This window comes from Phocoena sinus, chromosome 4, assembly GCF_008692025.1.
Source record: "Phocoena sinus isolate mPhoSin1 chromosome 4, mPhoSin1.pri, whole genome shotgun sequence".
Taxonomy (NCBI): domain Eukaryota; kingdom Metazoa; phylum Chordata; class Mammalia; order Artiodactyla; family Phocoenidae; genus Phocoena; species Phocoena sinus.
Genome location: NC_045766.1, coordinates 19073399 through 19217577, shown reverse-complemented (window position 1 = coordinate 19217577; position 144179 = coordinate 19073399). Strand labels below are relative to the sequence as shown.

The following is a 144179-nucleotide window of genomic DNA, read 5'->3' as shown; positions in this document are numbered from 1 at the left end:
AATAAATTTATTTGTTTAATTAATTTATTTTTGGCTGTGTTGGGTCTTAGTTGCTGGGCGCGGGCTTTCTCTAGCTGCGGTGAGTGGGGGCTACTCTTCCTTGCAGTGCGCGGGTTTCTCATCGCGGTGGCTTATCTTGTTGCGGAGTGCAGGCTCTAGGCATGCAGGCTTCAGTAGTTGTGGTGCAGGGGCTTAGTTGCTCCGTGGCATGTGGGATCTTCCTGGACCAGGGCTCCAAGCTGTGTCCCCTGCATTGTCTGGCGGATTCTTAACCACTGCACCACCAGGGAAGCCTGGGTTGTTTTCGTATTGTTGAGTTTTGTATATTTTGGATACAAGTCCCTTATCAGATATGTGTTTTGCAAATATTTTCTTCCTTGTCTTTCCATTCTCTTAACAGTCTGTTGAAGAGCACAAGTTTTTAATTTTAATAAAATCTAACTTATAATTTTTTTCTTTCATGGATCATTCTTTTGATGTTGTATCTTAAAAAGTCATTGCCAAACCCAAGTTCACCTAGATTTTCTCCTTTGTTTTCTTCTCAAGTTTTAAGGTTTTCCATTTTATATTTATGTCTATGATCCATTTTGAGTCAATTTTTGTGAAAAGTGTAAGGTCTATGTCCAGATTTTTTTTTGCAAATGGATGTCCAATTACTCCAGCACCATTTTTTGAAAAGACCATTCTTTCTACAATCACTTTCCTTTACCCCTTTGTCAAAGATCAGTTGACTACATTTGTACAGGTCTTTTTCTGCACTTTTTATTCTATTCCATTGATCTATGTATCTATTCTTTCACTAAAATGCTGTCTTGCTTATTGTAGCTTAATGGTAAGTCTCGAAGTCCAACAGTGTCAGTTCTTCAACTTTGTTATTCTTCACTGTTGTGTTGACTATTCTTTGTCTCTTATCTTTTCATATAAAATCTAGAATTAGTTTGTTGTTATCTACAAAATAGCTTGCTGGGATTTTGACTGAAACTGTGTTTAATCTATAGATCACATCTAAAAATATTGATTCTTCCTCTCCACAAACATGGAATATCTCTCCATTTATATAAATCTTTTAGATGTCTTTCACCAGCTATTATTGATTTCTGGTTTAATTCCATTGTGGTCTGAGGACATACTCTGTGTGATTTCTATTCTTTTAAATTTGTTAGGGTATTTTTATGACATGGCATGTGGCCTATCTTGGTGAATGTTCCATGTGAACTTGAGAAGAATCTGTATTCTGCTGTTCAGAGGAAGTATTGTATAGATGTCAATTAGATCAGGTTGGCTGACGTTGTTTGCTCAGTTCAACTATATCCTTGCTCATTATCTGCCTGCTGGATCTACTCATTCCTAAAGATGTGGTGTTGAAGTCTTCAATTATAATAGTGGGTTTATCTATTTTTTCTTGGCAGTTCAAACAGTTTTTGCCTCGTATTTGGATGCTCTGTTGTTAGGTGCATACACAGTAAGTATTGTTATGTCTTCCTGGAGAACTGATCCCTTTAACATTATGTAGTGCCCTCTCTTTATCCCTGATACATTTCCTTGTTCTGAAATCTGCTTTGTCTGAAATTAATATAGCTACTCCAGCTTTCTTTTGATTAGTGTTAGCATGGCATAGCTTTCTCCACCCCTTTACTTTACTTTTAAGTGTCTTTTTTTTTAAACTTTTAAACCTGTGTCTTTATATTTAAAATGGATTTCTTGTAGACAACATACAGTTGGGCCTTGTTTTATCCATTGACAATTTCCGTCTTTTAATTGGTGTAGATCATTTACACCAGGTTTGTACTTGTTTTCTATTTGCTCCACTTGACTTTCATACTTAATTTTGAATTTGTAATTTTGTATTCTTTGTCTTAAAGGGAACCTCTTCCGACCCTCAAAACCTGGAGCCACCCCTGCCCGGCATGTATTAAGTAGCAATAGAAAAGCTGCATGCCAGTCCTGGTGGGACAGAAGGGATGCAGGGATTCGAGGATGTAACTCTACAGTACATGGATGCACCGGGTCTTTGCTTGGTGGGTTCATATGTCCCAGACAGGGACAAACTCTTTAGCCAATGAAAGTGTTCCTACAGTCCAATTCTGACAGCAAGGGGCGGGACACCCTCCTGCCTTTCCGCTGGGCTCAGAGTAGGCGTGGCTTATGTGTACTCCTGTTTATTTCTTGGCCACCTTAGGCCAGCGCTGTGTTGCCATGACGACCGTGGCTCGGTCGCGGCAAATTTTGTTGGAAACTCTCGCTGCAGGTCGAAGACGGTGTATCTGTTTGCAGTGACTCAGTTTCCCAGGAATAAATTGGAACAGCAGGGTTCTGTAGACTTTTTCCATCCGAATTCCTCGGCAGGCGCTCGGATACCTGACGGGCTGCGTGGCCCGGGAGCCCGTACTCTGGCCTCTGCGCGTACCCCTTGGCCAGCTCCGGGGCGGGAAAGGGGCTCCGCAAATCCGCAGAAAATCTTCCGGCGAGCCATGAGCCCGCGGGCCGCAAGCTCTGCTTCTCCCGTGGGGTGTTCATTTTGCATCATTGCGTTTATTTGCTGCCACTCTAACTTAAAGGGGCGGGGGGGGGGGCTTTGTCTGAGGGAGGGTCTCGGCTTGCTGATCAGCACAGCGTTTTGTCAGTAACAGAGCTTCTGTCTTCTTTGCAGTGCCATGGGGAGCAAGAAGGAAATGGCCCTGCAGGTAAGCCTCAAAGAGGAGCTTCCTTCCAGCACTTGACTGGGGTTGGGGGGCGAGGAGGATGGTGTGGAGCGGGAAGTGGAGTATAAAAACGATATTGTGGGCTTCCCTGGTGGCGCAGTGGTTGAGAGTCCGCCTGCCGATGCAGGGGACACGGGTTCGTGCCCCGGTCCAGGAAGATCCCACATGCCGCGGAGCGGCTGGGCCCGTGAGCCATGGCCGCTGAGCCTGCGCGTCCGGAGCCTGTTGCTCCGCAACGGGAGAGGCCACAACAGTGAGAGGCCCGCGTACCACAAAAAAAAAAAAAAAAAAAAAGATATTGTTTGCCAGTAGTATGTGACAGACAGCGTTCTCAAACTTGAATATTGTACCTTCCATCTTAAAGGGGAAAAAAAAACCCTTATCTTGGATCTCTAGTGATGACAAATTTTTTGTGCGCTTAAGTAGAAACACACATAAACTGGGGTGGAAGCTATTTATGCTTATGCAACCATAAACTCAAACGTGAATTAACGTAAAACTAAAAAAACCAGAAAAGATGAATCAGTATAATTCGACGTTGACATCTCTTTTTGTTGAAGTATAATTGTGGCTTGCTGAGAGAATATGGTATCGGTCCTTTTAAGTTTGGCCATGTGGCTGTAACTATGCCCTCTCTGCAGACCCAGTTCTCACACCACTACTCTCTGAAATCATTCGCTTATTCAAGAAATGTGTTTTGATATTCTGTGCGCTACACTTTCATTATAGAGTGCCTTACTTCGTTTGTGCCTGTGATAAGTGACTCCATAAGCCAGGGTCTGTTCTTTTATTCCCTGGTCCTGGACAGTAAGTGGTGGTTGATTCTAAAGTGATGCAGGCATGGGTCCTGGCAGTGGAAGGGAGGGCTTTATAAGATAAGATCATGTGGATGATGTATAATATGGATACCTTTGAAAGCACACTTTAAAATGTCTCATAGTCAGTTCAGTCCATCAGGGTACGTGCTCAGGCTCTAGGCAGTTCTTGGAGAGAAGAGCAGCAGTGGTCTTGAGTCATCTGATTTCTCCTTTATTGTTCTCTGTGGCACCACCACTTTACATGTGAATTTCAAAAGCCTAGTGATTTTTAAAAGGGAGAAAGCAATGTCAGGCTGAGGACAGTGTGCAGGGCGCGGGGTGGGGGGGGGAAGGGAAGATCTTCGGACTGGAAGTCGAAGACTTGATGTAGTTCTTACCTCTTCTCTTAGCCAGCTCTGGGACTTTGGATAAATCACGTAACCTCTCTGGGCTATAGCTTGCTCATCTGTGGAATGAGGATGTTGGGTGAATTATACCTAAGGGCCTTCCAGCATTGATATTCTAGTACTCTAGAGTTATAAAACTTTTCCTCTGTCTGTATTCTGTCTGTGAATCAATTCTAAGCACCTGGTCCTACCACTTATTGCTGTGAATGATTTCCTCAACCTCTCTGAGCCTCCATGCTCTTTATGTAAACAGGACGGATAATACATAACCAGCAGAGTTGTTATGATGAGACTCCTTTAGACATTTCCAGGCTGGTCTGAATGCTGTCTGTCGTGGCTCTAAGATTTTTGCCCCATAAGACTGTCTTTTCTTGTGTTTACACCTTATATCCCCTTTGAGAGTAATAGCATTTTTCACCAATTCTTTTTCCACGCGTATTCCCCAGAGCTCTGAGTTCACTGCGGTCCTCAAAGGAAGTGCTCCCATTTGCTGAGGTTGGGGTGGCTATGCACTGAGGCATCTGTGTAAGCGTTGCCTGTCTACCAGGTCAACTCCTTGAAAGCAGTGCTCTAGGGTCTGCCAACCCAGGAACCCTGTTCTCTCTCTGGGTAAGACTATTTAGGGTTCCTTCTGTGACTAAGACAGGAATTGCAGGATATCAAGAGACAGTGTGGTCAAAAGGCGGGTGCCACACTTTCGCCATTCATTCTCTACCTCATGTAGGACTTCTTGAGGTCCAGGTATTTCCCATACCTCTCTGTTCCTGTGCTGCTCCTAGGAGTGAGGTTCTTCAGCTGTCCAGAGTCCTGGCCCTGGTGTGGCTCAGTCCATGATGGGGGTGCACCACAGAGAGTTGCCACTGACTGACAGCTGAGTCTCTGAAAGTGACTGTTATGAGAGAGAGGGCGAGGACTCCTGAGTTCTATCATTTTCCTTAGGACTATAGTTGTGGAATCAGGATGACACCAGTCCAACTCTCTTACGGCATGTAAGGCATCACGAAGACTTTCCTGTTTTTTCTTTCTTTTTTCTTCATAGAAACAAAAAATGTATGGAAGCATGAATTATTTAGAAAGATGGATCTTTAATAGAGGATTTGCAGATGTTACATGTTTCCAACCCTTTTAAAGAGGCAAACACCTTAGCATACCGTGTTAACAATGAGCGGTAATTGTCATGGTCTTTTAATTTATATTTTTTCAAAGCAGCTCTCCACAAAACCTTATTAATTACAAAGGGAAAGAGAATAATTTCACAGTGCAGAAGTCTGACAGACCACCTTAATCAAGTGATCAAAGTGAACATCATCAGTATGGGGGCAGATCAACAGTGTGGGTCACCTGAGAGGATGCAATGAGAGAACATCCTTCTGATTCTGACACTCCAACCAATCCAACTAGTTCCAGCTAATCCAACCAGTTCTGACCAATCCCAACCAGCTCTAACCAATCCAACTGATTCCAGCCAATCCAACCAGTTCCAACTAATCCAAACAGTTCCAACCAATCCAACCAGTTCCAACCAATCCAACTAATTCCAAGCAATCCAACTGATCCAACCAGTTCCAACTGATCCAACTAATTCCGATCCAACCAATTCCGATTAATCCAGCCAGTTCCAACGAATCCAACTAATTCCAACCAATCCAACCAGTTCCAACCAAGCCAACCAGTTCCGACCAATCCCAACCAGTTCCAACTAATCCAACCAGCTCTAACCAATCCAACTAATTCCAGCCAATCCAACTAGTGTCAACTAATCCCAATCAGTTCCAACTAATCCAATCAGTTCCAACCAATCCAACTAATTCCAAGCAATCCAACTGATCCAACCAGTTCCGACCAATTCAACCATTCCAACCAATACAAAGATGCACAGCCTGCTTCTAATCAGGAGGAAACACCGAACACACCCAAACTGAGGGGCATTCTACAAAATAACCCTCCTGTAGTCTTCACAAGTATCAAGGTCATGAAAATCAAAGAACAGCTGAAGAACTGTTACAGACTAAGACAGACTACAGAGACTTGACAAATAAATCCAGCACATGATTCTGTTTAGATCCTTTGCTATTCAGGACATTATTGGGATGATTGGTAAAACTTAAATGGGGTCTGGGGATTAGACAGTAATAATATATCAGTGTTTATTTCTTGACTTTGATGATTGTACTGTGGTTATGTTGAATAATGTGTTCGGGGATAAAAGGAAATCAAGTCAGTAATTTACTTTCAAATAGTTCAAGAAAAGGTTATTTACACTGTACTTGCAAATTTTCTGTAAGTTTGAAATTATTTCCAAATAAAAACATTATACAAAAAGGTACACTATTAATAATGTACTATTTATAATATGTATTTATTTGATTCTCATTTCTGATATAAACCAAACTACTTTGTAGGTAGATAAGAGAAAAATGTGAAGAAATGGCAATAAACGCAACTGTTAATTACTTAGGATGTAGATGTTGGGATATATTTAACAAAAGATGTGCAAAACATACACACCAAAAACTATGAAATGTTGCTGTGAAAAATTAAGGACTATTTAATAAGTGTTAAGAAACATTATGTTCATGTACTGGAAGACTCAGTCTTGTTAAGATTTCAGTTTTATCCCAAATCGATCCATAGATTCAATGCAATCCCAATTAAAATAATTGCAGAAATTGACAAGCTGGTTTTGAAATGTATCTGAAAATGTAAAGGAGCTAGAATAGCCAAAACAATCTTGAAAAAGAAAAACACATATGGAAGCCTTACACGGCCTGATTCCAAGACTTATCATAAAGCTACAGTAATCAAAATAGTATAGTACTGGCATAAGAATAAATAGGTCAATAAAACAGAATAGAGTCCAAAATAAACCCATACTTATGCAATCAATTGGTTTTCAACAAAGGAAGTTAATAGGGAAATAAATTTTTTTCAGCAACTTTTGCAGAAACAACTATACCTACACATGAAAAAAATATTAACCCCAATCCTTCCCTCACAACGTAGACAAAAATTAATTTCACATGGCTCACAGGCTTAAATGTGAAAGCCTAAATTATAAAGCTTCCAGAAGAAAATAGGAGAGCATCTTTATGACTTTGAGGAAAGGTTTCCTAAGAAGGATGTAGTAGCCTTAACCATAAAACTAAACTTTGATCCATTTGACTTCATCAATATTAAAAACTTCTGCTCAACAAAAACTGTTCAGGAAATTAATAGGCCAACCTCAAACTTGGAGAGAAATTTTTTATAATGCATATGTCTGACAAGAACTTGTCCCCCACCAAAAGTATATATAATCTAATAATATACTTTAAATTGGTCAACAATCCAATTTAAGAAAATGGACAGATCAATGGACACTTCTCAAAGAAGATATACAAATGACTGATAAGCCCATGAAATAGTGCTCAATACCATTAGTCATCAGGGAAAAGAAATGAAAGCCACATTGAGATACCACTACATCACCATTAGCGTGGCTGAATTTTGGTGAGAATGTGGAGCAGCCAGAGCTCTTATACTTTGCTGATAGAAATTTAAAATGGTTCAAGCACTTTAGGAAAAACACTGGCAGTTTCCTATTAAACTGAATATCTACTTACCCTATGTCCCAGCAATTTAATTCCTAGGTATTTACCTACCAAAGACAAATGAGAACACGAACACAAAAAGGTTTAACAAGAATGTTCCTAAGTCTTTATTCATGAGAGCCCCTAACTCTCTATCAAGAAGTTTGTGATGTTGTCATACAATGGAACATGCTCAGGAATAAAAATGAACAAACCACTGACACACAACTACACAGATGAACCCCCCAATTTGCTGAGCCAAAGAGGCCAGTGCAAAGTGAGACATGCTGTACTATCTCACTTATATGAAGTGCTACAATAGGCAAAATGACCTTTTTGCGGTATGCGGGCCTCTCACGGCTGTGGCCTCTCCCATTGCGGAGCACAGGCTCCGGATGCGCAGGCTCAGCGGCCATGGCTCACGGGCCCAGCCGCTCCGCGGCATGTGGGATCTTCCCGGACCGGGGCACGAACCCGTGTCCCCTGCGTCGGCAGGCGGACTCTCAACCACTGCGCCACCAGGGAAGCCCAAAATGAACTTATTATGACGGAAAGCAGATGAGTGTTTCCCTGGGATGAGGACTGCGGAGTGACCGGGAGGAGAAAGGAGGGAACTTTCTGGGAGATGGAATGTCCTGTATTGTGATAGGAGTGTGGTTACCTGGATGTGTGCATTTGTCAAAACTCATTGATTCGTAGCAATTTAGTTCTGTGTATCTCATTATACATAATTTGTAGCTCGATAAAACGTATAAAAAGACCAAAAAAAAGAGTATCTCTCTGTACATAGATATAGATAAATGTCAGAATTTAATGTCGGGCTTCCCCGGTGGCGCAGTGGTTGGGAACCTGCCTGCCGACGCGGGGGACACGGGTTCGGGCCCTGGTCCAGGGAGATCCCACGTGCCGTGGAGCGGCTGTGCCCGTGTACCACAACTGCTGAGCCTGCGCTCTAGAGCCCGCGAGCCACGGCTACTGAGGCCCGCGCGCTTGGAGCCCGTGCTCCGCGGCGGGAGAGGCCACTGCAGTGAGAAGCCCACGCGCCGCGGCTGGAGGGGGCCCGCGCGCAGCGGTGAGGACCCAATGCAGCCAAAAATAAAAATAAGTTAATTAAAAAAATTTAATGTTGAGTAAAAACACAAATTGAAAAAGGATATCTTCAGTATGGTACCATTTATGCATATTTAGGGACACGAAACAATTTTATATAGTGTTTTTGGACAAGTAACAAGTTAAAAAAATTTTTAAATGAGACTTTCTTAGGATAGTGGTTATTCTTGGGGGTGGAGGCAGGAGGAGAGAGAAAAGAGAAGAGAGGATTGGGGAAAGATGACAACTTGAGCTGTATTTGTAAAGTATTTCATTGAGAGAGAGAACAATAGGTAGATACCTGGAGCAATTGAATACATAAAATTGTCTCCCCATCGGCACCCTCAGTAATACAGCGTTTGTTTCTCTTTGATGCTAGGTCAACATCAGTACCCAGGAACTTTGGGAGGAAATGCTCAGTTCCAAAGGACTAACTGGTAATTTAAGATAATTTTTTAGACCCATCCTTTTCAAAATTGCCAAATGACATATTGAACAATGAAGAGAAAACTGCAAAGAGCATCCTTTTCCTATAACCTCGAGTTTCATAAATAAAGAACCAGGTAATTTCTTTGTGTTTAAATACATATCTGACTTGAACATCTGTGAGTTCAGTTCAGGAAACTAGTCAGTACTGCCAGATAGCAGGGTTCCCTTCTTTTAGATTATGGTGAGCCATACTCAGGGCTTGTTTAGTTAAGCAACGGAAACCTCTTCTAATTACCCGAGGCACAAAAGGGGAAGGTACTGAAAGGAATATGGGATCTCTCAGAACTCAAGCGCTGGAAGGAGAGACAGGCAACCCAAGCAAGTGGAACCAGGGGCTGCACAGTCATTAGGAAACAGCAAAGCCACTGTCACTGGGCCTCCTTGTCGCTGTCATCCTTGCATCAATTATCTATTGCCGAGCAACAATTTACCCCCAAACGTAGTGCCTTATAACACGAAACATGTATTATCCCACGGTTTCTGTGGATCCAGAATCCAGGGGCTGCTTAGCTGGGTGCCTTTGTCTTGGAGTCTCTCACAAGGCTGCAGCTAAGGAGTCACACAGAGAATGTCAAGGCTCAACTGAGTCAGATTTACTTCCATGCTCAGTCATTTGGCTTTGGCAGATCTTAGAAGGTCACTTCCAAGCCCATTCCTGTGGCCATTGGCAGGACCTAGGTCCTTGCTAGCTGTTTACCAGAGACATCAGTTTCTTGTCATCAGTTTCTCCACAAGGCTGCTCACGACACGGTAGCTTCTTTCTCCCCCCAAAGCAGGGCTCAGGGAGGGAGGAAAAGAGAGAGAGAGAGAGAGAGAGAGAGAGAGAGAGAGAGAGAGAGAGAGAGAGAGCGAGAGAGACGAAAGTCCCAGCCTTTTTGTGAGCTAATCTCAAAAGTAACATCCCATTGTTTTTGCCCTGTTCTGTTCGCCCTGGGTGGAGCCTGCACTCAAAGGCAGAGGATCACACAAAGGCTTGAATCCCAGGAGGCAGGGCTCACTGGCGGCATCTTAGAGGCTGCCCAGCACAGCCGCTCCCCAGCTCTTCCTTTCTCTGCTTCTTTTCCTCTAGAGATCTCTGGGCTCCATGTCTGTGTCTGCTCAGTTCTCTCTATAAATAAATACGCTCGGTCAGCTGGTATCTGCTCTCATCTCTCTCCATCGCCGCCCCTGCACCCATGACTTCAGCACTCAAGCCCCCCTCCCCCATCCCTCCAGCCCCTTCACCCACTGTCCCCTGAGGTTTGTCCTCGGCTCCAACCTGTTTCCCGAACATGCCACAAGTTTCCCCACTTCTTCACTTGTATCCACGTTGTTCCTATTACCTGAAATATCATGACCCCTCTACAACCTGTAGAAACCTTTCTCATCCCCAGGCAGTTCTAAAGCAGCCTCCTTGCATGAAATCTTTCCTGAACCTCTGTGCGGTCACTTCCGCCTGGTGTCTCTGTCTCAACCCCCAGCACACACCCAACCTGGTGTGGCCCCTGTGAAGGTAGGCATTCCATGCCTTCCCCCAGACTCTAGCACAGGGCCATTGTCTTTTTCATTTCCATCAGGAGCGGACGTGTCCAGGCCCGGGCCGAGTGGGTTCTTAATAAATGCGCTTCCATTGATCCAGGATGTGGGTGTGAGTCTGGCCACACTCTACTACTTGAGGGATTACAAGGCTTTGTTGATGGTGCCAGGTCTTAACTATGTTGTCCATGTGCCTTGTGTGCAACCGGAACATGGCTCCAGGGCAAAACCACCATGACTTCTATTTCTTTAACAACAGTAAGAAAGCCACCAGCTCCTCATTTTTGGAGGACGTGCCACGTTCCAGGCACCCTAATCTATTGAGCGTGGACTTTGTCGAGTCCTGCTCAGAGCACGACACGAGGGAACTGTGTGGACCTAAGGCAGCGGGGGCTCGTCTGCCCCTCTTCATCAAGCAGTCGCCAGGAACTCAGGCTCCTCCCTCTTTCTAGAACCAGCAGAGATTTGCTTCCAAGGTCAGCCACCATCTTGGAAGTCTGGTCTTCTGCTGGCTCACTTCCATCTGCCTTCAAACATGCGAAAATCTATCAGATTTACACACATCCCCTGCTTTTCATTTTCTCTGCCATTCCTTTCCTTGCTTCTCTTTCTGCTTCCTGCCTTTCAGAGTCAATCTCTTCATAACTTCCTCTCCCGTCTGCAGCCACCTCTCTCCCACAACCGTGGGAAGTGTGCCTTTGTCACCACCACTCCTCGTAGAGCCAGGGAGTGCAAGAGGAGATGGGAGGCTGGTACAAATGACTAGGCTGACCTAGCAATGCAAACCCTGCATAGAGATTGGCAGCTAATTGGGTCCCAATTTTTTCCTGCTGGGGCTTGAACCTGTTCTCCTTGGTGGGCCTGGATACAGGGTCTTCTAATTCTTCAAGGATTTTTTCCTGGAGTCACCCAAATGCCTTTCTCTCCTGTTCCTGTGGTCTATTGAAATCTCCAAATCCCTCAACTGTGAAGCTGTTGTCCTCAAAGGAGCCTCAAAGAAGCTTTATCCTCCGCCTGGATGTTGAGGAGGACCAGATCCTTCTCTCTGGCCTCTGCTGGTGTCTGGCTGACTTTGGGGCTATTTGCCCTAGACTCTCTGGTCGGTACTGGAAATGCAATGTGTCTGGAATCTAGTTCACTCTCCTCCCTCCCCAGATGCCGTCTCCCTGCCTCCACCCAGTGCTTTCTCTCTGCCGGGCTCAAAGGTGGTCCTTCTCACACCCACAGGACTGCCACCCCCAGTCTTTCCACTACATTTTCAAAGTCTCAGGGATTCCTTCGTTTCTCCCCTCCCTCAACACAGCCACCCCTGTGTCTGGCTTCCTCGTCCCTCTTAAAGCCAGGCTGGCTCTCACTTTCTCTGCAAAACTATGTTGCTTGGCTGAACTAACCCATACTGTTGAATCCATGCATCTTCTTTCCTGGAGTCATTGAAAGAGCACGGGCTGTAGCATCAGACAAACCTCGGTCCAAAACTCGGGTCTACTGCTTGAGAATTTTTATTTATTTATTTTTTACCTTGGGTTGGTTACTTCATTCCTCATTGCTATGGTAGGATAATGATACCTATCTTGCTGGATTTTTTGAGAGAAAAGCAAAGTGCAGATGCTCTCTCATAGCTCAGTAAATATTAACTCTCTCTCCTTTCTAAAACTTACTGTGAACCCTCGTTGCCTAGTAAATCAGGATGGAACCCCTCAAACCCACATTCCCCACTCCTCCAGTGATCTCTGCCACCACTGATCAACCCAACCGCAGCGGCCCCTGGACTCCCCCACCATGCTTCCCACATGGCCTCCCTCTCTGCCCGTCCAAGCCTGGCATTTCCACAATGCCCAATGCAAGTCGCCTCTCCACTGCGAAGCCTCCTCCCCTGAGTCCTACAGCACAGCGTTAAGCCAGTGCTGTCAGAGTCTACGCTAATTTTAATAATGATAATTTAGGGAATTCCCTGGTGGTACAGTGGTTAGGACTCTGATCTTTCACTGCTGAGGACCTGGGTTCAATTTCTGATCGGGGAACTAAGATCCCGCAAGCCGTGTGACATGGCCAAAAAAAAAAAAAAAAAGAAAAAAGGTAATTTATATCATGGTTTATTAACAGTTCTCATGTGATGTGAAAATTTTGAAATGTGAATCTTCAAAAAGTCAAATCGCAAATTGCATGCTATTAAAACTGGCAGGGCTGGTAGTTTATAAGCAGTGTCCACACTCTGACCCCATGAGGATGCACTCTAGCTGCAGAACAGAAACACCCCCTGTGTGGATCAGACATGAGCTCTGAGTGCTGAGGTCTTTAGGAAGACATCCTTCCTTAAAATGTGACCACCGGTCCATCACCATCTAGCACTCACTTGCTGTGTCTGACTGGGCTGGGCAGGTCTGGTGCGTATCCGGTGCACATGAGTTGGCTTCGCTGCCTAGCTTCTCACAGGCCTCGGGGTCTAGTGCAATCAGACAGGAGGGTCCCTCACACCCAGTCCCACCACACTCCAGAGACTGGGACCAAAGCAGAAAAACGCACCCCAGTTTCCACCTAGGTCTCTCTCATATTCACTTTCCAGGAGAATAATGTTGATTTGATAAAGTGAAGTTTTAAAGATAAAACTCTCCTTTACCCAAAGCAAGTGGCTTCCAATGCATCAGGAGGAAAGGTTAATGCTATGTTTATTACCAGAGTAGCTAAGAGTTGGTTGCATCCTGATAGGTCACCTACAGCGACCTCTTCCTTTTAGAAGAGATAGTTTCAGTCTATTTCAAATAGGTACTGAGGGCTTCTCTGTGCTAGGCCTGACCCTGAATGTAGCTGAGAGTCCCTTAAGGCAAAGGATCCATGTTGAGTAAGTGATTTTCCACCACGCTCACGTCATTGTGTTTAGAATTCGGAACACTGAGTTCATGAAGGAAAGCTGTGTTGCCACACTCGCTCATACTCTGCTGGGATAATAAATCCCTTTAACCATGAAATAAATATCCCTGCAAACAGATGTCCATCGGAGGGGGTTGGAATGTGCAGGTATCAATTTTGCCTGACGTGCGGGGTGCTGGTGCCTGCTGAGCGCTCCTGCTTCTTGGTTCCACGCAGTTGTCGACGTCTACCAAGGCTGGTGCGGCCCCTGCAAGCCTGTGGTGAGCCTCTTCCAGAAGATGAGGATCGAGGTCGGCCTGGACCTTCTGCATTTTGCATTAGTAAGGTCCTCTCTCAGCACAATGTCACGCAACTTGTAAAAAACTTAAACATTTTAGAACAGGAACAGGAAGTTTGAGGGGCCTTTTTCAGATAATTGACAAGGCATCCGTTGTGGATTTTTTTGCTGATACCAGTTTCTCTAGAGAGGAAGCCTCCCCCCCACCCTGCCTCTCGACAGTCCCTGTGGGCTCAGCTGCCCCTGATGCCGGAGCCGGGAAGGCGTGCGGCCACTTTAAGGCCAACACTCCCTCTTGGCTCGTGTCCACTGTGAACCCTGAAGTTTCACTTCCAGAGCACAGGGTTTAAGATTTCTATCGTTGCTCCTTAAAGGGGAACTTTCAGCAAACGTTTACTCAGGTCAGTGTATGGAAATGGGAATCACTTCCAGAGAAGCATGCAAGAGACACTGGATGAGCTGCATGGGTTGAGGCTCAGAGACGGTGAATACAGGCGAGACTCTCCCTTACGTTAACTCTTGAGAAGCTGGGCTCCCAGGGCTTGCACTCCTCCCGTGGGAGTGGGTTGTGAGGCTTCTGTGGAGTGAGCGGAGGAGGGGTCTGGATGGGGAGCTTTATCAGACCCGGAGGTGAGCTGAGGACCTTCCTCTGTTGTTGCCACTCGGGGCAGATGTGGGATGTTAGTGGTGGAGCTCCCTTGATCCGGAGCAGGACAAACTGTCACATCCTCCTTATTTTATTCCTCAGAAAACTACACTGGCAACACTTTTTACCAGTATGTTGACCGTTGTTAAGATTCTGATGAAAGGCATTAGAAGAAGGAGCGTGAGAGAGAGCAAGCCAGGGCTCCAGCTGGGGAGGGCAGTCACTGTGTGATGTACGTGCGTGCACGCGTGTGGTGTGTGGGAGGATGTGATATGTGTGTGTGATGTGTGTATATTATGCGTAACATATGCGCGTGCATGTGTAGCAGGATGTATGTGCTGATAGTATGTGTGTGTAGTATGTATATGTGTGTGTGGTACGTATATGTTATGTATATGTGTATGGTATGTATATGTGTGTGTGGTACGTATATGCTATGTATATGTGTACGGTGTGTATATGTGTGGTATGTATATGTTATGTATATGTGTATGGTATGTATATGTGTGTGGTATGTATATGTGTGTGGTACGTATATGTTATGTATATGTGTGTGGTATGTATATGTGTGTGTGGTACGTATATGTTATGTATATGTGTACGGTGTGTATATGTGTGGTATGTATATGTTATGTATATGTGTATGGTATGTATATGTGTGTGGTGTGTATATGTGTGTGTGGCATGTATATGTTATGTATATGTGTATGGTATGTATATGTGTGTGGTACGTATATGTGTATGGTATGTATATGTGTGTGGTATGTATATGTGTGTGGTATGTATATGTGTGTGTGGTATGTATATGTGGTATGTATATGTGGTATGTATGTGGTGTGTGGTATGTGGGGGATGAGGAGTATGTGCGTTTGGTGTGTGTGTGTGTGTGTGTGTGTGTGTGTGGTGTGCGTGCAATATGGATGTGTATGTGCTCTGTATGGGGGGTGTGGTGTGTGTGTCCCGCACGGTTCTCCCGCCATCCTGTCCCTGCACCTGCCCCGCTGACAGCCTGTTTCCTTTAGGCAGAGGCGGACTGTCTTGAAGTCCTCGAAAAATACAGAGGGAGGTGCGAGCCGACCTTTCTGTTTTATGCAGTAAGTACATTTTCAGTCCAGAACTGTCCCACGGCTGCACATCACGAGGGTTCAGATGGACGCCTCTCACCAAGAGGCCACACTGCTCCCAGCGAGTGAATGCTGTTTCCTCCCTGACTCTATTATTTTGGCCGAGGACAGATGCCCTTAATCATGGCGCTGCTCATGGGCGGAGCTCTGGGCAGTCATTCTGGGCTTGGGGCCTTCACGAGGGCAGTACCCGGGACAGAGCAGGCCTCACTCAGAGGCCTGTGCTCTTTCTGGTTCGTGAACCTCTTATTTTATTGGTTTGTTTGTTTTTGGCTGCGTTGGGTCTTTGTTGCTGCGCACAGGCTTTCTCTAGTTGCGGCGAGCGGGGACTATTCTTCATTGCTCTGAGCGGGCTTCTCACTGCAGTGGCTTCTCTTGTTGTGGAGCACGGGCTCTAGGCACTCGGGCTTCAGTAGTTGTGGCACGTGGGCTCAGTAGTTGTGGCGCACAGGCTTAGCTGCTCCGTGGCATGTGGGATCTTCCTGGGACTAGGGATCGAACCTGTGTCCCCTGCTTTGGCAAGTGGATTCTTAACCATTGTGTCACCAGGGAAGTCCCTAGTGAACCTCTTGACTGAGGTCTCACTCTCAGTGCAGAGTTTGGAGACCTCCACAGAGGGGACTTTTCAGCAAACATGAACGCTCCCTCGTGGGGTAGACAAGCTTTGTATTCACCTTCGTTTCATTGTAAAATGTGAAGATATGTTGATACAAAGTCAGAAATGAGAGGGGTGATTGATGACGGCCAGTGGTTCAGCATTTGAAAGGGCATCTGGCTGCCTTCGGCTGTGACATCCACGCGGGGCTCCAGGCCCATGAGGGCCCCCGGCTGTCTCACACCTGGCTTCCTGGTTTTAGGTCACCTGCCAGGCCCTGAAGACAGTGGATTGATATTCTCCTCCTGACCCGGTCCAGCCCCTCATAGCACAGTCAGGGAAACTGGGATCTGCCAACCGGGGCCAGAGTTGTTTAGTTTGGAAAACTTTGGGCTCCTGCCCTTGGCACTGCAAGTATTACAAGTTGGAAGCTTATGGTGAAACATTATTTGAGCTTCGGCTTTCTCGAGGGAGACTGAGGTTTTACGAAGAAACCTGGTGGGGGAGGGAGCAGGGGTGGGAAGCACGGGGATGAAAGTGCCCTCCGCCAAACTGGCATGAGAGCTCAGTTGCAGAAATGGGATCCTTACTGCAGTGGTCTCCTTGCTTGAGCCCGGAGCGTGCGGGATTGAAGCGTAATCATAACTGGCCGTGTGGGAGCGTGCAGCAGCTCAGCACAGTCACACAGCGGCCGTCCTCTGAGGGTGGGATGGAAACAGAAGGAGGACCCCGTGCAGTGAACTTCCATGAGTGACGGGCAGGGAGACTTCTGAAAAAGCGAAGGCTGTGAACTCGGGTTCACCGGGAACACCACCTCCACTGTGAGGCCTTCCCTGATCACCCCAGATGGAGCTGGGGATCAGCTCTTGCCCCAGACCCCTCGTACCCCATGAAAGCAATGTTCTTATTCTATTGCAACTGTTTCTCTGACACGACCACTCTCTGCCCGCTTGACACCCCACTCACTGAGGGCGGCAGCTATGTCTTTTCGTGTTTAGTGTTTCTGTTCTCTGCGTCTGTCTTGGTGTTGGCATAGTAAGTGCTCAGCTGGTACTTGTTGGGTGAAGGAGTCAAGGAGAGGCCACCCTTAGTCACTCACAACCCAGTGCGCCCTGGTCCTCCCCCACCTAACTCCCCGCTGTCCTGAAGGATGTTCTGAAGGGAGGGGCCTGGGCTCCACAGACCTTGACCTTGGGCACACTCGTAAACAAAGCTCTTGGAACCTCGTGTCTCTTGAAGGAGGTTGCGCATCGTGTGGTCTGAGCAGGACATCTGTGCTGTATTCTAGGGAGGGGAGCTGGTGGCATTGGTGAGAGGAGCAAATGCCCCGCTGCTGCAGAAAACCATCCGAGAGCAGCTGCAGGCTGAAAAGATTGTGCTGGCCGAAGGCAGAGAGCGGAGAGTGGTAAGCCGCCAGCCCACGAGTGTCTCCCAGGCCAGGCCAGCAGGTGCCTCCCCTGCCCCGCCGATGTCTTCACTGTCCTTGGAACGCTGCATTACGTGCCCATGCTGGCTGGGAGCCTCTGAGGGCTCAGGGGAGGATGCAAGTCCCACTAGGAAATCTTCTCTGAAGTCGTCCCCTTCACCCAGAACACTTTAACGTCTTTTATCCATTTCCCTTTCATCCCCACTGCATCTCTTAACAGGGTTTCTGGAACGCTGACAACGAATTCAGAAATGGACATGAAGTTCCGAATCCAGTAGTGGGTACAAGGAGCCAGCCTCAGGGGGAAATCTCTCCTGGTGACCTGCCCTCCCTTCTCATTCCTGAGTTTGACTTGTGATCCCAGAGGGTTCATTTCTTTAACTAGAAAGGGGTCATTACCTTAAGAAACAAGATCAGCACTGCTTGTGATTTTGGTAAATGACTTCCAGGACAACGTGGACTGCAAGTTTTTCACAAAAAATTGGCAGCCTTTGAAAACCGACACACCTTAGGTAGAAAGAAGTATCTCCTGGTGCCCCGAGCAGCTGCCAAAGGAGCCTTGACGTTTTTCCGCGTTCACTGTTCACGTTTTCACATTCAGTTCCAAAGAGCAAAGCCCTGTTTTCATAGAATGGATTGGAATCAAATCCCATTTGTTCCCCAGGAAAGTGGCAATTTTTCCCCAAGAAAGAAGATCACAGACGCTTGTACCTACTCCACAGATAAATGATCTCTCTCTCTGTACTACCTGCACTGTGTAGCCAGTTGCTTACTATTTACTTGCATTTCAATTCTTACTCTGTCTTCTTGACAGCTCTCTATTTCATCTTTCTTTTTCCTTAGTTTCTACCTGATGCTCGTGGAAACAGGCAGACTCTAAACCTTAAGGTCAGCATGGATTTCCTGGTCCTCAATCGCTCTCCCTCCCCCACTCCCTACCACCCAACTACTCAAAAGGTTCCTGAAAAGGCTGATAATATATATATATTTTTGTGGTACGTGGGCCTCTCACTGTTTTGGCCTCTCCCGTTGCGGACCACAGGCTCCGGATGCGCAGGCTCAGTGGCCATGGCTCACGGGCCCAGCCGCTCCGCGGCATGTGGGATCCTCCCGGACTGGGGCACGAACCCGTGTCCTCTGCATCGGCAGGCGGACTCCCAACCACTGCGCCACCAGGGAAGCCCCAAGACTGATAATCTTGACCCTCTTCTTCTGCTCTGCGTTTAGGACCTTCACCTATTTGGCTTCTGCTGGGTTTTGAAGGTCTTTGTGGAGTTTTAATTAGCTGACTACTTACTGTCCATGACCAATTTGTGCTAGATTGAAGATGAGGCTCTTTCTGATGAAGATGAATGCTTTTCCCACGAAAAGGAAGATGGTGACGATGAGGATGCGGGTGAGTACAGAACCAACATGGCAAGAAGGCAGAGCAGACTCGGATTTGGTGTGGGTGTGTTTTGTTTTGTTTTAATTAATTTATTTTTGGCTGTGTTGGGTCTTTGTTGCTGGGCGCGAGCTTTCTCTAGTTGCGGCGAGCAGGGGCTACTCTCCGTCGTGGTGCGCGGGCTTCTCATTGCGGTGGCTTCTCTTGTTGTGGAGCACGGGCTCTAGGCACGTGGGCTTCAGTAGTTGTGGCACGTGGGCTCAGTAGTTGTGGCTCGCAGGCTCTAGAGCTCAGGCTCAGTAGTTGTGGTGCACAGGCTGAGTTGCTCCACGGCATGTGGGATCTTCCCGGACCAGGGCTCGAACCCGTGTCCCCTTCATTGGCAGGCGGATTCTTAACCACTGCGCCACCAAGGAAGCCCTGATGTGTGTTTTTTATTTTTTAATTTTTTTTGGCCTCATTGCACGTCACGTGGGACCTCAGTTCCCCTGCCATGGATCGAACCTGCGCCCCCTCTGCTGGAAGCACGGAGTCTCAACCACTGGACCACCAGGGAAGTCCCTGATGTGTCTTTATAAAATATATGAGTAATCAGTTTATTGAGCGATCTGAACTCTGGGAAGATAACTCATAAAATATTTTGTCTCCAATCACCTGACTTCAAACATACTGTGTTGTGTCCCTCCTGCCCTTTAATGGCATCTTGGGCACAGTTCACAGCTTTCTGATCATGATCAGTTTATAACAGCTGTGAGTTTCATGGCAATTTCTGGGCATCAGGAAAGGCTCCCTTAGTAAGATGGAGGGCGTGACGCTAATAAGGTAAAGTAATGATGCTGGTGTTCCCTTAGTCCTTATTTGAGCTAAAGAGTTTGAGCTTCTTTCGTCTTTTTTCTGAAGTGTCAGAAAGTCAGCTGTACTGAACCCCTTCCCTCCCCACAGCCCTGCACCCTCTTCCACTTATGCCCCAAGTATTAACTCATGGATTTTATACTCTGAGCACTGCTGTTCTTCCTTCCTGAACCTTTAATATGAGAAGAACGCCTTGACCTGACAGTGGGAAGAGAAGCCAGAGGTTAGAGAGGCTGTTGTTGGCAAGGTGCCTCCTGACGGTCCCTGAGACACCAGGGGAGACCAGGATGCAGCTCAAGAACCGAGCTGGAGAGAGAAGGACGTTCTGATTACTCCCTGAAATAGAAAAGCTGCTTATTCACGTGTGGATGACGAGGACTTTCTGAGTTGGATCCTAACAAGGGAAGAGGCACAGTTTAGGAGAGCAAGAAACCAAGTGTGAAAAGGAAATCAGCGACTTGGCTTCTGCAGGAAACGTTTGTTGTCTCTTTCTGGGATGACCTCTTTTTTCCTTTCCCCATTATTTTCTCCCAAATCAGGTCTTTCCACCTAGAAAACTACCCAAAGCCTACCCTTGCCCTTCGCCTTCCTCTCCCCCGAGCCTAGCTTCCTGAACGTGGTCCACACTCCTTGGGCCACCCTCTCCTCTGCCCTTGCCCCCTTGCCGCTCCTCAAGGCTCCAGTGACCTTCTTGGTGCCAAATCCAGCGGGCGGTTTCCCGTCATAGCCTATGGCATCCTTCTGTGGGCTTGGCCGACGTCCCCAACATCTTCCTACTCAAAGCCCTCTTCTCCTCTGGTGTCTGAGATGTCGAGACCTTTCTCGTTTTCCTTCTTGTTTTCTCTGGCCTCTCCGCCACCTCCCCTTCCTTGGCTTCTTTTCTTTTGCTCCCTTTTTAGGCTGGAGTTCTCAGGGCCCCAGCCCCGGTCTCTTCTCTTCTCACCCTATACCTCTAGGCGGTCTCATGAATCGGTCAATTTATAAGGGGATTTATTGTAAGAGTCCCTTAAAGTCCAAGTGTTCCTAGGATGTTAGAAATAGTGCTCACGGAATAATGAATCAATTGGCTTGCTTAAAATGATTCACACCTTTGCAGTCCACATTTTTTAGATTTTTCAAAGTAGGAGGCCCTCCTCAGGTGCAGATATTGTCATGTTACAACACAACTGATATAGAAGTTGAAAAGAGAAAATAGGCCGTGGGGGGATATAGAGTCTGTGGAGAGTGTAGGTAGCTCACCAAGGCCAAGTCCATACAAACGGGAGTCTGACAGGGATGGGTCTGTGCCCAGACACAGGGCTCCCCACGGCGTCTGCAGGCCTGAGCGGTGGACGGCGGCCACGCGGCACCTTCCTCATCCCCACAGCTGCTTGGACCAATGGACACGGCCCACCAGTAGACTGGCCGGTGATCCATGACTGGTGCCTGGGCTCCAAGCAATGAGCTGGCCAATTCTCAGGAGAGTGTGACCAGAGACAGAGGAGACTGAAGGCGCAGTTTGGTAGAATGCGCTGGCCCTGACCAGTCATGCCAACTCGGGGCCTGGGGCAGCCACTACTGACCACACGCCGGGAAAGGCAAAAAGGCACACGGAGAGGAGAACACGGTCGGCAGCAGTTAGAGGTCAAGAATCACGACAGGGTGACAGACAGGAAGGGACAAGAGCCGACTCTTTTGGTTGTTTCTGGTTTTTGTTCCTGAGTTGTCTTTGACCTCCTCCCCCATCTCCCATCCTCTCCTCCCTCCCCACACCCTCCCTCCCAGGTTCATGTCCCTTGCATGTCTCTGTCCCTTGCAGCCAGGCTAAGGTTGGGGTCTGGAGCCAGACCCCTGCATCCACTAGAGTCTAGGTCTGCACAAGCACAGCCAAGAGGCCAGGGGAGGGAAGCCGGGGGCTGTGTGCGGGGCTGCACATCCCTGCGGAGGGGCTCCCGAGAGCCCAGCGTCTGACAGCACCATCGCCAGCTTGTTGCAGTGTCATCAGAGAAGGCCTGCACCTTGGCAGTCATTAAACCAGATGCGGTGGTCCATGGGAAGACGGATGAGATTATCACGAAGGTGAGAGAGACAACGCTTACCTTACAGACTATCCTCATGTCTCCTCTGGTGGAAAAACAGGGGTGGAGCATTGTGTAGCAGGGTCCTCGGGGGGAAAGAAGGCTTCTAAGGAGTCTTAATTAAAATTCCATTTAAGTAACTTACAACTTGTAAATCGAATTGGAGGATGAGGGTCTCCACTGCTTTTAATGTTGCCTTTTCCGTCATCTTTTACTCTCAACACATTGAAATGTGAATTTGGGCTTGCTTTACCCTTTTAGAATATATATATATATATGTATCTCCTACAGATCCAGGAAGCTGGGTTTGACATTTTAACAGATGAAGAGAGAGCCACGAGAGAAGCAGAAATGCGACTTTTCTACCAACACAGAGCTGGAGAGGTCAGCTTCTCTGCTTCCACTTATCCAAAACACTCTCATTTCTTTCTCTTTCTCCAACATTGTGTTTATAGATTGCTATTAGTTTGGGAGAAAATAGAATATTATGAACAGCAAGAATATGAACAGCAAGTGAGCCATGAACTTGGTCTCCAAATCATAATTGCGGGCTGCATCAGGGAGACATTCTTTGGTAGCAAGGATGAGAGTCTGACTCCAACTTAAGGGATGAAATAAGGAATTTATCAGAGGGACACTCCACGACTCCCAGAACTGAAGAGAGTTGAAGGAGTTGCATAAGAAGGTGTGGGGAGAAGAAGAACCAAGGCAGGGGTAGGGCCCTTGGGAGCGAAACCTCATGGACAGTCACTTCGGGTTCTGCTGTTGGGGGACTCAGACCCAACCACTTTCCATCTGCTTCTGCTTGTGACTCACCCACTTGGGAGGGAGGGTATCGGTGAGCGAGCCTGGGCTCCACCTCTCAGGTGAGGGGGTGTGTATGTGGAGGGGTGGATAGGCATTGTGGTTGTCAGCTGGCCTAGGACCAAGTGAAATGGGGAAGAGTTTCTCCCCAAAGGAAGCCTGAGTACTGCTACTTGAAGAAGGGGGAAGGGTTGCACAGTCTCAACCGCATCCCCTGGTTATCCAGCACCCACATGATTTCCATATTTGTGGTCTTCTAAATGCTCCCACCTAACTTATTATCTCATGTTCAACCCCAAGGGAGTCAACTCGAAGCCTCGTCTTCCCACCTTTAACTTATATCTTGGTGTGGTTAGGCCCCCCGCCTCCCCGGGGCCCTCCGCGGCATGCAGGCCGGTGGCGAGGCCGTTCACTGACGGTCTCCCATCCTGTGTGTGGGATGGGCCCGCCGGCCCTCTGCAGGCCCTGGGGCCCCTGCCCCGGCTCACTGTCTTCCCTCCCTGTGCCAGGAGGCATTTGAGAAGCTGGTACATCACATGTGCAGTGGACCAAGCCACCTCCTTAACCTCACCAGGACTGAGGGCACCGAGGATGTGGTCACCGCCTGGCAAACCCTCATGGGACCCTGTGACCCCGATGTGGCAAGGAGGGAGCAGCCTGACAGGTGATGTCACCAGCTGTGGTCCTCGCATCCATCTCAGAACCTGCATCCAAGGAAGCTGAGAGCCCTGCTAGACGTTCAGCCCAGAACCATGGGTAACACAGAAGGCTCTCCGATGGCCATGAAGCTCCCTCTTTGTCATACATTAGGGGAGTCCCTGACCTCCCTGTTATGTATTTGAGGAGACCCTGACATCCTCTCCCTCTGATCCAGTCCCCAGCTCTTCACTGGGTGCCTCCTTGCTGCCTCTTTCCCTCTTCTGAAGGCTGCAGCTGGATCCTCACTGTTCTTCTCTCTGCAGCCAAAGGGTCCCGTCGTGTGGTCCCAGAGCCACCTGCAACTCTCACTCAGGAAATACAGATTCCAGGGCCCCACCCAGGTCTACCAAGTCAGAGACTCTGGGTGAGGCCTAGGAATGTGCAGTGTAGACTCACCTCCTCAACCCCCATCCCCTACTCCCTACCCAAGGTGTCCTGAGGCCCGCTAGAGTCTGAGCACTCTGTTCTGCACACAGCACTAGGCTGCCTTGGTCTGCTCCCTGGCCCTGTGTGAATATTTAGCCTGGCACCACCAATGCCAAATCCACTGTGTCTTGCCTTTGAAGCTGAGAGGCGCCTCACCAACAGGAAAGAAATTAGCAAGAGACTAACTAACTGCAGTTTTCACTGTGATGTAACAGTTGCAGGGGGCCGGGAACATTCATATATGAGGCAGCCCGGGCTGATGACAGACAGCCCAGGGTTCAGATCTTAAGTTTTCTGAGCCTCAGTTCTCTCATCTATAAAAGGGGGATATGAGCACCTGTCGGGGGAGGCTGTACAGTGTTGTGGTTCAGAGTACCGACCTTAGAATCTCTCTTCTTCCTCTTACTAACTGTGTGACCCTGGGTCATCCATGCTTTAATCCCTCTGCCTTAATTTCTTCATCTGGAAAATGGGAACTATAATAGGATAGGACCTGCCTCAGATGAAGAGAGGCAGAAAGAGAAAGAGAGAGAGAGAAGTTAGAACATTGTTTGACATACGGGAAGTCCTAGCAATATTATCTTAGGGGACCTTGGGGGATTAACTATGCCAACCTGTACCAAGCCCTCGGCAGGGTGCTAGCCTAGCCCCCGTAGTAACAGCAATAAACTAGCAGCTCCTGGGCTCACACCATAACTCATGCATATTTAAACTGGGGATCATGACAGAGTCTCCCTCACAGGGTTGCCGCACAAATGAAATGAGATCAGGTATGTTAAGCACTGGCAACGTGCCCAGAACACCGTGGCTACTATCATCCTTGCTGCTGTTCCTGGCGTTTCCAGCAGAGAAAGCCATGTCACAGAAATGCCAGCTGCTGATTGGTAGCTGGTGGCCATGTTGCCAGAGAGCAAAACATTTCTTTTCAAATGAGACAATCGTTTCTTGTACGTTTTGCATGCTCCCAGTCTCCGGGCTCAGTATGGCACAGAAATGCCCTTTAATGCAGTCCATGGAAGCCGGGACTCGGAAGATGCCCGCCGGGAACTGGCACTGCTCTTCCCCAGTTTTAAGTTTTCAGACCAGGTTCCGGAAGCCCCTCTGGGTAAGTCATCCAGGCAGATCTGGTCTGTATTAAATCTGCAGCGGGGATGGGGGGCGGGTACTGACAGTAACTATGTGGTAACCAAGTCCTCCGTCTAATAAGGGCCTGCTGGGGAAACAGGGCCCATTACATAACTTTAGCGGCAGTTCTGCTCTATTGTGTTTTCAGAGTAACAGTTTTGCATTTTCATTACATTTTTGGCTGCATTTTTACTTTGAAGTCAAACTCTCGTTACAAAGTTACTTTGCATTCTCCTGTGGAAACCACCCGGAAAATGTAACTTTCTGGAAGCCCACTTCCATGGCAGAGGCCAGACGTCATTCCCTCACTTTCTCTATGCTCCACGTGCCCCATCAAGCCCTTGGTGGGGTCGCCGAGAAGCAGGGAGTTTCACAGAAGGGCCCTCTGCCCATCGCTGCGATGGCTCTCATACCCCTCAGAGCCCACATTTTGGGAAAAGCATGCTGGGTCATCCCCACCTCCAGATCTGGGTGAGAAACCCACGGGGCTCGGAGTGCACGTGACTCACCCCACTCCACGAGTGGAAGAACCAGACACGGCCTGTGCTGCTCCTGTCACCGTGTTGCACGTCTCTGGGTTGAGCCTGAAGTGAGGTGGAAGGGGCCAGGGGGTGAACATCCTGGGAAAAGCAAAGGATGTGAGAGGGGGCATTCTTGGGAGAAGTCTGCCTGCAGATCTGAAACGGTAATAACCTCCGTGTGCCTAAATGTTTGGGTTTTAACCAGTCGGTTTACCTAAATGTTTGAATGTTCGTCATGTTCTCTTCAAGATTTGAATCCAATCAAGCAAGAATAGGTGGTTTGAGGGCGAGGAAAGGAAGGGCGGGAGCTGACCCCTGCTGGCCCTCGTTTAATCCTGGTGCTGCCTGCTGCCAACTGAGGGACAAGCTGGGAGTGTGAGGGAGTTTAGGGAGCTGAGAAATCCTGGGAAGTGTGGCTCTATGTGGACCAGAGACCCAAGTCTGAACATCTAAGTGCGGGCGGTGGTTCTCCAAAGCCATCCTCTGTGGGAAGAACTCTCACTCTGGTGTGTTACTGAGAGGACCAGCTTTCCTTTGGGGGCCTGCCCGCAGGGAGAGCCCACGACGTGTTTCCTTATGTGTCCAGGGTCATGTGACACCTTCATCCTTTTGGGGGTGACTGGAAACAAGTAGGCATGACTCTGGGAAAGGAGGAGAGCGAACTGGCTGGGCACCACTCATCGGGGGGCCATCGGGGAGAGTGTTGGGAGATCGTGAGCCTGACTTTTTGGCCTCAGGTGATAATGAACAAAGGGAACAATTCCAGAAGGGTCCGAGCCTAGACCGCACCTGGGAGTAAGTGCACAGCCTCGTTGGGGTGTGCTGTTCTGCCCCTTTGTCTGACATGTATGTTGTGCCTTCTCAGTTGTCAGGGGCAGAGTGTGCTTTCCACGTACCCAGCACTTCTTCTGGGCCCTGGAGACAGGATCCTGGGTTTGAATCCTGGCTCCACTATCTATTAGCGGAATAGCCTCGGGAAAGTTACTTCCCTTTTTGGACCTCAGTTTCCTCATTTGTGAAATGGAGATAATGAGAGGCCCATTATAGCCCCATAATCCTCCTCCTCCTCAGAGGGCTCTTGTGAAGATGAAAGGAGACAAAGCACGGTGACGCTCTTAGCCTGGGGCCTGACACACATCAAGTGCTCAACCAATGTCACCTGCTCTCCTAATTTTTTCCGAGTCCCTAACACACATATTAGGACCTCTCTCTGCTGCTCCGTCCACCCTGACCCCTAACTTCGTCTGTGATGTACTTAGATTTCCCCTTTCTGCTGTTCCTTTGTGGACAGTTTGGGGACAGGGCTGCTGTAAGAAGTCCTACAGCATGCCTGTTGTCCCACAGGCCTCGAGGCCGAAGGAGAGGGTGCCGGTGAGGCGCTGTGCTCCCTCGAGGACGTGGACAAGGCGGCCTGCGACCAGGCTGAGGCTGTGAGATGACGCGCCAGTGCACCCATATCTGCTGCACGTAAGGAAACCTCCAGAACCGAAACTTCCTCTTTTGAGCACCAATACTTTTTTGGTTTAGTTATTGTTCATGAATAAAAATAACAGTATCCACTTTCCTGCCTTATTAAACAGTACGAATACGGAACATGTACTTTTTTTTGGCCATCTCTGGGATCTTAGAAAACAAATGGACATCAGTCCTTGAACTCTGCCGTGATACAGTGTCATCTCAGGGGATACTGAGTTACAGAGGACAGTGTTTCCCAGTAATAAATCTACGTTATGGATGAAACAATTTTAGAGCTTAACTTGGTAACAACGGACTTGAAAATAGTCCAACAAGATTGAATGTGACACTTCAGGGCTTACTGACATGGGGGCAGATATAAATCAGCTTTAAATGTTCATGCTGCCCACCCAGGCCACAAGGGTAGTCCTGGAATATGCCAGATTCTTCTCCACGAATCAGGGCATGTTCAGAAAGCAATGCTTGGGGGTTACATTTGGAACCAGGGTTCATCTAATTTTCTTGATGCCCGCTTCCCCCATTTCTTTGGTTTCTGATTTTGGCTAAAGCCTAATTTTAAAACCTGAGCACTCCTAGTGATGGCGCCCCCTTTCACTACTGCCTGGTTTAGCTGTCCCTCCATGGGACACAGGAGGTTTTCAGTAACTAGCTTTACCCCTGTGAATAGTAACATGCCAGCTACTCTCTCACCAGTTTGCTCTTTGGTTTATCTGTAAATTCACTGAGCCCAGGCATACTCTTTCCTCTCTGACTGAGGAAAAGGCTGTGTTCTTCTACACCACGAGGCAAATGGCCGAGATTTCCTTCTCATCTGCTGGTTTTCTCCAGGGCGCTTCGTGCTTATGACTTGAAGAAGCTCTTTAAATGAGTAGTTAGCTCCCAGAAGACTGTCCTTTACAGATGCACTACTCTTTCCCCCAGCCTGTAGCATGAGGCCCTCCGTGCTGGCACCGGCGACAGGATGAGTCAGGCTGCAGAAGGCGGGGACACCGGGTGGCCTGTGACAGCGGGTGGGTGGCTGCACTTCCCATGACCATGTGTCACCTCTAGATGGAAACATGCCTGCCCACTGTGCTCAGCGCATCCGCACAGGCCTCTGTGACAAACACCCAGTGGAGCCCTCCCTGACAGAATCCGTCAGGAGAGTTGAATCTACTGTTCCAGGTCCCCAGGCACATAGTCCACCATGGGGCTGTGCTCTTCCCTTTGTGAGTGGCCTTGAGGCGGGAACTCGGTTGGCCTGTGTTCACCTCAGAGCTGGCAATGGGGCCCGACGCCTGCTCTTCCACACCACAGGTGCTGTGTGGCTCTGAATGAGCTGCCTGGGGTACACCCAGCTGACAGCTATCTAGTCTCCCCGGAAGCTGGGAGGCCAAACTCCCATCACTGGAGAGATGAGAGGTGATAAATGGAGTGACCAAGGGCTCTGAAAGCAGGGGACAGAGAAGAGCAGGTGGGGAAACTGGCCGGTGTGTGCTGGTGTCTGTGATGACCTTTCAGCCTTCCCAGGAAGCGTCTGGGAGTGGCAGGGCTGGGACAGGGAAAGCAGGAGGGACGCTAGGTGATAGGGCTGGGGTGGCAGGTGTGATGACATGCTCCTTCCTTCTATTGCACGGCAGGGCGCTTCTTTTCTCAGAGTCCAGAAGGTTCCTGGCGGAAGGAATGGGGCTAGGGCAGAGGGGGAGGAAGAGAAGTGCTGTGTGGCTCTGAATGAACTGCTGGGGGTACACCCAGCTGGCAGCCATCTGGAGGAAGGCTGAAATATCTGCTCACTGTCTGAGGACGGAACTCCTTGGCAGAGACCCTGGGCCTGCAGGATGGGTGCCATTTTAGGCGTTAAGGCTTCTCCTGGGTGTGAGCGCCTGACCGGGTGAAGGGCAGGCCTAGCCCCACGAAGTGAAGGACACGGCTTGACTAGCTCAGGCCCTCCACTCAGCCAGGGCTGCAGGGAGAGAGGGAGGAAGGTGGCTTGGTGGGTCCCAACGTGGCCTTGGCGGGGGCTCCCTCCACTTTCCCTGAGGCCAGCTCATGGAACAAAACTTCCCTCATGCTGGGAACTGACACATACCTCCCTGCCCAGCAACCAGGGAAGGTCAGTGCAAAGGAGTAGGACTGGGAAAGCACCAGCCCCTATGCCAGGTGGCAAGGTGTCCGGAACCTCCCCGTCGGCTCTCCAGCAGGATCTGGGGTCAGTCCCCCCTTCCCAGGCCTCGCTTCCAAGTTTCCCCTGTGGCGGGGGAATCGCCTCACCATCTTCCCCCCACACTCTAGGGCAGGCGCCCTTGGTTCTCCCTCCGGTTCTAGTGAGGCCAAGAGACAGGAGGTGCGTCCCTACACCTCAGAGATGGGGAAGAGGAGGCGGCGCCCAGTAAATGCAGGGCGTCTGTGCAGACAGTCCTTTGACAAGCTCTGGGCCCGAGTCCCGTGGGTGGTGGCAGGGGAGGAGGGGCATAGGACGGAGTGGGGAGTCCTGGTGGCTGGAAGTGGCCGCCTGTAAAGACCGGGAAGAGGGGGCCGCAGACTGCTGCAGAGGCCCCTGGAAGCTGCAGGTGCCCTAGGGCGCTGGCCCCCCCTCTGAAATGCAAAGTCACTTCCCAGCCTCTCATTCACCAAGAGTATCAGGTTCCGAAAGCCAGTACACATCATCTTCTAATGTTTCCTAATGTTCTAGGTATTTGGAAAACAGACTCCTTTTTAGAAGTTGCCATGCTTTTTTCTTGGCTTTTATTAGCATGTGTTAAAATCATATTATCCAAACACTACCAGAAGAACATGTATTGTTCTGCATAAAGTGCTTAAGGAAAAAAATGCAACTTATTAAATTGGACATTCTTTTCTAGTTCATAAATTTTGGGTTACAATCAGGGCACAAAAGGAGAAACAGAATGCAGTATTAGAGAGAGCGAGAAGCTTAGTTAAGAACTTGGGTGGAAACACAAGACCACGTCCCATTCCTCCCACTTCCTTGCTGACTGAACACTGCACCTGCATAAAGCAGCAAACAGCTTTGTTTTAATAAATACATTTTCCTTCATTCAACTCAGAAAAGTTAATCATAGTAAAGCACTTTTTCTTTGACCATCTGTTTAAAGCCACAGGCAAGATTTATCCACAGAGTTTAAGTGTGAAAGTGTCATTTCATTGGGCTTTCCACTTTCCAATGCTATCTGGGTTCAAGATTGTCTCAGCAATTCATATTGGTTTATTTATATTTACCTGGGACTTAAAATACCAACTCTATAGTGTTTAGTGTTACAAATGCCAACCAAGGATATTTCCCCAGTACTAGAAATGCCAATGAGTGGGCCTGAGTAAGGCTCCCCTCAATACGCTCCATTTTCTTTAAACTGGCTTCTGCACATTAGTGCTCTGATGGTTGCACAAAACCCAAGTTCCTGTTGTGACAGATTTTTAAATCGGTAATGTTCTGAAAAAATAACAACTTGGAAATCTCTGTGTTTGAATCTTGGGTGGTCGTGTTGAGAACAGAAAAAAACGGCATTAAATACACTTTAAAAACATTCATTTGCAATCAAACATATTTAACTCTTCCAGGGAAGGAGCAGGTTGGTGATAGGGTGCCCCGTCAGGAGCGGCTGGTGGGCTGGGGAACCCATCGGGTGCACGCACTCAGGGCAAGCTTCTGGGCCGCAGACCTCGCTTCCTGGCCGCGATGCCTTTGAACTTCGCAGGGCAAAGGGAAAAGCGAGGCTGGTTGCACCTTCAAACAGTCAAGAGCAACCTCCTTGAGTTCACCTTGAAGCGGACCCAGAAGTTGGAGCGTGTGCCAAGCTGAGGGCTGCCGAAGGGCTAAGCAGTAGTGGCTGGAAAAGGCGGTCATCTGCGGTCCTCCTGGGGAGACCCCCTTCCCTTCTCTCAAACGTCAGTGCTTTGGGCTTCATGCAGGAAAAAATCTTAGCCGCGTCGCTTACTAAAATTCCCATCTCATTTTACCAAAGCACACTGAATAGCAGTCCTGAGTGACAAGTATATAGAACTTGCTGAGTATAGCCAAGAGAAAAACAGCTTTCTAAACTATCCTGTTCTTTGCTTCTTCCTACAGATGCGTCTGTAGGACGTTCTTTAGTTTCACAGTGATATATGCTGTTTCAGGAAGCACAAGGTGATCGGACTTTGTTTCCACGAAGTGATGACCTACTTTAGTTGGAGCTTAAGGTTCCATGACTGGTTCTAAATCCTGCCATATATTGCTATACCAGTGACAGGATTTAGGGCAGTTGGGAGGCTCTCGGTGCCCAGTTCCTGCCAAGCATAGCCCACCAGTCATGGCTGGGCTTTCACTATCAGTAGTTATACTTCCCTCTGATGTTTCAAAAAACCTATGGTGTATTTGTCGCCTCACTCCACTCCACCCTGTCCATCTGACTTGGAAGCCTGAGAGCTTACTGAATTAGGCTGAAAAGAGGCTCTGTACCTGCTGATATTGACGGCAGTATAAGATGCTAGCTTACTATTTTGCACAGCACCATATATCGTGCCTGTTATTCAGGCCAACTATAGCCAACCTTTTCGTTTTGTTTTTTTCTTTTTTTGTTTTTTATAAAGAAAATCTATGTAAGTTGAGGTTCAGAAATGCATATATTTTTTACTTACAAATATTCATCTGACCAAAATCCAACATAACCTTTATGGAACACTTAACAATCGTTTTGTTTTTAAAATAACATTTCATTCAAACTGTATATAATTCAGTAAAGATTTTTATACAGCAAGCAATGCTTAAACCCTGGAAAATCTGTAGAAAAGAGATTTTCACACAAAATAAGAAAAGAAAACTTTGAGGTATCCCTCACACACACACGTCCGTTCATCCTGACCCACGTGCACGCACGCGCACACACACGCACACACACGCACACAGCCATTCTCACTCACAAAGTGGCTGCAGCATAGGCAAAAAATTGTAGGTCCAAAGGAAAATAATTGATTGTTCTAATAAAGAGTCCAGGTAGCTCAGAAAGAAACAAAACAAAACACAATAGTCCTCTGAGGAAATTACTACCTCAAAAAAATGTTCTCAAGGTGAATTTGAGATCTAAGCCTACCAAATTGCTTTTGCAAAACAGCTCCCTGCAGTCCAAGGTGACTTGTGCAAATAGAAGGAATCAAATGAGGCTAGTTCCTGTACTTCCTTTAACAAGGATGTGGGATGCTCGCAGGCGCCCAGGGCGTTCCCGTCACGCCAGGTACTGCTGCAGTGCCATCTTTGCCCTGCAATCACAAAGCTCCTGTTAGCCGTCATCTCAGAAGTGTAATTAAGGTAAAAAGCCCATGGTTCAAAGATGGTAGCTGGGAAAGTCTAAAAAGGTAGGTCCCCCAAGGGAATCGGGTACCTACTTACGGTAGGTAAGTGGGACACCTACCGTAGAGGGCAGAGATCTGTGGTCAGCACACACGTTAAACCCATGCTGGCTACATCCTCTTCCTGTGGTCCTGCTCTTGTCCTTATAGCTGCTGCAACCCAGTGACATTCTATAATTTTCCTTTGTCAATGGCATATAGTTGTGATGGATCTGGGATTCTTGACTTTCTCCTATTGCCATGCACGTTTTATCTAGTGCTGCAGGACACTGGGGAGGACACTCAGGGTTCTGGGAAGCTAAGAGGAACACTGACTCGGGAAGAGGTGGGTAGGGGCTGATTAGAAGGTGCGTGGGAGGGGCAAAGAGCTCCTGGGATGAGGCTGTCTGGTGGTTCAAATGCCTCAGAACTGAGGAAGGGAGGTTACAATTTTATCCCATTCTTCTCATTATGCCTGATAACACTGACTGATGTGGGATGTGGGTTGTTACACTGATTAGGGAAAAAGTTAGCTAGCTGGAGAGGAAAAGGTGCAATGTGGGCAATGCCTTAACCTATCCTGATCCTTATTAAAGTGCCTTCCTTTGAGCTGGGACTCAGAAGGCCTCCTTTACCCTCCCATCATGATTTGGTAAAGGCTGCAATTGTGGAAATTTGGAAGTCAGGTTTTGGCAATGATCTCCCCTTCTAAGTTATGGAAAGAAAACGTTAAATTTTTCTGTTACTATTAGCTGATGAAAGTATACCAAAGCAGATTGGGCAGCGATAAGCTGGACTCAAGTGCAGTTTCTTTGCTGCAGTAATGGATACAATCCACAGTTTTAAAAGAGGTGTGCTAAGGGATATTCTTGCAATTATTTAAGACTCTGTAAAGATGATAGTTGCAAATAGTCCAGTTCATCAGAACAGGGAGCTCCATACAGACCACTCCAAGTTATGAGCAAGTTGGGTTCTACAAGGTCGTTGTGTTAGGAAATAAGTTTATGAATAATGCCACAGGCTACCTCTTATTGACCATAACTTCACAAACCTGAGGCCCTCTGAGGCTGGGGTGGAGAGGCCTAGTTAGCAATAGCTCCTCATCTGTAAGTGTCTGAAGTCAAAGGATCACAAAGCCTTAAAGACAAAGAACCTGAAAGATGTTGTCTTTAGGTAACAGACTTTACTATGATGGGAAAGCCCACATGAGGGTCTTGATCGAAATTCTGTATTACTCTTTAAAATCGTCAATTCAGACTCCTTCTGGATCTTTCTAAGGGTTTGGCTACATCTGATTATATCGGACCTCAGAGACTGTGCCCTCATTATCTTTCTGCTATCTATTAATATCTAAGGAGTCTTTCAGATGCATGGTTTTGTAGGCAAGGTCACCTTTCCTTAAATGGATTGAGGAAGAGTAGCTCAGACCTTGACCCTTTTAATGGGGTTTAAGAACTGCTGACAACGTATGTGCCACAGAAATTGGGGAAACAGTACCAGATTGGTCTAAGCAATGCAGGCCAGGGCTTAAAACTATCCCACTTCATGCTGGTGAGGCCTCTTTCCAGGTCATCCCAGAGATGATTTTAAGCAGAACTATTTTAATTTCTGAACAAACACAAGAAAAGAAACCCAGGGAATAGTCTGGCTCTCGGCCAGAAGAGACGGGCTGACAGAGCCTGTCATTTAAGCCAGCAGCTGTTACTACTGCTGTGGAGGTAGACGTGAAGGTTCCTGCCCTCAAAGTACAGCTCAAATCCCACCTTCAGCATGTGGCCGGCCCTGACTTGCCTTTGATGGAACACTCATCTGAGCAGCAGGGTGGGGGCTGCAGTTATTCGGGGATTTGTCCTTAACACACTGGATGGCAAGCTTCAGGGAGGAAGGGGCCCAGCTCTTTGTGCTCCATCTGGCCCAGCCATTCACTTGAGGAACAATTAAACAAATGCCTCTTCCCTTCTGTGGAGCAGATAAGCAAGCTGATAGCCGTAACACCATGTGTTGTGTCCTACGGGAGCACAGAGGGGTCCCTAGCAAGGCCTGGGGGCCAGGGTGCAGAAGGATCCAGCAAGATTTTTCCACGGAGGTGACAACCTGATTTGAGTTTTGAAGGACGGATGGCCATTGTCCAGGCGTTCTCCGCCCTTGCTTTCAGGACACCTGTGCGCCCGGGTCTCTGCCTGCCTCACCGGTTGTTCTTCCTGCTCCTTTGCTGGACCTTCTTCATCTTCCCCTAAAGGTGGCGGTGGGGTGTCCCAGAGTATGGTCCTTAGCCCTCCTGTCTTCTCTCCTCTCGTTTATTCTCCCTAAGTGACTTCAGCCAGCTCCAGGGCTTTATATACCATCCCAATTCATATCTTCAACCCCACTCTCCCGAGTCCCTTGGATATCTAATAGCATCCAAAAGTCAGCACACCAAACAAGAACCCTTGATTCTCCCTACCCCCACCCACTTCTCTTCTATTCTTCACCATCTTGGCAAATCCTCTATTCAGTTGCTCATGCTAAAACTACAGGCATTTCCCTTTCCTCTCCTTCTTTAACATCCTACATCAAATCCATGAGCAAACCTGTTGGCTCTACCTTTAGATTAAATCCTGAATCCAATCACTTCTCAATATTCCCAGCACTACCACCCTCATCTCTTATCTAACACGACTGTAACGGCCTTTAGCTGGTCTCCCTGCTTCCATTCCTGCCCTACTACAGACCAGCCTCTACACAGACACCAGAGCCATCTTTTAAAAATTTGAACCAGATACTGTCTCTTCTGCTCAAAACTCTCTAATGACTGACTTCCTATTAAAATCCGGATAAAATCCAAAGTCCTTGCCACAGTCTACAAGGCTCTTCAGTTGCTCCCACTGCCTCCCTGTGTCCAATTCTTACCACTCTCCCCCTCGCTCATTTTTCCCCAGCCCCACTGGTCTCCCTGCTGTTTCTTGAACATTCAAGCATTCCTGCCTCAGGGCCTTGAACCCACTGTCCCCTGTCTGGAATACTATTCTAAGCATCTGCCTGGAAGACTCTCTCATTTCACCCAGGTCTTTGATCAAATGTCACATCCTCGGAAAGGCTGGGACTAATCTACACCACAAGCAGCTTTCTTACTCTCCATTCCCTCACCCTTGCTTATACCTTCGTAGTACCTCTCATTATCTGCTATCATATTACATATTCATTTGCTTATTATCTGTCTTCTGTACTAGAATGTAAGTTACATGAGGGCAAGGATGTCATCAATTTTATTCACCCTTATATCGCCGATGCCTGAAACAGTGCCTGGTAAGGTTGGTATTAAAATATATATATATATTTGTTGAATGAATGGGGATTCAGAGGCGAGGGGACTGGGATGGCAAATCAGATGGAACAGAAGGTGTAAATGCCTGAAAGGTGTGATACTGTAAGAGGGCAGGTGTGGCTGGAGCACAGGGTGGGCACGGGGGAGGGGGCAGCACAAGGAAGGCAGAGCCAGACCGTGGAGCACTCTGAGTCCTGCTTGCGAGTGTGGAGAATGAAAGTGAGCTGGAAAACGAAGGCTGTGTTATAAGAAGGGTCCACAGCCAGGAAAAACAATCTTGGCTATCCTGAGCTTAGAGGGGTCTCTGACTATGACTCTCGCCTCCCCCAGAAAAGGTGAGCTGAGGACAGGGACTCCTTAGTGGTCACTGCTGCATCCCCAGCAGCCAGGCCAGGCTGGCACAAGGCAGGCGCTCAGTGAGGTTTTGAGCTAATGAATGTTTTTTATAATTGGCCTTCATTTCTGCTCTCCAAAAGGCCACACGCATTTCTATTCGAGGGACTGAAAAGGAATGACCTCTGGATCCTCTCGAGAGTCCCACTAAGGTGGCCTGGGCTCATGTCAATTCAGAGTAAGATGAGAATCTTTAATAATCTGCTAATTATTAGTTTATCTCTTACTCAAATGTCACACAGTTGACTCACAGATTAAAAAGGGAATCCAAGAATCTAAAAGATTTTGAGTTTGGCTATGTGACTTACTAAGCAATTCAAACCCTGTCATAAAAGAATGCAACATACCCCAAAGCAAGGCCCTTTTACTTTGATACTCACTTGTCACAAAGATTTGAATCTGGTGACTGACTCAGTTTGTGCAGAATATCTACGATGCCCATGTCTCGTAATTTATCCTGGCGTTCTTGTGAGCCTGAGAGATGAAAGCTAGCAGGTTACTGGGAACATGGCCCAGGCAATTGCTCTCTCCTTAATGTACAGCCAACAATCTGGAGCCTTACCAGTGTCCTTTGCCCTCTCCCCTTCCACCCCCTCGCCCTCCACTCTCCCCAGTGCAGCCAGATCCCCTCATGCTTGGATTCTCCAACAGTGCTCTAACTGGTCTCCCTGCCCTTGACCCTCCTTCCTGCAGTCCATCTGGGTTCTGCTGCTGGATTAATTTCTCCATGGACCACAGGGTCAAGTCAGCTTCTTCAGCCTGGCATGAGGCCCTGCCACCAGGCCCCATCTTCATCACTTCTTTCTGGACATACTTAGCCAGGCTCTTCCTACCCCAAACCAGTCCTGTTTTCCCCTTCCATTCTCTTCCACCCTCCTCGGACCTCCCAGCACTTCCTGCTGCCTCTTAGCACGTGGCAGTTCCAACTCCGCACTGCTGTGTTCTATCTTCCAACTAGACTAGGACCTCCTTGAGGGCAGCTTGTTTCCCTGATACCCGGCTGTTACTTGGTCTCTCGGCCTGCACACTGAATGCAGTTCTTCCTCCTTCCACTTTCTTCTGGACACAGTGCTAAGGAGGATAATTCTCCTGGATTCTTTCCTCCACCCCTGAAGAGCCCACAGTGACTCACTCATGCATTCACCTCCTTGAGACCCAGTGAACCAGAATCTCTAGGGGTAGAGCCCAGACATCTGCGTTTTACAAAGTTCCTCAGGTGATTCTCATGCAGCCAACCCAGCACTGAGACCCACTGCTCTCCCGCATGTGTTCACTACCTTAGCTGTACATTGGAATCACCTGGGGAATTAAAAAAACCACTTATGTCTGGAGACCACCCCAGAGATTCTGATTTAACTGGCTGGTGCAAAAATCCCTGGGTGATCCTAATGCACAGTCAAGGTGGAGAGCTATAGGGGCCTCCTCACAGACTGGCTGCCCCACCAGGCACAGTGTGTCTCTCCCTTCTCACCAATGCACTCTCTTCTCCATTAAGCTTATCTGCCTGTCGTCCTTCTATGTGCGGCCCCTGCTCACAGTGAAAAGCTGACCCTCCCGCCCACCCTCACCTCTCATCTTCTTCAAGCGCGTCTCACCATCCTCCTCCTCAGCCCTCTCAAGGACAAGGACTGCCACTCACTTCCCTACGGTCTCCTCCACCTTCACGTTCAGTAATCTGGAACAGTGCTGACTCCACGGTGGGGCTCAGTGTTAACTAGACCCATGGATTCTCATTCATACCAAGGTGACACGGTTGGGGGCTTGGGGGCCAGTGAGTGGTGCCTCTACCCAGGATTGCAGGGGCACCTGATGCCTTTCCTGTGCAAGACCTTCCTTCCCATAATTTTCTTCAGAACAAATCTCACCAATCTCTTACCTTCCTCTTCATTCCATATGAGGTTTGATATACAAAACATAGCAGCAAGCTGCAATTTGACATGTGAATGACCCTATTTGATGCAGAAAAGGAAACAAAAATAGAGGTAATCTCATTTGAGGTAATTTTTGGTAACGTACCACAGGCAATTCCAATAGCCTAAAAGTTTGAAGTAGGGACCTCAAACCCAAATGTCTTGAGGGGCCACAAAATTAGTACTAATGGGTGAACAGGTTGGGCTAAAGACAAGAGAATGGTAGGAAATCCAGCACACTGGGGAGTGAAGCCTTGCCAAAAGACATTCACACTCAAATTTTAGAAACCCTCTGGCTGGCCAAACAAAACACCTCTAGGGCCACAGGTGCAGTCTGCAATTTATCACTCAACCCATACACACAGGAACACTGGCATATGCCAAGTCTATGCTTTTGACTATGCTTTCTCTACAGTAGGAAACATTCAGGGCCAATAAACTGAATGGATGTGCACTTAGTATTCATCTCTTTGGCTACTGAGTATCTGATTCAAAGTACTCTTATTTCTACAGGCACATCACAAAAAACTTGACTAAGTCTCTACTATTCTTAAGGAGCCTCCTATTTTCCGGAACCACACTTCTGGTTTATTTCTCTTTAGGTACTGAAAGTACAACCATTTTTGCTTAAGTTATTATTTGTCCATATACAGTGCTTTCTCCTAAATGAAAGAGGACCCAGTGGTAAAACAATCTTTCCAGATGATTTTTTTTTTAACGGAGGTATAGCTGATTTACAATGCGGTGCCAATCTCTGCCGTACAGCAATGTGACTCAGTTATACATGTATATATATTCTTTTTTTTATATTCTTTTCCACTATGGTTTGTCCCAGGAGACTGGATATCGTTCCCTGTGCTATACAGTAGGACCTTGTTGTTTATCCATTCTAAATGTAATAGTTTGCATCTACCAACCCCAAACTCCCAGTCCATCCCTCCCCCTCCCCCTCCCTCTTGGCAACCACAAGTCCAATCTCTGTGTTACAGATGATTTTTTAATTGGTCAATTAAAAACAGAAAGTCCCCACTACACTTAAATAACTTATGCATATCTGTGAAATACCATGACACGATATATGCCCAACAGTTTCTTGAAGGCTGAGACAGACTCGTCTTGCCATGTAGAACTATATATGAACTAAGCAGAGACAAAGAAAAGCACATGCCTTCCTTCATTAGAATTCTATGGTTGGTGATTCTTTTTCCCTCCTACCTGCCAAGACTTTTAAAGAGCTGTCCAGTTGGGGCTCCACTAAGACAAAACAGAATAAAATGTGTCATCTGCTCCCAGCATCAGGCCAGCAATGAGTATTGAATAAATGAACTTATTTATAATACAACAGTAAGTATTTACTACATATAAGTTCATCCATCCTTCAATAAACATTTTTTGAGGAAACAAATTGCTGTGATAGGGAAAACTGGAGGGTGGAGGGCTGGGAACCTAATTTTAAGTGAAATGGACAGAAAAGATCTCTTTGAAGGAGGCAATATTTATACAGAGGAAGAATAAAAAATAGGAAGAACAGGAAGGTGCCAGGTGTACAAAGAGCAAGAGGTACCAAGAAGAGGGAAAAGTCTGTGAAAAGGTTTGAGGTAAGAAGAAACTGTAGAGCTTATGCATACTGAGAAGGAAAAGTAGAGTAACATTAGTTCAGAGATGTAGGCATGGCTAAACTGTAGGCCCTTGCGGGCCAGAGTAAGGACTGATTTCATTCTGAGTTGACAGGAAGCCCTGAAGGATTTAAGCAGTGGAGGGACAACACCTGATTTACGCTTTTAGAAGGTCACCCAGGCTGAAGCGACTGGAGTGACAGTGCTGAGGTGTCTGGGAGGCTGTTATGGTCAGTCAGGTATGAGAGGCTATGGCTTGAACTAGGGTGAGAGCAGCGGCGACAGAAAGAAGTCAACAGCATCCAGAGCGGCTAGGGGCCGGGGCTAACAGGACCTACTGATAAACTGGATTACGAGACGAAGGAGCTGGAGAAATAAAGACTGACTCCTTGGTGTGAGTAATGGGTAGATGGCAGAGCCACTCTACTCAGATGGAAAAGGTCAGGAGGGGAGAAATTTAGGTTTAGGGGAGATACTTAAGAATCGATTTTTAAACACCAACCTCAAGAGGCTTCAGACAGCCACGGAGAGATGCTGAGTAAGCAGGAAGATATACGAGTCCAGAGTTCAGAAGAGAGGTCTAGGCTGGAGAATACCCTCGGTGTGACCCTCGGACCTTGCTCCCCTACGCCCTCCTGCCCACTAAGAAAAGAACCAGCATTTGTAAAGCTGTAGACACCATCAGGGAAGCTTGCTGTCATGGCTTTTGAAGGCCAGTAACCATTATTGTGGTTGTGTTTTGTACTGCTTGATACCATGACAGTGTAAATAAGATAATGCCTAATCTATTTATCAAAACTGACTACTGAACTGGAGCCCAGAAACCAAACAAAGAATAGGGATGACAGCAAAAGCCATGGGAGTGGATGAGATTCCCTAAACCAGTGGTTCTCAGCTCTGGCTATACCTAAGAACCACCTGGGGAACTGTAAAAAAAAAAACACTGATGCCCAGGCTACACCCCAGAACTATTAAATCAGAATCTCAGGAGGAAAGGGGCAAGGCAACAGTCTTTGAAAGATTCCTCCACCATGCAACGAAGGGTATGAACCATCAATCTCAATAGTACATGTGCAAGAGCAAAGATAAAGGTCCAGGGCTAAGCAGGGAGGCATAATGGAATGGAGGCCAAGAGAAAAGAATGTTTTCAGGAGGAAACAGCTGTGCTGAAATTCACTATAAGTGAGGAGAGAAAACCATCCTTTGGACTTGGCATAATAGGATGGTGACCTTAACCAGAACAGTTTCAGTTGAGCAATGGGGCTGGAGGCCAGATGAAGTGGGCTAAAGAGTGAATTTAGTGGTGAGGAAGGAGACAGCACGTGCAGAAGACGCTCTTAAGTCTGGCTCTGAACAGCAGCAGAGAGACAGGTGTACCTCAATGGGTATGGGAAGTCCAGAGAAGCTTTCAGAAGATTACAGAGATATTATGTGGATCTGGTATTGGAAAGATAGGGGAGTTCCCAGTTGAAGCAGTATGGATTTCATTCAACAAATACTTACTAAGCATATACTAAAGGCCAGGCACTGTACAGGGTGATGGATATACAATTGTGCACAGAACTGATACAGTCCTTACCCTCAGGGAGCTTACAGTCGGTAGGTACACAAACAAACAACTATATGTTGCGATAATTGAGCTAAGTGCTCTGAAGGGAGTACTTCACTCAATTATGCCGTAACAAAGAATAACCCACGCAGATGAGAGCCCACAAGGAAGTGTTAGCAGAGCTAAGATCTGAGAGGCGAGAAGGCATCCCATGGGGAGAATAGTATTCCAGGCAGAGGAGCCAGCATGTGTGAAGGTCCTGAGGCAGAAAAGAACATGCACGGCCTCTACCAGGAGTGGAAAGAGGTCAGTGTAGTGAACAAAGGGAAGAGGGGAATCAGAGAAGTTGGGGGATACAGATGAGTCAGGTCATATAGGACTCCACAGGCCATCAAAAGGGGGGATGGGAGCTTCCCTGGTGGCGCAGTGGTTGAGAGTCCACCTGCCGATGCAGGGGACACGGGTTCGTGCCCCGGTCCGGGAAGATCCCACATGCCATGGAGCGGCTGGGCCCGTGAGCCATGGCCGCTGAGCCTGCGCGTCCGGAGCCTGTGCTCCGCAACGGGAGAGGCCACAACAGTGAGAGGCCCGAGTACCACAAAAAAAAAAAAAAAAAAGTGGGGGGATGGATTTTATTTAAGGTGTAATAGGGAACTGCTGAAGGATTTTGGCTTCTATTCTCTTAGTAAAACAAAAGGTGAGGTCACCACTAAGAGTGATGAGGGAGATAAGAGGTGAGGTTTAAAGAATGAGGAGAAAGTAAGAACCTGTTCTTCCGGAAAATGGAGGCACCAGCTTGCTGGAGAATCACAGGAGGGTACCAGGCAGTGCTGAGTGCCCATGTGGATTTTGTAAGTGTGAATTTAACATGAAACCAGTCAGCCCGGTTCTGTGCCTTTCTCTGCAGTTGTTAACTCTGACGAGGAGGCAAAGAGAAGACAGGTTCATCCACAATTAGGGTTTTGCTAGGAGACGCCGACAGAATGAAAAGAGGAGGGATGTTTGATTTCCAGATTTTGGCAATGGGCAGATTCTGGTGATGACAAGATCCCGGGTATGGCCATGGCAGTAGGTGGCTGAGGTGTTTGCAAGTAGGTAGCAGATTGTGACTGAAAGCAGATGATCAAAGAACAAGAGCCAGAGATACCAGAGGCTAGAGGGTTCATCCGTATAGGACTGAAGCTTTGAGAGGGAAGCTTTGGGGGCACTGAGAGAAGGCCAAGAGCCCAAGCTGTCACTGTGTAAGAGGAAGGCACTCAGACGATAGGGTGGGGAATGGCACAAGCTTCAAGAGCCTGGTGTCGTTTTTCCCTTCAGGATGGAAGAGAGTTTCTGGAATCGGTTACGGAGGAGTCTACTCTTTGTTTAATCTCTGCACAATTCCTTTTGAGCTAACAGTGCTACAGTGCTTGCCTTCTCATGTGCAGCTAGTGTGGAGCCATGAAGGGGACAAAGGCCTACCATGTAATACTTGATTTTCTGCAGGATGTCATCATTGGTCATAATAAGTTCTTTTGCCGTTGTCCCATCTGCTATGTTGGCTAGGATGCACAGTGTCTGGAAAAGAACAAAGGGCCAGCGATCAGGAAAGCTCTGAAGTCCTCAGACTCAAGCTATCTCAAGAACTTAGGCAATTCCCCATCTGAAGTACATGGATTCTCACAGGTTCCACTCTGAATGCCCTGATTTCTTATCTCATAACGTCATTGCCAACAAAAGTAACCACACTTAAGGAAAGTCTGCCTTAGCTAAAAGAGAGCCCAAATGTTTCAGTGGCTTCTTTCTGGGCATAAACCATCACTGCTAGGCAAAGGCAGCCATAGTTCATGCTATCACATAAATCATAGGGAAAATGTAATTTATTAATATTTTCTTGAAAATTTCATTTTTAAGAGAAGCTCTTGCTACTAACCCACAAGGTTTCTTCAAAGAGGTATTCTCTTTGGTAGAAACTTCAAAGGTGGTGTAACTCCCCCCTACCTCCCCTTCCAAATACCACTTGCTTCCAAGCTCATGACCTTCTGGATCCCCGTCCACTAGCCACATGCAATGAGGACCTCTTGACTTTTTTGAACCCTACTGGAGGAACAGAAAGGGAAGCAAAATGTGTGGAGAAGCTTAGTCCAGGCTGGCCTTATGTGAAGGCTAGAGGGAGCCGGTGCCAGCTGGCAGGACAGTCGCATCATGAGGACAATCAGCACGCTGGTACTGGAGGAAAAGACTGTTCTCGTTGGCTGTTACATTCTCACAGCCAGACCAGCAAGAGGCAAGGATTAAGGTAAAAGTGAATGGATGGTGACAGGGACACTGAGCCAGTGACAGCCCTAGCAGTTCAACAAACGTTGGCCGAGCACCTATAATGTGCATGCACTCCGCCCACTCCACTGGGCAACGGGCTGAGAAAGGAATAAGACACTCTCCCTAACTCCAAAGCCAGCACACAATTACCTTTCACTGTGGTGCAACTGAGGTAAAAACACAACTGAGGACAAAGGATTAATCTCCAAAATTTATAAGCAGCTCAGTAACAAAAAAACAAACCCAATCCAAAAATGGGCAAAAGACCTAAATAGACATTTCTCCAAAGAAGATATACAGACTGCCAACAAACACATGAAAGAATGCTCAACATCATTAATCATTAGAGAAATGCAAATCAAAACTACAATGAGATATCATCTCACACCAGTCAGAATGGCCATCATCAAAAAATCTAGAAACAATAAATGCTGGAGAGGGTGTGGAGAAAAGGGAACACTCTTGCACTGCTGGTGGGAATGTGAATTGGTACAGCCATTATGGAGAACAGTATGGAGGTTCCTTAAAAAACTACAAATAGAACTACCATATGACCCAGCAATCCCACTACTGGGCATATACCCTGAGAAAACCATAATTCAAAAAGAGTCATGTACCAAAATGTTTACTGCAGCTCTATTTACAACAGCCCGGAGATGGAAACAACCTAAGTGTCCATCATCGGATGAATGGATAAAGAAGATGTGGCACATATATACAATGGAATATTACTCAGCCATAAAAAGAAACAAAATTGATCTATCTGTAATGAGGTGGATGGACCTAGAGTCTGTCATACAGAGTGAAGTAAGTCAGAAAGAGAAAGACAAATACCGTATGCTAACACATATATATGGAATTTAAGAAAAAAAAATGTCACGAAGAACCTAATGGTAAGACAGGAATAAAGACACAGACCTACTAGAGAACGGACTTGAGGATATGGGGAGGGGGAAGGGTGAGCTGTGACAAAGCGAGAGAGAGGCATGGGCATATATACACTACCAAACGTAAACTAGATAGCTAGTGGGAAGCAGCCGCATAGCACAGGGAGATCAGCTCGGTGCTTTGTGACCACCTGGAGGGGTGGGATAGGGAGGGTGGGAGGGAGGGAGACGCAATAGGGAAGAGATATGGGAACATATGTATATGTATAACTGATTCACTTTGTTATAAAGCAGAAACTAACACACCATTGTAAAGCAATTATCCTCTAATAAAGATGTTAAAAAAAAAAAAAAAACAGAACTGAGAAAGTACTAAGTGCATTTGTGTGATAATGCAAGGGTCAGGGAAGGATCCTTGGAGGAAGTGACACTGAGTCCAGGAGCAGAGTAAGGAATTACTCAAAGAAAGTGACGAGAGGTGGAGATGGTGCCTGGATTCAAATAATTTTCTCCAATTTTAACCTTTCTCTTTGCTAGACTTAAGCTAATTAAGCTTGCAGGTTATAGCTAACTGAGGAGAATGTTTTCTTACTATGGCCCAAACCCTCAGATATCTTAAAGGGTGTGTGATCTTATTTTTCCTAGATTACAGCACTGCAGTAACTAGATTGTTAAGGAGTGAGTCCTGAGGTTTGAACCAAAAAAGGCTGCCTCTAGGATACAGGAAACAGAAAATGCAATTTATGATCCAAGGCACTGGGGGACTATTCATTCCAGGGTACTTAAATCATGAAGAGGAGACCTTGATATGCCCCAGAAGTGGGAGAGAGATGATCTGAGGAAGACATCAGATTTCACAGTGATCCGGTACATGGTGAGCCTGTCAGAAGTCTTGACATGCACAACACCCTTGAATTTTTCAGGACTGAGAGGAAAGCAAGGGGTAAAAACAGATTTGGACTCTAACCACAGAAAAGAATTTAAACTCACCTAGGGAAGAACTACCCCTCTCTTACCTACTAAGACAGTGGGTATAAGGGAGGATTTCAGGAAATAGTCCTCAGAATAGCCTAGGCCAGCAAGATAGGCAAGTGATTCCCCTTCTTGGAGTGTTAGAATACACCTATGCATCCTCAGGCTTGTCCAGCATGGCAGAGTGACCTAGAGTTCTGCTTTGAAGCCCACGTACTCCTTCTGTAAATATTCTCAGGAGACAAGAAACCAAATCTTAAAGAGACTGATTTAGTTCATGGGCCAAGCCAATTTAACACATGAGCTAGGGAGCAGAGATAAAAGTAACACACACACACACTCATATGAACAACTGGAATCAATGATATAGAGGTAATGATTGGCAAATTATGGCCTGTGGACAAAATACAACCCAACCCAATGCCTGTTTTGGTAAATAAAGTTTTACTGGAAGACAGCCATGTCTACATGGCTGCTTTCAGGTTAGAAGAGCACAGATGAATGGATAAAGAAGATGTGGCACATATATAAAATGGAATATTACTCAGCCATAAAAAAACTGAAACTGAGTTATTTGTAGTGAGGTGGATGGACCTAAAGTCTGTCATATAGAGTGAAATAAGTCAGAAAGAGAAAAACAAATACTTTATGCTAACACATATATATGGAATCTAAGAAAAAAAAAAAAGGGTCATGAAGAACCTAGGGGTAAGACGGGAATAAAGACACAGACCTACTAGAGAATGGACTTGAGGATATGGGGAGGGGGAAGGGTAAGCTGTGACAAAGTGAGAGAGTGGCATGGACATATACACACTACCAAACGTAAAATAGCTAGCTGGTGGGAAGCAGCCGCATAGCACAGGGAGATCAGCTCGGTGCTTTGTGACCACCTAGAGGGGTGGGATAGGGAGTGTGGGAGGGAGGGAGATGCAAGAGGGGAGAGACATGGGGATATATGTATAACTGATTCACTTTGTTATAAAGCAGAAACTAACACACCATTGTAAAGCAATTATACTCCAATAAAGATGTTAAAAAAAAAAAAAGCACAGTTGAGAAGTTGCTACAGAGACTGTATAGCCTGCAAAACTTAAAATACCTGTCTTGCCCTTTGTAGAAAGTTTGCCAACCCCTGAAATAGATAATAGAAAAATAAAAGGGGGGAAAAAAATCAATGAAACTGAAGCTGCTTCTTGGAGAAGATCAATAAAATTGATAAACCTCTAGACAGACTGAATCCAGAAAAAAGGAATTACCAATATAAAGTACAAAAGACAGTTCACTGCAAAGAATACTACAGACTTTAAAAACACAAGAGAATATTTTGAACAATTTTATGTTAATAAATTTGAAAACATAGATGAAATGGACAAATTTCTTGAAAGACATAATGTCAAAGCTCACTCAAGAAGAAACAGATAAACTGAATAGTTCTATTTCTATAAAAGAAATTGAATTTGTAGCTAAACACCTTTCCACAAAAGAAACACCAGGTCTAGATGGCTTCACTGGTACATACCACCATAATTTGAGAAAGAAAGAAGACCAATTCTTCACAAATTTTCTTGCAGAAAATTGAAGAGAGAACACTTCCACCTCATTCCCCGAGGCAAGCATTACTCCAATATCAAAAACCAGACAAAGACATTACAAGAAAGCTATTCACCAATATCATGAATATAGATGTGAAACATTCCTCACCAAATTTCAGTAAATTGAATCCAACAACATATGTAAAGGGTAATATATAATGACATTTTAATATGGTATATATCTATTTAGATCGTAGATTGCTTTCTTTATCAGTGTTTTATAGTTTTCAGCAAACAGATTCTGCACATAATTTGTGAGACTTATACATAGTTTCATTTTTTTCTGAGCTATTGTAAACGATAGTGTTTTTAAATTTTTAATTTCTACTTGTTCATGCTAGTATATAAAAATACAATTGATTCTTCTTGTGCCCTTGGTTAACTCACTGACTAGTTTTAGCTTGACTCCATGACATTTTCTACACAGACTTTCATGTTGTCTGGGAAGAGTTTTATTTCTTCCTTTTCAATCTGTATGCCTTTTATTTCTTTTTCTTGCCTCACTGTACTCGATAGCAGTTTCAGTATGATGTTGAATAGGAGTGGTAACAATGGAATACTTGTCTTGTTCCTGATCTAAGGACAGTGATAGATATGCTCGCCATCTTGATCATGGTGATTGTCTCATGGTATTAATATATGTAAACTTATCACACTGTATGCTTTAAATACATGTATCTTATTGTATATCAATATATCTCAATAAAAAAGGAAGAAAAGAATGTATCTTTTGATACTTTTGAGAAGAATTAAACTTCTAGCTAAAAACCAGACAGTTTAAGCCTCCCCAGAGTCGCCTACTTCTGGACCATCACCCAAATCTGTGAGAGGGTATCATTGTATCCTGCCAAAACACCTTTGGTGTTGGCCTTTTCTTTTGCCTTCATCCAAATCTTGCCTCACCTTTCTACCTTGCTTCGCCTTTCAAGTTCGTGGAATTCTATCTAGGTGAGCTGTCTTTGTAAACAAATTTCTATGCTCTCCAGGTAGAACAGTTTATTTTGAACACTGCCTCTTCTTTATTGTTGTGTTCCAGAAACAAATCTCATTCACCCTAATTTCAGTGATGCCTACAAGATCATAGTTTTTCTGTGTTAAATTTTTGTTAAGCAAAAAACATAGTTGTTTATTACTGAATTTCAGTAGAAATCACCTAAAACATCCATCTTAAAAGCACTTTGTCAAATCTATCACCTTTTTTGCTCACAAATTCCAACACAGCTCCCAAGTCCTACCACTCTTGCTTCCTGGACTGTTCTTCTGAAGCCTGATGAACTACTCAACTCAGGAACACAGAGGATAAGGAGCGTGGGCCCTGCAGTTAGACTTTGGGTCCAACTCTCCATGATGACCTTGGGCAAGTTTCTTCCATACATATAAGTGTACAGCTCAATGAACTGTGAAATGAACACACCCATGTAGCCAACATTTATGTCAGAAAGCTGAATATTACCATAACTTCAGATCCTGTGTTAAAAATTTAAGTTTGCAGGTGACTTTTCCTTTTATGACAAAATATATACTATGTTAAAAATCCTATAATAAATCCCAGGAACTATAGAAAAGTAATTCCCAAACTGTCTCCTGATGAACGCATAGCCTCTGTATTTTCATGCCTACCTTAAACTTGCCCTATTGAAACACAACAGAAAGTAGGGGTATGAGATAGAAATAAGGAACTGGGAAGCATGAGAATAAAGAAATAAAAGATGTCTCCAGGGCTTCCCTCGTGGCGCAGCGGTTGAGAGTCCGCCTGCCGATGCAGGGGACACGGGTTTGTGCCCCGGTCCGGGGCCACAACAGTGAGAGGCCCGCGTACCGCAAAAAAAAAAAAAAAGATGTCTCCAGCATAAGGGATTATTTCATCAGGGAATTGTAGGAATTTAAGTTCAGAGCATGGTGATATAGAGGGCTAGAAACAGTGAATCCTGGAGAAAGGATTCACTCTAGGATGGTCAGAGGTGGCCATCCCTGTAGAGACGAATAGTATGTACAGAGTGTGACACAGAGGGTAAAAGTATAGACTCTGGTCATGTTTTCTTCCATTCCAAGAGGAGGAATTCTTTTTTTTTTTTTTTCTTTTGCGGTATGCGGGGCTCTCACTGCTGTGGCCTCTCCCGTTGCGGAGCACAGGCTCCCGACGCGCAGGCTCCGCGGCATGTGGGATCTTCCCGGATCGGGGCACGAACCCATGTCCCCTGCATCGGCAGGTGGACTCTCAACCACTGAGCCACCAGGGAAGCCCCAAGAGGAGGAATTCTTGAAGAGCGTTTAAGGGGTGGTGAAGGGTCTCTCCCCTCAGAACTTTCTTGTCTCTACAGCACCTCTGATCTCAGCACCCTGTCTTTTGCAGACTTGAATACTTCAGGAGACTCCTAACTACGATCTCTCTTGGGTACTCACACTCAGAAGATATTCCTACCAAAAAAAAAAAAAAAAAAAAGGAACACATACCTGCTCTTTGACCTCAATGTTATGTTCCCCTTCCAAAATAAGGGTGACAGCTTGCATAATTTGCTTTCCATGAGTACTCATTATTTTATCTATGTGCTGCAAAACAATGGGAAACCCACAATTATGATTTGGAGAACAAAGAAAAAGACCATAGAAGAGAACAGAAGACTTCCAAAAGTTAAACAATGTACAGAGAAGACTCAGAAAACAAGTGAGGCACAGAGAAGGGAACCACCCACATTTCTTTATCTGCCTGAAGGCCGCTGACCCTGTTGCTCAGGGAACATTAGAGAACAACAAGAAAGACCCCACACCAAGGCTCAGCCTCTCCTGCTGTGACATATGCCCACTGCTCTCCATGCTGACACCTTCAGAGGTCAATCCAGTCAATGTGGGCGGGGCAGGGAGGTATCTACAGAATAGCACTGAGAAGGAGTCTCTAAAGGGAAAGAAGCTGAAGCCCCAGAGATAAGTGATTTAGGCAGAGGAGAAAACCCATCCTGGCCAGCAAATCAAGTAAAAATCAAGTAACAAGTCAAGGCAGGCTCCCATCCAGCACGGAGGAACGAGAGGACAGGCAGTGCAGGAGTGGAGGGTTAGGTGGCCATATGGTGAAACAGCTCCCAGAACACCTATGAAGGTGACAGGTCTAAACATCAACTCCTGGCTTCTCTGGGAAGGGGCAGCATTTGAATCACACTTCTGGGCAGATGTTGATGGGAGCAGAGAGGCAGGGCAATGTTTTGTGATGCATATGTAGGGGTAGCTAATCTGGAAACCTGGGTGATTTTACTTACTGGGCGAGTAGAGAGGAGATTTCTAAGAAGGCCCAATGTCTTCATCAGCACATTCAAATCTGAATCTGATAATAACCGGAATAGCTGTTCAGTACTCAAGCTTCGTAAAATATCTGCTTTTATTTTTTGTTCAGCCTGAAATGCCATATTCTGGAAGGATTAAAGAAGTTTCAAGAATCATGCCTATATTTGCATTATTAAATTATACTTTAATAGTAATTCTGATAATTTTCAAAGTATAAACAGAATCTGCAGAAAATCCTTAAGGTTAAGTCACATCATTTTTCTGATTCCTGTTAATCACCTATAATTCTGTCTGTCAGAAGAAAGGTAACTGTCACTCCTATACATACTCCTCTGTGAGCACTATGACCACTTCCTGACATGGCATCTGCATGTCTTAAGATTTCTCAAATAAATACAAAATCTACTATTATATTTTTCAAAATTCAATTTATTTAAATTAAAAAACCAAATGCTTCACCCATTTCTCCCATCCCCACCCTTACCTCTGGCAACCACCAATCTGTTCTCTGTACCTATGAGCTTGGTTACTTTTGAGAATATCCTTCTGGTCATCATGTTGCTTTGTGTTCACTTTAATAACAAAATGACTACTGACAACTATACTGTGCCATGCACTCTGAGAAAGACTTAAATGTACTCCCTTACTATGCACGAAAATAAGTAGTGTTTTTTTTTTTTTTTGCGGTACGCGGGCCTCTCACTGTTGTGGCCTCTCCCGTTGCGGAGCACAGGCTCTGGACACGCAGGCTCAGCGGCCATGGCTCACGGGCCCAGCCGCTCCGCGGCACGCGGGATCTTCCCGGACCGGGGCATGAACCTGCGTCCCCTGCATCGGCAGGCAGACTCTCAACCACTGCACCACCAGGGAAGCCCAGTAGTGGGTTTTGTTAACTTTACTGGCAGAAAACACCTACTGTGTTCACAGTTCTATGCTAGGTGCTGATCCGCTGGACCATATCATGCAGGAAGCTCTCGGGGGTAGGAGGTGTATCCAACCTACTAGCAGCCCCAGATGGGCAGGAGCTGTTTTGCTCCTTTTTCTCCTTTTTGGACACATTATGGATTACCCCACCTTAACCTAAAGCTATAATAGGTCTGAAGGAAAAAAAAAAAAAACATGGCTGATTCCAAATAATTCATACATCAACTTTTGGTATAAAAAAATCTCTTGTAAACTAGAAACGTATTATAATATGTGGTTATTGCCCTCCAGGAACTTCTTAAAATTAAGGATCTAAGACATATGAAAGATCAAGTTACCTAATAACACAAGGCAACATGGCAGAGCAAAAAGAGTACTGAGTTGGGTGTCAAGAGACCCAGGCCAAAGAGAATTCCAAGGTTATATATTTTGTGGACAGAGAACATAATAACTGATAATATGGAAACTGATGACAATAAGATAGTTAATATGAATTTGAGGAGTGGGATAAATTCAATTTTCAACATTAAAACTGTGCTTGTCAGGGAGCCCTCAAATGAAGTCCCATTAGCCATTTAAGTGATAGACCTGGTGAATAGGGTACAGTTCCATCTGGATATGTATATTCCAAAGCAACCTCTACTATTAGGGGGAGTTGAACCCATGAGAGTAGATGAAGTCCCTGAAACTGTAGTGTAAAGGGAAGTAGAAACTGGGAACTGAAACTCGGGGGAATGTTCCCTGAGAAAGAGGTTGAAAAGGAGGCTAAGTACAAAGGGAGGTGAAAAAAAAAAAAAATTAAGTCCTGGGAAAGAGTTTCAAGAAAGAGAAGTGCCAAAAGCTGGTAAGTTAAGGAGAAAAATAACTGTGAATCTACTACATTCAGTGCTTTCTTGGAAGATGATTATTTCCATCCAAAGTTTGTGTGAAAAGACAGCAGATATAGCACAGTACAGGGAGATGAATATGGGCTTGGGACAGGTTCAGAACCCATTTCCATCATTTATTAGCTGTGAGGCCTTAGATGATTCATTTACCTTCTACGTTCCAGTTTCCCAATTGTAAGGTGGATATATACCAATATAATGTAAAATAAAAATTAGAGATAGCAAATATAAAACACCTAGTTTAGTGTCTGACACACAGTATTGAATTATAACTACTCTAATTATGTTTAAAAAATTCATGGAGAATTACTCTATTTTCAATTTCAATAAATTTTATTTTAAAAAATTGTAAGGAAAAATGGTTCTCTGACTTCATAGTTATATAGTTATAGTTATATATATAGACATTTCAAAAACACATTCTTTAGTTTTAACTTTGATAACTGCTCCCTTCTCTTTGTGAAACATACCATTAAAGCCCAAATTCCATTCACTCGTAAAGCAGGATTTTCACTTTGGGTTAATCCACAAAGTAGCTCTACAGCTCCCGATTCTAAAATTGGCTGTGATTGGAAAGGAGAAAAAACAGTTTTAAAGTCAAGTTTGTTTACTAAGTGTATATATACCCTGGCACTCTGATTCCTATTTCTTTCCTACTCTTACCCAATTCCAAGCAACCTTCACAAAGCAGGCAGTGAGGCAGCCATAAAGATCACCTTGATTCCAGTCTTACCCCTAGGTTCTTCATGACATTTTTCTTTTTCTTAGATTCCATATATATGTGTTAGCATGCAGTATTTGTCTTTCTCTTTCTGACTTACTTCACTCTGTATGAGGTAAAATAGATAGCTAGTGGGAAGCGGCCGCATAGCACAGGGAGATCAGCTCGGTGGTTTGTGTCCACGTAGAGGGGTAGGATAGGGAGGGTGGGAGGGAGGGAGACGCAAGAGGGAAGAGATATGGGGACATATGTATTTGTATAACTGATTCACTTTGTTATAAAGCAGAAACTAACACACCATTGTAAAGCAATTATACTCCAATAAAGATGAAAAAACAAACAAAAAGAATAAGAATGATGGAAAAAAATCTTTTAAAAAAATCACCTTGAGAAGGTCAAGAACAATGACTCTCTCACAAATCCAAAAACCAAAATAAACCCTATTGTTTCCTTTTTCTCTGCAGTCCTGAAAGGCTCAGGAGATACCCTAATTCTGTGTACGTTTCACACATACCCTTATGATCCCATTACCTATCCATATTCTTCTCACCCTCCTCTGAGAGGGCCACACCTGCTTCATGCAGCATGTGTCTCAGGTGTCCTTTACAAGTTGTGACTATGAAGCAATATGGCTGGTTTAGAATGGAACTGTCTTCCTTACAAATTGCTAATCTTATTCATCAATATGTTGTAGAATTCATCTTTTAGAACTACTTTCAGGACTATCTATCAATCATACAAGCAAAACAGTCTTGTACTTTTATGGTCATATCACATTTTATACCTAAAATAGCATGCGTTAGTCTGACTACTTAACTTATGATACTTGGTTGAAAATAGTTTCTAAAAAATTCAAGCCTTAGAGGACTGATGTACCATCACTAACAAATGCTTAGAAGGCCATCTTTCAAGTGGATTCTAGAAATGTCTTAAGCAATGTAGATTTATATACAAATTGTGCAGTTATTTTTAAAAAAGTTTTATTTTGAAATAGGTTCAAACTTATAAAATAGCAAGACTAATATAAGGAACTTCCATATATTCTTCTCCCGGATTCACCAATTTTTAAAAACATCTTTATTGGAGTGTAATTGCTTTACAATGTTGTGTTAGTTTCTGTTATATGACAAACTGTATCAGTTATATGTATACATACATCCCCATATCCCCTCCCTCTTGCATCTCCCTCCCACCCTCCCTATCCCACCCCTCTAGGTGGTCACAAAGCACTGAGCTGATCTCCCTGGGCCATGTAGCTGCTTCCCACTAGCTATCTATTTTACATTTGGTAGGGTACATATGTCACTGTTACTCTCTCACTTCGTTCCAGCTTACCCTTCCCCCTCCCCGTGTCCTCAAGTCCATTCGTACATCTGCGTCTTTATTCCTGTCCTGCCCCTAGGTTCATCAGAACCTTTCCGCCCCACCCCCCCCGACTCCATATATATGTGTTAGCATACGGTTATTTTTTGCGGTATGCGGGCCTCTCACTGTTGTGGCCTCTCCTGTTGCGGAGCACAGGCTCCGGATGCGCAGGCTCAGTGGCCATGGCTCACGGGCCCAGCCGCTTCACGGCATGTGGGATCTTCCTGGACCGGGGCACGAACCCGCGTCCCCTGCATCAGCAGGCGGACTCTCAACCACTGCGCCACCAGGGAAGCCCTAGCATATGGTATTTGTTTTTCTCTTTCTGACTTACTTCACTCTGTATAATAGACTCTAGGTCCATCCACCTCACTACAAATAACTCAGTTTCGTTTCCTTTTATGGCTCAGTAATATTCTACTGTATATATGTGTCACATCTTCTTTATCCATTCATCTGTTGATGGACACTTAGGTTGCTTCCATGTCCTGGCTATTGTAAATAGAGCTGCAATGAACATTGTAGTACATGACTCTTTTTGAATTTTGGTTTTTTCAGGGTATATGCCCAGTAGTGGGATTGCTGGGTCATATGGTAGTTCTATTTGTAGTTTTTTAAGGAACCTCCATACTGTTCTCCATAGTGGCTGTATCAGTTTACATTCCCACCAACAGTGCAAGAGGGTTTCCTTTTCTCCACACCCTCTCCAGCATTTATTCTTTGTAGATTTTTTGATGATGGCCATTCTGACCTGTGTGAGGTGATACTTCATTGTAGTTTTGATTTGCATTTCTCTAATGATTAGTGATGCTGAGCATCCTTTCATGTGTTTGTTGGCAATCTGTATACCAGATTCACCAATTTTTAACGTTGCCATATTTGTTTTATCATTATGTCTCTCATTCTACACACCCATATCCACATTATTTATCTTTTTCTGAACCCTGTGAAAGTAGAATGCAGGCATCATGCCACTTTACCCTTAATACTTCAATGAGTATTTCCTAAGAACAAGGATATTCTCTTAGATAACCAAAGAACACTTACCAAATTCAGAGAAACTGACATTACAACAATACTTTTTCTGAATCTATAATCCATATTCCCATTTTGTCAACTGGCCCAATAAATGGTCTTATACCATTTCCTTCCCTTCCAGTTAAGAGTCCAGTTTATTTTTAATATTAAAAAAATCAATCATATTAACGATCCTATACCTGACTTCATCTAACTTACTTTCTAACTAGACCCTAAATATTCTGAAGGTGGATCTGAGGCAACATAAGAGCTGTTCAGGATGATTAAAAGTGTTGCACTGACTGCAACCAGATCATCCTCAGCCGAGACCCCCACCACCAGGGCAGAGGAACAGACAAAAGCTCTGGTATCCTATCTCGCCTTCCCCTTCCTTCAGAACAACTGACGGAAGTTGTTTCTCCCTTTTCGTTCCAAGATTTCTGCTTGCTGAATAATTGTCTCTGAATCTCCACCTTGTTAGTAATGTCTTCCTAACAGTCAAAAGCCTGAAGGTGTTACAATGCAGAAAGACATTCATCAAAATGGGACAACTAAATGTACTTAATAATGGATGGTGTCTAAATCTAGTTCACGATTGGACAGGTCAGGGATATTTTAACACGATAAAACTAATGGGACGACTAAATGTACTTAATAAAGGATGGTGTCTAAACCTAGTTCATGATTGGGCAGGCCAGAGATATTTTAACATGATAAAACTGTATCTGTAAGGTTTCCCCCCTCCTTTATTAAAGTTTATTTCCATTTCCCTATTATAAAAATAATGCATGCTCAAACAATTTATAAAATGCATAAAAGAAGGGGAAAAAAAATCCCCAAATGTAATCCTTCCCTAAACAACTACCATTAACATTAAAAATTAAAAAGATTATTTTCCAATGCCAGCAGTTATCTCTTGAAATGATCTGTAATCCTGGTTTACAAAATTGGGTCTTAATGTATTCTTTAGTACATATAATTTGAAAATAGTCTATTACTTGTGTAATTATTTCCTACATTTGCAGTTGTAGGCAGTTTAGATTGACTGCAAGCTGTAATATCTTTTAAATACACTTCATATGCCAGGCAGAAAAGGGATAAGAGGAAATGATAATCATATTTTTAAATGATTTAATACGCACCCCCAAACCAAACAATTCAGAAATAGCTTTTAAGCACCAATCCTCAAATTTCAATGTCAACTACTGTGAAAACTATTTAACTAAACTCTAGTTAAATAGTTAAAAAACTATTTAACTAAACAACTACTGTGAAAACTATTTAACTAAAACTAAACTAAAAGTCATCTAGGAAGAGAAAATCAACACTAACCTCTTTACTTGGAGAAAATTCAAGAAGAAGATTACATAACATGGAAGATGCTACTACTAGGATTTCATCTGGTGCATTTTGTAAAACCTGTGGGATTAAAAATAAAAGATACTATTAATGGTTTGCAACCATGGGGTAAGATCACAAGAATAAATGAGAACAAAAACAATTTATCTTTCAAACTGATTTCTCATATTGGAGAGATAGGAAAGATCCACTTGACATCGAGTGAAACTTTACATAGTGCTGTCATTATGACTGACTAAGGCCCTCACATCTATCTTGCTGGAGAAGAAGCTACAGCCCCACTTCCAGGATGGGGGCTGCTACATGGAAAAGGAGATAGACACAAGTCAGGGAGCGGGTGCTCTATGTAAAAAGTTTGAAGACCACAGAACTGTTTTAGGGCAAGTTAACCCAATTTACTCCACCATATTCAGGCCACTTATGAAACCACAGAATTGCCCGAGGACCTGAGACTTTCTGATGTCTCTGGAAAGACTTGTTTGACTAGGAACATGGATGGATCAAGCCACTACTCAGGCAGGGCAAGGTGGGGAACTGGTTCTCAGGACTGGAATCACACAGTCCTGGTTCCAACCCTCACTCCTCCACTTACTAGACGTGTGAACTTAAGCACATTTCTTAACCTCTCTGAGCCTTCAAATTGAGGAAAATAACACTTCCTTGATGGGACTATTTAAGATTAAATGTGATTTGGTGAATAATAAGGGAAGCGGCATAGCATCACAGTTAAGAACACAGAATGCTTGAGTGCAAATTTCAGCTTAACCACTAACTAGGTGTATGAATTCCTTGGTTATGAAATGGGGATAATAATAGTGTCTGCTTCATAGAGTTTATGTGAAAATTAATATTTGAAAAGATTTTACAACAGTAATTGTCACACAGTAATGGTTATATAAATAAGGTTTTAAAAAAGGTAACTTACTGCCATAATTGTTGTCAGGTACATAGCAGTTATACAGCAAACTAACTGCCATGGACTCTTACTCAACTCAGAAAACAACACAGCATGATGACAAAGGTTCATTGCCATTAGCTATTATCAGAACCTCCTCTTTCTAGATTCTAAGAGAGAAGGCTTCAAAAACACTACCACGTATACGCAATATCCACTTCAAATAAATCCTTTGCATTTGGAATCAGACCAGGATGAGGTTTATGATCCCAAAAGTAATCCTAGGAGCTCTAGTTAGGCAAATGGAAATGGATCATCACAAAAAATTCAGAGAGTTAAATATATTATCAGCTAAATCAAGTCTGAGGTTTCCAAGTTAAAAACAAGCAAGAATTACAAAATGGAAGCAGTTCTCCTAAGATACTGTGTTTTAACTCTTCTGTGAATCATTAGCTAGTTGATAAAGATCACATCTCATATACGATGCAGGCTGATCTCTGTGTGTGCCACAACCCACTTTAACACCCTTTTCACCCTTCCCTTCCTTTGCCATGCCCTTCCTATGTCTCTCTGGTATATACTCTATCCATGCCTTAAGGCTGTCCCATTCCAGAAGCCTCCTTGGAGCCCTTCCAATCAGAAGTCATCCTATCCTCCCCTGAGTGCCCACTGCTACTGTCTGTGACCTCTCTTACTACTGTTCACTTTCAAATTCTTTGTGCAGCCCTGCCAACCTCTTTTCCTACTAACAAATTTAAGCTTCTTGAAGGAATAATCTATAATAATATCTATAGTCTAATTTATCCAGGCCTGTATCAACTAAATGGCATTGCACAAAGTGGGTGCTCAATGAATGCTTTTGAATTAAGACAAACAATCATTTTCCAAAATTATACTACTTAGAATCATTGACTGAAATAAGTGAGCGCCTATCAAGGCTTTTAAAAGGTTGCTTTGTTTCTGGTCTATGTGCTGGGGAATTTGCAATCATATGAATTCAGAGCAGGGTATTTTTTGGGGAGGGGCATTCTGTGTTTTGTTAAGAAGAAAAAAATGACTTTAAAGATGTGTAACTTTTAAAAGAAACATTAATAAATGGCTATTACTTGTTTTAAAAAGTCGCTTTGCTTGACATGATTCACTTTTTAAAGTATTATTTATTGTTTTAGAGATTAATCTGCTTTTGTAAGTTTCATTTTCAAATTACATAATAAATTAAAACAGAAGATTCTATGAAATTCTTAAAAGCATTTACTCACTACAGTATAAGATATAACATGTGAAATTCAGAAGTTGACATCTGACACTGACCAAACAGAATTTCACCAAAATAAGAACAAAAAATAATCACAAATAAAAGTTTTAGCTAAAATCAAATGTCTACTCTCTTGTGGTTTGCTAACCAACATTTAAAAACGTGGAAAAAGAATCAATAGACATGCAAACAGCCTCTGAACTAAGAGAAACCTAAAAGTATCTGAAATAAATCACTCATTTACTTCCAGGCTTTTAATACTATACTTTAAATGTGCAACATAGTAGTAGTTTGATAGTAATTATACCCACATGTAACCAAATGCTCAAAATCCTTTTAGACTGCTCACCAGACCTTTGTCCAGGTAGAACTAGTCAAAAACCATATGTTGCTTCTTTCTGATCCATATGAGAGAGGGGTACCAAGCTGAGCAATCAGAGAAAATGTCTCCAGAGAAAATATTTGGAAGTTATTTTGGGAAACAGGAGAGCACTTTTAAAAATCTTGAATGGGGACTTCCCTGGTGGCACAGTGGTTAAGAATCCGCCTGCCAATGAAGGGCACACGGGTTCAAGCTCTGGTCCGGGAAGATCCCACATGTCGCGGAGCAACTAAGCCCACGCGCCACAACTACTTAGCCTGTGCTCTAGAGCCCGCAAACCACAACTACTGAGCCCACGTGCCACAACTGCTAAAGCCCACGCGCCTAGAGCCCGTGCTCCGCGATAAGAGAAGCCACCGCAGTGAGAAGCCTGTGCACCGCAACGAAGAGTAGCCCCCGCTCGCTGCAACTAGAGAAAGCCCCCACACAGCAACGGAGACCCAACGCAGCCAAAAAAAAAAAAAAAAGTTAAAGTGATATGTTTAAGAAAATTGTTTTGAATGGACAGAATCAATAAATCAAGATTAAGCTGCTATGAAAAAGGTGCAATCTAAGAACAAGCAAGAGTGGCAACAGTAAAATCCCTTTACTAAGGAGAGCGTAATGTTTCTGTTCACGCTACTCCTCTCTGGAAAATCCTCCTGACTTCCTTTTGCATTCAAAGCTACTTTGTAATCTTCCTGCCTGAAGCCTCCCCCAACTATTTCTACCATACTTATGCCTCTATTATAACCTGAGGCTTTAAGCTGGGGGCAAGAGCTCTGCAGTAAAGTCTTGGTAGACTTACTGTGCCCAGAGGCTTTCACAGTAGATACTAAAAAGCAAAACAAAAACCCAAAAGCTTAAACAAATGAATCTGTTGATTAAATGCAAGGTGTATAGTTACTTAAAAAAAAGAAAAAAGATGGTGAGACTAAGTTGACCTGTGGTTCTATACTGTATCAGGGATAACATTATTAGTAGCAACCTGTGCATATTCTAAGTCTCAATTCAGATAATTATTTGACCTAAACCACCTTTTTCTTTTTTTTTTGGCCCTCAAGGAAAGACCTTTAGGTCTTAACAAAGAAGTCATTCTGGAATAGAGAGGCAGGAAGTAATAATTGTTTTAAAAAATATCCAGGGATTGCCAAAAGACTAAGAGCAGGTTATATCTGTAAATGGCTGATTCCTTTCCTTTTTATAATTAAAAATTACAAAGATGACTCTGCATATAAGTCTAAAGTGTAATACTAGACACACAGGGAGATCAGATGAGTAACTAGAGTTTCATTTAATGAAAGAAAGCCAGGCATGTACTTCCCCTGTCACACACGAGATGCTGACCTCAGAAATACATTCTGCACGTTCTAAAGAGGCTTAAAACCTCACATCTGAGGAGATAAATGTTCAAAACGCTTTAACATAAAAATCAGATACACTCCTAGACCAGAGAGTGCTGTCAGCTACCTCACACACTAAAGGCTCGGTGGGAATAGGTGTGGACTTGCTGCTTTCTTCTTACCTTCATTAAAGGTTTCCACACGGCGTGATCCTGGAAACTGGTTCGAAGCTGCTGCACAGATCTAGATAAACTGTGCAAACATCTACAAAGAATAATCAAAATTAGCTTCACAAGAAGCCGAAACTTTTACTTTTCAAACACACCGCTTGGCATTGCACAATTACTAATATACACTTCAAGTTTATCTACAGACATCGTTAATTCAACTACTTCAGGACTTCACAGGCTTTTCAGGCTAGCTTCTCTGTTAAACAGTGTTACGCACTGTATGAATTCACCTGAGAATACTTTCAAGTAACATTTGGATTCTGTGCTTACTCGGTGAAGGTCCGGAAAGGACACAGGTTAAACACACGGCAAAGGATTTTTATTCAGGCCATTTAAAGCTCATACCTGACGGCAGCTAACCGCACCTTGACACTAGACTCAGACAAGCCAGTCACAATTCGGTCCATCATATTTTCAGTCTCAATGATCTGGAGAAAAAGGTTAATGCTGCATAAATAACAACACGAAGATGACAAACTTCACTGCTTGTAAATGCAAGTATGTTAATGTCCATTTTAAGTTAATGTTTTCAGCAAGAGTTTTTGCCTCTGGAACAATCATTCTGCAGTGGGGGCAGGCAGCTCATCAGAAAGGTAGGGCTACCCCACCAAGAACCTGCCAGACTGAATGACAGGCTTATGGGCAGATTATGTTTCTTCATTTATTTTTAAAGACACTTAAAACAATAATTACATGTGATAAATATTGCAGAGGTGTTGCATAAACAGTATTGAGAAAAAGCAAGATACGACTGAACCACCATTGGGCAGGTTCCTGCCAGAGTTTCTCCTGCCAGAGTGAGTTTCTTGAAAAATCATGGTCCACACTCAGCCCTTATGAAAAGAAATCTGTGGGTTTCTGACAGAGCCACCCTGTGGCTACTTTCTTCCCAAGCAAGTGGAAATTAAGCTAAATATTTAGAAAAGTAATCCTTGCCAACTTTCACTGTAGCACCAAGTCCTGCTACATGTAATCATTACAATCATGAAGATTTATTATTTTTTTAAAATTTAAAAACAAGATAGCCTACGATTTTCCTTCATTAAACAATGCATAGATACAAAATAGTGTGTGGAAGAAATTAAGTTTAATTTGTGTGGTCCTATGGAAATATAGCATATTAAGAAAAAATGCTAATGCTATCAAAACACAAATATTAACAAAAACAACTATTATTTGTTGAGTACTTCTATGTGCCAGGCATTGTGCTAATAAGCATGTTACATTATGTGACTTAAGCCTTTTGTAGGCATTATTATTCCCCATCAGCACATTAGGAAATTGAAGATTCTAGATAATCCAGAGTTTGCTTAGGATCACGGAGCTGAGACAGGAATCCAGGCATCTGACTCTGGAGTCCTTATGCTCAGCCATGCTTGTAACACTGCCCTGGTTAGAGCAGTCCTGTGCTCATCAGGTAGTTCCCAGTGTGGGCAACACATTAATGGGAGTCATTACTTTCACCTGGGAGAACACCTGGCTGGGGGAACATGTAGGAAGATCACCTGTGGAGTTTAACAAAGTCCCAGGCCAATTAAATCAGATTCTCTGTGGCGGGGCCTAGGCACCTGTATTTTTTTAAAAAGCTCCTCAGTTAGAGTCCAGTGTGCAGCCAAGGTTGAGGGTCAATGCCCTAGACTAAAATGAGAGGAGTTAAAGGCTGACCTCAGAACAGGAGAGGGTGAGAAATCTCAGGATGTTCAAGCCGAGTGGGAAGAGAAGAAAACAGAGTTGAAATGAACAGTGCCTGAGAGAAGATTACCAACTATTAGGAACAGAGAACCACACTGCAGTTGTAGGGCAGAAGGAATGGTCATTTTTTAAAAACATAGTGATTTGCAGGTTCCAAGGTGGCTGAAGAAAACTTACATATTGATCTATTTCTCACTCCAGACCAAACCTAATCTCACCGTTACCTTTATGCACATCCACCCTCTGTCCTCATTGTCACTTCCAGCCCCGGAACGTCTGCCTATCTATCGGACCCTCATATGCCTTTCTTTCTCACCTGGATGCCCTGCTCAGATACTCCACATATTAGATTCCTTTCCACTGTCCTCCCATAACTCATTCCTGCTTCAGATCCCAAACTGCTGGTATTACAGTAGAAAAACCACCAAACCTGGCTGCCTGGTCTCTCAGGGTACGCCATCCCCCCTCAGTGGAGTCCTCACCGAGGGCCCGCCAGCCTTGCACTCCCCTGCAGGAGACTCCCACACTCCTTAGGATGTTTACCTCCTACCTCTAACGCTCCCTACCTCCCTCACACCCTCAGTCCCTCTGAGCTCACCTCATTTTTGCAGGGACATTGCTTTCTTTCTGGGACACAGGTTGCCTCAACTTCCCCCTTTCATTAACGTGTCTCCATACCTCTCTTCTTCACTCCTGTATTGTTGAAGCTGGGTACTTACAGCTCAAAGCCCTGCCCCCTCCCCCACCCCTTTCTTGCATCTTTACTCTGCCCTACGCCACCGGATCTTCTTCCTCAGCCTGCCCCACCTCCCATTCCCACTCCTATTTAAAAGACATAAGTGCCCAAACATTAACCTCTTTAAGCTACAGACCTCTCACCCCTTCCCTTCCTTAAATGGACGTGTCCCAAAGCTCTGTTCATCCTTACTCTACTTAAATGGCAGTGCTGTGACATCAAAATCAGCTTGATATGGGTAATTCTCTTTCCTGACCTCTAGCTTCATATTTCCAACTGCCTGCTAAACACAAACATAAGTTCCACAATGTTTGGTGGAACGTCTAACTCATTATGTCCCATGCTGAGTTTATCTTCCCTCCCTAAGCCTGCTCTTTCTCTACATCTGTCTGTCGCTCTGATAGTGTTATTATTCTCCCAGTCACCCAGGCACTACATTTGTGCTAATTTTGACTCCATCTCTTCCTGAATACCCAATCAAGTGATTTTGCACTGTACGCCTTATATTCATTTCTTTACTAGTCTCAGTCCAATAAACTAGTTAGGACCTTATTACTATTTGTTTGGGATTATAGTGTTTTCCAAGTTATCTAATCTTTTGTGCTACAGCAACTGTCAAAGACTGGTAGACTGACAGGTTACTTCAATCAAGGACTAGCCACTGTTCTTGAAAAAGACAAGGCCAAACCAGGACCTTTAGCATGGGAAGGAAATTAAAACTTGGGGCAAAAGTTTTAGGCACTGGATAGCTAGATGCAGAAGTCTGAAAGCTCCTTCCCAGTGGCTTGGGAAATAAATTTTACTTGAGAATAAGAAGGGATAACTTGGGAGAAACAGCTGCCTGTACTGAGTGTAACTACATTATCAGAAAATAAAGTGATGGGGGCTGGGGCAGAGACAGGGACACATGATTACTCTCCAAGAACTGAGAAATACTATTAGACTGGCTTCTGGTGCTTAAGAAACCTGGGCATGGGAAAGACTTGAAAGAGACTTCTGGATAATATTGACCGGCCACATCTAACCAAAGATGTAACTCTGCCAAGGCACAGGACAGGTGTAGCAATCATGTAGGCGTACAGACTCGCTCTATGCTTCTGAGCAACTCAATTGACCTCTCTGGGCCTTCAGTAAAATGAGAGGATAGAGCAATGATTATTTTACCTCCAATTCTTTGCAGTCAGGTAAATAAAAACTGTGTTAGTCTGTTTGGGCAAAACTATCCTGTTGTTCAGAAGTGACATGGGAAGCAAGGCTGGTTAGAAGAGACTGGAGATGGTGCAGGACAGGGGGACAAAATCAGGGAGTAGGCAAGGAAGGGCAAACAGGGCACAGCTCCTATTTACATACCCGCATTTACCTATTCAGCAAATATCTGACTGTCCACTGAGTGCTAGGCATGGTTTTAAAACTGGAAGATACAATGCGGGAGACAGAGCCCTTGTTCCCACCAAACTTACAGCGTTGAACAAGCAAGTGCAATTAACTATTCAAGTGCTATGCCACTTGAATCCATGTCAGAAAGAGCTGACACAGCCATCGGGCTTAAGGCAAACAGAGTGAAATAAGCACAAAAGGTTAAGTAGGGAAAACATCCATTGTCAAGAATGGGAGTTTTACTATAGGCTGGGAAGTGGCCATTAATGACCTTACCAGAGAATGTTCTGGCTCAGGCCAGAGGACACTGGAGAACTATGTTAGTGGTCAGTCACTGCAACATGGAGTGGAGCTTTGAGCTTTCTCTCAAGTTTCTCGGGGGTGTGGTGGCTGACACTTTGGGCTGGAGGATAGCTATAGGTGGCTGGAAAACTTTTCTCCTGATTTAGGATATAAAACAGTAGGACTATCTGGAAGTATATTCCCTTCAGACTACAGGTCATAGTCTATCAAAATATCTGCAGTAGGAGGCCAAGATCTGTAACTATATTCGTCATGGAGGAAGTTCAGTAACGCTACTAGGTTTCCAGAAAGCACACTTGAGTGTCTGATCTACTTTCTCCCTCAAGATATATCAGTCAGGGAGCAAGTGGGTGACAATGATGCAAAATCAGAATGTGAAATGAATCTAGGATTCTAATCCAGAAGAGTATCCTAAGAGGCTACGTGAACGAGCAACATGACCTAACCGCACTTGTAGCCTTGAGTCTACTGAGAGAATTACAGTGAGTACACTAACCAAAATGAGGATAAAAATGTGATTAGGAGGTAGGGAAAGGTTTGGAATCAAATCCACAGAAAAAATTTTCATGTCAGCTGGGAAGGAATTGGCAGTGGCCACTGCCATAGCCCTCTGACCCACACGAAGGTCTAACAGAGCACTAGACAGCTTCTCGGATCTGGGCTTGGAAAGCCAAGTACAACAAAACACATTTTCAACGACCCCAGTACCGTGCTGTAGAGCCTCGATAATAATGGACCGCCAAGTCCTAGCCCCCACAAAGGATCTTTAGGTCTTTCCAGGATATAAGCGCAACGCCAAGTGGGGCCTGAAGTCGTTGTGCCTCATGATTCTTGTTGGTGATCCCTCAGCCATAGCTCAGCAAATATACCCTGCGGCATAGCTTGTTGAATCTGCTTTAAAAGAGAGAAACAGAGAGAGAGAGAGAGAGACACAGACACTGTGCCTGGCCGGGAGGAATATCAGTAGTGGCCTGAATCTTCAGAGTGGAGGAGCCATCTCTCTATCTCTGCTCTTTTAGAGGACTGGTTTGTACATTTAACTATAGAATTAAATCCCATCAAATATGCTGTACCCTAAACTGACCACACTTTAGGTCAGTGGACTAGGTGCTGTGTACCTCTCTGCTGGTGTCTTCATAACTACATGCTTTTGCTAAGCTTTCTGTCTCTGACATTGCAGCTCTTGTAGGAGTAGATGGAGATCTACTGGAACAGCATCTGAGGCCCCTGTCTTGGGACAGGAGATCCCTACAGCCTCGGGGAGAGAAGGGTAGTCAGCTTAGAGGGTCATGGGGAAAATGCAGAACCCAGATAATCCTAAGGCAGAGGTTCATGGCATACATGGGAATGTTAACAAGATAAAGGTGGCCTTAGCTTAAAAGGGAATTCCCTAGCCCTCCATGAGCACTAGTGGATCCATAATTAAGTTGTGGCCAAGTCATATACCATCTCTTCCTCAGAAAACTGAAGGATTACAGTTAAAACAAATAAACAAACAGAAAGACAAGACACGGCTATTCTTCCAGCAAGACCCAGGATGAAGCATTTTCCAGGTACTACAAACTTCAGAGTGGACTCTGAACTGTGACGAAACCAGATCAAGCAGAAGATGTGGAAAGTGAAACCACAGATTCTTAGTGGTGTCACCAAACTTCTCAGACAATTCAAAGCAGGTGGGCTCACAGTCAAGGGAGTTGGATTTTCTTAATGTCAATTACTTATGCTAATGTGCACAATGGCCAGGCAAACACAATTTAATTCCAAAGGGGCTTTTGTGAAAGGTTCCTAGAAAGAGTTCCAACAGAGGATAACAAGACAGAACTCTCCAGAAAGAGTGAAGACTTGGAATCAAACTTTGTAAGTCAGGAGAGGCAGCCATCTAAGATCTAAGATGATAAGGTACCAAATCCAGAAAGTCTAGTCAAAGCAGCAAGGACTAAGCAGTCTAGCAGAGTGTAGCACAAGGAGGTCAGGAAGAAAGAGTAGGTGTGGCAAGGAAAAAGGATCTACAAGAGCCCTGAACCTGTTAGCTGTAGGTGGCAATGCTTCAGTTTCATAACTGTCAATGTAGATGGGTCTCAGGGCACACACTTGCGTCTTTCCTACTTGGGGCCACTTACTTAAGGTCCAGCCCCTCATCTAACTTATCTTTTTTAAAGATGAGCCCTATGAACACAAGATCGGATGACAGTGCAGTCGACTGGCTTTGGAAATGAGGTAGAGGCTGGGAGGAAGGAGAAGGGTTAAGAGATAACAAAGTAAACACTAGAGTGAGATAAACATGTACAGCCAGCTGATCTGGTAGACTGAGTAGCATTGGTAAGGGACTGGGGAGGGATCTATTCCTAAAAATGGAAAACCAACTTTCCTAGGTTTTAGGATGTGACCATTCTGATTTTGCCACAGAATACTTAAGGATATGCTGCCATGCATACCATGGAAATGCTTGAGTACTTAATATTTATAATTCCTGAGTACATCCTCATGCCATGTCCCCTTTATTAAAACAAAGCAAAGCAAACAAACAAAAACCCCCAAGAGCACATGGCCTTTCATGAATCAAGCAAGGGCAGCTGCAGTGCTTGCTCCTAAACAAGTTCAACTGGGAAACCAATCCTCTTTCTGCATTCTTCTGCATGGTGTTAATGGCAGCAGATACAACTCTCTGAAAGAACTAAATCCATTTACGGCTGTTAATTTTTAGTTGAATAATGTTAAAATCTACAGAGGTCTTAGAAATAAACTCATCCACCTTCTTTAGTTGACAATGAGGTCTTTGAAATTCAGAAATATTAAGTCACTGGTCCAGGTTCTCTAGGCAAATCTGAGGCAGAGCTGGGGCTCCACCTCGTTTTCTTACTTCCAGTGTGAGGTCCTTTCTACTCACTGCACTTAAGGATAAGATTTTTGCTTAGCCTTAGTAACTAAGTTGAGGCCTGAATTTGAAAATGAGGAAAGAAGAGAACTTAAAAAGTCAGCAGTGCTGTGCGAACTACATATTATATACTGACATCCTAGGCCAAAAAAGATGAGCATATACTATAAAAGGCAAGAGAGGTCATCATTAATAAACTGGACTGACAAGGAAAAAAGAAAAGGTACAACTCACAGGACTTACAAGAGAGAAAAATGACAAATCAACCATTCAGCTTGGGTTGGAGTATAAACGCCAAAGGTCAGAAAGGTTGCAAGTCAATGAAGAAAAGTTAAGAAAACACTGTGAAGAAACCACGAGAGTGAGTTCCACTGACTTTTAAATTCAATTCCCTTATAATCTGATCTCCATTCTAAAATCAGGATCTAGCTTCAGCAGATACCACCTAAACAGAACTAATATCCTACTGTTCTCAGGCCACAAGCCCCATCTGCTCTGGATGAGAACTGCAGGTTTTCCCAACCACAGCCTATCCTATGTCATATCTTTGCCACTGCTCCAATTTAAGATTTCTGACATTTTCCTCTAGTAAATATTTAAAAAATAAAGGGTAGGGCTTCCCTGGTGGTGCAGTGGTTGAGAGTCTGCCTGCTGATGCAAGGGACACGGGTTCGTGCCCCGGTCCAGGAAGATCCCACATGCCGCGGAGCGGCTGGGCCCGTGAGCCATGGCCGCTGAGCCTGTGTGTCCGGAGCCTGTGCTCCGCGACAGGAGAGGCCACAACAGTGAGAGGCCAGCGTACCGCAAAAAAAAAAAAAAAAAAAAAAAAAAAAAGGGTAGTTTTTACCAGAGGCTCTTTTTTTTTTCCTAAAAGATCACAGCTTCTCTTAGGACAGACTACTGATCAAAACATTGTATTCTGGAGTCTCAGTAAACATTTTACAAAGCATTTCTTCCCTTCTCTCAGTCTTCTATTGCTCTTTACATCCACATTCATACCAGACTTCTCTAACTCCACAATCTTGGGAGACAGGGGGTTGGGAGAAATGCTGGGTTGGCCCAAAACTTCGTTTGGGTTTTTCTGTAACATCTTAGCCAGAGAAATTGAAAAACAAAACATCATAAGAGTTGATCTGCAGGGCCTCCTTTTGGTCCTTTCTCTTGAAGGCACTGAACTAAATTAACATCTAAGCTCTCCTGCAGGTCTAAGCCTGGGAGCAGTTATCACTTCACTTTAGAAGTGAGGACAAAGAGGAGGGGGTTCTTAGAGTGGGCCTGTTTTTAAGCTTCTATATTTCATTCTTGCTTTTAAGCCTCTTTAAGTGGTATTTTGTAATTTCTACCTCAGGACCTTTTTACCTTCTTAATACCTGGGAAACTTCATTTATGTTAAATGCTTAGAAGAAAAACTCAAAGTTCTAAACTTTTCTCCACTTTAGGGAAAAGTGAGAGAACTCTCTTGGCCCGACCTGTCCTTCTCCTAAAACCAAAAATACAAACACAGTGTGTGAGAAATACTTATAATGTCTAAAAATAAATCAACACTTCCTCTATCAAAAAAATATTTCTCTACACATAAGAGTTCAATTTTTAAAGTTCAACCATTAGCTTTACGGCAGAATAGAACCTAAACAGCTGCTGATTTACACTTTTATTTTAGCACATAAATAAAACCATTATAAGTGACTATTCAAACAACAGAACTAGAAACTTCCCTTCCATCTCTTACTGTTTGCCAGGGATCTGAATGATGCACTGCCCTAAGAACTGTGCAACACAGTGGCCCCGCTCAGGCCCTACTCTACACAAAGCTGTGCACGCCACAGCTCTGTGTAAGACCTGTAGTCTTAATTATCCTACAGGTTGGCTGGCTGAATTCTAATGTCCAGACATACACAATTTACTCAATAAATACAAGCATAGTATCTACCAAATACTGCTTTTATGGAGCTTACATTCCAGTTATGAACATTACAGCTTGATAAGAGATAACTACTAAAAGATTTCAAAATGCTGCCTCAAGTTTAAATCTACTCCATAAGGAAGCTGTCTACAGAATAAAATTCTGAAATGACATCATTAACTCTGGATGCTTCCTTTCCAGAACATGAATTTACAGTGTAATCATGTCAAGATAGTGGCCTTAGAAAAACATTTCCAATTATGCAGAAGTAAAACAGATATGGAGATCTTTCATTCCTTAATACCTTGGAAGGAAAAGGTGAGAATGCTTTTAAGTAAACTTCTTTATAGTATATAAATGGACTTCAATTACAGCCTTATTTTAATCATATTTGGGTGGATGGCGGCAAAACTGGCTTTCAATGCAGATGAGACTTTTTACATACACCCAAGGCCCTGGAATTACTACACAGCAATTTAGTGTCTCATTCCTTAGCTGCTTTAAATTGTAAGCTCCCACAAGTACACACTAGTCTTCTGCTTCATTCCTGGGCACAAAGGAGGAGGTGTATCGTAAATGCCAGATGAATAAATGGACATGATTAAAGCATCTCATTATCCACTTTGTACCAAAAACTGTGTGAGAGAAAAGACACATTTTCTGAATCTGATATTTTGCAACCAATTAATACAAACTATTAAGTTTTCTGAATTCATAGCACTACTTCAGACTATCACACATTCTCCAGTGACACTTCTTGCCATATCGTATCATAATTTGGCTCTAGTAATGGCATTTAATTCTACATGAGTAAAGTAATGAAGAGGTTAACAGCATAGGCTTTGGAGTCAGAGAGACTGGGACACGATGCAGGGGCTATCACTTATTAGCTGTGTGGTCTTGGTCAAATCACTTGTTTCCTGATCTGCAATAGCTATCTTACAAGGTTGTATAAGGTTTAAGGGAGATAATGTGCTAACGCTGATTATCAGCACAGTGCCCAGCACACAGTAAGTGCTCAATAAATGGTAGTTCTGTTAAATTTCATTTCCCAAACAGATTATCTCTTGATGTAAATACTTAATTACATGCCTTTTACATGCCCCCATACCACCTAACACAAGGCTTTGTATATAGCAAAGGCTGAATGGATATTTGCTTAATAAGGCAACTGGATCTTAATTTTTCTCATTGGCATGGTGAAAAATCTTATTCTGGCAACTCTGCTAATCAATACACAGAATCTAATCTAATACACAGATCAATACACTAATCTAATCTAATACACAGATAATCTTTTGGTTATCCTACCATAACCAAAAGTCATAATTATTACCCAATTTGTCTGGGTTCTGTCACATGCCAAAATCATTCAAACAAGGGAATCAGCATATAGGAAAGAACCCAGTGACAGTGTTATACTGTCAACATTTGATAATGCCTCTCTTTCAGGAAGTCAGACAACTGATCTCCGCGTCCCACCCCCATCCTGGGCTTTGGTAGGGTCCCATTTCTTTCTGTAGTTCAGTGCGAAGAGGCAAATGGGAAATGCAGTTTTTCATCAAACTGGTTTATGGTCGTTTCTGTTTAAGCTATGCAGTTTTCGCACAGGGTGGGCAAAGTTTTTCTGCAAAGGGCCAGACGGCAAATATTTTAGTTTAGGCTTTGTGGGCCTTGTGATTGTGCAGCCAACATCTCAACCTGCCACTGCAGTGCAAAACAGACACAGGCAACACATAAACAAATCAACGTGGCTATATTCCAATAAAACTTGATAGACATTTTGTCAATTATATCTCAATAAAGTTGAAAAAAGATAAAGAGAGAAAAACTTTATGGACACAAATATGAATTTAATTTACTTTTCATATGTCAGGAAATATTCTTCTTCTTTCGGTTTTCTTCCTCCAACCATTTAAAAATGCAAAAACCATTTTTAGCTCACACGCTACAGGATAATTACATAGGTAATAAGTACCCACAGGATATAGTTTGCTGACTCCTGTGCTAGCATTTTAATCACAGGAAAGAGTGTAGCACTGTTCTGGTTCTTCATCACAAACTCAATCTTCTCAAGGTCTACTACTCCACAAATTTTATCATCCCAAACATTTCATTCATTTCCAGATAGAAAATTCTTGAAAATCCAACTAAGTCACTAATTTTAGTTCTACAGATCTAATATAGACCATATTTTAGCCCATTTCTTGGTTTATAATCACCTGTCTTAGATTGTGAATAACTAATGAAAGAATCAATCTGTACTTCCTATTTAAAAAAAAACAAGAAGTATAATTCAATGATTTATGCAACTACAATACCACAAATAACAGTAAAACACTCACTTTTGTCTCCACTTAATGAAACTCTGAAATATAAGTTCATTACTTGATTTTATAAATACCTCTATTCTGTATATAGCATTATCACTCCCAGGTTTGCTTCTTTCAGTATGCTGAAGGCCAAGGGTCTCAATACTGTGGGCAAGTGGCAAAACCTAGTCCTGTCATGGTGAACTCTTTAAAAATACTTACCATCATGAATCAGTGTTGCAGAGTTCATTTAAAATTCTTTGGTAGATTAGCTTTCAGACGATAACTAACAATTTAATCACAGATTAAGTCAAGGAATTCTGAATTCTGAATGAATTTGTTGTTATTCAGTAGCAGAACCAAGTCCTGAAGGGTGCTACTTCTGTGGTACCGTCGAAAACCTTCAAAATGTTCAAGGCATTTGTTTCAACATGTAGACTAAGGCTCAGAAAGAATTTTTTGCATCTGCCTGATTTCACGGCAGAGACAAATACAGAATTTTGACAGTGTACCTCTGAAATGATCATTTAGAATTACTGAACTTCACAAAATGTTTTAAAATATAAATTCATGGTACAATTATACTGTTACACAGAAGACCAACTAGTAATAAAATCAAGCAATAACAAATGATTAAAATGTTCAAAGTGAAGTGCTTATCAAGTTTAAGAGATAGCAGAAAGATATTAAGAAAAACTGACCTAAATTTACAAATATACTTTAAAATCGTGTAACTTCTAAAACACAGAAGATTTACATTTGTTCAAAATTTGAACACATGTATTTGAGATATGGTTTCATGTGAATGATGACCCCTTGGAGAAATGACATCTATGGCAACCACAGACAGTAATAAGTAATACTTAGATAAACAACGTTAGACAGAATTTGGCCTCCTTACTTTTCTCAAGACATCTACTACTTATGATACTAACAAATTATTGATTTATATTGTATATTCTATTTAACTCCAAGAAAAGCAATATTACATTTGGTGCTTCAGAGGGTATGCTATAGCAACAAAGAGTTTTGAAAACAAGTATTTTAAATATATTTTAAAATATAATTATAAGAGTAAGAAGACATCTTGTCATTTTAATAAGAGATAAACTATAAAAAAGAGTTGATGCTTCTGAAGTATAAATATTCTTTTTACTAGAAGGAATAACTAGTAGTCTTGGAAATTTATAGCATAAAATCACTGTTTTCACTGTAAACCTTCTTTATTTATGCCCCAACACTGTTCAGCTTTTCTCCCAATACTTAAAAATATATCTTTATTTTTAATCTTCCAGTGAAGTTATTTAAGATAGTCTAATAAATGCTTCGATTTACTGAGCACCTAGAGGCACCATGCTAAACATTTTCAATACATTAGAGAGCTCATCCTCACAATGTCCCTGTAGATATAACTTCCTTTGCTAGGAAAAAGAGAGTAGAAAAATTCTCATTCTTCTTTGTTTTCCTTTTCTTTTCTTATTTTTTTCTCCCTGTACTTCTCAAAAAAATTGCCCAGGAAAAAAAAAATTGTTCAGTTTAAAAAGAAAAAAACATCTCACGCTTTGCTACCTTCTTCACATACATCATGTACATACCACTGTGACTGTTCCACAGGCACCCCCCCTGCCCTCGCCAGGGAGTAAAACCTTAAGATTTTATGTTATCAATTCTTGAAGATATAAAAGGCATTTAGAAAATATTAAATTATTAATTTCCAAAGTGATTCAAGGACTGCTCCATTGATATCACTATATCCATTTTAATTGGTTCCAAATAATTCTTTGAGCCCCTAGCAAATTCTTACTGGCCATTCCTTACTTTCCTCAGACATACTGAGGTTTTATTATAAATGCTGAGTAGTAAGGCTGTGTCTTTATTCCTCTTTATCTCACCTTACTGTTTTCCCCTTCCCTCCACCCATCTGACATTGTTTATACAATGTAGGCAGTTCAATCAATCTATGTAAAATTGAATTAAATTAATGACCTTCACTAATTATGATTTTCATAAAAATCTGACATTCATTGAGAATATTTTATACAGGTGTATATCACTTTATAGGATAGGTTGATTCCTGGCAGTCGGTCTAATTTCTATAAACCAAATCATACTTTTATCCCTAGGGGAAAAAAACTGGTCCAGATTTACACTTGTGAATGTTATAAATTTTTAAAAATCATACATTTAAAAAGGAAAACAACTAAGAAATAATGGTAAAAATTATTTCAAAATTAAACAAGTACCATACCATAAAACATGTTCTCTTTGACCTACATCAAAGAAGTAGAAGACACGCCCTTGGTATTGTCTGCCTCTTGAAAATGGGAATTTCCTACATTTTCTCTATGCTAGTATAGTGAAACCCCTTGCCTATGTGATCAGATGTAGGTTTCCTCTATTTTAAATCTCCTCTCTTCACATACCCGTAAAATTGCTAGCAAAGTTATGAAAGTTCTTAATGCAGAGGCCCATATATAACACAATTAATGGTGCTTAACAATGCAATTTTGCAATAGAGTTCAAATATTCATTTGTCCATTCATTTTTTCCATTCACCCATTCATTCTTCAAATATTGGTAAGTGCCAACTACGCACCCCATAGTATTGTAGATGCTGGGAATACAGTGAGGAACAAAATATAAAAAATCCCTGCCCTCATGGAGCTTACATTCTAGTTCCTCAAAAGGGATCTCCAGCTAAAATATAAGTACTCAAAATCCAAGAGGAATGCTTTCTGAAAAGCTCCATTAGTCAGATATCTCAAAGGAGCAAAGGCTACAATAAGTACTGCATTTGTAACATGTTTTATTTTTATCAAAAATAAAAATAACGTCCTGTTAAGTTTATTAATTTCCTTGAATTTTAATTTATATTTAAAATTTCTAATTTTCCTCAATTTACACTTCCTAGCTATTTCTGATAAATTCTACAAGCTCCTTGAAGAAAGTAAAAGAGAGACCATCCTTTTAAATTTCCAACCTAATTGATGATCAACAGGTACCAATCAAGTGATGGTCTTCAAAAAAGCAATTCTTTGTTATAAAACAATGGGCCTCACAATTATAGGACTGCTGTAATTTGCCACTGCTGCCTCTGCATGACTTAGCCAACTGACTGGGGTTTTGATTGAGATGCCAGTACTTAAAATAATTTGTTAGTTGTCTTAACTTCTTTGTTACTGCCCCATTAACTGAGCTTATGCTTCTTAGTCAGCATTACTAGGTGGTAAAGACTGTTAGAAACTGCAGGCTTTCCCCGTGGCAGAGATTACAGCTAATTTTTACCTGGCATTGCTGTCAGTGCGTTACTGCTAATGTGCTCTGGACCCTTCTTTCACCAAGCTCTTAACTCCTGCTCTGCCCTTGCTTTCCCTAACCAAAATCCTTGAATTATTCTAAGTTTAATATGGCCAGGCCACATCTGTTGCCAAGGTGAGTGGTCCTTCATCTTTTCTTGGGCTTCTTCTCCCTTTTCATGTCACAGCCAATGGTAATGTTTTCCACTTTCACCGCAGGACTCTTTCCACCCTTTCACTGACAGGACACCACAGGCAATCAGGAAATTTGTAGATATGCCACAGAGTGATAAAGGATGCCAAGCTAGGAATTAGGATACCAACTTTGCTCTGCACAGAAGGATTCAGAAAGATCTAGGTGTATTAAGAGAACTATCACTCTGTGTATGATTTCTGCATTTTCATTTCTATATTCATCTCTCTGTATCCACTCCACAATATTTATTGAGTGCTTATTAGGTTCCAGGGACTGTTTGTTATACAGTTGGTTTCTTTTAATGAGAACACACTAACACTGCTTCAAAGCAGGAGTGGTAAATCTCTGACCTACAGGTCATATTCAGTCTTCAGCTTAATTCTGTGTGGCCCAGAGAGAAGCTATCAAGAAATGAAATCACAGCAGGCCTTTTGCAGTCTTTACAAGCAATAAGATAGAGCCATAATTCCATGAAGAGAGGAGGCTTGTATCTTTCTCCTTTACTGCTGTGTACACCTCTCACTGTCTCTATCTCTTTGCTTTAGTTTTCTATTCATTCTGCCTCATTCCCTTAACTGGTCATATAGGGCAATGGGATATATGTTACTTCCTATATTTACTGAATTACATTACCATTTTCAATTTAAAGGGCAGACCAACTGAACATTTCATACTTTTATCCTGGAATAAATAAGCCTTTTTGTTTGGCTGGGGGGTGGGGTGAGGGATGGGGTGGAAATAGGTCTATAGTCTTTGAAATTTCTTTCAGAGATTGTCCACTCATCAACTCAGTAAACTGAAATTCCATCTTGGCAAGTATAAAAATTGCATTAAAAAATAAAACAATAATAAACATTGTACTTTAAGAATCTACACCAAAAAAAGAAATACAATCAAAGTTAAGGCAGAAGTGTAAAAGGTAAATAAATATTTCATGGAGAAAGTAAATAAAAATCTATCCAAATAATTATTTCAACAAAAATAGAATAGAAATAAATGCATTCAAAGGAAGAGTTAACATTTATCATTTTTATACACTGAAAATAAAAATTCTCCACTCCTAAGAACCGTTTTCACGCAGATTTTATCACAAAATTACTTTATATTTTCCAACTTACAATTTCTCTCTTCAGTAGTTGCTATGAACTATAAATTATTCACTTGATTTCCCAGAAATTAAATATGTTCCTAAAAACTCTATATAATCCCCATTACATAGGCATACTATAGTATCTTTTCTTCAGCACACACAAAAAACTATGATAATTATAACTTATTCTTTATTTGTTGTCTTTCTACAGAAATTATCAGGATTAGCCTTACCAGGAAATTATACACATTATAAATACAAGTTTTAATAGACTACTGATCATCAGACTGTTACGTTATATTTCTAGAACATGATATCACAAATTAAAGTCATTAATTCCAAAACAATAGTTTATTAACAAAAAAGTACAAAGAAGTACAAATGGACATCCTATTTTCCCCCATTCTGGTCCATCTATCTATCTCCCTTTCAGTCCATGGCATGGCCTTCTTCAACTAAAAGACTGGGTAAAATACCTCTCCTCTTTCCATTGGGCCCTAATAAATACATAATGATTTGTTTGGGGATGGTTTAAGTTATACAGTCCATGTCAATTTTTAAAAAATGTTTTATCTATATGAATTGCCATAAAAGCCTCTTCCCTTGCAATACACCATGTACCTAAACTGAATGAAACATATGAACAACATTCATAAATCATGATTAGACACAGGGAAAATCATATCACTAGTATGTTTGCCTTCAAGTAACACTTTACAAATGAAAGCTTAGAGGTGTCAAAAAGGATTTTCATAGATATTTACTAGAACACTTCAAGTCAAAAACATCTTGTTAACTGAACTAAATTGAGGTACATGGAAAACATTCAGCTTAGTTGTGTTTTCTGCACTGATTTTAAAGCAAAGCTACTTACATATCTAATCTTACTGATCTTACTGCTATTAATTTCAATTTTCTCCAAGAATGGTACAATTTATTTCAATAAACCTACAGTTAATTCCATACTTCTCTTTCTACAAGCCCAAAGTACTTCTCTAAATCATGTTAAAGTCCCAATACTTTGTGATTTCTCTCACAGGGCTCCTTAAAATACCAATGCAAGATGGGGAGATTTAGTAAACTGCCACATTCAGTAAATAATACACAATTTGCTCTCTGCTATGGCTCATCAAGACAGAACATATGAATTAATTTACTGATGTTCCTAAAAGCCTTGTTTATAATTTATTAGATTATACAGGGTTTTTTTTGAGTAGTAAGCTCCAGGCTTTTGGTTTGTGGAGGGAGCCAGATCAGAGCTTACCACAATACTTTACTCCCTGCTTAGAACTATTCTCATAAAGAACATGAGCTCAGTGTTGGACTAGGCTGTAATAACATAAGGTGCTATAGCAGTGACACATTTTTTGGGAGCTGGAAAATTCAGATGACCACTCACTAAACATAAAATCATTATTCCACAAAGATTTTATTCACATCGAACTTGCACAGTAGCAAAAAAAAATCAAAACATAACTAAGCCACATATCAAAGAACAATATACAATAGAGATTTGAATTTCTCAATGGCATTGGAAAGTATTTCCATAAATAACATTTACAATTCTAGTGTTAGGTCTTTCAAGGTGTCTGAAGCTTCACAGTGCTAGAATTGATTTTTATCAGAACACATGCAAAAATGTGCAACACAATAATCCATATTAATGACACAACAAAGCACGCCAGTTATTTGTCATTCCAGCACGGCCATGCCACTCTATGTTCTAAAAACAAACAAACAACCCCCCAAATCCGGGTCCCATTCATTCTTCAATTATGCCTTTAGTCACTCTGTTTTATTATATTCAAACAGTCACTGTTAGTGCTCTTCACCACGACTTTCAGGTTGACGTCACTCCCTGCCTGCTGGCTGTCAGGACTGGGGGACGCCCCTCTCCCAGACTCACCTTCTTCCGGATGTCTTCATCGTTTGCTCCGAGAGAGGCATAGAGCTTGAATGCAGCCTGGCGAAGTTCGTGAGCATGCTTTAAGTCATGATCAAGCTATGGGAGGGAAAAAACGATACGTTCCAACCCAGTCCACAAATTAAATTTTCAATAAAACTAATAAAGTAGAGTTGAAGAAAAAATATGTTTTAACAACTATTAACTTATCAGTGCTGGTTATTTTGGGTTTCTGCTCACATATGACTGAGACCTTGCTGTGTCTGTGTCAACATGACCTGGAATTCTTGCAGTCTGCTTCTGTCTAAAATGTGACACTGGTATATGAAAAATCTTTGTGAACCTTTGAGCCTTAAAAATTCAGTGTTTCTAGATGGTAGCTTTAGTGGCACTGGTGCTTGTTAGCACCAGCTCTTTTTTTTTTTTTTGGCTGTGCCACGCGGCACACGAGATCTTAGCTTCCCAACCAGGGATCGAACCCGTGTCCCCTGCAGTAGAAGCACAGAGTCCCTGGACCACCAGGGAATTTCCCACCAACTCTTTGAAATGCTCTCAAAAAACACGGCACAAGAACTTCCCTGGTGGTCCAGTGGCTAAGATTCCACACTCCCAATGCAGGGGCCCTGGGTTCGATCCCTGGTCAGGGCACTAGATCCCACATGCTGCAACTAATTAATTAATTAAATTAAAACAAAACAAAACAAAAAAAATGGCACACTCAGGCCTTTCTAACCCCGGAATACAGCTGATAACTTGAGTGCTGCTGCAACAGTATCTTTAGAAGGTTTTCCTAAACTTTAATAGTGCTAACCAAATTTCAGCATTTAAAAAGCTTTTAGAAGCAGGAAAACCTTTGTAAAAATGCTTAATAAACAACAGACCATGGTAACCATTACTACCTGTCTATTACAGCTATCTGAGAATTATGTTCAGGGGGCTTTTTGGGGATAAATTTATTAAAATTACTTACTGGTATGAAACAATGAATGCTATCTTTTCATATGCATAACTGGCTTTCTCAGTTATCAATTCTTCCATATACCTGATTTATCACCAAACTACCATAAAAATAAAAGAGAACCGTGTTCTCAGGACACTTTCAGTGACTAAATATGAACCAGTAAATATATAAGGCATATCAGTAAAGTAAATAATTTTATAACTAAGAGATATAACTTATCCAAATGATTACAACTTTTTCCAAATGAGTTGTCTTGGAAAGCTTCACCCTTATGCAAAGATATAGGTGTTTTTCATAATATTCTGAGACCCTCTTTTGAACATTCCTAAAGAACTGAATGGCACACTAGCAAGAAAACCCTGACAATAATAACATATTTTCATCGACTAAGAGAGTTTTAAGTTAACTGTCACTGGTGTGTGAAGAGGGGGAAATCCAACTGGGTAACATCATTTAGAGTAACAACAACAACAAAAACTCCACAGTAAAAAACTAAAACTCAGTTGGGTTTTGAAGGCAATTATTAAGAGTAGCTCCCCAAATATTTTGATCAAAGCAGGTACTGATGGTTTATGGGAGGAATCTCCCAATATATGACACTCATTTTGATGTGTAAGTTCTAAAATATCTATTCTTATGTCTTAACTACTTTCCAGTCATAACATTTATTAGAATATTGACTTGGACTAAAATACAATGAAAATCAGACATTTATTAACATGTAAAAAAGTCTCTCTTATGGGTCTAGTACCTATACTTGTATGTCAGAAACCACTGGATAATCCATCATCAAAAATAAAGATGACAAAACAAACTAATATTCAAGTTTAGGAGATTTTAAAAAGAGTTATTATTATTCCAGTTTTACTGTGATGGAAATAAAATGGAAAAACCCTAAGAAAAGGGATAATCTTCTATATACCAGTTAAATGTTTTGCACATGTGTAAGCTAGACGTTCTTGTAACTATGTTTCCTCACTCTCATGTCCATCAAAGTGTTCTATTTGCCTTGCTGCCATGGTCAGCTAAGGGTGTTCAGGAGGCTGTAGTTAGGACTTGCTCATATGTCTTTGTACTTTGAGTTACTGTGTCAGTGAGCAAGTAGCCAGAGGGAAAACAGACAAGGCAGCTGCTTCAATATAATCTATCACTTCTACTAGAAAAACAATACTGCTGAAGGAAGAGCAGGCACATAACTTTAATACATAAAGGGCAGTGTACATTAATACAAATATCAATGGAAGTTATTTTAGGCCCTTTCTGAGGCAGAGAAAAGTTATATCCTTAATAGTTTGTTTTATTTTCAGCGTTAAATGCCAAATGAACAGTTGCCTACCGGATGAAGTTTTTTGGAACTCAGGGGCATGGGAGAGGTCAAGAGAATAGTTTAAAAAAAATTTACCATTGGGATCAGTGGCATCAAAAATACAGTCACAATTTGTGAAACAGTACTGGTTACTATTTAGGAGGCAATGCTCTCTATACCATGACCTCCTTAAATAAACTTTCTCTAACAGAATATTTATCTCTCATGCTTAGAGAAGTGGATATGACAAACACGTGGAGAAAAACAAAAGCCAAAAAGAATATCTACCTATTCTGAGGAACTTATAGTTTGAGAAAAAGTTAGCACAATTTGGTCCTTGATGGTCTCAAACTAGAGGTTAGATGGTGCTTTAGCTGTCACTAGCAGGCCCAAAGCACAGTTTGAAACTGCAGAAAAGAAAGAAGAGATGGCAAAAATTAGAAGAAAAGGTAGCAAAAGAAAAAGACAGTGGCGGAGAGTAAAATAAAGCCACTCAGTCGCCTGGAACAAAAGATTACCCTTGTCCTAAAGAATGAGAATATAGTGACAAAGCTGATTCTGGGACTTTCAATAGCATTAGATGATGTTGATATAATGTCAATAACCAGCTTAGAGACCCCACTATTTTGGGGTTAGCTGGGAATTTGGGATGCAATTTTCTGATTATCTCCTTACTAAAAAAACTTCTGACAATAAACATGAAACAAACTGGATTCAAAACTCATAAAGTGACATCATCTACGTTACTAAAAGATTTCTTTATTTAAAAGGGCTCTGAACTATTAATTATCAATTGGTTCAAAAGTAGTGAACAGTAAGAAAATCTTTTTAAAAATCCCTCTCTTGAGCTGCTGAAAAGGAAAAGAGAACATACCCTTTTAATATCAGTGATGGCACTCACAGAGCTGGGATACTTGAAATAATCAGCAAGCATGGCAATGAGGTGATCAGTAATGCTAGCAATTCTCTGTAGCTCAACATCTGGTTCAATCAGATAGGCGAGTGTCTCAGCTCCTTCAACTCTCTCCTCTAGTAACCTCTCCTTACTGCACATTCGAACCAAACAAGGCAATGTCTGGAAGGTAGTGATATTAATTATTTGCTTTTTGGTAAACGCAAAAGCATGATGGAGATCATATAGTAACTATATCAACCCCACAGTTTTTACTGGGAGTCATGTTTGTGATCAAATGTTTCAATAAAGACTTTCAGAGGATAAAAGTTTTTTTTGGAATGTAAAAACACACAAAATTCAGTGCATATTAATCATTTACACTGGCACACTAAACTAAACATATATTCAAAGCACATTAATATAAAGTCTAATTAGGCTCTTGTGATCGGTAAGACTGAAGCTTTATTGTACAACCTTACAAAAGACATTTAAGAATCCTTAATAATTCATTTCTGATGCTCCTGCCCTGTCTACATATTTATTTACCTAAAATACATCCAGCAGTTTAATTAGGAACGATTTTGTCTTAGAAAAAGTATGCTATCTTTTCCTTAATGTGTGTGATATAGCTGGGATGACTTTCAATTTTTGTTTAGAGTTTAATACTTACAGTTGCAAAAACAAAATGCAGCTTTAAAAACTCAGTGATCTTCCCATTAGTCAGATTCTACCAGTTCTCCTGTAATCCAAGTGGAATGCATCAATCACAGTTCCTGAGTTCTCCAGAGAACTCCCTGGAATGACTGTGATATCTACTAGTCCAATTTTACTTCTGAGGTCCTTCAAAAACCTTGGCACTGGTCTTGGTAATTTCTCTACATTAGGTTCTCAATAAAAATATCCCATGTTTATATTTCTAAGGTTGATGAATCAACTTTAAAGGGTAATGTGGTAATAGAAACTGAAACATCAGAATTACAGGAAGACTTCCTCTACAACCGCAGGCAACTATGCTTTGTTCTTTTCTAAGTTCCTATTATAGCTTGACCACAGAGTTCAGCACTTTATTGTTCACTGCTGATTTCTTATCAGGCTGGTTCCATCTTTTAAATATGACCCTAGGCTTCCAAGAAGAAAGCCTATTCTTATTTTCCTTGGAACAGTTACCAACATTTATCAATACCATAAACTCATGGATTATTGAATTTAATGCTCACAACTACTACACAAAGAAGATACTTATTAACCTAGTTTACCAATGAGAAAGAAAAGGAGGGGGAGAGCAGTTAAGTAAGGGCATGGAAGCCCTCTATGCAGTGCTATTTACTTAGGGGGTCCTCAGATCTCATTAAACTGTCTTGCTTCACCAAAGACTAAAGGAAACATTAATCTTCTTAATGTTCTTTTATCCTTGGGTTCGTTTTGAACACTGATAATGAGATCTCACATTCATAAAGTGACACACTATCAATTTACTTACAGTTGTTCTGTTCTTTATAACTAAAAGCTGTTTAATGTATTTAATACATTGTTATTCTCAATATCCCTTTGGGATAGATGAACAGGAATTATTGCTTCCATTTTCATAATTAGGAGTCTGAGGCACCACAAGAATAAGGTATGTGCCCAAGGCTACCGACCCAGTCAGTGGTAGAAGTGCTAAAACCAGAATCCAGGTCTTAGGACTTTTAAGGGCTAGTCTTTTATCTGGGCTTTTCTGAGTTCTAGTTCCATCTGACACACCACAATAATGATGATTGCTTTCATGTGTTATTTACTTATTCTTTCTCATTATGCCTTTTGATTATCTGCCATGTGGGTGAAATAAAGTCTTTATCTATAGAGTTAGTGAACTGCTTGCCTACAAAACTGTGTTGCAAACTTAATGAAAATCAAGGACTAAAATATATTTTCTATTTAACCTGAATTTTACACATTTTTATAATTTTTACATCCTTCTAATTGCCATAAAAGTGAAAAAGGTTTGACAAGGAAAGATTTACTTTGACTTTCAAAACATATCTAAAACCAATTTTTTAAAACTACATGTCATCCCACTGAAAAGCATGGTGTTTTAATATTATTTCATGCTGTGCACGCATACCATAGTGATAAATGTGTAAAAATAAATAGGAATACAAATATTTATATTCAACACTTATATGCCTGGATAATTTTCACATGTTTTTAGAAAGAATTAATTCACTCACCTTTAATACAATACAGTTGTCATCTGTCCGAATTGCTCCAGCTCTACACATGTAAGTTAAACTGGAATAAGATGGCAGAAAGTAAGTTTTTGCTTGTGTTTTAAAGCTTTAAAAACAACAACCACCACCTACTTGCCTTTAAGATATTATGGGAAAAAAAAAAAGACAACTACTCTTACTTATCTTGAGGGAGAAGGTTTTGACACTCCCTTATCTGAGATTCTGTTAATTAAATAGTCAAAGAAAACTATGTGATAGAGGCAGACAGTAAGCCAGAAGTTTTTTAAAATACCTACAAAATTGTTTTAAAAATAAATGGCCGAATGAATGGGTCAACGATAAAGCAAAGTGCTGGGCACACTGGAGTTCTCTATACTTTTCTCTATACTTTTTGTTTGAAATTTTCCATAATAAAAAGGAAAAATTTTTTAAATATAATATAAAGTTAACAAAGTATCTAAATTTAAATGAAGTTAAGTTGGGATATTTCAACTCCAAGAGCAGTGGTAGAAGTATAACAGAAGCAGCATTTAACTTGTAACACTTATAGCTATCCCTATTAGCTAAGATAGTTAAGATATTAACTAGTTAAGATATTAATTAGTTAAGATATTAACTAACTAGTCAGAGGTTACCAGAAGTGGCTTTGAGAATTAATTAGTGATTTGGCTCTACTGAAAAACAATTTACCTTCACAATTATATCTGGCTGTGAATAAGAATACAATTACTTTCTACTCTCTAAGCAAGTACTGAACATTAAGCAATTAAGAAACTTAAATTAATGGCTTTCCTTTTTGAATTAGATTCCTGTGGTAAGCTGGAGGGAAAAAAGCCTAAAATACCCCATGTTCTGGCTTCTAGGGAAAGTTATAAACAAGTCAGTAAAACTCCTTACTTACACTGTAGGAGATGAATTCTTTATAGCTGTTATCATTATCTTAAGATTTGTTACTACATTGTTTTTTGAAACCAGTTCCATGAGAGTATAACCTTACTAACAAAAAGGCAAATGCTCAGTTTTGAAGACAAAAAAGCAGACAAACAAAAAATACAAATCATATAAACAAACAGAAAACAATTCATGATGCAGGAGTGATTCACTGAAAACTCCTCATTCTGGCCAAAATATTAGAGAGCCACGGCTTCTTAAATACTGAAACTAAACCATTCACTTAGCACAGAACCCTACATAACAGGTGTTAAACCTATCTGGTAATGTATTGATAATTACAGAATTAACATGTACTGAATGCTTACATGAGCCAGGAAGTGTGCTAATAAGAACTTTACATAACTATCTTATAAATGGTCACATCTCTATGAAGAATCTTTGTTTTGTTTTTCCAAAATTGAGGAAGTCACATTCTCTGAAATCATGCCTTGGTTATCAACTTCAACTAATTCTCACTATTTCTATATCTTTATGTTTTCCTGCCATAATACTTAGCATAATATGTGTTGGTTAAATCTGATCTAATTCTGTGTTATTTCAACTGAAATACAAGGAGAAGGGAATGTAATGAAGTAATTTTCTGTAGGTAGTCTTAGATGTTATAAGAGAGTTCTTGTTGGGCATGCCACTAGTAGTAAACTGAGTATAAAACTCACATCCATTTAAGAAGGTATGAGATAATCCCATGACTTTCAAATTTCAAAATCCCAAAACAAGATGGGGATTGAAAGTGAGCTCAATAGGCTGTCCAAAAATACTCTAAATTGATAAAGCACTGTCTTTCTTCCCACATTGTCTTGACCTTTACCATTTTGCTGATGTGAGCTGCATTTCAATGGGCTTATCCCTCTGTAACATCTTCACAAAAATTTGTGGTAACAATTCTCCATCAACCAAAACTAGAAATAAAACAAACAACAAGGATTAAGGAATTCTTTAAATCTACAAAGTTCATAAATTAAATTGTGTAGGTGCCACTGAAAGTTCCAGCCTACCATTTACCAGGGTCATCGATACCTGGGGGTTTTCAAAAGCTAAAACTGAGAAGCATTTCAGTGCCTGCATTCGAACCTGTAAAAATAAATGAACAAAGCATTTATTTTAATTTTGCAAATATGAATTTTAATGTCTCAGAATCTAAACTCTTCTGAAGAAATAACTATTTAAATCTGCCTAAAGTACTAAAGGAAGGACTCAAGGGAATAAAAATAAGACCTGTATATCTGAAGAGTACAGTAAGTTAAAATTATAAAAAGTTAAAATTAATTTTGAAATAATAGAAAAAATAGGGAGGAAGTAGCAACTAAAATGGAACTAGATAAATCCCTATTCAAATTTAAAAGAACGCTGTAAAAAATACAATGCTGGTAAGGCAAAGGGAACTTAATAACAATTACTAATTGCCTTTCAAGTGGGACATTTCTTCTTCCCAAATTACAAACCAGAGAACTGAAGAGAAGACCAAAAAAAAAAAAAGAGTACTCTTGTAGTTGTGTATGGGATGGGGAGTGGGGGAAGAGAACAGGAGAGGAAAGAAAGTTATGATAAAAGTTCGAAAAGGACCAAACTAAAACTTTAGAAATACTTATGAATTATGTTACTATACCTCAAAACTAGGTAACTGGTGTGGGATGATACCAAGGGCTCAAACTCTTGACCACATACAACATATTTTATAATTTGCAGGAGCTCCTATGAGAGCTGTTATTTTTCATTCTTTTTGTTCAGCTTTCACCAGATGACCTCATCCTCACTTCCAAGCCTGAGTCTATATATGATGTTCTCCTGTGGAGCCTGAGATTGGCAGGATAGGTAGCTGAGGTGTGAAGAAGCTCTGTCCCTCACTTGGGCAATGCTCTGCAGCACAAGCACGTGCCTACAGGTGGAACCTAGAATATGTTCATGACACTCTGACAGTGGAGCAAACCTTGGCAAGAGTAATGTTACCAAAACCTTTTTCCTTCTACAACCTGTAACTTGCCATAGTAGATAAGGAAGTCTAGTGTGGAAAAGAAAAGAAAGAAATGAAGAACTTAATGAAGCTAGAGGATGGAAAAGAACAGGAACAGTAAATCGCCACCCCAGCAACTGTTTCTTGACATACAAGTGCTGACTGGTCTCAGCCTACACACAGTACAGAGCAGAGGAAGCAGCTCTCAGTATATATGTCCTTCCCTTGCCTCTGGCTAGTTTCAAGCTGGTTCCATTCCCCACTCCTATTCTTGTGAGATCTTCACCAATATCTAACTTTGGATGTCTGAAGTAGGGAAAATGTACATATTAACAGGGCAGACCTGCAATAAAGCTAAGGACAAAAAGAGCAGACTAGGATCAGTGCAAATGGACAGAAGACAAAAATGACAGTTTCTCTGCTTTACAGGAAATTCCTAGCATATTTAGTTCTAATGTGACACAATAAAGACAGTGTCCCAATATTTGCTACAACTTACCAGTTGGACAATAATGAAATGACCAAAGTTTTAACTAAATGCCTGATAGTATATCATGACACTGCTTACCTATATATAAGAGATAGTAAAGAAATTTAACACAACTGAAAACCCTTGACTTTTTAAGTCAAAATACAAAACAGAACACATTTTATATGTTGATGTATATGTGGGTATATGCTGTAAGTTTCAGTCAGTGTGGCTAAATAAAGGTTTCAAATAGGAAATCCAAGGTCTTTCCTGTTATAGCAAGCCATTGCTCCTACATACTTCAAGGCATGACCTCACTTGCAACTTTGGCACTGACACCATACCAGAAGAGACTACTAATGATCACAGGTAAAAATCAATAGGAACTTATACCACAATCATATCCTGAAGAAAGAAAAAAAAAAAGGAAAGGCAAGGTAGATTTTTTTTAAGTGTACTCTCTCTAGAGGTAAAACAATGCCCCATAACATTTTACTGATAAAATACTATTCTTGATCACAATATCTACCAAAGAAACAACAAAACGTGTGCCTCTTTCCAGACCAAGACTCTAGAAGCCCAAAATAAAGTATAAAAGTCTGGCCATAATTTTTAACATCTTACTTTGTAAGATACTGAGGTTAGTAGGTGAGCAATATTCTGAACTGCACCATGATTAAATAAAATTGTTTGATGATCTGGACCCTGTAAGAAAAGAGAATATAATAATACATTAAGAAGAGTAATGATTCATTCCAATAAAACATTTACTTAAATGGAGAAAACCACATTCACTACAATGTAGAATTTTTAGTTTCCCTTCTCCTGTATAAACCCATTCCCAAAAAGCAGGATAGACACTGTTTTCAGTCCTGCAAAGGGCTGTAATATCTTACCTCTCATCTCAGTTCCATAGAACCGCTGCCTCCTTAGCTCCCTAAATAAGGAAGGGGGCACAGAAGCTATCCTGGCATAGGCCCTCACACCATTACAGCAACAAAAGCACTCCAAATTCTGCATTTCATGTGCACACCCTTACCCTATGCCCACAGGAGACAGTGTACTCATTCTTACAACTTAAGACTGATGACCTAGTCAGGGGAACTCTAAAACTAATTAATTACAAGAGAAACTGGACCAGATCCTAAGCTACCTCAACACATCTGGGAGGTTGGAGCAGTGGATGGTAGGAAACACAGCACTGCATAACTGAGAAGTAAACATGTTTTAGTTCTCTTTCTCTCTAATTTCTCTTAAAATTATCACTTCTTAGAGTAAGAAAGTGAAGTAACAGGAAAATTCAGGTATTTTATTTTTTACCAACTCTGTTTTCTACTAATCAATTTACTGAAGATCATCAAAATGGCACAAGCTAAAGATTAATGCAAGGCTTTGAATTTGCCAGTACTTAATTCACTTCTTTTATGTCCCACCAATTCACTCAAATAATGAAAAGTCAATTAAAGCCAAGGCAAGGATGGTATTTCATGCTTATCATTATTTAGGAGAGAAAAGTGTAGCACCGAAAGGTAGGTTATCTATTTGGGTTCACCAGAGGAAACCAATTCCTAGTCTAGGAAAAAAGCTCTCAAACCAACTTCTCCAACTCACTATTCAGCCAAGTTACAACTGTTTTCCAGATGCTCGTTCTTTCTTGGACCAAAATATCCATCATTTGAAGTGGGAAGATTAGCATTCATACTTCCGATTAATAAAAGAGCCATACTCTATTTTATAGGCAACAATCCCCTAAACATTTTACATACTATTAAGAGCCCTTTAGGGACTTCCCTGATGGTCCAGTGGGTAAGACTCTGCACTCTCAATGCAGGGGGCCCGGGTTCGATCCCTGGTCGGGGAACTAGATCCCACGTGCATGCCAAAACTAAGAGTTCGCATGCAGCAATTAAGAAGTCCTCATGCCACAACTAAAGATCCCGCCTGCCGCAACTAAGACCCGGCGCAGCCTAAATAAACAAACATTTTTAAAAAGAGCCCTTAAAAAAAAACACTTCAGCAATTTCTCTCTTAATTTACATACATTTTAAAAACTGAAGTATAACTGATTCTATACATTTTCTAACTTCTAATTTCTTATTTTTAATCACTATATAATATTCCACAGTTTACTCAAGCAAACCCCCATCACATATTTTTGGTACTTTCTAATGTCTCACTATTAATTGACTCATTTGAAACATAGGAGTCTCTGGCTTATTCATTATAAGGATAGTGGTGGAGACTACAAAGGGGGAGCCAAGGAAAAGAAGGGTCTCCTCAGAATCTGACCATTTTTTCTACCTATTAACAAGTAGGTAACTAGAATAAGTTATGAAGATAAGCCTCAATTAACCTTGACTAAGGTTTTTTTGCCTTCCTTATAAATTTTAACATCCCAATTTATATACAGGCAATGTTTAGCAGAACAGCTAAGTAGGCAGGGGGCTGCCTCTACCCCCTTGTACCTCACTGTTCTTCCACTGTATTCAGCCAATCCATTCTCCTGATTTGAGGTGACCTAATACTAATAGATTATTTTATATTCTTCAAGACAAAGAAGAATACACAAGTATATTCTTTTCCCCTATTTTAACACAAATAGTAGGATAATGCTATATATTTTTACATATATATAATATATAAAATACTACATATAAATACTATATATATACTATACATACATATATAAGTATATATATGCATGGCTCCAAACCTCTTATTTCCTTTTAATATATCTCAGTGATCACTCATATCAGTACACAAAGAGCTTTCTCATTTCTTTTTTGGCCTTAATCCATTGTACAAATGTCCCATACTTTAGTATCCTATAGTTAGACATTCAGATTGTTTTCAGTCTTGGAGTTATATTTATAAATGATGGTGAAGCACAGTGCAATTCTCTGTACATAACTGTTTCCCACCGCTTACAAGATATTGTACTTTTTAATCCCTCACATTCTTTGCCCAAATTGCAGCAAATGTTTGTTACAAAAGAAGCTCTTCCTCCTCTCTATGGTCATAGATAGGATTGTGTAAAAACAACTGCAAGGAAGGAATTAGTGGCTGAACCAACTGAAGAGGAGGAACTATTATTCCATTATCAACTCTCTCTTTAGTCTCTCCAAATCAACCTGCACGAACCTGGAGTTAGTGAAACGGCCTCTCAGTGTGGGAAGCACATTAGCCCTCACGATCCTAAACCCCAAAAGATAGGTCTCGAAATCTGAGTCACTGCTTAAGTGGCAACAATGTAGAAGTTAGAATTCCAATTAATATTATTACTAGCCTTTTTTTGCTCCTTAATAAATCAGGGAGAGAATTTCAGAAATATAACTATGATTAGCTTACAACACAAATGCTTTAGAAATCTCTTTTTCTGTCTCTCCTGCCCAAAGTATGCAAATTTAATATTGATACTAGTATATGAAAATTTGTAAATGAGTCTTAAAATGCTACTATGAATTTTATTTATTGTTTTCATAAACAAAATGAAAATAAAAGGTTTTTATAATTAATGACATACAGAGATCATCAGACCAGTTGCTTTCAAAGATACATGTTTTTAGTGTGTCAGTAGGCAAATAAATAGTATTTTAGACTATTACTATTGTCACTGGGTTTATACATGCTATAATGTTTCCTGAGGTCTAGTTATAGCTCAGACTACTTAAATTGGGTCATCTAATTACCATGGCAAATGCTAATTATCAGGCTAAAAGAAAGATGAGTTCAGGTTTTTAATTTTCTTCAGTTCTGTTAGTGGCATGAGGGTGCCTGTAAATTCTTATTCAGCATAAGTTTCTCTCCAGCAAAAGAACTAGTGATTTAACAGTATTCCGTTATCTATCTCCAGCAAAAGAACTAGTAATTTAACAGTATTCCGTTATCTATGATTTCGGCTAAAACAGCATTGAGAAGTTTCAGATGAGCGAGCCTAAAAGCACTGAGAAGTTTCTGAAGAGCAATTCTAAAAACTATTTGGGTAACTTCAGGGATAGGATTATTCAAACTTCTCATAATTTGACATGTAGTAGTTATACCTCCAGGTCCAATTTTCAGTGTCCATTTGGGATTACTGTGATTATGACTAGTAGATGCTGTGCTCTCAAGCACTTGCATCTAGATGCTGAAAGATTTGTAATGAGGCATATAGTTCTGGAGTATCCTTCTCCACCTACCTACCAGGGTTGGCTATAAGACATCATTTAATGTTGGAAATTGTTTTCTCAAAGCTTTTCTTTGCCCACCTCAAGAGAGTAAGGAATTGACATCCCTGGTCCTATAAGTTGGCTTACATGCTCACAAAGCAATCCAGGAGGAGAAACTTCAGAGACTTTTGACAAAAATCTTAAATTCTAAATGTCTTTATATATAGAATAGAATAGGCTATGACAGCTAGGATTTGAGAGGGGTTTTAAGTTATAATCTGTAGTTAGTTATAATCTATAGTTACTTTTTCTGAAAGGAACTGACTTAAGTTACATTTTGGAAACTGTCCTAAAATAGCATAGATCTGTGATCTTCTTAGTTTAGTATGCAGTTGTTCACTTTTCCTTCTTTCCTATAGTTCCCCAAACTCCTCATTTTATATTTGCATTATAAGTGATAAGCAGGTAAGTAATGCTGTCCTGAAAAACTTATCAGAAGATAAACAATGACTTGGTTAAAAGTTAGCAAATTATGGTTATCAAAAGAGTACACTCAATATGTAAACTATGAAGCAAAATAAGTAGCACTGCATGGCACTCTTCAGTTTAGGTTCAGGCTCTTCTAATAACTGAAATTCCTCTCAACAAAGAGGAGAGAAGAATCTCTCTTAGTTCTCCTTATAAGAGATCACTTAAAACAATTTCCAACTATGTGGAAACTGAGGGTGTGGGAAAACAGTCATGAGCATATACTGCTGGTAGGAGTATAAAATTGTATAACCTCCAATATAAGACAACATGTGGTAAAATTACACATGCACACATTCTTTGACTCAGCAATTCTGTTTCTTATAAAATGTCTTACATACAGGGTATTTGCTGCATCACTGCTGTGAAATAAGATTGGAAACAAGCTAAATGCCCAACAATAGAGGACTGGTTGAATAAATTATTGTACATCTATACAATAAAATACTCTTCATCTGTTTAAAAAAAAAGAATGAGGAAACTCCTCATGTACTGATGTGGAATATCCTTCAAGATGTTAAGTAAAAAATGCGAGGTGCAGAAGAGTATGTATGGTATGCTACCATTTGTGTCAAAAAAAAAAAAAGAGGGGAAAATACATACATAAGTCTGCTTATATGTGTATAGATTAACTACAGGAGGATACACACAGAAGGCACATCTCCTGAGGACACGCAAGATTTTATATTATAGAGAACATTTGTTCTGGTTCTTACTTTACAGCAGTGTGAGAAGATCTGACAGATGTACTCCTGGGTATAGCGGGACCTGCTAAGCAGCGCCATGAGATGCGGTATCACTGTGGCATCCTGGAGTCAAAGGGAAGAAGAGCACAGCAACAAGGAACTCAAACACAGTAAGTATCTCTAACAAATGATTTCCACGAGCAGAAACATATGTAAGCCTCTTATCTTAATGACAGTAAATCAAGTCTCTTTAAGGAACACAACACAGAAGCAACATGGCAATCAAAACTGTCTAAGCAAAGGACAAGGAAAGGGGCTTCAATTTTCATCCTTGACAACAAAATACAAGAACAGGAAATTCTCAATTTCTCTCCCATAAACAGCCTACAACCCCACAATAAAACAAAATCATTTCAATAAGACTTGACATAAATCTATTCTGAAACCAAAATGTGACATATTAATAAGATATGTAACAATGCATTGCTTATAAGGAGGAATTACTGTATTAAAATAAAAGTTGACAATTTTGATCTCTGAGATGTTCTGGTAAGTATCAGCAACAGGTTAACACTCATAACAACTGTAGTTAGCTAATTTCAATCTTCACAATTTATATAATAGCAACTTCTCACTTATAGCCCACTCTCTGCCTACTACTGACACTTCACAACATACACGATGGTATAGGACAAGACAGAAGAATCCACCCAACCTGCTGCAGGGCTCTCCAAAAATCTCCTCTTTCTTGAGTGCAAAAAGAATTAAACGTTGAAATAATATTTGGCTTGAACCACAGATGGTAAAGGAGACTTAGCTCAAGCCCCCTAGTCAATGCTGTCACAAGTCCTGTAGCAATGCTTCTCAAATATGAATGTGCACTGTGTGTATGTTCCCAGGGGACATTCTGTATATACAGATTCTGATTCTCTAGGTTTGGAATAGGACTTAAGATTCTCCATTCTAACAAGCTTCCAACTGATACCTGATGTTGCTGGTCCACAGACCACCCTTTGACAAAAGACAACAGAGGGCAAGGAAGGAAACTTAAAAGAATACCAGAATACCACTGTTGGGATAAACAAGATTTGGGGTTTCCCTCAGAAAGAAAAGAATGCTCAAGATCCATAAAAGTTAAGTAGGAAAATAGGTTGTTGATGCCTACAAGTAGAATCTTTTCCCCTTGCTTCTTAGTATAACCCTGTGTTGTCATAAGCAGTTTAAAAACAAAATGAGGGAATTCCCTGAAGGTGCAGGGGTTAGGACTCAGCGCTTTCACTGCCATAGGCCCAGGTTTGATCCCAGGTCAGGGAACTAAGATCCCGCAAGCAGCGTGGCGTGGACAAAAAAAATAAACAACACTCAGAAAATTTCAAAGAAAGTCAGCTACTAAATTCATTTAAAAAAGGGAAGAGATGAGAATGTAAAGTATGCATCTATTTTACAGATGCGGGGTTGGGGTGGCAGGAATAACGATGACAGTGGTTCCATTGACAGATGATAGGGAAGTAGGTAACAGCTGAGAGAGGAGAAGCAATTGAGAGGAAGAGCCTCTATTACGCTCCTAAAACTACTTCCACCTCATTCCTTTCCTCCATTGCTCTCTCACCCCTCAGTTTTCCTGTGACAATAGCCCCTATCTCATTTCTTCACACCTGCGTCCTTTCTGCCAACTGTGTTATATATCTGCAGTTTATGGTTGATTAAACAAGGCAAAGAACAGTTACATAATTTCCCCAGTCACCCATCTGATAAACAGGATTGCAAACTAGACATCCTGCCCTCTTCAACAGGACTGTGCTGTCTTTAGTTTAGTGCCTGAGTTGCCATGGTAGCTGGCCTCTACACAATCCAACTCACAGATGTCAGTCAGTTACACCTAAATACTACTCTCTGTCATTGTCCCACCTAACACTTTTCATGGATTCTCCACCGTCTCTGAGGGATAAAATTATTTCACAATTTAGGTATTCTCTGTGTGAAAGTCACGTTAATGTCCCTGAGTCTTAATTTTTCTTATGTAAAGAAGTTAAGTTTGTGTAGACTAGTGTTCTCCAAATTATGCACCACAATCCATTAGTGGGTCATGAAATCAGTTTAGAGAGGGAGGAGGAAGGAGCTAAATCAGTTAACCAGGATCAATTTCTCCCCCATTACTGGGCCGGGGGTTGGGGAGAAACTTATAGGGTAAAGAAGATGGGTGATTGGTTTAATTTCTTTGTAAACATGACAATTGGACTTTCAGGAAAACAGATGGAGAGCCCTTCTATGTGGAATGTTTTGAGGAGGATGTCCACATTTTAGAAGTGCTTACAGTTAACCAGGGGTTCTCAAAGAGTGGTCCGTGGACCAGTAGCATCTCAAGTTACTGGGAAACTTGTTAGAAATGCATATTCTCAGGCCCTACCCCACACTCACTGAATCAGAAACTCTGTAGGTAGAGTCCAGGATTCTGTGTTTAGTGAGCTCTCCAGGTAATTCTGGTGCATGCTCAAGTTTGAGAACCAGTGTAGTAAACAGTCTTTGGATTTATGAGGCACGGCTCCCTGAAGAATGCTGCACAAATCCCTGAGGTATAAAATTGAGATGTTTCATAATTTAGAGCCTCCCTGCTGTGTGAGGTGACCCACAAACCTCACAGACCTTATGCATCATTACAAGCCAGAGGAACAAGGGCCTAATGTAGGAAAAACAAACTATGGAGGCACGTGGCATGTTCCCTCTCCCTGCCTGCTTTGCCTGTGCCTCTTGACTGCTTATATTCTTGAAATACTTGTAAAACATGATTCTGGACAAGATCTCTGATTCATTATGTGTCCACTTTGAAACTCTGACATTCTGTGTGTCAGCTCAGAGAATCACAACCAGCATTTTTTTTTAATGAAAAAGGATAGAACAGAAATCAGAAGGCACCACATTTATTATGGAACTGTTTTGTGAAGACTATCTCAGGATGTTCCACCACCCCTCACCCCCTCCCCGTTCCGCCCCCCACACACAGTATGGCAGTGGAAAGTGTCATTCTTACTGTGGACTGTGGATAAGAGTTTGAAAAATACTAGTCTGGATAATTTTTATTAAGAAAGTCCCAAGTAATCAACAGATAAAAACACCCCCTAATACTCCCTTAAGTTTTTGAAAACCACTGAATGACTCTAAAGATCTTTAGATTCTCTCACACATACTCTGATTCTAGCCTGGTTAAGTAAGCCTCTAACAAGTTGCTTCTGGTTCACCTCTCCAGCCGAAATGAACACGGATTCTCTTCCTGCGTTAGACTATTCTGTCCACTGTCCTGCATATTCTCTCTTACACAGATGTTTCCGAGAACAGCTTCTTTTCTCTCCACTTCTTGAAATCTTATCCATTATTCAAGACCAGGTCGAATTCTACCTTCTCTACAAAGCCTATTCTACTGGATTTAACCTATAGTGAGTGCATTAAATATACTCCTTAATTTGTACCTATTAGGAAATTAAGAAGGGTCTTTTTACAAAAACCAAAAGAAAAAAACAGCTTACAAATTCCTCAAGATCTGAGACGATCTTTCACTTCTTTACAAAGCCTAGAACGTTTGATATTTGCAAATTAGCAAGACTTCAAACACTTCTTGAGACTTTTCTACAACACAGTTATCACGGTTAAGATCAGTTTCGAGATGCTAAATATGGGTTGGCCAAAAGGTTCGTTCGTTTTTTTCCGTTAAGATGGCTCCAGTAGCACTTCGCTGTCTTTAACTTTATTGAAAACAATTTTGTTAGATTGTATGTGACAGCTGTCATATCAGTGTGCATTTAAAAAAAGACTTATCAAAATTGGTGAATTTTTGTGTAGCCATTATAATATTGAAGATGGAAGAAAAAAGGCAACATTTCCGGCATATTATGCTTTATTATTTCAAGAAAGGTAAAAATGCAACTGAAACGCAAAAAAAGATTTGTGCAGTGTATGGAGAAGATGCTGTGACTGAACATGTCAAAAATGGTTTGTGAAGTTCTGTGCTGGAGATTTCTTGCTGGACGATACTCCATGGTCGGGTACAACAGTTGACAGCGATTGAATCAAGACATTAGTTGAGAACGATAAACGTTATACCACGTGGGAGGTAGCCAACATACTCAAAATATCCAAATCATGCCTTGAAAATCATCTGCACCAGCTTGGTTATGTTCACCGCTTTGATGTTTGGGTTCCACATAAGTTAAGGATAAAAAACCTTCTTGACCGTATTTCCACATGCGGTTCTCTACTGAAACATAATGAAAAAGTTCCGTTTTTAAAACAATTTGTGGTGGGCAATGAAAAGCGGATACTGTGCAATGACGTGGAATGGAAGAGATCATGGGGCAAGCAAAATGAACCACCACCAACCACACCAAAGGCCGGTCTTCATCCAAAGAAGGTGATGTTGTCCATATGGTGGGATTGGAAGGGAGTCCTCTATTATGAGCTCCTTCCGGAAAACCAAACAATTGATTCCAACAAGTACTGCTCCCAGTTAGATCAACTGAAAGCAGGACTAGACGAAAAGTGTCCAGAATTAGTCAACAGAAAATGCACAATCTTCCATCAGGATAACGCAAGACCGCATGTTTCTTTGATGACCAGGCGAAAACTGTTACAGCTTGGCTGGGAAGCTCTGATTCATCGGCCGTATTCACCAGACATTGCACGTTCAGATTTCCATTTATTTAGGTCTTTACAAAATTCTCTTAATGGAAAAAATTTCAATTCCCTGAAAGACAGTAAAAGGCACCTGGACCAGTTCTTTGCTCAAAAAGATAAAAAGTTTTGGGAAGATGGAATTATGAAGTTGCCTGAAAAACGGCAGAAGGTAGTGGAACAAAAGGGTGAATACGCTGTTCAATGAAGTTCTTGGTGAAAACGAAAAATGTGTCTTTCATTTTTACTTAAAAACTGAAGGCACTTTTTGGTCAACCCAATAAATTAGAAGTGCGCTGTTAGTAAAATGTAACTGATGATTCAAAAACACATAAAACTCACTGTATACAGTAGTTCCTCTGGAGTAACGGGACTGGTGAAGATGGTGCGCAGGCATCGGAGGCAAGCTTCAATGAACTTCAGGTCTGGGGACAGTAGTCCTATTAATAGAAAACAGATTTGAGAATCATCCTTTCAACTCATATTTGAAACTCTGCAAACTGATTTTAATTTTTACTTGTATAAAAATGACTTCTTTACATACCTTGCAGTAAGGCAGGGATAATATGGCAATCGAGTAGAGACTTAACATTGTTTTCAGTACCCATAGCAAGACTTCCCAATACCACTGCACATTCGGTTTTCAACTCTGTGCTTGAGGTTTCTTGCTGAAGCAAGTACAATAATCTAAAAAGAAAAAACTTAATAAACAGAAGAGACTAAAAAACTTAAAAGTAAACATTAGCTAAAAGTAATGTTACAGAAAAAGGCTACCAATACATCCCACACACTGAAAATATGGTTGGTGAGCTTATGGAGGGCTAGGAAATGGTCATATTTTTATACAAGCTGTTACTTTAATAATGGAATATCGAGTGGGGGTGGATCTAAAGAGATTTTCTTCATTTTGAGCAACAGAACTATCATATAATCTTAGTTTATCAGAACTGTGAATCTGAAAGTTGTCCACAAGTGATCTCTGTGGAAACAGCAGCACCACAGTCCACGTTATCTGCCACTCCAGGATATGAAGACTCCCAAAGCCAAGTGCTGCCGGATCTTAAGGACCTTGAATACCCAATACTGCAGTTCAGAGATCACAGAGATCTAGCCTAGAGGGAATATTCAGAGTCCTTGTGCTGCTCTTCAAGCAAGGGAAGCTCTCTTCTTTCTCCAGTCCTCCTATTTGGGAGATCAGAAGATCCTATTTCTACTCCAGGCCAGCCTGACAAATAAATACTCCCCAAATTCTAACCATCCACCACTTATGACCATCTCCTTTATGTTCTAATGTAGAACCTTCATGTTCTCTAAAGCATATTTATATATACTGAGCACTAATTCCCTAAGAAAGGCTGCTGACAGCTTTATAGTGACCAAAGGTCGATCATGTCAAAAACAATAAAACCATTAATCCTATATTAAAAGATAGAAAAGAAGAAAGAGAAAAAACCAAAACATTAAAAAATTCTGAATGAAAAACTTACAGCAATTGCACATAAAACTTAGTTCTGGGTAGCAAAGGCAAAGAGGAAGTTATACAACTGTCACTGTCTACCAAAAGGAAGCTTATTAGCTTCATCAGAAGAAATCAAACTTTCTATGTTAACTTAAAAACCAGCAAATTCGAGAAATTAAAAAAGCAGGGTTAAAAAACCAAGAATTTTTTTTAAACTCAAAAAAGGTTTTGCGAATCCTAATAAATTATTATCCAATCATACAAAAACTGCCAGAGTGCAAAGGAGACAGGGAAGATTCAGGCTGGTGTACACTGCTTATCTACACAACACATCCTTTTATTGCAGGGTCAATGATCTTCCTGAACCTCTAAGAAGTATTAATACATTTGTTTCATATTCCATTCCCTGGTACCTTAATTTTTTTTAAAGAGATGCTTCATATACTTCAAAGCATTTATTAAAAAAAAATAAGAACAGACAATACAGAAAAAAGATAGGTCTTATGGTTGAGAATGAGAAATACATTCAAAATTTAGTATGAATAGCAGAAAAGGGGATGACAGCAAACTTACCTTGGAACAGCTCCTAGAACAATGAGGTTGGCTTTCTGCTTGTTGTTTCCAATTACAGCATTTTTCATGTCTCTGAATTCAGGGGAAAGAGAAAGGGTAAGGTATGTTGAGACATCACAGAAAAATAAAAGATCAATGCATCCCACTTTATCTTTATTATGCAACATCTTGGATTGGCAAGTACAGAAGTTAGGGACAAAGTGAAAACACTGACGCTTTTCCACCTGGAGTGCCAAAGAGAAGGGACAGAGATAGGTACCTTATAAACCTGGGGCTGTAAAATAGGAGAGTAGCAAGGTGGGGGGAGGGGGGAATGAGAGACATTTTGAGTATTGGCAAAAGACTTCCAATACAAAGAAAGTTGAGTTCTTCAAAAAGGCTACCAATCCTTTGAATAAAAAGAAATATAGGCCATCTTCTCACGCACAGCTCTGGGAGTAGGGAGTAAAAGCAGCCAGCCGACAGAACAGATCTGATCTTGTTTCAGGGACAATGACTTTCCTTTTTTCCTGAATTCTCTGGACTGAATATTTCTGATTCCATTTTATCTCCTTTATTGTCTTATTAGCTGTACCTCTCTGGGTTTTGTTTTGTTGTTTTTCAGTGGTTGCTTTACAATTTACAATATGCATCTTTTAACTTAACACAGTCAATCTTCAAGGGATATTGTCCCATTTCATGTGTATTTTAAGAGCCTTGAAAGCATCTACTTCCATCTTCCCATCCATTCTTTGAGCTGCTGTCATAGTTTTATTTTTAAATTAGTTAGAAACAACGTAATATACTGTACTTTTTTTTTTTTTGGCTGTGCTGTGAGATCTGTGGGATCTTAGTTTCCCCACCAGGGGTTGAACCCATGCCCTCTGCAGTAGAAGCACGGAGCCCTAACCACTGGACCACCAGGGAATTCCCTATATTGTACTATTTTTCATTTAAAAGCCACTTATCTTTTAAGGAGATTTTAAAAATAAGAAAAAATCTTTTATATTTCCCATATATTCACCAGTATTTTTTATTCTAGCTACACTCAGATCTTTATTTCACCAGGAGTAACACTCTATTCCATAAAAAGAATATCAATGACCAGTTGGTTCACAAACACATGGTTGTTCCCAAAAGACAGGCAGAGAAAATACAAATAGCTCAAAATAAGCCCAGTACTAATAAAATGTTTAATTAAAAAAACTTACGCTAATTGGTCAGTAGTGCTATCTTAATATAGAACATTAGAACATTGTGATTCTCAAAGTATGGAAGAAGGCATCAGAGACTCCATGGGCATTTCAGAAGTTTAAGAGGGAGTCTAGAAATTTCTGGCCATAGTTTTAAAATAGAAAGCCTTTTTTGCACAATCCTAAAGAAAATCATATTTTTCAGTACTGTACCTGCCTTGTAAATAAAAAGGAGACTATACTTTTTTTTTGAATTTTGTTTTATTTTTTTGTACAGCAGGTTCTTATTAGTTATCCATTTTATACATATTAGTGTATATATGGCAATCCCAATCTCCCAATTCATCCCACCACCACCACCCCCCACTCCACTTTCCCCCCTTGGTGTCCATACGTTTGCTCTCTGCATCTGTGTCTCAACATCTGCCCTGCAAACTGGTTCATCTGTACCATTTTCTAGTTTCCACATATACACGTTAATATACAATATTTGTTTTTCTCTTTCTGACTTACCTCACTCTGTATGACAGTCTCTAGATCCATCCACGTCTCTACAAATGACCCGATTTCGTTCCTTTTTATGGCTGAGTAATAGTCCATTGTATACATGTACCACATCTTCTTTATCCATTCATCTGATGATGGGCATTTAGGTTGCTTCCATGTCCTGGCTACTGTAAATAGTGCTGCAATGAACATTGGGGTGCATGTGTCTTTTTGAATTATGGTTTTCTCTGGGTATATGCCCAGTAGTGGGATTGCTGGGTCATATGGTAGTTCTATTTTTAGTTTTTTAAGGAACCTCCATACTGTTCTCCATAGTGGCTGTATCAATTTACATTCCGACCAACAGTGCAAGAGGATTCCCTTTTCTCCACACCCTCTCCAGCATTTGTTGTTTGTAGATTTTCTGACGATGCCCAATCTAACTGGTGTGAGGTGATACCTCATTGTGGTTTTGATTTGCATTTCTCTAATAACTAGTGATGTTGAGCAGCTTTTCATGTGCTTCTTGGCCATCTGTATGTCTTCTCTGGAGAAATGTCTATTTAGGTCTTCTGCCCATTTTTGGATTGGGTTGTTTGTTTTTTAATATTGAGCTGCACGAGTTTATATATTTTGGAGATTAATCCTTTGTCCGCTGATTCGTTTGCAAATATTTTCTCCCATTCTGAGGGCTGTCTTTTCATCTTGTTTGTAGTTTCCTTTGCTGTGCAAAAACTTTTAAGTTTCATTAGGTCCCATTTGTTTATTTTTGTTTTTATTTCCATTACTCTAGGAGGTGGATCAAAAAAGATCTTGCTGTGATTTATGTCAAAGAGTGTTCTTCCTATGTTTTCCTCTAAGAGTTTTATAGTCTCTGGCCTCACATTAAGGTCTCTAAACCGTTTTGAGTTTATTTTTGTGTATGGTGTTAGGGAGTGTTCTAATTTCATTCTTTTACATGTAGCCGTCCAGTTCTCCGAGCACCACTTATTGAAGAGACTGTCTTTTCTCCACTGTATATCCTTGCCTCCTTTGTCATAGATTAGTTGACCATATGTGCATGGGTTTATCTCTGGGCTTTCTATCCTGTTCCATTGATCTATATTTCTGCTTTTGTGCCAGTACCATATTGTCTTGATTACTGTAGATTCGTAGTATAGTCTGAAGTCAGGGAGTCTGATTCCTCCAGCTCCATTTTTTCCCCTCAAGACCGCTTTGGCTATTTGGGGTCTTTTGTGTCTCCATACAAATTTTAAGATTTTTTGTTCTAGTTCTGTAAAAATGCCACTGGTAATTTGATAGCGATTGCACTCAATCAGTAGATTGCTTTGGGTAGTACATTCATTTCCACAATATTCATTCTTCCAATCCAAGAACATGGTATATCTCTCCATCTGTTTGTATCATCTTTAATTTCTTTCATCAGTGTCTTATAGTTTTCTGCATACAGGTCTTTTGTCTCCCTAGGCAGGTTTATTCCTAGGTATTTCATTCTTTTTGTTGCAATGGTAAAAGGGAGTGTTTCCTTAATTTCTCTTTCAGATTTTTCATCATCAGTGTACAGGAATGCAAGAGATTTCTGTGCATTAATTTTGTATCCTGCAAGTTTACCAAATTCATTAGCTCTAGTAGTTTTCTGGTGGCATCTTTAGGATTCTCTATGTATAGTATCATGTCATCTGGAAACAGTGACAGTTTTACTTCTTCTTTTCCAATTTGGAGTCCTTTTATTTCTTTTTCTTCTCTGATTGCCATGGCTAGGACTTCCAAAACTATGTTGAATAATAGTGGGGAGAGTGGACATCCTTGTCTTGTTCCTGGTTTTAGAGGAAATGCTTTCAGTTCTTCACCATTGAGAATGATGTTTGCTGTGGGTTTGTCATATATATGGCCTTTATTATGTTGAGGTAGGTTCCCTCTATGCCCACTTTCTGGAGAGTTTTTATCATAAATGGGTGTTGAATTTTGTCAAAAGCTTTCTCTGCATCTATTGAGATGATCATATGGGTTTTCTTCTTCAATTTGTTAATATGGTGTACCACACTGATTGATTTGCATATACTGAAGAATCCTTGCATCCCTGGGATATATCCCACTTGATCATGGTGTATGATCCTTTTAATGTGTTCTTGGATTCTGTTTGCAAGTATTTTGTTGAGGATTTTTGCATCTATATTCATGAGTGATATTGGTCTGTAATTTTCTGTTTTTGTAATATCTTTGTCTGGTTTTGGTATCAGGGTGATGGTGGCCTCATAGAATGAGTTTGGGAGTGTTCCTTCCTCTGCAATTTTTTGCAAGAGTTTGAGAAGGATGGGTGTTAAGTGCTTCTCTAAATGTTTGATAGAATTCACCTGCGAAGCCATCTGGTCCTGGACTTTTCTGTGTTGGAAGATTTTTAATCACAGTTTCAATTTCATTACTTGTGATTGGTCTGTTCATATTTTTCTATTTCTTCCTGGTTCAGTCTTAGAAGGTTATACCTTTCTAAGAATTTGTCCATTTCTTCCAGGTTGTCCATTTTACTGGCATAGAGTTGCTTGTAGTAGTCTCTTAGGATGCTTTGTATTTCTGTGGTGTCCATTGTAACTTCTCCTTTTTCATTTCTAATTTTATTGATTTGAGCCTTCTCCCTCTTTTTCTTGATGAGTCCGGCTAATGGTTTATCAATTTTGTTTATCTTCTCAAAGAACCAGCTTTTAGTTTTACTAATCTTTGCTACTGTTTTCTTTGTTTCTATTTCATTTATTTCTGCTTTGTTCTTTATGATTTCTTTTCTTCTACTAACTTTGGGTTTTGTTTGTTCTTCTTTCTCTAGTTCTTTTAGGTGTAAGGTTAGATTGTTTGAGATGTTTGTTGTTTCTTGAGGTAGGATTGTATAGCTATAAACTTCCTTTTTAGAACTGCTGTTGCTGCATCCCATAGGTTTTGGATTGTCGTGTTTTTTTTTTTTTTTTTTTTTTTTATTCGTTACGCGGGCCTCTCACTGTTGCGGCCTCTCCCGCTGCGGAGGACAGGCTCTGGACGCGCAGGCTCAGCGGCCATGGCTCACGGGCCCAGCCGCTCCGCGGCATGTGGGATCCTCCCAGACCGGGGCACGAACCCGTGTCCCCTGCATCGGCAGGCGGACTCTCAACCACTGCGCCACCAGGGAAGCCCGGATTGTCGTGTTTTCATTGTCATTTGTCTCTAGGTATTTTTTGATTTCCTCTTTGATTTCTTCAGTGATCTCTTGGTTATTTAGTAACATGTTGTTTAGCCTCCATGTGTTTTTGTTTTTGATGGTTTTTTTCCCTGTAACTGATTTCTAATCTCATAGTGTTGTGGTAAGAAAAGATGCTTGATATGATTTCAATTTTCTTAAATTTACTGAGGCTTAATTTGTGACCCAAGGTGTGATCTATCCTGGAGAATGTTCCATGCGCACTTGAGAATAAAGTGTAATCTGCTGTTTTGGATGGAATCTCCTATAAATATCAAATAAATCTATCTGGTCTATTGAGTCATTTAAAGCTTCTGTTTCGTTATTTATTTTCATTTTGGATGCCCTGTCCATTGGTGTAAGTGAGGTGTTAAAGTCCCCCACTATTACTGTGTTACTGTCGATTTCCTCTTTTATAGCTGCTAGCAGTTGCCTTATGTATTGAGGTGCTCCTATGTTGGGTGCATATATATATTTATAATTGTTATATCTTCTCCTTGGATTGATCCCTTGATCATTATGTACTGTCCTTCCTTGTGCATTGTAACATTATTTTAAAGTCTATTTTATCTGATATGAGTATTGCTACTTCAGCTTTCTTTTGATTTCCATTTGCATGGAATATCTTTTTCCATCCCCTCACTTTCAGTCTGTATGTGTCCCTAGGTCTGAAGTGGGTCTCTTGTAGACAGCATATATATGGGTCTTGTTTTTGTATCCATTCAGCGAGCCTGTGTCTTTTGGTTGGAGCATTTAATCCATTCACGTTTAAGGTAATTATCGATTTGTATGTCCCTATTACCATTTTCTTAACTGTTTTGGGTTTGTTTTTTGTAGGTCCTTTTCTTCTCTTGTGTTTCCCACTCAGAGAAGTTCCTTTAGCATTTGTTGTAGGGCTGGTTTGGTGGTGCTGGATTCTCTCAGCTTTTGCTTGTCTGTAAAGCTTTTGATTTCTCCATGGAATCTGAATGAGATCCTTGCCAGGTAGAGTAATCTTGGTTGTAGTTTCTTCCCTCTCATCACTTTAAATATGTCATGCCACTCCCTTCTGGCTTGTAGAGTTTCTGCTGAGAAATCAGCTGTTAACCTTATGGGAGTTCCCTTGTATGTTATTTGTCATTTTTCTCTTGCTGCTTTCAATACTTTTTCTTTGTCTTTAATTTTTGCCAATTTGATTACTATGTGTCTCGGCATGTTTCTCCTTGGGTTTATCCTGTATGGGACTCTCTGCACTTCCTGGACTTGGGTGGCTATTTCCTTTCCCATGTTAAGGAAGTTTTTGCCTATAATCTCTTCAAATATTTTCTCGGGTCCTTTCTCCCTCTCTTCTTCTGGGACCCCTGTAATGCGAATGCTGTTGCATTTAATGTTGTCCCAGAGGTCTCTTAGGCTGTCTTCATTTCTTTTCATTCTTTTTCCTTTACTCTGCTCCTCAGCAGTGAATTTCACCATTCTTTCAGGTCACTTATCCGTTCTTCTGCCTCAGTTATTCTGCTATTGATTTCTTCTAGTGTAGTTTTCATTTCAGTTATTGTATTGTTTATTTCTGTGTGTTTGCTCTTTAATTCTTCTAGGTCTTTGTTAAACATTTCTTGCATCTTCTCGATCTTTGCCTCCATTCTTTTTCTGAGGTCCTGGATCATCTTCACTATCATTATTCTGAATCCTTTTGCCTATCTCCACTTCCTTTAGTTGTTTTTCTGGGGTTTTATCTTTTTCCTTCATCTGGTACATAGCTCTCTGTCTTTTCATCTTGTCTATCTTCCTGTGAATGTGGTTTTTGTTCCACAGGCGGCAGGATTGTAGTTCTTCTTGCTTCTGCTCGAGACTATACTTTTCATTAAAAGTTATTTCACTTTGGAAAATCAGATCAGTGGCACTCATGGTATATGGGTCATCAATACCATACCTACATCAGTCCATAGTTTCTGCTCTTGCATTCATACCTCATTAAGTTTTCTAACATGGTCACCCCTAAGCACTTACATATTGAAACATTATAAATTATCTTTTTTTCATATTCCAAAATACATTCCCCTAATTACTTACTGAGATCTCTTTGACTTCTCTTTTAGGCAGCAGAGCTCTACAGTATACAGGAATTTTTTTGCTGACCGTGAAAGTTACAATTCTGAAAAAGTTCTGTAACTGGCAAACCATGATCTTATAGAAAAACAGAGTAGAAAGTGGGGGCGGGGGGGGAGTTATTAAGAAAATCAGTGACTAAATGTTATCGTCAGCTTGTGTTTCCAGTACCAACCAATTTCACTGGCATTGAAAACCCTGGTAACAATAATTATAATACCCCTCTCCTTAATTACCATCTTCAATTATTACAGAAAAATGCTGCTATGACGTAATGGTCTGCTGAAAGCTGGTTCTCCCCACAAGTTTTTTAATAGCATTTTCACAAGTCTTGAGCCAAACACTGTACCTGTTAGTCTTCTTCCTTCAGCTCAGTGCTTGAGGGTGGTCTATTTTTCAGGTCCTTACCTCTCTCTCTGTAAATATCCCTCAGATCTTCCATATGGTTTATAGGGGATCAGCAGGAGTATTTTTTGTTTATGAGGACTAAGCTGAATGAAGTTTACTAAGGTTTTAACCAAGTTCTGATACATGATTGTAAAATTATGTGATACTGAAGCTTCCCTGAGCAAAGCATAGTTGATGATAAATTGTATATCTAAGCTCCTGCCTCCTTATGGATGTCTGCTGTTTTCTTAGAGACCTGCTTCCCAATTGTCAGCTTATAGACCCTAACCTAGCAGTCTGTCATCTTCTTTCATCTTCTTTTCTCTTAATGTGTTCTGCCTATATCAACACAGTACATTCATTTGTCCAGTAGCTATCTATCTACTGAGGGTTTATTTATGCCAGGTGCCATTCTGGAGGTTCTCTCTATTCTGGAATTCCCAACCCTAACATTTTCTCAGATTTCTCCCCATTCTTCCTAAATGAAGCAGAAATGAGGTGTCCCCACCTTATAAACACAACCCAAATACCTCAAACCATGCCAGAGTAAATGTTTTTATAGACAAAAGCAAACAAAAACTCCAAAACCAACTTTCCAGTTCTCCTAATAGTTTGCAAAAAGGACACGAAGGAGGCAGCTGGTAGTTATAGAGTAATCGCAGGCTAAAGAGAACACAATTAATAAAATGGACCAATGTCTAAAGAAAGCAATTCTTGCTCTGGCTCTAATAAGTAAAATATATCTATACTAGACAAGGAAGAGACGTTAACGCCCTGCAAATAAATTCTATTCAGTTGTACCAGAAGATCATTTCTATGAAAGAGTTAAAATCGAAAGAGACAAAATCGAAAGAGACAATAATGAATACATATACTCATTTTTAGCAGATCTAAGTACAGGGTAAGATTCAATTTCAGAGCCAGCCAAATGAAGCTTCTTTCAGTTCCCAGAGTGTAGCTATTTTCTCTCTCTTTCATTTCCTTATTATTCCCTCCCTTATATCATTCCCTAGCCAATTTTACTCATCTTTCAGGTCTGAGCTTCTATGTCAGTGTCATCCTCCAGGAAGCATGCCCTGACAACTCCCAAGTCTGGGTTAGGTATCCCTCCTAGTGGCCTGTATCATAACATACTCATTACTTTTTTAGGAAAGAAGTCTGTCTCCTCTTCAGAGGCAAGAAACCAGTCTGACCTGGAAATATCAGAGAAGTTACTATCAATGGATCACAAAACATACCATATAGAAATCCGTATTTTTGTAAAATACAAACTCACAACTATCAAGATGGGAGCACAACAAAACTAGGCAGGGTTTACACATTGCTTTGAAGTTCACAAAGCATTCCATACCCATTATTTAATCTTCACCACAATCTTGAGTAATATTAACCCCATTTTACAGATGAGGAAGCTAAGACTTGGGTTTGGGCTCTTCTCAGAGCTCCACAATAAATGACAGAGCCAGTCTCAACCCATGTCCCTTATGCCAAGTGTTTTTTCCATTACCTCCAGTGATATCAGGCATTCAGAGAAAAGACAAAAGAATTTAGTAAATGAATTTCCTTTTTCCTCCTGTCTTTCAATTTACATTTTTATGCAAAATAAAAGCATATCTTTTAGGCAAAGACATCCTTTTCCCAGTAGATCAAAGAAATATATAATCTCAATCTCATGTCCATCAATCCTTAATGTTGGAGGGGGTGGAATGCCCTACTAACATACTACTGAAATTCAACAATTACTTTTTGAGCTCAGCACTGTGCTAGGCTCTATGAAGGATACAAAAGCATCACATAATGAGATGTCTGATCTGAAGAGTTTACAATCTTTTTGAGAAGAAAAAAATAACACTAACAATGTAAGGCAGTGTATATTATAAATAGTGTGCTTATAGGGCTGAGAAAAGTAGATGATAAGACAAGCTTCACAGGTTTTGAAGCAATGGTAGGAACTAAGATGGACCTTAGAAAATGGCTAGGATTTGAATAAGTGGATGAGGAGGGCAAAAGGAACCATACTGGAAATGGATATGGCACACTTCTGGGGCAGTCCCAGGAGCCAAGATTGAAAAGAAGGTTCCTTTTAAGGTGGAACATTAAGCATGGAACAAAGTTAGAAAAGTGAAAGGGAGAAGAGACAAACTAAAGGGGGATGGATTAAGGAGAAATCATGTTTTTGATCAGAAAAAGGACATGAAGGAAGCAATGACAATGGAAGATAAGCTGAATGTGGAATGGACTGGAATACAGATAATTCTAGAGTCAAGAGAGGCAACTAAACGGCTGATGCCCTTCCTCTGTGGTCCCAAGACCCTCTGTGCTTATCATTATCACAGTATTCACTAATCAAACTACAGTGAACTGTCTCTTTAGTTATCTGACTCCTGCATTAGACTTTTGGATCTCCCAGAGCAGTGACTAATTATTCACTCTTATATACTCCCATACTAGCACAATGCCTACCTAGCACCTGATAGGCACTCAATAAATGTTTGTTTAAAAAATTACTCAATCCATCCAGGTATCTGGTTATATGAGACTAAGTAGCAGCATAGGAACCATTAATAGAGAGGACATTTTAAGGAAGCAGTTAACAAGATGATTTGATAGGTTTGACAGGTACAGGAAATGTGATATGTGACATGTCTTGAGCGACTACTTCAAGTCTGGGTGCCTGGGTGCAGAGAACACTAGGAAGTTTGGATAATAAATCCCTTAGCAAGACAAGGATCTATCTTGAATTTATACATACTGAATTATCTTTGAGATGAGATAAGAATATCTGGGTAGAAAAGCTAAAATGTAAGCCTTGGGGATAGTCTACTCCTTGAGGATGGGAATAGAGGAGTCGATATTAAGATGTTACAAAAATGCATTTGGCAGAGAACATTTTCAGCTAAAATCTAGCTAGAACCTTAAATTTGCCCAGTAATAAATGGACTCAAAATGCACCCACTTTTACATGGAGGTTAACCTTTCTACTTCCTTTCTTTGCTCTGAAGGAGTTTAATTTTTAGTGTGGTAGAGAAAAAGGTCTTGAATATAAAAACGAGATGTGCAGTGCCTACTACAGCATATGTCTAAATCAGAGTATTATGATTTGTGATCAAAACCAAGAGGGAAAGTAAACACCACACTTTGTCATTAAAATAGTAGGAAAAGTAAAAAAAATAATAATTGGAACGTAGACCTGTTGGAGAAACAAAGTCTAAGTCAATCAGGTATGAGCATATTATTCCTAAACAGTCAAGACAGCATAAATTTTAACTGAAAACCTAATTATCATCTAAAAATAGAAAATTATCTTTAAAGTCATTGAAGGCTGGGGCCAGAAGCTAAAGATCTATGATGTCATTTTCATTTTGAACCAGTATGACTCTTCACTTACCTGAAGCAGCTCTTATTTGGAATACTACACATTCATTCTTGGTCTAATTGGAAGTAGCGAAAAAGTACAGTAGATATGGAAAAGTACAGTCTAACGCCTGACCTACTTATGAAAACTCACTTTTCATAAGACATAAGGAAGAAATATGTATTTGTGGGTAGCTATAATAAGGCAACAGGGTAAACAACTTAACAAAATTATTTGGACTTGGAAAATTACAAACTTAATCACTGCTCTGACCCTGTAATAATTATTATGATGTTCTTTTTGGAAAATGTAACATCCAAACATCCAAGTACAATAAGTTTCTAATATCCAGCATGGTTAAGGAATGAGATTATTCATATTCCAATCAAAATCACCATCATCATATGTGAATTGCCAATTTTAAAAGAAGTGGATAATGATGATCTATTATTCAAACTAAAGTTACTTTTAACATAAGGCTTTGATTCAGCAGGTACTTGAGAGATTTACAGTGAACTGCATTTCAAGTCAACTTAGGCAATTATTGTGCACCTACTATATGTATAAATTGAACAGAACTGAGAATTGACAGTAATTTAGTTCATTCTTATCAACAAATTACCCTGAGGTGTAGATTTCTGGAATGTAGGGTAGCGTCAGATACAGTTCCAATTTTTATAAACACTAGTTTAGGAGTTGTACTTAACTCTGTTTTATCAGAGTTATCAGGTGATTACAAATCACCTTACATTCTCCAAAAATGAAAAGTGCAATGTAATAACTGCACTAATAAATGTAAAATATTTTTACAGTACATTAATAAATATTTTTAATGTATGTAATCATTCCAAAGAACATCAGAAATGTGTTAGAACATTATGAATATGGAAGCATACAGTTAAGTGGCTTATAAATATGAAAAGATATATATACAGATATGCATACAAATATTCAGCTATTTTTGATGTTCAAAGTTAGTATCACATACATATATAAACAGCTTATATATCTGTACACAAAACTATGTCAATCTGATCTAACAATTTCTGGAAAATCTTGCTACCCTTTTAACCAGACTAACCTGTCTCAGAATACAAAGTTTTAAACAAGTAACTCTCAGAATCACTCCATTTCATTTGGTATTAAGGTCATCTTCACTTATGTTTACCTGTAACACTTCTGAAAGTAACTAACAGGACATTTCTTTTGAATTAGCCTAAAACTTATCCTTAATTTAAAATTTCCAAAAGCCAGAGGCTTCATTTTATGGGAGCTCATATCTTTAGGACATGCAAGAAAATGGAAAGTGCCTATATTCTACTGAAACCAGAGGTACATATTTGCTTGGAACCAGAGAATGAAGTACTAAAACCATTACCAAAATGAACTTATTTCATCAGTATATTAAAATACTTCAGAAGACACTTTTTAAAAATTGATACTTGGTGAAAACCACACAATTCTACAGTATCCACAACTGCCTGCCTTAGTTTACCAGAAAGAGCCAATCTAGTTTTCTAGTTTGATTCAACTTTGAAACTACAAAGCCAGCCACATTTGCTTATATCATCTTTTGCCTTTCAACATAGGGAATATCAATGTAAGGCCACATGGGGATATCTGTTTATTTTTTTCACAGAGAATCACTAACGTCAAAACCAGATTCAGGTGCTCTAATTTAGGTATGTTAAAAAAAAAAAGCACAATATTTAAGCAGCTTTAACTCAAGGTCTACAAAAACATTTCAACAGTTATTCTTCTGCAACTATGAAATTTAACATGGTTGAGCTAATACCAGAGTAACTTCACCAAAAACATCCTGTAATTGTTTTTTTAAAGTCACACGCAGATCACCACACTAGAGGAAGCTGAAAATTTGCAATACGGTATAGTTTATCTGATGTACCTACTCTCTGTTGTAGCTGCAAAGGCTGTAGTTTATGACCTACACAGCTGATTGCCCTGTTCTCTCTGCTCATATCTGACTCCTATCTTACTCCATTAACTGCTCAGTTACACATTTGAAACCTTGCTTTTCAGGACCTAATTCTGTTTTCAAACCTTTAGTATAATAGGACCATTCAAATTTATGCTAAATATTGTACTATAAACAAAAAAGTTGTCTCTAGGATAACTCCTCATTCTTTAACAATTAAACTTAAGCAGTTCTGATGTTTAATAGTATTCTTCAAAGGCATACTCACTGACTAGGTAAAACAGTCCTTCACAACATGGGTTATCTACAAAGAAGTTCCCTATATTTATGCATAGGGCTATGGCTCTAACTCAGCTGAGTAGATTAGTTAGAGGCCTTGATGAAAAGTTATTATTCATCTTTAATTTCTTCGATTTTGTTTTTCCTGCTAGTGAAAAATCAGACTAATATTGCTAGAAAATTGATAGAGCTCTGGTTGTCTCATAGCTAAAGCTAGTCATCAATTCTTTTTTATGTCCTTCGAATTAGATATTTTGGATTCAAAGCTGGTTACTTCAGCCTCTGTCTTTTCCTTCCCTAAAACCAGAAGGCTACCTTTGGTTGTTTACACTCTGTGGCCACCTTCCTTCTACCTGCCTCTTTTGGTCTAGTAATGGTCTCTGTATGACTGACTCAACGGTGGCTGTGTAATGTGTATTAAATAAAAGAAAAGAATTGGTCAATTCTCTTTTCCTAAACATCATTTTGGCTCCCCCCTTTCCTCTATCAATATTGTATTATTCTTGTATTAGACAAGGTTACTTAAAAGTAAATGTTAAAAATTTAACTCATTTTCCATTCAATTGACTACGTACAATTAATCTTCAGACAGTAACAAAATTCAGGAAAGAATTAAGTCAGAAAGGATAATTTTTTCTCTCTGCAGTAAAGAAAGCTTTATCAAATCATACTACACACGCCCCCAGAAGGCCATCAAGTGAAAAGATTTTGGGTGATCTGTCCGTTTCAAACTCTAAATAGATTTTAGTATTTTAAGTAGCAATCACATTTACTGGAACGTGTTATCACTCAGATTTTCTTGTCTGAATCAAGAATTCTAGCTCCTCTCCCTGTTCTTCTCCTTCGGTGGGAACTGTTTTATCTCTTTGACATTTTTTTAGTTTTTCTTTCTCTTCTTTGAAAAGAATCACCTCATTTTTGAAGTTGTTTTAAATTAGAGTCAATAACTACTAACCATTTAAGTACCAATTTGTGGGTATCCACAACATACCAGGCACTGAATGTTATATTTCTGTCTTAATTCTTAATCACTTGGCAACATGGGCAGTATTACTCTCTCTTTACAGATGATAAAGTTGACGCTCAAAGAAATCAAATAACCTGCCCAAGCACTGTACTAGGAAAGGACTCTACTAGGAAGTATCAGAACCAGGTATCCAACCTACCGTTGTCCAACTTGAAAGCCCATGCTCTTTCCACTCCACTATCCCTCCACACAAACCTTTCTTATCTTCTTAGCTGACAGCTAAGTGTCTTAGACTTGATAATTTTTTAAGAGGCACTAAGTCTATCAAACTACACCATAGCTAGTTTGAAATAATACATTCTTCCCAGTGTTTTTTTTTTTTTTTTTTTTTGCAGTACGCGGGCCTCTTACTGTTGTGGCCTCTCCCATTGCAGAGCACAGGCTCTGGACGTGCAGGCTCAACGGCCATGGCTCACGGGCCCAGCCCCTCCGCGGCATGTGGGATCTTCCCGGACCGGGGCACGAACCCGTGTCCCCTGTATCGACAGGCGGACTCTCAACCACTGCGCCACCAGGGAAACCCTTCCCAGTGTTTTTTATGCCTTATTTGATATTTAATCACCTTTAAAAAAGCTACAGTGTTTTTTGGTAAATGAGAAATTTCTAACAGTGACAACACTTGAATCAGCTACTCACATCAGATATGACTCAAGATACAAGTCTTTCACGCAGAATCCTTGACTAAGAAATTTAGCTTTTCTCCTAAACTGCCACAGAAGCAGTAGTAATGAAAACAACAACAACAATAACATCATCTTATATCATTTACTGAATACTTAATGAGTCTGACATTTCCAGCGGAACTATTTATTGAGGAATCTTAAGTGATATCTAGGATTAGCAATATACGAAGCTGTGTCTAGCTTTGTGTGGGGGAGTGTCTGCCTGTCCAAGAAAGAATGTCAAATTAAACCTATCTCTTCCACTAATTTGTGTGTGTAGGTACAACCCAAACTGATTTATTTAAGAGACAGATTTAATACCACTTTTCCTGGTATTAATCAAACTAGACTTAAAGGCGCTGATTAAATCATTATAGTCTCCCAGTTAAGGGGACAAAGGCAAAGTTAACATAATGAGAAAACAAGAAATATCATCTCCTGTTTCTGTAAACTGAGAAGATGTGAAGAGAAGGTGTCGAGTTTCCCAGGTGGATCTCCATCCAGCTCCTCACCTTCCCTACTAGCTCAATTTGAAGAGTCAAGCAGCCTTACTTATCTTGCCTCTACTTTACAAATACACACTCTCAAGAAAGACCCTGCTATAGAGCTTTTTTTTTTTTTTTTTGGAAGTGGGCCGCATCCTAGCCTTGCCATGGTTGAGCAAGAGTTAAACTAAAGATGTTATCTTGCTGATAACACTAACAGGGTTAAGAAGAAAGGGACTCATTTGTGCCCTCACTGCTATCCCAAATATCTCATCCTGACCTTTTTTGGGTCCTCCTTCCCCAGGACACAGCTCAGCCCTGTGGGTGCTCCGTGTTTCCCAACCCTATGAGTCAGTCGCCTTAGGCTAGACCTTCTTTCTTACAAGTAATGTGATAAGAGCATGAAAATCTGCTCTTAGGAGAGAGAATTCATCTTTCAATCATTTGCAATCTTATCGCACTTGTCCCACTTTTTTTTAAGAATAATCACCTCGGGTATGTTGCTTAAAAATATTTCCTCTCATTAAACATGAGGCAATTGTGGAGAAAAGAAGGGTATTTAGGTTATCAAGAGTTTATTTAAAATGTGAGAAAAAAATTATTTATTATTTAAATTTTCTAATGACTGCTTTCTAAATTCTTGTATTTAGAACATCACTAGGAAATTCAAACCTTAAAGACAGTCAATGAGTTAACCAAAAACAAAGCAAAACAAGAAGCCCAAAATCCTGTTGACCTATTCTCCCACCCCCTTTCCGATTATCAAAGATAATCAATTTTACTCTCTTGCTTTTGCTGGATATCGAAGTCACAAAAGCATTCTCCAAAGTAAACATTTTTTAAAATGTAAAACAAGTATTCTACAAAAAATGAAGCTAACCATGTCAGTTAACTATCCAACAGACAATTCTTTATAGTACCATATTAAAATCATGAATGTCAAGGGGTCTTTCCAAAACAGAAGAAAAAAGTTACAACCCTGCATTTTCAGAATTATAATACTTGACAGATTCAAACATGAAACAAACAAGACTTTTTGATAGACTCTTAAATACATACTACTTACATGACACCTTGTAGAACTTTCTGGGGATCAGGGTCAAATAGCCTGTCAACATAGTGGCGACTGCTAGCTGTTACTTCCTAGAAAGTGGGGGGGAAAAATTATGACATCTGAAGCCGTGCACATCACAAATTCACAGTATCACCCATAACATCAAACAGCTATATAATCTAACTTAAGGTAGAAGCATTAGAATTTTTATAAATACTTATTATAATCAAATCTATCTGAGAAAATCTTGTGACAAGATAAAACATAAGATGGGGAAGAAAGAGATACCCGGTTCTCACTAAAAACATAACTAGACAGTGGGACCTTTGCAGTGAGCCCTGCAAGCTCTGCCATGGAAGAACTGGGTGTTAAGTATTGAGAAGCAAGCTAAGTTTCTTAATTAACTGTTGGATGTCACCTACACACGAAAAAAACATGGGAATGTTGCTTCTGTTTATACCCACTAAAGGGAGGGAAAATCTGATTCTCAGCAAGGAAAAAAGGTAAGGACTTCATGAACAGTTTATGAAGGGCAGTCTTGGTGCAAGAGGAAGACTCTCAAAGTGATGCAGAGGAGAGCTATACTGCTAGGAAGCAGACATATGCAAAAAATAAAAACCAATATAAAGGAGTTGTCACACTTTCTGTGAGGGAAAAAAAATTAAGAATTAGGGTGATTTATCAGGTCCAAAAGAGCTACCCAGTCTGAACTGGCTAAAGCTGGGCAGAAGAGTGAGAGTTAGAATATGAAGAGCAGGGGAGACACTTACCTCCTTTTATTTGTATTTTGGGGTTTGCACTGTTATGTTATTTCTTGTAATACTTATTTGGGGGGCATACTTATTTTTTATATTTAATTTTCAATACTTGACATTATTTAAAACAAAGAACATGTTTAAGAACCAGAAAAAAAGAATTTTTGTCCCTTGCTGTTTCTTCCTGATGCCTGCTGGAATATGCTGCTCATGTACTATGACCCATTAGCAATAAATTATTATAGAGAGGAAGAAATACTTTTCCAGTTTACCCAGAACCCCTGATCAGAAAAGAGTTAACTGCCAAGACACAGTGCCAGCTTAAAATTCTGAATCTCCAAAAATAACTCTGGAAAAAATTCTATAAACTCAAACTTCCTGACAATATAGCTAATCTAAAATCAAAGTGTATTTTCACATTATGAGCTTGCAACCAAAATACCCTTGTAGGCAACTCAAGTACCCACTTTTAATACATACTCCATTTATAAAGAACAAACTGGCAGCAAATAAGCCAAACTGATGAAAATTCTTGTGCCTAATAGGGTACCATTAAGTACTTGCTAACGGGGTCTGGTTTCCTCAAAACAATAGAATCACAGACTTAGAAGGACTCTTAATTATCTCTCTCAATCCCCTGGTTAACAAATGAGGGCTGATCTTTACCCAGATGTCAGACTGTCAACTGTTAAGTAGGGATGCAAACAACTGTACAAATATATCAAGAAACAATATACACAAGAGCAAAATCCAGGGTAAAACAGAAAACAGTATTCCTATAATACAAACAGATATGTCTTCTCACTCCATTTGAGCACATGTGCTTTCCTGACTTTCCAACATGGTAAGTTCTGAGAACTTCAGACTCTTAGACTCCCTCCTATGCAAGGAAAGATTTTGATTTTACTGTTTCTCTCCACACACTCTCCCACAGCTCTACATCTCTTGCCTCTCAATGTGGTTTTTAAAAAGGTACTTGGGTTTAAGACCTTATTTTAAACAACATAAATTTCTCCCATTAATAGCAACTCTATTGCTCTATGCCTGGTTCATTCAATTTAACAAGCACTGCGTACCTACTATACGCAAGGCACTGAGGAAGGCATTAAAGGCCAAAAAAAAAGTAAGGCATGGTCCCTCCCCTCAAGAATTCATATTCTATTGTAACTGTGTTTACATGTTTATATTCCCTACTAGAATATAAAACAGAAGAATACATAGTGAAGATTTCTTAGAGGAGCTGGTTTTGGAAAATGAATAAGAGTGCATGAGGACAAGGAAAGAATCAGGGTCACAACCACAGCCATAAGGCATGTGAAGCCAACACACAAATACCATCAGCAAGTATACCAGTTGCTGGCACTGAAAAAGAAGGGAGGAAGGTAGAAAGGCAACCACAGAATATAAAACACAAAAGGCTAATCAATGGGCAGCCAATAATTGAAGTGTTCAGATTGCCTTTTGGTCAAAGTTCTATGCTAGGTGCCAAAGAAAATACAACAGGATGTGAAGGCAGAACAGTGCACTTAAAGAGCTTACATCTATAAAGGGGTCAGTCCTATGTACAAAAAATGATCCTCTGAGCTGCCTAGGTAGCAGCAAGCTGAGAGGATACAGTCATTTGTTCAATCTGATTTTACTCTTATGTTTTTGCTTAACAAATTTACTTAGTTGTTTGTATGGGACACTTCTCATATTTCACTGCTTTCCTTTGTAGATCAGTCTCTCCCCTTTCAGCCCTCTTCTCTCGTCTTTCAAAAGGCAGCCTGGAAATATAAGACTTTGAGAGAGAAGGCAATTGGTGCAGATATTAAATAAGTTGGTCAGAGATAATTTCTTTAAAAGGTGACACTTGAGCAAAGACCTGAAAAAGGTCAAGGAGTAAGTCATGCAGCTACCTGGGAGCAAAGCTTTTTAAGCAAAGAGAACAACAAATGCAAAGGCTCTGAAATGTTAAGTGTCTGCTGGGATCAAAGAACAGGAGGTCATTACAGCTGGAGCAGAATGAGCAAAGGAGAAAACAGTAGGAGATGAAGTCAGAGAAGAGTGGCCAGATGGTAAAGAGCTGCGGTGTCCAATATGATAGCCACTAGTCTTATATAGCTGTTGGGCATTTGAAATGTGCCTAGAAACTGAATTTAAAATTTTTAAACTTTAATTAAAATTAAAATTTAAAAACCAGTACTGGATTCAGTTATTAGAAAACTTCTAAGAATGTTGTGAATTACTTAAGTATGTAAATTTACTTTCAACTGTAAATTTCATGAAACCTAAATACTGATCAAGTATTTCCAATCAAAATACAAATCAAGTATTTCCAACCAAAATTTGGTATCAAAATTGTGTAAAATACACACCAGATTTTTGAAGACTTGATATAAAAAAGTAAAACAATTTCATTGATAATTCATTACACTGATTACATGTTGAAATAATATTTGGATATACTGGTTTAAATTAGATATATTGAAATTAATTTCATGTTTTCTTTTTACTTGTATAGCATGATTGCTGGAAAATTTTTAATTACATATGTGGTTGGCATTATTTTTCCACTGGACAACACTGGTATAGACCCTTGTTGGTCATTGTAAGGATTTTTATTTTTATGGTGTGAGTTGGGAAGCCATTAGAGAGTTTTGAGAAAGTAGAGACATGAACTGACTTGTTTTAAAAGGACTGCTCTGGTTGCAACTTTAGAAACAGACAAATGTGTGGAGGGGGCTAGGGAACAAAGCAGGGAGACTAGGGAGGAGGCTATTCAATAATTAGAAATGCTGTCACTTCAGAGAGATGATGGAAGCCTGGACTAGGGCAAGAGTTCTGGAGGTAGTAAGAGTCACTCAGATTCCTGATAAATGTTAAAGCTGAAATGACTATCAAACTGGATATGCTGTCAGAGTAGATGTGGAGTGTGAAAGAATAGAGGAGCCAAGGATTACACTTAAAGTTTTTGCCTGAGCACCTAGAAAGTCAGACTGAGTTGTCAGTTAATGAGATGAGGAAGACTGTGGGAGATGCAGGTTTGAGCGAGAAGATCAAAAGTTCAGTTTTGGACATGTTAGGACTGAGAATTTTACTAGCCACCCAAGTGAGAATGTCAAGTTAGCAGTTGAATATGTCTAGAGTTTAGGAGAGAGTTGTGGGTGGGAGATACAAATTAGGGAGTTGACAGATTATACACAGGATAAGTTCACTTAGGGAATAACCATGATAAGGCAAGGCCTGAAGACTGAACTCTGGAGCATCTGAACAAGCAGCCAGTATGGTGGGAGGAAATCTGAGAAGCCAGATAGGGTAAGGTTTCAAGGAGGGAGTAATCAAATATGCCAAATGCTATGGATGTGTAGCATAAGATAATAACTAAGACCTGACCATTAGACTTAGGAACATGGAGGTCATCAGTGATCTTGACAACAACAGTGTGGGCAGAGTGGTGGGGTCAAAGCCTGCTTGGCAAGGGTTTAAGAGAGAATGGGAAAAGAGGAATTAGATAAAGTACACACAGACAGCTCTTTCAAGGAGTTTCACTGTAAAGGGGAGTGAAGAAAGAGAGTAAGAGCTAGAGGGACAAGCGAAGTCAGGAGAGCTTTTTTTTTTTTTTTAAAGCCGGAATAAATTAAAGCATACTTATTGATCGACAGAAATTTTTGTTTTGTCTTGATAAAGAAAAACATGCAGCACTGGGGTAGGGGGAGAACTTCTGGAACAACGTTCATAATAATTGAGAGGGAAGTGGATTTACTGACCAAGTAGAACATGGAAAGTACAACAGTCAGAGGCAATAAATTAGGTGGATACGGTGATGAGAGCTTGTGGACATTCTCTCTGATTATCTCTATTTTCTGAAAGTTAAAATTGTGGGGTTGGGTGCGAGACTGAAGAACAGAAGGAATAAAACACAGCATGGGCCAGAAAATATACCAGGACTGCCAGGCAGCACTAACCTTGAGGTTCATGATTATGAATTTAAAGTGAGACCAGTCAGCATGGCTGTGTTTTTCTCCAGCTACATTAAAATATACAGAAGTAGACATGAATAATAGAGTTAGATTTAACCAGAGCTGGAATTTCACCAGGCAAGGATGACAAAGCCAAAGGAATGGGTCAGCTGAGTTGAGGGTATATGCAAAGTTGAGATTATAATGACAGGCCTATTGAAGACCAATGAAAAAGCGGTAGGATTAATGGCATGCAGGTAACAGGGGGATTGACGAAGGCTTGCAGGTGTTCGGGTAGAAGGAGTGGTTTGGGAGGACAGAAGGTGGTGACCAGAATTCGTAAAACTGAAGAGATTATGAAGGGGTTTTAGTTATTGGTAACGTCAAGGTCTAGGAAATAACCATGGGGACAAACACCTCAAGGGAACACAGAGGATATGATCATTGGGCAAGTCTAGAGTTTTAGAAAAATTGTCTACATAGGTAATGAAATTTCCATAAATTATCACAGAAATAGTGCTAGAAAAAGTGAACATGAGCTAGGAGCTAAAATCTTAAAGAAATGAGGGGGAATGATCCAGGGGATCTATAGATGACTACAAGGTAGAGTCTGATGAGATTCAGAGCTGGAATGTTTAGAGAAAAGGGAAGAGAGGGGTCTGAAAAGAGCAATGAGGAGCAATTCTCTGTCTCCACTTCTAGGCCTAGAGATATGAGGGATATGGGAAGAAAAAGAGCCAACAGCTGATAAGACTGCAGGAGAAAGCTGAGGAAAAGGGTGTCAAGAGGTGAAAAGCCTGGTTTCAGTCTAAACAAAAAGATGAAGGAAATGTTCAGATAAGAGGGTGAGGATAACAGAAACCCAGTGAAAGAAGCGGGAGAGAGGCAAGGGTTCAGGATAGAAAAGTAAATGGACAGAGACACAAGCACATGAGGAAGGACCCTAGAGTCCTGGGCTTCTTGTGGTAGTTAATGTAAACAGAGATAAAGAACTTAATCCTGAATGTTGGGGAGGGATAGTTTGATCTAGGCACTAATTTACCCCTGAAATAGGACAAACACTGGAGTTTCTTCCTCCCTCCTGCCCACAGAGGCCAAAAGGTTAAGAGAGTGTCTGATGATCTGTTCTTTCAAGACGTGGCTTCACGCTCACTTCAAAACACTAATACCCTTTTATTTATTTTTTATTCTTTTTTTTTGATGAAAATATTTTCATTTATTCTTTTTTTTAAGATTTTTTTTACATCTTTATTGGAGTATAATTGCTTTACAATGGTGTGTTAGTTTCTGCTTTATAACAAAGTGAATCAGTTATACATATACATATGCTCCCATATCTCTTCCCTCTTGCGTCTCCCTCCCTCCCACCCTCCCTATCCCACCCCTCCAGGCGGTCACAAAGCACCGAGCTGATCTCCCTGTGCTATGCGGCTGCTTCCCACTAGCTATCTACCCTACGTTTGGTAGTGTATATATGTCCATGCCTCTCTCTCGCTTTGTCACAGCTTACCCTTCCCCCTCCCCATATCCTCAAGTCCATTCTCTAGTAGGTCTGTGTCTTTATTCCTGTCTTACCCCTAGGTTCTTCATGACATTTTTTTTCTTAAATTCCATATATATGTGTTAGCATACAGTATTTGTCTTTATCTTTCTGACTTATTTCACTCTGTATGACAGACTCTAGGTCTACCCACCTCATTACAAATAGCTCAATTTCGTTTCTTTTTATGGCTGAGTAATATTCCATTGTATGTGGCACATATATACAATGGAATATTACACTAATACCCTTTTAAATTACTCTGTAGCTTCCGGTAGCTGGAAGGGCTTGTACACACAGTGATCCTCCATCCTCCCAACCGATCCAGTGAATATGCCAAGCAGCCAGCTAAAGCTCAGGGTACAGTCTGTGCCCATGAAGGAGAGCAGTGCTAGCCAGGGTCACACTATGACCTCTGCCTTTTGGCACAAGGCTTCAAACAAATGACCTAGAAAGCCCTCGAAACCTAGCTCTAAACTTACTGTACCCATTCAGAGCTGCAGAAGCTACCACAAACGTATAGATTAAAAACTGTTACATTTTTACGCTTAATAGCACCCCTCCAAATTATATTATGTAAAAATGTACATGAATCCTTTCAAGCAGAAAGTTTGTATACACCAAATTTGTGACTTAGTATTTAGAATTTAGTAGAGCTGAATGTACATATGTACGAACAGGTACTAAACATTAAAGAAAGAAGAGAAGCTTGTAGCAAATTTCTTCTTGAAGGAAAACAGAAACAGGTAATGAGTTGCGTTCCACCGTGGAGAACTATTAATGTGGAAGCAATTTCCCTTTTAGTAGGGTGACCATTTGTGATGTCTCCCCTTGAGTGAAGACTGGTTGTAGTGACTTGATTCTAGCAAGCAGAAAGCAGTGGAGGTGATAGGATGTCACTGCAGAGCTCTCTCTCTCTCTGTGTCCATGTCTGTGTCTGTCTGTCTGTCTGTCCCTCCCTCCCTCCCTCTGTCAAAAGCCAGCTTCCATGTTTTAAGTTGCCCTACGGAGAGCCCCACATGGCATGGAACTAAGGGGAGCCCCTGGCCAAGAGCCAGCAAGGGATTGAGGCCCTCGTTTCAACAGCCCACATGAAACTAAATCCTGCCAATAATCCTGTGAGTGAGCTTGGAAATGGATTCTCCCTCAACTGAGCCTTGAAACGTGGCTCCTGTTGACACCCTGACTGCAACCTCACAAGGAACTCTGGGGCAGAGGCATTAGCTAAGCCACATCTGAATTCCTGACCTACAGAAACTGTGAGATAATAAATGTTGTTTTAAGCAGCTAAGTAATTTGTTACATAACAATAAACAGACAATGAATATACCTTCAAATTTATCATCCAAACCAGGATACTTTTAAGACTGAAAGAGGGCACTACTAATACTTGTCACAGAATAACACATAAATGAAGAGTGTTGGAGACAAACCGGGCTTATATGCTCGCCCTACCTTTTATTCCTCTTTAGTGGCACAAAATTTATTATCTCTAATAAATTAGAGATAGCTCAGAAAACTGGTCAGACATACTGAAAAAGCAAACCAGAACAATCTCTACTTGCCCTTTTGAATAAACTACGCATGACTGGGGTAAATTAAAACCCTGTCTTTTGAAAAAAATTCTTCGGGAAAGGTTCTGAATGCCAAATTATTAAGTTCCAGACTTGCCACAAATGGGATTTAACACAAAGAATAGAAGAAGTAAATTTGTTCAACTGAAGTTCTAAAACCTGAAGTGAAACAATGGGTTTATTAGACAATGAAGAGTGAGGGTTTAAGTGTAAATAAGAAAATATCAAACTATTTTATTTCATTAAAATCTTGCTCTATGTGTATCTCATTAAAATAGTATGTTCTTTAATCCTACCATATTCAGGCATTGAATGGTAGAAAGAATATATGACTTGGGATCAGAAGATGGGTTTGAAACCTAGTTCTACCACTTGGTAGCTTTGTGACATAGGGAAAAAATAAAATTTTGAGACTGTTTCTTCAAGTATAAAATGGTAACATTACCACATAAGCTCAGAGTGTGGATCAAATGAGATAACACACAAGAAAAACCCCTATAAACTGTAAATGAACCATATAAACACTGATTTCAGGAAAAGCCTATTTTTGTATAAAAAATATAATTGCCTTAACAAATGTACTAATGCTCTTCTCAGTTATTTATAGTCATATTCATGATTAAAGCCTAATTATTCAGACATACCTTTCCTCACCCGATAGCAGCTTTTTTCTCAGACCAAGCTAAGTACTTAGCAAGAAATAAATATGCATTTGAATGCTGACCTTAGAAATCTAAACTTTCATTACTTGAGATTTAAAATAACTGTTAAAAATATGTAAGGTAATCCTTAGTGAACTTTTTATTACTAACTTGCATTATAACTGTAGGTATAACCATGGACTCAGACAATATAAAATCACAGTTACGAATACCAATATATAGTTCAAGGAGTAATTTTTTTTTTTTTTTTGGCTGCACCTTGGCATGAGGTATCTTGGTTCCCTGACCAGGGATCGAACCTGTGTCCTCTGCAGTGGAAGCGCAGAGTCTTAACCACTGTACTGCCAGGGAAGTCGCAAGGAATAATCAATTTATAGTGTTCTCGTACCCATACACCAAGTCAGAAAGAAAAGGTAGACAGAATACAAATATTTTTATAATACCTGACACTTGTTTAGTATGTTACAGTTTACAAAGTCTTTTCATATCTATTTTCTCATTTAATTCACGTGTTCTTTAGAAATTGGAATATTACAAATCTCACTGGGGAATTCTGACCCCTGAGAAATGAATGTGTAAACTAGTCGTTGCCATATTAATCAAAATTTCATGTGTCAATTATTCCACAAACTACTAGGAACTTCAAGATAAAATTGTTCATAACGTTGATCATTCAGCATTGTCAGGGAAAATCCTGGTTTAGGGAAGAGATGAAAGGAGCACAACCCAAAAAACAGAATGTTTGAGCTCTATAAGGCTTCAGTTTAAAACCTATTTCATGCTGAAATTCAACATGTGAATATATTTAACTTACTAGGTGCTGGTAACAGAGTTAAGATAGAGTCCCTTACCCTCAACTCATTCACAGCACAGAAAGGAAACAGGTAAGTAAGTTACAGTTGTCACTTCTAACACAGGATAAGTGTAACCATAAAAGTGAACACAAGATAAAAAGAAAGCTGAAGATACAATTAACTGAAGTTAGGGGTGGAATGGGAGGTGGTATCTAAGCAGCAAGGATGATTAATCTGAAAGACTAGTATTATTTTGCTAGGTGAAATGGGGAGGAAAAAAAAGATAAGGACTCTAGGCGGAGAGCACAGCACACGCAAAAGAGTTCTGAAGCAATGTGGTGTGTTTGAGAAACGCAATTTAGTATTATAGTGATATAGTATGCACTTGGGAATACAAAACAAAGCTAAAGTTGTACTCTTTAATTCAGTCAACAAATATTTAGACAGCTATGCAGGCACTGTTCTAGGCAAGAACCAAAAAAAGCCCAACTTTGCAGGGCTTACATTTCAGCAAGGGGAGAAAGATAAAAAGCAATAAACATAATAAATAAACGATATAGAATATTATAGGGTTATACATGCTATGGGGGAAAATGTTTAATAGCACATTTTATTTCCATCTCCTTTTACTATACACAGCACAAGCTGCGGGGAGGGAGAAGTGCAGGAGAGAAAGAGGGAAGTGTACTAATACATCCCCCCCAAGAGAACCCCATACACTCAGCATCTCAGTAGTTCTAAACAGTAGTTCTAAACAGGGACACTACTGCCTAAGATACATTCTTTAAATCTATGGAAGTGATTTTGGGTTGTCAAAATGGCAATAAGTGCTACTGATATCTAGTGGGCAAGGGCTAAGGATGCTAGATGTCCTGCAGTGAGTGGGACAACAGGCCCATACTCGAAAAGACTTTCCACTACGCAGTCATGTAGGAAAATAAACTTTAATTACCTGAGCCTAGAATCTAACTCCATTTTACATATAAACAAAAAATGTGTTTCGCATCATTTTACTATACCATTTTCCAAGAATGCAACTCCCATATGAATACAGGAAAGGGTGTACTTTGTGTTGTTAGGAACTTTATCAAAAGTTGTTCACTTCAGAAAAATCACATCAAAAACAGTATCACTTACTATATTTAAGTAGCCATCACATCATACCTATATCACTGTCTAATAGCAGTCATATTTACAGCTAAACTACCCTTATTTGTAAATATATCACTATTTTATTACTTCTTTCTAGTACCTGAGTATTTACTCATTTAAATAATATAAATTAGTTTCCTGCTCTTTCTCCCTTAACACAGCTGAGGCATTATGCCAACTCTTAAAAATTTACATGTAAGAGCAGTTATCTATGAATTTCACTCCAGGAGAGCGAAGGAGGTGCTCCAAAATACGTTTTAAGAAGGGGATGTGGAGTCTAGCAGAGTTGAGAACCACTAACTGAAACAGCTCTTAACATTCCAGTCAGCTGGGAGCTCCAGAAACTCTCCTCCATCCCAAACATTTTGAAATGAAAATTTGATTTGCTGATGCCTCCAACTCTCAGTCCAAACAAATGCTTCCTACTGTCACTTTGACAATTTTCTGAAATGCCAAATAACTGTACTGCTTAGATCACTCACAGATTCACAATTATTCAATTCGAAGCCCAGAACTAGAGAATTTCTTCCTAACTTTGAGGGGAAAAAAAACCTCCCTCCCTCTGGAACAATACAAAAAAGGATAATATAACAAAGACTGACCTTTTCCTTGCAGATGGCTATCATGCCCTCCCTATGTATTAAAAAATTCCTACTTGCCTCCAAAAGGAAGAAAAATTAGAAGAAAATGCCTAAGTAAACCCCAAATTTTGTGGATATTTTGATTTTTCCTTTCTTTTACTTTTTTGTATTCTAGTAAACTTCTGGCCCCATTAGGATTCAATCAGATTCTCATTCAATTTTTGCAGACCCACTACATAGTATTTTTTAAACTTTTTTTTTTTTTTTTTTTTTTTTTTGCAGTACGCGAGCCTCTCACGTTGCGGAGCACAGGCTCCGGACACGCAGGCTCAGCGGCCATGGCTCACGGGCCCAGCCGCTCCGCAACATGTGGGATCTTCCCAGACCGGGGCACGAACCCGTGTCCCCTGCATCAGCAGGCGGACTCTCAACCAGTGCGCCACCAGGGAAGCCCTAAACTATTTTTATCTTTACATTTTTTTTTATTATTATGGGATTCATTCTTAGGTGATTCTAGGGGTTTGCAGCATCCTTCCTCCCAAAATTCACCAAAGCCCTGCTTTTCTGCAGTCTCTAGCAACTTTGGGAAGTTTATAAAATGGCACTTCAGTTTGGCTGGGTCCCATCAGTGCAGAATGTAACATACTTATGACAACCAAAATTCCTAGAATATAATGTTTCAATCTCATAAACACAATTATGAAAATACTGAAATATATAATTTTAAACTTAATCTACTTGGATAAGAAGCAGCCCTGACCTCTCAATAAGTAATTAAGACTGAAAATCAGATTTCACGTTAAGAGAACTTATTTTAAAATAAAGAGCAAATAAATCAGTAGTCATATAAAGTTTGAAAATAAAATTCTAAAATGTAACGCTGTGCACACAAATTTTTCCTCTATGTGTTTGGAAATCTGACTACAACATTTCATAGACAATAGTATATGACAGTGGACAGGTCAGTCTCTGGTTCTCAGTTTTCATCAATAAAAAACAGACAAGGACAAACTAAAGATTATCTGCAGGCTTCTTTCAGGCAAAGATTCCATAACTTTACTTACCCAAAGGGGGATTTTTTTTTCATAATAGGAAAACCAGAGCACAGTAGTGAGTTTTTAATGTAATAAAATATTATTATAGCCCTTGTAATATCGTATCAACATGCTATAAAGATGCTTAGGTGGTCTCAAGAACTGGAAGCAATTTAGCATTCATGCTTCTTTCTAATCAGGTACTGCAATGTTTATCCCTTTAAAGTATGGTACAAATCACAAAGAGCTATTTGGGTCTAGACGATTTCTTTCTCACTATTAAATTCTATTCATTTACTCTTCAATGTAGACAAGAATGTCTGAAGACTGAGGACCAAGAAGAGATCCCTCTGGACAGAGTAAGTGGACCATGTAAGGATTTATGGTGCAAAATAGCAGAATCTGGAACTCCAAGGGAGCAAGAACCTCATATGGGACATTAGAGTGACAAGGATTGCGAGGAGTTTTATAAAGCTTGAGGTATTCTCTGGGTTGGCAAAGGTTCATTCAGATGCCTTCCAAAATGATAAGATAGCCCAGGAAATCCACTAGGATGCATTCAAATGCCTACTTCTAAATCCTGATATAACAGAGTGAGGCTATTCAGACACAGGTGATGTTGTCCTTGACCATAAGAATAGTTTAAATTATTCTTCAAGACTGCAATCATGTAATGACTTTGAGATCCAGGGTACCATCTTTCATTGTACACCTCAGAGGTGGTACAGTCCAGACAGGCTAGCTGCCTTCTGATTTTTTTTTTTTTTTCAAAAGGCTTTATTTGCTTCAGATTCTTAGAGGCAGTAAACACCCTTGCCTCAGAGCTATCCATGGTGCTTGACTCATACTCAGCCCGTCACTTCCAGCAATTGGTGCATTAGCTTTCTGACCATAGTACCACTCAGGATCTGCCTGACCCATCACCCACATTGTGGCCTGTGACTATTATGCCAGTATCACGGGCCACTTGTAATTTCTGTCTATTCCACTTTGCCTATGCCCAGATCCACAGTGCCTTACTTTGTCCTGGCTTAGATCTCTCATCTAGCTCTGCCTCCCAGGCCTGCTATACCACCTGCTACACAAAGCCCTTTCTGTACAAACAGTACACCTTGGGGAAGATCACTGGCATAATCTGGGAAAAAGATTACAGTTCTTCAGAGCCAAATCCCCCATATGATACCTTACGTGAGTTTTAAAACCTTGTTGTTACAATTTTTACCATTCCAAAATGATTGAAAATGAGTTTTAAATTTTGCTCTATGCTTTTGTGACTGACTTTGGAATGAATAAAGAATAGGAACTGTTAACTCAAGATTTATGTGTGGGTTTCAGGGAATCTATGAGCCCCTTGAAATTATGTGATTCTTTAGGCAGATGCATGTTTTTCTGGGGAAGATGGTGTTGAGCCTCTTACCCTTAAAACGTTAAGAACTCGGTCAATGTGTTGATGACTCCCAATAATAATCATCTCCCCAGGTTTAAGCACTAGACTTCTATATCTGTGGTTTAATAAATATATTTGGTCTTTCTCCCAGTTCCTGGCACAGAGGTCCTGAAACCTTGAAATTTCCTGGGTGACATCAATGTCTTTACTTATTCATAAGGAACATCTTTCAAGAGTTTTGCTAATGAACGATTAGGCCAGGGCCCCTAGATAGCCTCAAGATGGGACTGGTTACCCAAAAGACAAAGTGATTAGAGGGTTGGAACTTTCAGTCCCATCCACCAACCTCTGGGAAGTGGAAGAGTGGGAGGCTGGAGATTAACGCTCTATAAAAACTCCTGAATAAAACGCGATTAAGTTTCCAGGTAAATGAATGGATCCACCTGCCAGGAGGGTGGTGCACCCCAGTTCCACATGGACAGAAGTTCCTGCACTTGGGACCTTTCTGAATCTTGCCCTATGTACCTCTTCACCTGGCTGTTCATCTGAATCTTTTATAAGATAAATGTTTTGCTGAGCTTTGTGAACCATTCTGACAAATGACTGAATTTGAGGAGGGAGCAGTGGGAACCCCTGATTTATAACTGGTCAGTCAGAGGACAGGAGAACAACCTGGACTTGCAACTGCTGTCTGAGGTGGGGGCAGTCTTGCAGGACTTAACCTGTGGAAGCTGACACTATCTCCAAGTAAATAGTGTCAGAATTGAGTTAAATTGTAGGACACCCAGCTAGTATCCATAGAGAACCAGAGAATTGCTTGGTGGTGTGGAAAACATTCCAGAATATCCAGCTGCCTAGTGGACACCTCTAAATGAATTCCCAGAAAACACTTCAAACTCAGCATGTCCAAAATGAAACGCATTCTTCCTCCTTACTCTTCTAACATGTTAAGCTCCTAATCCTCACCATTTCAGTAGAGGATACCACCTAGATATAAAACTAAAAATCTTGTCAATCATGCTTGATCATGATTATGACTCTTTCCTTTTCCTCATTCCCCTCATCCAATCAGTCACATCTTACAACTTTTTGAAAGCCTAATAAATTCTTAAAACACTCCAGAAACAGAAGAATCATGTGTTCTCTAATCATTTTGCAGGTGGTAAAGATCTCCAAATATTAATAGATTTTATAGGCTGGAAACTCTTCCCACTGGACCATAACTTTTCATTTTTAATAGAAAGCATAACACCATCTCATTCCCCCTCCCCCAATAACTGTTTTATGAATATGCCAGAGAATGTAGCTAACTCTTTATTCTTCTGAGTTTACGAAATGAGATCAAAACAGTTTTCTTCTACCAAAGTGACAAGTGGGGGCTGTTTCTGCAAAACAGCTCTTATTTGGAATACTTTTCATTCCTAGCTAAACAGTCCTAAGGATCATAGCACTACAGCTCAGTGAAGGCAGCTGCTCTCCAATTTCCAGAAGATAACAGCAATCATCCTTTGTCAATAAATCCATATCTTTACCTAGAAGCCAACATAACATATTACACTGCAAAACAACTGCCAAATCAGAAATCAAAAAGATACAAGTCAGAGTAACTGAAATTCCTGGCTCCTGGTACTACTTTAAAATTCTCGATGAGAATGGGAGGAGACAAGAAGGCTAGATATAAATATCCAAGTGAAACTGAAGACCTTACCTAACTCTTGGTAAAGCTTAAAAGACTTCCTGAGCATTCGCTGTCTGAATTCAGGTGGCAATCATTCCTTAAAAAGATAGAAGATGTCCAGAAACATACGATGAGCATCTCCCATTCTTCCCACATTGCCATTAAAGATTAGGAAGTTCATACTGGTCTTCTTTTAGGACCACCTCCTGACATACCCTGTGCTTGCTGGTGTTTTGTAGAGAAAACAAAAGGGAAACTTTAAAATGTGCTTACAAGATTTTACTTTGCATTTACTACTAAAAACCAAGAGAAGGCAAATTCATACTTATAAGATAGTTGAGCTTAACCTCACAGAAAAAATTTTTTTAGCTCTTGTCAGTTGTCCATGTAAGAGAGCAAATCACTGTGCACCTGAAGACCAACAAATGCTTATAATCATCAAGAACAGAACATAATCAAGGAATATCCAGACTTGGAATACCCTATACAGTGCAAATAACTGCTCATCAAATAGGCATAATGGCACTGGGAAATAAATGTAACAAAGGCCTTAGCTGTCTGTGCCAGCCTACAGTATGATTCAAAGGCATTTTATTATCTTGTCTCTCTTAAATCACTACAAACTGACCAAAGTAAAGTGTAATCATCCTCTTAACAGGGTCTTTCAAAAGGCATAAATTTTAATCTCAAGTCCGATACCAATTTTTAAAAAAACAGGTCATACTTCTGGTGTTATGTCTAAGAATTCTTTACCAAGCCCAAGGTTCTGCAAATTTTGTTTATTCTAAAAGTTTTATATTTTACAATTAAATCTACGATCCATTTTGAATTAATTTTTGTACAAGGTGTGAAATTAAGATCAAAGTTCATTTTTTAACCTATGTTTAAGGGGATGAAAAGATAAGCTACAGACTGGGAGAAAATATTTGCAAAGCACCCATCTGACCAATGACTCACATCTAGAATATATAAAGAGACTTCAAAATTCTACAGTAAGAAAACAAACAGGGCTTCCCAGGTGGCACAGTGGTTGAGAGTCTGCCTGCCAATGCAGGGGACACGGGTACGTGCCCCGGTCCAGGAAGATCCCACATGCCGCGGAGCGGCTGGGCCCGTGAGCCATGGCCGCTGAGCCTGTGCTCTGCAACGGGAGAGGCCACAACAGTGAGAGGCCTGCGTACTGCAAAAAAAAACAGTCCAACTAGAAAGTGGGCAAAAGGACATGAAAAAATATTTCACTATAATATTTTATTCACATTTCACTAAAATATTTTATTCATATTTCAATAAAATATTTTATTCATATTTCAATAAAATATGGATGGCAAGTAAGTAATGAAAATATTTTTGACATTACTAATCATTACAGAAATGTAAATTGAGACCATGATGAGATATCACTATATATCTATTAGAACAGCTAAAATAAAAAATAATGACATACCAAATTGCTGGTGAGCATGCAAAGAAACTGAATCTCTCAAACATTACTGGTGGGAATGTAAAATGGTACAGCCACTTTGGAAAAGTTTGTCAGTTTCTTTAAGAATTAAACATACATTTACCATACAACCTAGCAATTGCACTATTGGGCATTTATCTCAGAGATACAAAAAGTTACGTCCACACAAAAGCCTGTACATGTTTGTTCATAGCAGGTTATAACAGCCAAAAACTGGAAATGCCCCAAATTTCTAACAGGTGAACAGTTAAGCAAACTATCTTTCAAACATCCATATTATATATCCATTCCACAGGATACTACTCAGCAGTAAAAAGGAAGAAACTACTGATACATACAACAGCTTGAATGGATCTCCAGGGCATTACACTGAGTGAGAAAAGCCAATCTCAAAAGGTCACACGCTGTATGACTCCATTTATGCAACATTATAGAAAATGACAAAATCATGGAGATGGAGAAGAGATTAGTTGTCACCAGGGGTTAGAGATAGTGCGTGTGGGGCAGTAGGCAGGTGTGACTATAAAGAAGTAGCATGAGGGAGATCTTGACTATGGTATTACAGAACTGTATACATATTTATACCAATATCAGTTTTGTGGTTTTGATATTGTACTATAGTTATATAAAATGTGACCAAACACGGGAACTGGGTACAGTATACACAGGGATCTCTCTGTACTATCTTTGCAACTTTCTGTGAATCTGTCATTATCTCAAAATGAAAAGTTTAAAAAAATGCAATCAATGTAAAATCACCCAAAAGATTGGGAAACACGGGAAAATATATAAATTTGTTGAAAACAGTGATGTTGTAATGCTAAATGCATTACAGGGATAGGGGTGATCATGGTGTAGCCTAGAAAGACACCTGGAGATTTTGTCCAACTCCTCCAAATAAATAGTTCAATCAAATATTTATTGAGAATCTAATATATGAAAGACATAGTGCTATAAAAAGTAGTTGGGTTAAGAAGAAGAAAAGGTCAAGCACTTACCTCTGAATTAATTTACTCTCTAAGAAGATAAAACAGACTAATTATTAAAAGCCTCAGGGCCACTGCAAAAGCAGTTTCCTTTGCCTGGAATGTTCTTCTGTTTTTCTAGTTAGTTCTTACTTGTCCTTGAACTCTAGCTCATTGTCACTTCTTTAGGGAAACCTTCCCTAGCTCTCTTTGCTCTCCATATTAGAACACGTTCCCCTATTACATGCTTGTTCAGCACTGTATATTTTTCATTCATAACACTAATCACCATTCACAAAAAACTGTGTGACATTTATTTTGATGTCTATTTTCTCCATTAGGCTAATCTCCAAGAAGGCAAAGACAGTCTAGGTAGCTCACCACTGTATTCCCAAACCCAATGTCATGCCTGGTAAATGACAGAAGCTCAAAATATGTTACATGAATAAACCCATACAAAGCTCTAATTCATATGTGCAAATGAGCAGGTAGACAACAAGAGTTACTGGGTTTTGTAAGAACCCAAGATCACTTCAACTTGAGAAAGCCAGTTTATATGGGATAGGAGGTTCATGCAGAGGATAAAGAATCTTATATCCAAAGTTGAATATGAACATCAGCCTTTCAGCAACAGGAACCCACTGAAGAATTGAAACAGGGAACCGGTGCATCCGATGTGCTGTATAGGGAAATAAATGCAGAGAACTGAATTCAACTAAGAGGATAAGACACTAGAGGCAGTAAAAATAACTGCAAGGAACTGTGGTAATGCAGGCACAAAATGATAAGTTCCGGAATGAGAGGGTGGTCATGGGAAAAGACAGATGTGAGAAACACTGAGAATGAAGAGCCAACAGAACTTAAGGACTGATTAGCTATAGGGGCATGAAAGGGGGAAGAGTCAATGATGATTCAAGTGGTTTAATAGTGGGTGATCCATGAAAGATAATACCATTAACAGAAATGGGAAGTCAGGACTAAGTTCTCTTAGGAGAAGGAATGTGCTTTGTTGGAAAGTGATGGGTAACATCCACACAACTGAAGACGTGAGACTAGATGGAGAACAGTCAAGGCTGCCAATGTAGATGTGTGAGTTGATTATAATTAAGGTTATACAAATGAATGAGATCTCTCAGAGAGGAGAAGGTATAAAGGGCCTTGAATGGAAATTCTTTAAAACCATTTGATCTGCCCCTGGTGAGAATTATGTTTCTCAGGTTATGGAGCCATTCAGATGGTGAGCTTCCTGAAGGCATAGCTGAGCTCAACTGTGCACTGGGTGTTGTGCAAAATAGTAGCCTATTAAAGGAACCAATTATTTTCAAGATAATTTCTGATGATTAATTCCTGTTCCACTTGCACTTTGTATTTCAAAAAGTGGTGCCCTAGGTAGAACTTTGAAAGGTACAGGCTTCGCTTGAAATTATTATAATCAGTGAGTTTAGACAGTTTAAATCATTTATCCAAAGGTCTGTTTTCCCAAGGCTCCAGAATTGAAGAACTGAAATACCAGGCTTTGGGACTGTGAAAACCTTAAAATAAATTTAAAAAAAAGAGCCCCCAATGAGACTAGGGCTAAAGAAAATGCCCACTAGAAGTAGGGAATACTCTTCAAGAAGTTTTTTGTTTGTTTGTTTTTTTAAAGTTTCAAGTGAGCTTTATTAGGAAGCGCTTCCGGGCGAGGTTCACTGGTCCGAGAGAAAGAGGCCAGAGAAGTCGCCAAGAAGTTTTTGAATAAAGTAAAATAGGAAATATTATTTACTGAGGGAGTGAAAAAAAAAACCCCAAAATTTCAACAGTACACTACATGGGTTGACAACGTACAAAAACTAAAGAAGCTTCAAATGAAGGATAAGCTAGATAATTAAGGGAATTGAGAACAGTCCAGATGCATACTTAAAAAAAACAACAAAAAGCTAATGAGGGAAAGTCATTGGCCTGCTCTTCCACAAAATGTTCCTAGGTGTCAGTCAGAGGTGGTGTAACAAGCTAATTCAATGCTTAGGTGAGCAGTATTTCCCCAGGTACAGTTTAAAAATAAGAAAAGGGACTACTGAAATGGATCAGAGGACAAATTTGTGTACAGCTCCCACCCCACCCCCGCCCAAATAAATCAAGGTGGAATATGCCACAATGCTCTAACTGTGAACTGCAGCAAATGTCCTAAGTGCTTCCAGATAGACGAGCTGTGTTTGTGGGAGAAGTCAGGGAAGAGAAACCCGTTGGAGCCACAGCCTCAAGGTACCTGACAAGGCATCTATAATCCAACCATCCTCTCAACATCAGACTGACTTACACGATAAGTCTAAAAGATGGTCAACCAGTCTTTGCCTGCTTGTTTCCAACAACAGCAAACGGACCATTGGTAAACTGACCATTCTCAGAGCTGGACAGCTCTCATTTGTTGCAAAACCCTTCTAAGTTATCTCCTAGTAACTTTCACCCCCGGTCCTTGGTTCTCTCAAGAGCAACACAGCAAAGGTGAAAGTTTTGGTTTCATTTTTAAATTTAAGCGAACTAGGTATTACTTTCAGGCATGTCAATATATTCCCTTCTTTCAATAGTAGGAAAATCTGATCTCTTTTTTCAACGTTTGACTCCCCGTGAAGGAAAAAGGAAGGCCAGTCACAGGTTCCTCTAGACTCAGGGCTGCGACCTCCGCAGCAAAGCGGAGAAAAGGGGCTTAAATAACTACATACACTAGGAGACGTTGCAGCTGATAAGAAATTCCCGTTGCCAAGAAGCAAGCAGCTTTAGCCTGTGACCGGGTGCTGGGACGCGATAGAAGCCACACAGACCTGGCGTGGTAGCCCGAGACAGTGGGGGCCAAGAAGCCTCCGTCTCTTTTTGCCAAAGCCGCGGAGGGCTGAATGGGCGCTCACCCCCAGGCCAGCGGCAAACCCGGCGCCTCACACGGCAAAGCGCTCAGCCCCAGGAAAAAGGCATCGGTAAGAAGGGTCGGTGAAACGCCTGGCAAAGCTCAAGCCGCGCCGCCGGGCCAGCTGCCCGTGTGTCCAACCACCCGGCCCGCCCGACGCCGTCCTGAGAACCTGCACCGGTGAGCGCTCCCGGAGTTGGAGACGTCTCGGGCTCGGCCGGGTCCCGTCTCTCCCCCCCGCCCACCCTCTCTCAACTCCCCTGCTTAGAGCTGAGCCGGAGGCCACCCCAAGGAGTGGTGCCCAGGAGGCACGCCGCGTTGGTGGTGAATGCTGCGGGCTGGGCCCGAGCTCTCGGGCAGGCGGGCAGCCAAGCGGCTGCGGCCGGTAACTCACCGAAAGGACGCTCATGCGGATTGGGGTCTCCAACAGGCACGCCATCTTGAGCCTTCCCACCCGGCTGCGGCCGGCGCCGGCGCCGGGGCCGGCACTTTCGACAGCCGACTACTGGGCCAACCACAGTTACCTCTGAAGAAAGTCAGGCAGGTAGACGAGAACGGACCACGCTCTAGACACCGCTGAAGTACGGCCAGGGCCCGCAGAGCGGAGAGCAAAGGGAAACCGCACCAGAGGCCTCCTTACGAATCGTCCTCTCAGAAACGGCAGCTACTCTCAGCCTGGGTGAGAGGTGGGAGCGCGCAGCAGTTTCCGCATGCGCAAAGAAGATCGGCCGGCCCCACCTGCGGCTCGCGGTGGGCGGAGCCTCAGGGGCGGAGCTTCATGGGCGGAGTCTTGCTGTAAGCTTCACAGAATGATTTGTTGCAATTTCTTGAGCTCGCGTACTCATTATTCCGAAAAACTGGTGTGTAGAGCCAAATACATAATTTGAAGTTCACTTTCACATTCATTATCTCACTCCTTCTTTGCACCAAACTTCTAGTGTCGTTATTATCTCCATTTTACAGATGGAGAAACTGTGATCTCAGAACCAGGTCTCCTGCCACCAGTAAGAGTGTTTCACGATCCAACGTTGAAGTGTGACCTGTTTCAGCATTATCTGCCCGACCCTTTTATTCTAGTGTAGTGTTAAGAATAGATACTCTAGAGCCAGAACGCCTGAGTTTAGTCCTTGCTAGTTCACAGAGCTGCATTACCTCGGCAAGTTACTTAAACTCCTATGCTTCAGTTTCCTCTTGTGCAAAATAAGGGGCTATGAAGATGGAAAATATAAAGCTCTTAGAACATGCCTGGAACGTAGAAAACGTTATATATGTGTTAGCATTTCTGCAGCCTCTGAGTCAAGCAGAAAAAAATGGAGTCAAATATCTGAATAATTCACACTAAAACCATCTGATAATTGAGGCCAAATAAAAATATGCTTCTAATTCTATTTTCTGATTGATGAATTCAGCTCTCCCACTCCATTTGTGTGTTTGGGTGTATATGAACAAAACTACCCTGGACTTGGCTGAACAGGTTTCAACTTCATGCTGCTCACAACCAGCAAGGTTTTCACAGGATGAGTGCAATTAACCTGTTATATTACTTGTCTTTCTCTCATTGCTATAGCCGCTCCCTAATGTAGGCTGCTATTACCTCTCACCTGTACTAGAGCAATTGTCTTCCAACTGATGTTGTAGCTAGCCTCTCCTTCACTTTGCTCCTCACTGCTTTCCTATCTTCCCCCTGTACTTGGTTTCTGAATTTATTGTGGTACTAATCTCGCTTATGGGCCTGTGCCCCCTAACAAACTGTTGACTTTCTGGAAAGAAGTGATTTCATTGTAGATTTTCTTCCTGCTGCAGCACTATTTCCCAAACTTCAGTACTCTGCATACCACCCACACAATCTTTGCCAATCTGCACCCAGGTATTATTATTCAATATTTTTCTTTAAAGTCAATTTCAACTGATTAAATAATTTTAGCCTCATCCTAAATCATAATACTCTGAAAAATCAAGTGTATTGTGCTCCTAATTTTTATTCTAGTACACATTAACATAACAACTACAAAAATGTTCAAATGTCCATCCGTGTATCACCTAGAATCATGTCATGTACTACATACCACAACAGAGCAGAGCATAGCCCTTACACAGAGTGTACAGAGGTATCAACTAAATTTTCAGTTGACATTTGTATGATATAGAGTTGTTGGAGCTGTATTTGATCCACATGTCATTAATTAGCTCAAGGAATACATCCTCCAGGAAGCCCCTCCCCTAAGTATAGGTTAGGTGACCCCTCCCTCATGTCTTCACACATCATTCTGTTCTTGCCTCTAACATAGCATCTCCAACAATAGACTCTAACTTTTGGGGTAATATTTTACTTGTCTGTCTCCCCATTATACACTTCAGAGCAGGCACTAGGAATTTTATCTTCCAGGTCTTTTATCTCACTGCCTAGCATAGACTACTCGCTTAGTAAATGTTTGTTGAATGAATTTTTGGCTTAGTTTGGGGACCCCCAAAGGCAGATCCTGGGACAATGATTTGGGTGCAAGTAGCTTATTTGGAAAGTGTTTCCATGCAACAGAATTGATGGATCAGCCAGAGTGAGAAAAGAAAGGAGAAAAAGTCAATATAAGGGTCCATTGTTGAAGTCACTACCTATTCCCTAAGGACCCCTGAAAAACATACAGCATGCCCCATCCCCTAGATATCCACCTTGAGGTTGGAGTATTAATCCACCACTCCCATCCTATATTAGTTGAGGGTTTCCCCTCAGCTTTTAATTCCCTACCCTCCTGGATTGTACCTGTGCACAGAACAGAGAGGGCTTCCTTAACCTGATGCAGAAAAGCAGAATCTGCAGGCTCTCCTTTGGGGTAGGATACAGGCAGCATGCACCTAAACTTGCAGCAGAACCATCATTACAGCTGTGGCTGAAATCAGAGTGAGGAGAGGCTAGGGAACATGACTCAAAGCATCCAGGCTTTTCTGATTTATTTCCAGAAAACTGACATAGCCATTTTACAGGAAAGAAGCATTGATTAGCAAAGTCCTAAGCTTGGGATCAGGAATCCCATTTCCAGTTCAAATTCTGCTACTAAATAATCTTAGGTACATCCTTCAAACCTAAATAATGAGTAGAAATTGAGGGTAATAAAAAAAAATTGATTCAGCCTCCATGTAACAGCAACAACAAAACTTTGGCCCAGTGGTGGAGAGCGGGAATAGCCACACGGACTCCCCTGAAAACAGGAACGAAATTTCTCCCCATCCTCCCCTATCTCAGAGCAGTATTAATTTCTGAAAAAATAATGACAACAAAGTGTGAGTTTAATAAAGAAAAAGTAGAAATACACAATCGAAAGTAAGTAGCAAGAAAGAAATCTGAAAAGTATTTATAGATATCTAAATGGAACTGCCAGGGTAGAGAAATAAAGCCGTGTTTTTGAAAGTAGAAACATACCTATGCAAAAAAAAAAAAAAAAAGGAAAGCTTAAAATATAGAAAGATTCAAAACAAAAACTGAGTGATCCCAAAAGGAATTTAGAAGACCCTTTAAAAGATTTGAAAACAGAAGAGATTCTTTAAATAAATTAAAAAGAGAAAATAGACTAACACTGGTGCAGAGGAGATATAGTTGAGTCCAACCGACACTAACTGTGGGTTTACTGGCACACACATTGTACTAGGGATTCAAAGTGGAATAAAGACATGGCTCCTGCCTTCAAGCAGACAAAAATGTGAGACTCTGAGAGGTTCAATAATTTGCTCTCTCGTACATAATCCCCTGGGACCTGATAGGACTCTCCCACATGGGATTACTGAGCACTCACTTAAGCAACCAGCCAGTTAAGGAAAATCTACAAGGGCTTTGCAATGGGAAATAATGCATCCGTAATTCAGGTGCTTGGCGGGTGTAAAATATGTATATGCATAAAGCAGAATTAGTAAGATGTTGAAAAAGTCTTCTGTTAGAAACTACAGTAAAAAAAAAAAAAGAAAATGCTCTTTTTATAACTGAATAATTGCTGTGGTCGAATTCCAACTTACAAATATAGAAGAAATGATGGAATTTGAAAACAACCTCTTGACAACCATATGAGTTATACTTGTTTGAGGCAAGAATCAACAATGGATGCTGAAACTAACTGGTGGGAATATGATGAGAAACGGAACCTCCCCGCAAGTTACTAATGATAGTAGAGAAACTTGGTAGACACCACTTTATTCAAGTGATTATAATTAATATCACCACTAATGGGATAAATAGACACCATGATATGATGCACTGAAAAGGACACAACATCATTTCTGTGGTATTCCTGCCAAAAATGCATGGGTGTGATCATGAGTGAACATCAGACAAACCTTGAGAGACACAACACATCTACATCCTTCAAAACTGGCCTGAAAGACAAAGAAAAGCTGAGGAGTTGCTATAGATGAAAGGAAAATAATGTGACATGACACTTATTAAATACAACTTGTGATCTAGGATTGAATCCTGGAAAAAAAACATTTTCCCTCTTGCTATATAGGACATCAAGGGGAAAGATGGCAAAATGTGAACAAACTCTGTAGATGAGTTACCATTGTTAATGTACCTATTTTGATAACTGTACTGTTGTTATAAAGAGAATACCTTTGTTTGTAGGAAACAGAGTGAAGAATTTAAGTGTAAAAAACTGAGTCACTATGTATTAAGCAACTGTTTTTCTTTAATAATGAGAAAGGGACTCATTTAGAGAATAATAATAATAAGAGGACCAAGGATCCTGGAAATTAATTCATTCAATAAAATATATTTACTAGGTACCTACTATGTGCCAGGCACAGTGCTGGGTGGTGGTATAACACAATTAACAAGAGAGATACATTCCCTGTTATCACAGAGCTTTCAAAAGAAAGCAATAGAGGACTTCCCTGGTATCACAGTGGTTAAGAATCCACCTGCAAATGCAGGGATCTTCCCTGGTCCGGGAAGACCCCACATGCTGCGGAGCAGCTAAGCCCGTGTACCACAACTACTGAGCCTGTGCTCTAGAGCCTGAGAGCCACAACTACTGAAGCCCACATGCCTAGAGCCCATGCTCTGCAACAAGAGAAGCCACCACAATGAGAAGCCCATGCACCGCAATGAAGAGTAGCCCCCGCTCGCCACAACTAGAGAAAGCCCGCGCACAGCAACGAAGACCCAGCACAGCCATAAATAAATAAATTTATTTTTGTTTAAAAAGGGAAGAGAGACAAGAGTACAAGTCATTAGAATGTAGGATGATACGTGAAAAGGTGTGGGGCAAATGGAACATCTGTGATGCATCAGGACTAAAGTCACAGGAAGTCTTTCTGTTGGGGGTGGCACCCAAGCTCTGACCTGAAGTGTCAACAGGAACAGACCAGGCAAAGCTCTGTGCGTTGCTCCACACAGAGCTTGGCTTGTCCATAAACATTTGTGTAATGGAACAATTAAGACACCCCCTTCTCTGCACTTAGCTGTGGAAACACTGGCAGATCTTGCAAAATCAGTGCTAGGACAAGAGCTCCGATTATTTATAGGAAAAGAGACACTATAAAATCAGCAGGTCTTCAGATGGGTTGCCATCTTCTGGATTACCTGGGTACTAAAAGACAACTCCACACCCACCCCAAGCAAAGATGACCACATTAGGCAGATGAGTTTGAAAATGGAGACGTGAAGGTAACAATCTAGGCAAAGCAAATCCAGTCTTCACCATTTACAATACCGGAATGGAATCTGGACGTCATTAAACCTATAAACAAGAGATATTGCTTGCTTTTTAACAAAAAAATCTGATGAAATCAGGAAGTCCAAATGGAATGTCTGACAAGTTTAAGATTCAGAGGCTAGAGACACCACAGGACTCAAATCTCTCTGTGATGTTTGCCGCTCTTTAGTTTTACCACCACAGACTTGCTCACTCTTTAGTTTTCCTGTGGAATGTGCTGCCATCAGGTGGTGGTAGGTGCCATAATCACCTAGTTTAATTATAAGATACAGATAGCAGGGATGGATGTTTTACCTTGATGTGTATAACATTTTATTTATAAACTGACTTGAAAACTCATTGCCCAGATATCTCCACAGCTCACTCCCTTATTTAATGAAGGTTTCTGCTCAATATGTCACCCTATCAACATGGTCTTCCAGAACCACCCTATATTCATTAAGTACCCTACCCCTACCATGGCATTTCCAATCCCCTCACTCTGTTCTGTTTTAAATCATCCATTTTTTTAAAAGAGTTTTTTGATGTGGACCATTTTTAATTTCTCTTTTTTCCCCCCGCACCCACCCCACTCCATTTTTAAAAAGAGACTTTATTTATTTATTTAGGCCACACCGCACGGCAAGTAGGATCTTAGCTCCCCAACCAGGGATCGAACGGCACCCCCTGCATTGGAAGATGCAATCTTAACGACTGAACAGACAGGGAGGTCCCAATCATCTTTTAAACACAGTTCTTCCTTCCTGTGTCATTTATGTTTATTCAAGTCTTATTTGGCTGGATTTCATTGTCAAGTAATATTTTTTCAAGAGGGGCTCATGGGTATTGTCTCCCTGGAGCACTTTCGTGGTTGAAAACATCTTGCTTGTTGCCTTTTACTTGAATGACATCTTGGCTGGTACAACATACAGGAAAAAAAGAACCCATTTTTTGTATTTTAAGCAAAAAGATTACAAAATTATTGGAAGGAATAAAGGGCAAACAGGGAGGGAATATTTCACTTGAGACCAGGAACAGTGAGAAATTCACCATCACTGCATGAACTTGGGGTGCTGAGCTGCCACCACCATTTCCAGAGCCAGAAGAGAAAAGCAACAGCTTTTACTTTTCTTCTACCTTCTAACCTCACACAAGTGTTTCTCATTTGCAAAAGCCAATCCAGACCTCAGCCAGCAAGGGAGTCTAAGAAATGTATTGGGTTGGCCAAAAGATCCCTTCAGTTTTTTTCCATAAGATGGCTCTAGTAGCACTTAATTGTCTTTAACTTCATTCAAAACAATTTTGTTAGATTGTATGTGACAGCTGTCATATCAGCGTGCGTTAAAAAAAAGATATCAAAATTGGTGAATTTTTGTGTAACCATTTTAATATTGAAGATGGAAGAAAAAAAGAAACATTTTCAGAGCATATTATGCTTTATTATTTCAAGAAGGGTAAAAACACAACCAAAATGGAAAAAAAATTTGTGCAGTGTATGGAGAAGGTGCTGTGACTGATTGAACATGTCAAAAGTGGTTTGCAAAGTTTCGTGCTGGTGATTTCTTGCTGGATGATACTCCATGGTTGGATAGACCAGTTGATAGCAATCAAATCGAGACATTAATTGAGAATGATCAACCTTATACCACTTGGGAGATAGCCGACATACTCAAAATATCCAAATCATGCCTTGAAAATCATTTGCACCATCTTGGTTATGCTAATCACTTTGATGTTTGGGTTCCACATAAGTTAAGTGAAAAAAACCTTCTTGACCGTCATGTGATTCTCTACTGAAACGTAATGAAAACATTCCGTTTTTAAAACAAATTGTGGTGGGCAATGAAAAGTGGATACTGTGCAATGACGTGGAATGGAAGAGATCATGGGGCAAGCAAAATGAACCACCACCAACCACACCAAAGGCCAGTCTTCATCCATAGAAGGTGATGTTGTCCATATGGTGGGATTGGAAGGGAGTCCTCTATTATAAGTTCCTTCCAGAAAACCAAACAAGTAATTCCAACAAGTACTGCTCCCAGTTAGACCAACTGAAAGCAGCACTAGATGAAAAGCGTCCAGAATTAGTCAACAGAAAATGCATAATCTTCCATCAGGATGATGCAAGACCACATGTTTCTTTGATGACCAGGCAAAAAGTGTTACAGCTTGGCTGGGGAAGCTCTGATTCATCCACCATATTCACCAGACATTGCATGTTCGGATATCCATTTATTTAGATCTTCACAAAATTCTCTTGATGGAAAAAAATTCAATTCCCTGGAAGACTGTAAAAGGCACCTGGACCAGTTCTTTGCTCAAAAAGATAAAATGTTTTGGGAAGAAGGAATTATGAAGTTGGCTGAAAAATGGCAGAAGGTAGTGGAACAAAAGGGTGGATATGTTGTTCAATAAAGTTCTTGGTGAAAATGAAAAATACGTCTTTCATTTTTACTTGAAAACTGAAGGGACTTTTTGGCCAGCCCAATAGTTTCTTAGCTTCTAGCCCCTGCAATACATGGATGGGCAGATATATACGTTCCTAAATATTTCAGTGTGTGTTTCCTAAAAATGAGGAATTCCCCTATGTAACCACAGTAAAATGATCACAATCAGGAAATTAACACTGATACAATACTATCTAATTTACAGATCTTATTCAGATTTGGCAATTATCTTAATAATGTATTTTATAGCAACACATTGCATTCAGTTATCACGAATCTTCAGTGTCATTTAATTTTTAATCTTTCTCAGTCTGTCCTTGTATTTCACGACCATTATATATATATATATTTATTTATTTAAAGACAGGCCAGTTATTTAAAAATTTTTTTTGTCTATTTCAATTTGCCTCCTATCTTTCAAGATTAGATTCAGGTTATGCATTTTTGGCAGGAATACCACAGAAGTAATGTATCAGGGGCACATGATGTGGATTTGTCCATTCCTAGTGAGATTAACTTTGGTCACTCTGTTAAGTGGTGTCTGCCAGGTTTCTCTAGTGTAAAATTCTTATTTTTCTCTTTGTTAAAATTAGTATCTTTTGGAAAGATACTTTGAGATCATATAAATAGTCTCAAATAATAGATACATTGAGACAATGTAAGTATCCTATTACTCTTCAAAGTTTCCCCCAATTGTTTTAGCATTCATTAAAAATTCTTCCTTGTAACA

At 41.0% G+C, this 144179-nt stretch overlaps 2 protein-coding genes and 1 non-coding gene across 9 annotated transcripts; 2 read left to right on the top strand and 1 right to left on the bottom strand.

The window, feature by feature from the left end:
• Window positions 1-2233: 2233 nt before the first annotated feature.
• Window positions 2234-26811, top strand: NME9 (NME/NM23 family member 9). Its single transcript, XM_032630743.1, has 12 exons — window positions 2234-2248; window positions 2651-2684; window positions 8944-9001; window positions 13653-13756; window positions 15382-15453; window positions 17367-17483; window positions 18825-18900; window positions 21716-21798; window positions 22089-22181; window positions 23111-23265; window positions 24695-24831; window positions 26717-26811. Exons 2-12 carry the CDS (start codon window positions 2655-2657, stop codon window positions 26809-26811), a joined length of 1020 nt encoding a protein of 339 aa, XP_032486634.1. The 5' UTR covers window positions 2234-2248; window positions 2651-2654.
• A 2728-nt stretch (window positions 26812-29539) lies between these two features.
• On the bottom strand, window positions 29540-136066 carry ARMC8 (armadillo repeat containing 8). Of its 7 annotated transcripts, none has more exons than XM_032629532.1 (22): window positions 135719-136059; window positions 114934-115010; window positions 98792-98863; window positions 97304-97446; window positions 97102-97199; window positions 92128-92220; window positions 87360-87440; window positions 85311-85386; window positions 85124-85214; window positions 83362-83422; window positions 81131-81331; window positions 77993-78088; window positions 60652-60734; window positions 60259-60340; window positions 56196-56282; window positions 52231-52323; window positions 49925-50074; window positions 49128-49223; window positions 42383-42478; window positions 37723-37795; window positions 36227-36320; window positions 30303-32080 (listed from the first exon to the last, which is right to left on the bottom strand). In XM_032629532.1, the coding sequence occupies exons 1-22, from the start codon at window positions 135761-135763 to the stop codon at window positions 32047-32049; spliced, it is 2022 nt and encodes a 673-aa protein (XP_032485423.1). In that variant the 5' UTR covers window positions 135764-136059; the 3' UTR covers window positions 30303-32046. The 7 variants fall into 7 exon arrangements, with proteins under 7 accessions (XP_032485424.1, XP_032485423.1, XP_032485430.1 ...); XM_032629539.1 differs by having other exon boundaries at window positions 97304-97427; window positions 135719-136031; XM_032629533.1 differs by lacking the exon at window positions 92128-92220 and having other exon boundaries at window positions 29540-32080; window positions 135719-136066.
• Window positions 88524-88596, top strand: TRNAE-CUC. The gene has a single exon. It is a non-coding gene; the product is annotated as a tRNA-Glu (tRNA).
• Window positions 136067-144179: the final 8113 nt, after the last annotated feature.

Excerpts from the sequence above, each read along its gene's own strand:
- NME9 (XM_032630743.1), top strand. The coding sequence starts at position 2,655 with ATGGGGAGCAAGAAGGAAATGGCCCTGCAG. Across the intron at positions 2,685-8,943 it reads AGAAGGAAATGGCCCTGCAG|GTCAACATCAGTACCCAGGA; the intron begins GTAAGCCTCAAA and ends CTTTGATGCTAG. Across the intron at positions 24,832-26,716 it reads GGTTCCGGAAGCCCCTCTGG|GCCTCGAGGCCGAAGGAGAG; the intron begins GTAAGTCATCCA and ends GTTGTCCCACAG.
- ARMC8 (XM_032629532.1), bottom strand. The coding sequence starts at position 135,763 with ATGGCGTGCCTGTTGGAGACCCCAATCCGCATGAGCGTCCTTTCG. Across the intron at positions 85,387-87,359 it reads TAACCTCAGTATCTTACAAA|GTTCGAATGCAGGCACTGAA; the intron begins GTAAGATGTTAA and ends TTATTTTTACAG. Across the intron at positions 52,324-56,195 it reads AATTTTCTCCAAGTAAAGAG|CCAATTTTAGAATCGGGAGC; the intron begins GTTAGTGTTGAT and ends TTCCAATCACAG.